Source organism: Magnolia sinica, chromosome 10 (genome assembly GCF_029962835.1).
Source record: "Magnolia sinica isolate HGM2019 chromosome 10, MsV1, whole genome shotgun sequence".
Lineage (NCBI taxonomy): Eukaryota > Viridiplantae > Streptophyta > Magnoliopsida > Magnoliales > Magnoliaceae > Magnolia > Magnolia sinica.
In genome coordinates this window covers 11,351,024-11,495,202 of record NC_080582.1, presented here as the reverse complement: position 1 = coordinate 11,495,202, position 144,179 = coordinate 11,351,024, and the positions used below count along the sequence as shown (strand labels likewise).

Below are 144,179 nucleotides of genomic sequence, written 5' to 3'. Positions count from 1 at the left end.
CCGTGATGTTTATTTGTCATCTAGCCTATTCATTCATAAGATCGTAAAGACATGGATGAAGGGAAAACACAAATATTAGCTTGATATAAAACTTCTGCTGTCCCCAATAATTTTTCAATGGTAGATATTCAATTCACACTGTATCAGGCGGTGTGGTCCATTTGAGGCTTGTATATATTCCATTTTTGGAATAAAGCTCTCAAATTATGTGTTAAAAGATATGAACAGAGTGGATACAATGCATGAATAACACTGGAGCCCACGGAGTTTACTCAGTACGCTTACCGTACTGAGTTACAAAGTACGCAATACACTTTCGTCAGATCCAACCCTCAAGTGGACCACACCAGAGATGACTCTGGCCGTTAATGCAAATTGCATTAATGCTTTGTGCATTTAATGCACCTATAGCTTTTTATTGGGTGTGTTCTAATTAAGGGTTGGATTGACTCATTTTTATGCATATACTTTCAAAGAAGGGATAGATGACGGGGATAAACAGATAAATCATGGTGGGCCTACGTACAAAACTATCCATTCCTGGTTAAAGACGGGCATGGGTTTCCATAATTCGAACTTAGTGGACCCAAGGTTATTCTTACGTGCCATCCAAATCATCGATATGCTAGCCCCCATGTCATATCCTCATGTTGTGCTTGGATGTAAAATTAGACTGATCGAGAATAGAGGTGGGCCATAATAGAAGAAAATTGGAGTGATGGGAGAGGAGCTTCCACGAATAAACTTATTTATTTTACCATTAAACTAATGCAAGTGCTCTTATGACCTTACACCCATATCCATAGCTCAAGTGGTAGACTCAGTGAAAAATATCTCGTTTCAACATTGAGGTCTTGGTATCGATTCCCTAGAAGGGGTGGCTAGCAGTGAAGTGTGAACTGCTAGTGGGTGTACTAACAAGCTAACAAAAAAAAAAAAAAAAAAGGCACCGCGCCGCTACACCAAAAAATCAACAGGAGAGAATGTGATCAGAAAGGAGCAGAATGAGATGAGGCTACACTAAAGTCATGGAAAAAAAGATTAAGATGCATAAAATCTATGGGATTCACATTAATGTATGTGTGTGATCGAGTCATCCATACATTTTACCAGCTCATTTTAAGTTATAAAACAAAAAATGAAACATATTCAAAACTCGTGTGGACCACACCTCATGAAACAAAGGGAATTAAACTCCTATGTTGAAAACTTCTTAGGGTGACAAAAAGTTTTGGATCTAGTTAATATTTGTGTTTTTGGTTTATCCACGTCTTTTTTGAAATTATGAACAAGTTGGATGGCAAATACACATCATTATAGGCCCTACACAAATTTTAGATCTTAACAATAGATGTTATTATTGTTAATGTTTACTATGGTGTGGTCTACTTGAGCTTATAATATATCACATTTTTTAACTCATGGCTTAAAATTAAAATGGACAAACGATGTTGATTAGACATATATGATACAATGGGATCCATAAATTTTATATAGGCAATCCCGTCCAATGCAATCTTGGTTTTTGAAGTTGCATTTTTCTCCAGCTATAAGAAATAATAATTATTCATTTACCACCATTCACTGTGATGAATGTTTAAAACTAATAGATAATAAGTGAAATATCAATTAATCATCAATCATGACACTTTTATAAGCTAGGTAATCAAATAACTACCCCTTTTAACTCTTTAATACATTTACGTGCAATGTAGATGCTACAATCTCTAGTTCTCCTCCTCTTAAACTTTTATACGTTTCTTGTGCAAGTGTAACTTACTAAAATTTAGAAACGTGGCATGTTGAGGGCCCTTAGATGACCACATTTGTCATGTGATAGGAGGGGAATTGCCTATGCCTCACTCATGGAAAGTTTTGGTGGTTAGAAGCTATGCGGAGTATATAAAAATGCTTATGAGAAATACACATCATCTATTAATTTCTCAAGCTCACGAGAGAACAAGAGTCAAAATAGGTAAATCTAAAACTCAAGTGGGCCACGTGACAATAATTAATGAGAAGGAAATTGTTTACCCTTGTTTTTAGCTCACCCCCGTGGGCTAATAAGATGCCGCCATATGTTGGCACTATGTGCCTAATAACGAAAAATTCATACTTGCACTGACGGATATCTTTTGTCCCTAGGAGACATGTCACCTGTCAAAAATAAAGTGGCACAGATCTTTATACATGCTTGCAAGAAAGACAAAGTGACAAATGATATGTAGCTCTAAATTATGTAGCACATTTGACTGAGGATGTTGTAACGGATAAATTTTGTAATAAAAGAATGTTGTAATGCATAAATTTTATAATTGATGAATTTTTATAATAAAAGAATGTTGAGATAGAAATATGTTGTAATGAATGAATGTTATATGATGGATTATCAATATTTAATGTGAATCGTCCAAATTCATCGTGGATCGCTGATATTTTCACTGTGGATTGTCAATATTCAATGTAGATCGTCAATATTCAATGTAGTTCATCAAATATTCACTATGGACCACTGATAGAAATATCTCGTGCTACCATCGATAGTGTAAGGTATTTTCCTTCACTAACTTTCATTTTTCACCACTACAAAACATCGAAGTCCGAATCCTACTGCAATATGACTAACTCTTTGAGATACAAGTCTAACTCTAATTCTTTCGTTTCAGATTTTGTATTTTTTTTGCTAAGAAAGACATGTATTCATCATCGAGTATAGTGTTAGAGCTTGTAGCAGCATGCGATCTAACTTCGTTAACACTTGGTGTGGACCCTGTGATTGTGTACGTATTTTACAATGCTTCGATTGCGTCATGAACCTTCGAAGTTTCAGTTGCTGCCTTTTCATTAGAATAAATCTTCATAAAAATGTACGTAGTAAACTCATCTTGCACCGAGGATCAAGAACAACAACTAAGGATATTAACAAATGACATTCATCTTAGTACTTATTGAACTTTGTTTGCATACCACCTGTCATGAGTTGTAAAAAAAAATGACCTTCATTGGCACTTTTCTTTAGGGTTTCCTTAATCTTCCACACAGCTGGAAGAAACATATTTGCTGTAGGAAACTTATTGCCAGAAAATATCTTCGTACAGTTATAAAAAACTTTTAAAATTTTGTGAACTTTTTTCGATTTGCTCCAGTCTTCTTCAGTAGGCAACCAAACATACATTCTATCACGCGCTACATATTCTGAAAATGTGAGTTCCAATTACAGGGCTGAATCCAACATCTCAAAAGTCAAATTCTAATGTGTGCATATATCTAGCTTCAACATTTTTGGAGACTTCAAATTCAAACGTTGGACTATGTCATTACATATACTCAATCTTGAAGGTGAGCCCCTTATGTACTTTACACTCTCTTTCACATTCTCTATAGTTTGGCCAATTGATTTCAACAATTCTTGTACAATTATGTTAAGAATGTGTGCGCAACATCGAACATGAAATATTTTTCCTTCAAAAAATAAATTGTCAGATGCCTTGAACTGGTTACGTAGGAATGATATTATATTGTCATTTGTTGAAGCATTATCTAAAGTTAATGAACTCACTTTTTTTAATGCCCCAATCTCGTAGACAGTTGTAAATGCTATTTGAAATAACCAAACCGGAATGGAGAGGTGGAAGGTGGCGAAAGTTCAATATTCTCTTACAAAGTTTTCAATTTTCATCAATATAGTGTGCAGTCAATGAAATGTATCCCTTCTTTGATTTTGTGCCATCCACATATCAGAAGTCAAACTTATCCTTAAAATCGAATCTAAAACTGCTTTCAACTTCACTCTCTCACTTACGTACATCTTTATGCACTCCCTCTTCACAGTAATATGAGAGACCTCAAACTGAGGATTAAAGAATTTACTATATCGTATGAATACTTTACTCTCTATCATTTTAAATGGTTACTCATCACCAATAATAAGCCTTGCAAACCACTCATTCAGCTTCTTCTTTTCAAACTTATGAGTGACAAGTGTACCTTCAGAAATAGTTCTTTCGAACTTTGTAAACGATAACAATTGTTGGCCTGAAGGTGGAATTCTAGGTCTCCTTGCACAACTTTGCCTATGTCTGTTTAAATGAGTAGTCGACCCCTCGGTATTTTTGCTGCATAGACTTTTGTAGTACAGACATCTGATCTCAGTAACATTGTTAATTACTACTTCTTCAAAATCATCATAAATAGTTGACCGTTTTTTTCCTTTATTTGCAGTTAAAGACCCCTCTCCCTCAACAACAAGAGGTGATGTGCTAACCCATCGGCACCAGGGGTAGTTAGAACTTCATCCTCACTAGCCATCTCTAGATATATGAAACAATTCCATTTAACCTTAGTAAAGAATTTCCTAAGTGGTATATCGTGTGTGTATAAATATCCTTTAAACTTTCAATAATTTCCTAAGCGTTTAAATTAGTCACTCATTCAATGTTGAATAGATAGTAATGCTTTCATTATTTAATTTAAATGTCATGCTAAAATTTCAGCAGCATCTCCCCTTATATCTCCAAAATATATTAATCTTGCATTTGATTCACACGTCAACTATCCACATAAAGTGTAGATATTTGATAAGGAAATAAATGCAAGAAATATATCCAGAGAGAATTAGGAGAGACGAACCGAAACAAGCATGTGCATTTAAATTAGAATAAATAAAAATATTATTATCTATCCAACATTGAACTGTCCAAAAAAGACCAATTTGAGAATTTCTATGCATCCAAGAACACACTGAATCTATGTCTATGTAACATCCCGTCCAACCAGCACAGTGTCCTGGGGCGATTACGTATGATCTTCCGCAGGATCATTCGTTTAAACCATTCGCGGTGGGATACCACAAGCTAATTAACCTAGGATTAGCCCATTTGAATAAACCAGACGGGCCATGACAAGACCAAGTGCGGGCCGCCAAGCCGAATGACCATTTACTCTTAGCAACAGCCCGTCTGGGCTATACCGTGACGAGGGAAGGTCAGAAAAATCTAAAAATTTAGGAAACTATAGAACTCACTGAGCTTGTAAACCATCGTGGACTACGGATCCAGCGGACACCCAGAGTGGGATCTGGCATTGACTAAATGCACCCCACCAATGCCAGGACCGGAATCTGGAGCTTGCAAATGAAACCAAGATTACAGGCTATCCAACCGTCGGATCTCTTCTACATTTATGGTGGAGGTCTAATGAATTTTCCTACATCCGTCCATAAACTCTGGGACCCAGTCGTGGAACGGTGACCGTTGATCGCAATTCGAGCCCGTGCGACCAAACTCAGATCCGATCGTCCCTAAATTTTGCATGGCCCTTCATCGGGCCATGGAGCAACTATCCTATGAATTTCATAGCTAGAAGGCCACCAGAACCACTCCAATCACCAGAATGGACCCCACATGGTCATTTAAATATCGGAACCGTTGACTCAAACCCCATAACCGTTCATCCGTTTGTTCCCAAATTTTATATGGCCCCTCATTGGGCCATAAGGCACCTACCCACCAAATTTGGTGGCCGGAGGGGTGTTAGGGCCGCCCCTAGACCAATAGGGAGCCCTAGAGGGCCATTGTAGGCATTTAACGAAACTTAAGGCCAAAGGGCCCAAGTCTAGAAAATAAAATCCTAGCTCTCTCATAACTTCCTCCTTTACTACCACCACCAAGGAGTAAAGAGAGAGAGCAAAGGAGCATAGGAGAGAGAAGAGAGTGTGAAGGAGAGCTAGGAGGACCCTAAATCAAGGTGGGGCCCAACGAAATCAACCCCGCAACTCCCTATATCTTCTCTAACAAGTACCCATCATCCTCGGCAGCCCTTTTCACTCCGTTGATCATCTTGGTAAGACCCATCCCCCATTTTCATTGAAACCCATATGAATGAGAAGGGATTTGCTTGGACTCTAACATACAAATAGGTTGTAGGGACTCCGGCCGATCAAACCCCCGAAATCCACCCTCTTAGGTCAATTCTACGTCTTTGACAAATCCGAAGGTGCGGACTATTATTCTTAGGTGGCCTAGACCAATTTTAGTATAAGCTTAATGATTTTGATCGTTTGGATGCAATATTTGAAATTCTAGAGAAACCCTAGGAAGTATATGTTTGTGAAATTATATGGAATCGCAAGTTTGACTCTCTTGATATTGCCTCTCACATGATTTTTGTGTATGTATTATTACATGATTATGCCTTGTTTGATTTCTTCATGTATTGTGCCTCATAGTATATATGATGTCATTTCGCTTGTGCATATGATTTCATAATATGGGGAAAGTGCTTAACTTCCTCATAGGCCCAGACAACTCACATGCACTTGTTCATGATAGCGATAGCTTACTCGTTGAGAATATGTGATTTGTATGATTGAGATGCATGAAAATATGATGTGATATGTTAGTTGATAACTTGGATTGTCAGTATATCATGGATCACCAACACACTATTGGGTTGGTTAGGAACAGGATGAGAGATGGTAGTCCCATCGGTAGGACTATACTATGGCAAGATTCGTGGGTTTGGGCAGGTGTGTTCGGGTGGCTGTAGTTCGACTACATGGGTCCCTTGTGCTCAATGTCACTCGTCCCACGTTCGCCTGACTCGCGTGGTCTAGCCTACTGTCTGACCAACCTTGTTTGTTAACCATGTTTGCTCACACATGTATGGAACCTGGAACACCCTACAACCGTCGTAGCTCATAAATAACCTACTTGAAATTGGTCCACAGCCTCGTGAGCCGGGCATGGTGGAATGAGACACTATGTCCGAGCTGTCGGCCTACGCTGGGGTACCGCGTCTCCCCGTAGTGACCGCGAGCGATCCCTTTCTCTCAGCACTCCTCATGTGCCTAAAGTCGGGGATGAGGAACCCGACGGGATCACGGACTACGGGGTCTCGGCCTCACGCATTGGGGGGTCTTGGCCTTGTACCCAGTTTAGGGCATTAATACGTGGGGTGTACCAGATTTTCTAATATGCTGGATGAAAAGACTTAACTAACAACTCAGTTAATACGATCGCATTGCATCGCACTAGTTAGGGTGGCGACTCGGCAGTCGAGGTCGCACTGAGGGAGTGTTGTCATACGCGATCATTAGATGGAGTCGCTCGAGGGAGTGTTGTAACGAGGGCATGCATCATATCATCCTGTATGCATGCGCATTAATAAGACTAGTTAGGTATTTATGATTGACTGATTTTCATTAAGATCATATTATAATTGATGTCTGTGATAACTTGAGACTAATAGCACCCACTGAGTTGATCACTCACTCCCACTCTGGACGGTGTTTTAAAACACCAACCAGACCCGTTCATAGATGTAAGTCACTTAGAACTGGAGGAGCCTGGCGAGACGATCTTCGACGAGGAGGATGAGCTATCTTACTTCCAGTTGATGGATGACTCTTCATCGGCTTGAGGGGCAGGATTGGGATTGCTGGCTGTGGGCTCAGCTATGTTATTTTTTTGGGACATAGCATTCTTTTGTTGTTTTGGTTGGGCAACGCCTTGCGCGACTCATTTATATTTTTGGACTGGTATATATGATAGACCTCTTTCATTTCAGTAGACTTGTGTGGTTATGTTCATGTTCTAGGAAGTTCCAGGCTGCGCAATTAGACCGGACTAAATGTACTTTAATGAAAATCGGTTATAAGTGACTCTCGGGAACTTGAGAGTTGAGCGTATGCGCGACCCCCGAATTTCAGGGCGTTACAGTCTGGTAATATAAAAATCTTCAAATGGGCAACTGATTATCTTATACTACAACTAGAACAATAAAATAAAAATATATCCAATAGGCAATAGGTATAAGTATAGATTAAGACTAGCTAACAAAAACTAAAAACATTGCATCTCTGTTTTAGACTCAATGGGTAGATCTGATAGTTCCAAGTTAGGACACTTGGGCCGACGTGAAAGCGGGCTCCAAAGGAGCTACTGCTCAAAGAGCACAGCGAGAGGTGTTACCTCTTTTATCAAACAAGCTGTTGGTCCACATATATTGTTCTGATCTCTTTCAAATGAAAAAAAAGGAAAATATTATAAGTAAAGAAACTAGGAACCTATAAATAAAGGATAAAAACATATTAGATCTCTCCACATATCATGTATATGAGATCTGTCATACAAACTATATATCTTTTTTTATAGGTAAGATGGGCTAGAACTCGAGCATACAAGCCATAATTTGAAGTTTGGCTAACGTTCAAATTCATAATTCGCAGTAATCTAAAATATCATATTATACACTAACTTGATCTTTAACAAGATCAGATTGATTAGGCCCTAGATATCATTCCAAATCCACATTTACAAAAAATACATTAGCATATACAAATCCACATTTACAAAAACTTTATTAGTATAAACAAATAAGTGCAATCATACAATCATCATATCTTTATCTCGAAACAAAGTGTAATCATTCCAAATTATTATGTGTGGTTAGGCCCTAGATATTATTCCAAATTCACATTTACAAAAAATACAATAGCAATTTAGCATATACAAATTCACATTTACAAAAAATACATTAGCATATACAAATAACTGTAATCATACAAATCATCATATCTTTATCTCGAGACAATGTGGTTAGGCCCATTTACAGGATTTGATTCAAATGGGTTCCACTACATCAATCCAAACATTTATACATATGATCTTAGGGTCCAAATTAATTCTAGATCTATTTTCTTTACAGTTTAATATACATAACTACAATCAGATTTGGCCACAATCATAAATTTCATTCATTTTTAAAAAAAACAAAAGATGGGGTCCATGTGCTTACCAGCAGGCAGAGGGCGAGCAAGCAAGTCGGCGGTGGGCCTCTGCTGGTCGGGCAGGGAGACGAGTAGAGAGAGGTGAGAGACCTCTACTGGTCGTGCGATGAGACGAGTAGAGAGAGGCAGAGGGCCTCTGCTGGTCGGGCGAGACGAGAGAGAGAGAGAGAGAGAGAGAGAGAGAGAGAGAGAGAGAGAGAGAGAGGGGGGGAGGGGGTGCCGGACGAGCATAGAGAGAGATGAGAGAGCTAAGAGGGGTGGCCGGAGATGAGAGAGAGAGAGATTAAATAGCTAAGAGGGGCGGCGGAGCAGGAGTCTGGGACGAGCAGGGGCTAGGGAGAGAGGAGGCAGGGAGAGAGGGGCGGCTGGGACTCTGGGACAAGCAGGGAGAGGGGTGGCTGGGCGGGAGTCTGGGACAAGCAGCGGCCAGGGAGAGGGGTGGCACTTGGTCTCGGTTGTTGTATTTTGAAAAGGGGGAAAAGGGATTACATTTTAGTTATATATATATATATATATATATATATATATATATATATATATATATAATATATATATATATATATAGATGGAAAAGGTACTATGCGCTCGAGCTCATGATAACGTCCCATGTGGTGGAGCTGTGTGGGCCCCACCGTGATGCGTGTTGAACATCTACGCCATTAGTCAGATGCACCATTCCATTGTGGGCCTAGGTCTCAAAAATCAAGTCAATCCGTGACTTGTGTGGGCCACACCACATAAAGAAGTTGAGAGGGGCCGTGCACCATTAAAACATTCATAATCATTTTTTGGGCCCACCGAGATGTGGTTTGCAAATCCAGCCCATCCATTATGTGTGTCCCACTTGGATGAGGGTTCAGACCAAGTTTCAGCAGCATTCAAAGTTCAGGTGGGCCCCACCAAGTGCTTTATATGTTTTTGGCATGTCTTCACATGATTTTAGATGGTATGGTCCACCTGAGTTCCGTATACGGCTGATTTTTGGGATATCTCATAATTTAAAGGGGACCCATCAAATGCACGGTGTTGATGATCGACACGCATCACGGTGGGACCCACACAACTTGACCTCATGGGACGTTATCATGAGCTCGAGCGCATAATACGTTTTCCCATATATATATATATATATATATATATATATATATATATATATATATATATATATATATATAGTTAGTTAGTTAGTTAGATAGTTGATGATTGGTGTTATATATATATATATATATATATATATATATATATATATATATATATATATATATATATATATATATATATATATATACATATACCGAGTCGATCCGAGTCGAGTCGAGCTGGGGTCAGCTTGAACTCATTTTTGAGATGTAAAAAACGGCTCGACTCAGATCAAATTCAGTTTCGAGTCAAGCTTTTTCGGGTTGAGTCGAGCGAGTTGACTGAGCTGGCTCGGTTCGTGTACACCCCTACTTGTGTTATACGCACCTACATGGCAAACTCATTACCATATACAGAAGAAGTCTTAAAATTCTATAAATAAGGTCCTTACCTATAATAGGAGGTATGCACTATTACCTTAATTTAACTAGACCCAAAGTGATTATTTTAACTTAGACATTAGAAGGCTCACAACTACCACCACGGCCCCATTGTCACTTAGTTTTGCAGTTAAGGGGAGGTCCAATATGGACTATCAGTTCTCATCATCAACTTATAAAAAAATAAAAATCCAAATATACCAATTACTACCTATTCACACCAACTATCACCTAAAAAGCTTCAAAAATTCTCGGGCCCAGTGTAATTTAGTGTCTTTTTGAAAAGCAATCTTGACCGTCTAATTGGCGTCCATCAAATGCTTGGCGATAACCCAATTGTAAAAAGTCCAAATTTAACTGGCGGTATCGTTAAGATTGAAATCGGATTGCGTACTGAGTTACTCGGTATGCTCTTATCGTAAACTCAGTTAGGCCCACCTTGAATATACGTAGTTTATCCACTCCGTCTATTCGGTTTTCCATATAATTTAAGGGGTTGATCCCAAAATTGAAGCATATCAAGATCAAGTGGATCACAGTGCAGGAAAATAGTGGGGATAATGATTTCCACCGTTGAAACCATACTAGGCCCAACAGTGATGTTTATTTGTCATCTAACCTGTTAATAAGATCATACAGACAAAGATGAATGGAAAACACAAATATAAGTTTGATCCAAGACTTCTGTGGCCCCTAAGAAATTTTCAACGCTAGAAGTTCAATTCAACTGTTTCCTGTTGTGTGATCCATTGGAACATTGGATATGCTTCATTTTTTTTTGGCTCTAAGACATAAAAATATCTGGTAAAATTGATGGACGAAACGGATAAAATACATAGATGATAGTGCACCTCACAGGGTTTACTCAGTACGCTAGCGTAGTGAGTTACTCACTACGCAATCCACTTCCGTTAAGGGCCTGTTTGGTTTTCCCTAATACAGGTAAATTGCCATAAATCACTGTAAAAAAGTAATTATTACATTCTTTCACTTGTTTGGAAACGAGCGAGTAATTTCACCTAGGAAACTGGTCCAAAAATGTTGACTTAAATTCATGGGCCCCACCATAATGTATATAATATATCCGTGTCGTCCATATGTTTTATTAGAATATTTTGAGGCTTAATCCGAAAAAAATAAGAAGATCTAATGTTCAATTGGCCCACATGAAAGGAAACAATGGACTTAATTTGTCCATCGTTGAAAGTTGATTCTTTTATTGGGCCCACGTTGAGGTTTATTCACCATCTAACCCGTTCATAGGGTCACATGGATATGGATAAGTGAAAAATATAAATATAAGCTTGATCTAAAATTTCTAAGGGCCCCAACAAGTTTTTAATGGTAGACATTTAATTCTCATAATTTCGTGTGGTGTGGTCCACTTGACCTTTGGATTTGCCTAATTTTTAGGCTCATGCCTTAAATTCATTTGGCATAATGAATGGGCGGTGTGGATAAGCAACACACATTATGGTGGGCCCTATATTTATTTTACAAATTCCTCAATTTGAGTGCTTAAAAAGTAACCGGTCAAGTCGGCATTGAGAAAGATGAAGGTAGATGAAGGTATTTACCTTGGTAAATAATGATTACTCATTTACAACGTAATTACACTTGAGCCAGAAAACCAAACGGGCCCTACGATTGATTAATCAGCGTAGCTTTCGGTGGAATTCTGTTAGGGCCCATTTGGCCAAGTGGATTGGAAGGGATTGAATGGTGTTGATTTCTAGGTAATGATGGTGTTGTCAGTGGATTGTCTTGAGATCCATGGGATTGCAATATCCTTGGATTGCTATATCCAGTCTGTTTGGCACGCCCGGCCAATACTGAGATTAAACCTTTCCATCCCTTCCGATCCTTCTAGCCAAACATGTCTCAGGTAAATTTGAATGGATTAGGGTGGATTGGATGGGATTTAAAGGTAAGGATGGTGTTGTCAGTGGATTGTCTTAAGATCCATGGGATTGGGATCAGATCACCGACTCTGTTTGGCACGCCCGGCCAATCTCGGGATTTAACTTCCAATCCCTTCCAATACCACCCAGTCCCTTCTAATCCGACCGGCAAAACGGGCCAATAGGGTCTGTTTGGGCGGTGAGATTAGAAGGGATTAGGTGGGATGGGATTCATCCGGTCCCGTGCCAATTCCACTCCATGTTCGGGAAGAGTGGAAAAGCTTAGAATTAAATTAAATAAAATTGCATTGGGTCCTGTGCCAATTTTACTCAATGTTAGCAAGTTGTTGTAGGTCCCACCATGATGTGTGGGCTATATCCACACCGTCTACCCATTTATTGAGATTATTTTAGAGCATGGGCCAAAAAATCAGGTAAATCTAATGCTCAAGTGGACCGCATCATAGAAAGCAATGGGGATTGAATACTTACCGTTGAAAACTTCTTTAGAGCCACATAAGTTTTGGATCTACCTCATTTTTAGGCTCATGCCATAAAATGAGGTTACAAAACAAATGAACAATTTAGATATAACACATGTATGTTATTCTCAGTAATTTCAAATGATGATGGGTATATCCATTCAATGTACCACCGTATTATCAACAAAGCAGGGCATTAATCTTATCCCTCGGCAGCAACAGTGGACAATCCCTGCCATGGGTGATAATTATATTTTTTGAATCCCATCCCACCTAATCCCTTCTAATCCCACCGCCCAAACAGAGATTTGCGTGTACGATGGATAAGGCACCACTTTTGACAAGAATCTTATCCCTTTCATAAACTAACGGCAAAGCATATTCTTTTTACGAAACCAGCTAGCCAATGGGATGCGGATCGCAACCTGCCAGGCAGGGGTTCTGTGGGGCCCATACTGATGTATGGGTTTTATCCACACCGTTCATCCATATTTTCAGATAATATTGGAGCATAAATTTAAAATTGAAGTAGATCCAACGCTCAAGTCGACCACACCACAGGAAGAAACTGTGATAATAATGCACACCATTGAAACCTTCCTAGGGCCCACCATAATGTTTATTTGTCATCCAACCTGTTCATAAGATCACATGGATCTGAATCACGGGAAAACACAAATTTCAATTTCATCCAAAGTTGTGTTCCTTGAGAAGTTTTTAACGGTGACTGTTCAATCCCCACTGTGTGGTCCACCTGAGCATTGGATCTGCCTCATTTTTAGAATTATACCCAAAAATGATATGGAAAAACGGTTAAACAGCGTGGATAAAACTCACGCATCACGGTGGGACCCACAGAGCCTCTGGGGGACCGATACCAGCCACGCGGGACAGGACGCAATCTGCTTCATAACCCGTCCAAATGGATTACCTCACCAATAAACTTGGATACCTTAGAAATGAAGATGATCCAACCATCAAGTGGGCCACCAGATGAATTAAAAATTTTTTAGGCGGACGTCCATTGTTTTGATTTCGTGGTCCACTCAATGATTTTATCGATCTAGTTTTTGAGGTATCCCATCATCATGTTGGGACTCACTTGATGCAAGGGTTGGATTGTATTTACACGAACAGATAGTTGAAGAATATGTACACGTAGGTTAATGGTTTAACACACACGTATTAACAACCTTTGCACGCATATAAGTAGCCTTTACACGCAGAGGTTTTCCCAGAGACGTCTTTTGACCGTTGAGATGTGGGCCATGTGGCCTCGTTTGATAAATCTGAGCCATTTGATACTCTGCAAGAGTATGGAAGTTCACAACTCACGCACACTTTTCTCCTGAAAATGCATAAATCTAAACAATCTGAACCGTCCAAATTAGGAGACCTACTGCAGATGAAACGGAGACCCAAAATCAGATTAAGTGGATCGGATAAAATAATAAAATCTTATTAATGGTATTTGTTAGTGGAACTTGGGCATTTTGACCATGTCTCAGTTATAGCCATCCGTTTGACGGTTAGATATTGGAGAAGGTTATTAGGGTGGCTCCTTTACAGTAGGTCCCACTATTTGATCCGTTCGGATTGGCATAAAGGCATATATCATGTGTGCATTGGCTTCATGTTTGGGAATGGATGGCCATCATCAATCTGAGAAAGATGGGTGCTTTTCTAATGGAAGTCCGACGCGGATTGCGTGCACCGTCCGGCTACAGTGGATTCCTACAGCCCTGAGCTCTGTGGGGCCATGTGTTGTATGTGTTATATCAATGCCTTCTATTGGCTTCACCGTCTCATTTTAAGGCATAGGCTCAAACATTAGCAGGATCCGAAGTGGACAACACCATGGGAAATAGTATGGGTAATGATACTCAACGTTGAAACTTTGTAGGATCCACCATGATGTTTATTTCCATCCAACCCATTAATAAAGTGACTCCAACATAGATGAAGCGAAAAGATAAATATCAACTTAGATAAAATATTCCTTAGCCTCAAGCATATTTTAAAAGATACCTCGTTTGAACATCGAAGTCTTGGTATCGATTCCCTAATGGGGTGGCTAACAGTGCAGTGGGAACTGACAGTGAGCGTACTAACAAGCTAACAAAAAATAAAAAAAAAGGCATATTTTAATGGTGGGTGTTCAATTCCTATTATTTTAGGCCGTGTGGTCCACTTGAATTTTAAGCGGAAGTGGATTGGCTACTCCCCACCTGCAAGTGGCTGGTGGTAGGTGATCTGTGGGCCCCACCATGATGTATGTGTTTCATCCATTCTGTTCATCTATTTTTCTAGATCACTTTAGGCAAGGACACGAAAACGAGGCATTACCAATATCAAGTGAACCACATTACATGAAAGAGTGTTGAATGAACGTCGACCATTAAAATTTTTTTTGAGGGCCATAAAAGATTTGGATCAATCTGATCTTTGTTTTTTCCCTTCACATAGGTCTGTATGACCTAATCAATAGACTGGATGTCAAATAAACAGTACAATGGGCCTTAGGAGGATTTTAATGGTGGATATCTAATCACTGTTGTTTTCTTATGGTGTGGTCTACCCAAGATTTATATCCCTCTTATTTTTGGGATCAAGCCCTAAAATGATCTTTAAAAATGGATGAAACACATACATCATGGTGGGGTCCACATAGCACGGATCCCCCCCCCCCCCCCCCCACGGGGACAGTTGCGGGAGAGTAGCCAATTCGTTTCCATATAAAACATATATATCGTTTTGGTCCCGCGGAGCTTATGGCTGCAGACAGGAAATGGTGGGCTACTCCACCTGCCACAAGCCCAAGGCTGGTAGTTGGTTCTGTGTGGGCCTCCACCATGATGTATGTGTTTCATCCATTTTTACAGATCATTTTAAGGCTTTATCCCAACCTTCTAAGGCCCACTGTATTGTTTATTTGACATCCAATATGTTGATTAGGTCATACAGACCCAAATGAAGGGAAAAACAAAGATGGGCTTGATCCAAAACTTTTTTGGCCCCCGAAAAGTTTTTAATGGTCGGCATTCATTCAACATTGTTTCCTATCATTTTTAGTCTCATATCATAAAATTATCTATATGGACGATGTGGATGAAACATATACTTCATGGTGGGGCCACAGAGCACGGAGTAGCCGATCCGTTTCCTTGCAGACAATCCACCGCCAGGTTACAGAACTTTTGGCCACAGGCAAACCGCGACCAGAAGTCACCTGGCAGCTTGGCCCGCAGGCAAACCGCGGCCAGAAGTCACCTGCAAAATGCTAAAGTGCACCTGCATATATTAGAAACATAAAAAGGCGCACCTGATCATGTCGGACGAATCTGATCATTCATTAATTTAATCGATGCAATCGGGTACGGAATACTTCAGCTAGCCGAAACATCATGTATCTGTTTATCCGGGCCGTCCATCCTTCTCTCGTATCATTTTAGGTATGTGCACGAAAATGAGCCAGATCCGAAATCGGATTGCGTACTGAGTTACTAAGTATGCTCTTATCGTACTGAGTAAACTCAGTTGGGCCCACTTCAAATGCATGTGGTTTATCTATGCCGTCCATTCATTTTGCCAGATCATTTTATGGGTTCAAACCAAAATTGATACATATACAAAGCTCAATTGGACCATACCACTGGAAAAAGTGGAAGTATTGATTTCAATCATTGAAAACTTTCTAAGGCCCCCAGTGATGTTTATTTGTCATCCAACCTGTTCATAAGATCATAAAGACATGGATGAAGGGAAAACACAAATATCAGCTTGATATAAAACTTCTGTTGTCCTCAATAAATTTTCAATGGTAGATATTCAATTCACACTGTTTCAGGCAGTGTGGTCCGTTTGAGGCTTATGTACATTCCATTTCTGGCATAAAGCCCTAAAATTATGTGTTAAAAGATATGGACGGAGGGGATACAATGCATGAATAACACTGGGGCCCACGGAATTTACTCAGTACACTTACCATACTGAGTTACAAAGTACGCAATACGCTTCCGTCGTATCCAACCCTCAAGTGGACCACACCAAAGATGACTCTGGCCGTTAATGCAAATTGCATTAATGCTTTGTGCATTTAACGCAACTATAGCTTTTTATTGGGTGTGTTCTAATTAAGGGTTGGATTGACTCAGTTTTATGCATACACTTTAAGAGAAGGGATAGATGACGGGAATAAACAGATAAATCACGGTGGGCCTGCGTACAAAACTATCCATTCCTGGTTAAAGACGGGCATGGGTTTCCATAATTCGAACTTAGTGGACCCAAGGTTATTCTTACGTGCCATCCAAATCATCAATCTACTAGGCCCCATGTCATACCCTCATGTTGTGCTTGGATGTAAAGTTAGACTGATCGAGAATAGAGGTGGGCCACAATAGAAGAAAATTGGAGTGATGGGGAGAGGAGCTTCCACGAATAAACTTATTTATTTTACCATTAAACTAATGCAAGCACTCTTATGACCTTACACCCATATCCATAGCTCAAGTGGTAGACTCGGTGAAAAATATCTCGTTTCAACATTGGGGTCTTGGTATCGATTCCGTAGAGGGGGTGTGAAGTGTGAGCTGCTAGTGAGTGTACTAACAAGCTAACAAAAAAAAAAAAGGCGCCGCGCCGCTGCACTAAAAAATCAACAGGAGAAAATGTGATCAGAAAAGAGTAGAATGAGATGAGGCTACACTAAAGTCATGGAAAAAAAGATTAAGATACATAAAATCTATGGGATTCACATTAATGTATGTGTGTGATCGAGTCATCCATACATTTTACCAGCTCATTTTAAGTTATAAAACAAAAAATGAAACATATTCAAAACTCGTGTGGACCACACCTCATGAAACAAAGGGAATTAAACTCCTATGTTGAAAACTTCTTAGGGTCACAAAAAGTTCTGGATCTAGTTAATATTTGTGTTTTTGGTTTATCCACGTCCTTTTTGAAATTACGAACAAGTTGGATGGCAAATACACATCATTATAGGCCCTACACAAATTTTAGATCTTAACAGTAGATGTTATTATTGTTAATGTTTCCTATGGTGTGGTCTACTTGAGCTTATAATATATCACATTTTTTAACTCATGGCTTAAAATTAAAATGGACAAACGATGTTGATTAGACATATATGATACAATGGGATCCATAAATTTTATATAGGCAATCCCGTCCAATGCAATCTTGGTTTTTGAAGTATAATTAATTTGCATTTTTCTCCAGCTATAAGAAATAATAATTATTCATTTACCACCATTCACCGTCAGGAATGTCTAAAACTAATAGATGATAAGTGAAATATCAATTAACCATCAATCATAGCACTTTTATAAGCTAGGTAATCAAATAACTACCCCTTTTAACTCTTTAATACATTTATGTGCAATGCAGGTGCTACAATCTCTAGTTCTCCTCCTCTTAAATTTTTATATGTTTCTTGTGCAAGTGTAACTTACTAAAATTTAGAAACGTGGCATGTTGAGGGCCCCTAGATGACCACATTTGTCAGATAGGAAAGGAATTGCCTATGCCTCTCTCATGGAAAGTTTTGACGGTTAGAAGCTATGCGGAGCACATAAAGATGCCCGTGAGAAATACACTTCGGCTATTAATTTCTGAAGCTCACAAGAGAATAGGAGTCAAAATAGGTAGATCTAAAACTCAAGTAGGCCACATGACAATAATTAATGAGAAGGAAATTGTTTACCCTCGTTTTTAGCACACCCTCGTGGGCTAATAAGATGTCGCCATGTGTTGGCTCTATGCGCCTAATAATGAGAAAATCGTACTTGCACTCAAGGATATCTTTTGTCCCTAGGAGACACGTCAACTGTCAAAAATAAAGTGGCATAGATCCTTATGCACGCTTGCAAGAAAGACAAAACGACAAATGACATGTAGCTCTAAATTATGTAGTAAATTTGACTGAGGATGTTGTAATGTATAAATTTTGTAATAAAAGAATGTTGTAATGCATAAATTTTATAATTGATGAATTTTTATAATGGAAGAATGTTGAGATAGAAATATGTTATAATGAATGAATGTTATATGATGGATTATCAATATTTAATGTGAATCGTCCAAATTCATCGTGGATCGCTGATATTTTCACTGTGGATTGTCAATATTCAATGCAGTGGATTGTCAATATTCAATGCAGATCGTCAATATTCGATGTAGATCATCAAATATTCACTATGGACCACTGATATTAAGAGTGAACCACTGATATTTACTATGGACCGCTGGTATTTTCACTGTGATCGTAGATATTCATTATAAGGTACATGTCCGCTAAAAACGATCATAACTCCCTAATTACATATCTAACTTGGATGATCTTATAAGCATTGGAAATATAATTTGATGAACTTTCAAATGAATTTAGAATCAAATCATTTGGACACCATTTGATTGTACAAAAGTGTGCCCAAAGCTTATTAAAATTATTGTGAATCGTTGATATTCACTATAAGATATTGGTCTTACAAAAACAACATAACTCTCTTGTTATATGTCCAATTTAAATAATGTTGTACTTGTTAGAAAGTTAATTTAATGAACTTTTAAATAGTTTTAAAATTATTTCATTTGACCACCCTTCAATTGCTAGAATTTTTTTTTTTTTTTTTAAACTAACAATATTCATATAAAAAATTACATTAAAGTAAGCCCCGGAATACCTGTGAGTACATTACTCAGTGGCTGCCCGAAACAACCGATTCCACTCCCATCACCATTAGGGGTGCACATTTAACCGGTAGAACCGTGGAACCGGACCAGAACCGTTGGATCGGTCCGGTTTGGTCCGGTTCTAGACAGCACCGGTTTCGGTTCCGGTTCCAAAATTTCCAGAACCGTTGGATACGGTTCGGTTTCGGTTCTGCGTGCCCTTGAACCGAACCAAACCGTTAACCGAACCGTGGACCCGATCCGTTGAACCGTGGCCCAGATCCACACCGTCCATTGTCTTCCTCTTAGAATTTAGACCGTGAATGGTGAGCTTTAATCATATGATGATATGACCCACCTGAATAATCAAGCCTTAAAAGCAGTCAGACGGCCTTCTTTCGATCGTTGTAGAGATCACGAGGATGTACACGGCTAAGAAAGCTCAACATGGTTTTAATGGATTCTACCCCCTCTACCTGATGAACGGTTCAGATCCATCTCTCCCTGCATGATGGTGGCCCACAACAAAAGGACGGAAGCTCTGTTTTCAACAGAGTTGACGTACGTCGACTCTGTGACGTTTGGTGGCCCACTTACTGAAGTATTTTGGAAAATCTACTCCGTTTATGAGATTGAGGACGAAAAACCATCAGGAATAGAGTGCTTTTGGAGCAAAATCAGCATGGCCCATGAGCTTATCTACTCCGCCGTCCATTTCTTGTTCAACGGTCATAATTCTACAACAGCCTGCATGGTTTCAGAATGCCACATTGCCAAGGGTTAAATCTCCCTTCTGTACACAATGGACAGTACAGATCGACGATTTGAATGTGGAGTGGGCCACACTGAGAAAATTGCAAAGGGTCTTTTGTTAAATTTTTTAAAAAGCTAGAACCGTGGAACCGATCAGGAACCGAACTGGTTTTCACGGTCCCGGTCTAGTTCGGTTCTAGTGCGCTAACGGTTCGGTTCCGGTTCCAAAAATCTCAGAACCGTTAGAAATGGTTCGGTTCCGGTTTTACCCCGGAACCGGACCAAACCGACCCGTGTGCACCCCTAATCACCATCACATCGGGTGAAGGAACCACCGATTCCGTTCCCACCAACACCACGTCAGGATTCATGACTACGCACGCAAGCCTGGCCCACGCAGACCCAAGAACGCGGCATGGAATCTTTAGCAACCCTCAGCATTGGGCGAAGTTGTAAAAGTTTGATACTCCGACGGAGTGCAATAGATGATACACAGGCTACTGTAAATTACTTAGGAATCATACAATTGCTACCGTTCAAATTACATGTACGTATTTAGGTCTTTCATTAACAAAAGAAAGTCACGACTCTTTGATTATATGACTATCAGATTGGCGACATTTATAAAACCTTTACAAATGAATAATATCCAACGGTCTTATTTCAACAAACAAGTGTCTATAAATCAGAGGCTAAAATTACTAAATCAATCTAAGTTTTAGATTATATCTTATGGACAGTTTCTTACGTAATTCATCCGGTTTAATTTTAGCCAAAATATGCCACGTATAGCATTTCGAAGTGACTGCGTATCAAGTGTCATACACAGCCGGAGTAAATAATGGGAGTGGTATGATGCAGCGACAGAGTGCGATGGATGATTCGCACGCATGCAGAAATTGTAGACTTTGCTAAAGTAAATTCGAACTTGTGGGACCCAACGTAGGAAGATTATTACCCACAATTAGAGTGGATGGACGGTCTTAACCTTTGATTAATGAATGCTGGATTGCTGATTTCAGGCAGTTGGATTTTTTTCACATCAACCGTCTAATAAATGTCCGCCGATTGTATAAATTTAGTTCGAAAAATAATGTGAACTTTTATTTTTGATGAATCTAGAGTAAGCAACAGAATTTGGACGGTTTAGTTTGAGTCGATCTAGTGCCACGTCTGAAATTTGTTGGTACCTGCGCATCAAATATCATACTCCGTCAGAGTAATCTAATTTTTCTCTTCTTTAAAACCCCTGTCTATCTATGCAATCTCTCCATCTCCCTCTCTCCCCTCTCCTCTCCCTGTTTGTTTCTTAAAGAAATATCAGCCGTCGATCGCTCCAGGGTCCGATCATGATCGACGGAGATGAGATCCTCCAAATCGTCTCCATTCAAAAGATTCGTACCATTCACGCTTCCATCGCCATCCTGTATTTTCTCTCTACGTGGTTTCTCTAGATGTTTCGGCGCGCTCGTGCCAACGTGGCACAATCATGATCGTGCATGTATGCGACGGGCACGATCATAATCGTGCATGTATGGACATCTTAACGGTTGGATTGGCCTGATCATATTGGCACATGCAGGTCCACTGCGGGCCCCACCTGATGAATGGCCCAGATCGTTCGATCTCTCCTCCCACCTGATGAACCTTGTACAGTCCGTTGGTCATCTTTTCTCGATCTTGATCATGCATATGTGGACCACTTAACAAGTGGATCCGCTTGATTTATGTTGGCCCATCCACATTCACCACAGGCCCACCTGATGAATGATCCAGATCGTTCGACCTATCCTCCCGGCCGGATCCATGTTAGCCCATGCACGTTCACCACCCAACCCCACCTGATGAACGGTCCAGATTGTTCGATCTCTCCTCCCACTATCCTCTTCCCAGTTATCTACTACCCCTCCTATCTCTAATCAGATCCATTCCTCCCCATCCAAGCAATCTTAATCACCACCGTCAGATTAACCTCCACGTCTTTAAATCCTGTCCATTAAATCCATAAGATGATTTCAGATACTCGACCGCACACACCCTTTCCGTGACTCATCTAGTCTTATTACTTTACTACAATTAGCTTGGACCTGGCAAGGTGGGATTCCATCTGACACCGTTCATTCGAACTTAGGTGGGCCATCAAAAACCAAACGAATGTGAGAAACTCACTGCTTTTATTAAGTATAGAGTATGAAAATTATCTCTATAGTCACCTGCAGCGTAAGATAGCATCTCGACCCACACCTCATCCATGACCTTATCCTTAAATCCTAGACGTTGATATCCAACATGTTACACGTGTGTAAGATCCCAAACGTTAAAAGAATTATTTTGAGCCGTACTTTTGTTATTCTCATACATTGTACACCATATGAATGCAACCCACATGATGGATGGCTTGGATCTCTTGCAAGTGGGCCATATTGGCTTGTATGCTTGTCTAGATGGGGCTTTTCTAATGCAGAAGGAGCTGGTACGCACGAGAAGATCATGAATGAAGTGTGGCTGGAGATGTTATCTTACATTGCAAGTTGCTTTAGAGAGAATTTTCTCGCTTTACTAAGAAAATCAGAGAGTTCCTCAACTTCGTTTGGTTTCCGATGGCCTAACTAAGTTCGAAATAACAGTATTGTATGGAGGCTAACCTTGTTATAGAGCTAAGCTAATAGTAGAAAATTAGTGAGGCTAAGGAAAATGTGTGTAATGTTTTGTAATATGGATCGTTGGTATGGTTTTAATGAATGTATTTTGAAACATATGTAATTATGTGTGGTTGTTGGGAGTTCCCTTTGTTTAAGCCCACCAAATCTTTGTTTTAGTGGGCCCCATGTCCTCCATGTAGGATTTTTCTCACTTTTTTTTTATATAAAAAAATATATATATAATTGCAATTACCAGTGTGTTTAGTTTTTATTATTTGTGTCAATTTAAAATGATTAATCATGAAATTTTATCAATTTTTGTGACATTTGGTGCAACCAAACGCACCCTAAAATTTTCATAATTGTAATTATGTGGAGGAAACTACCACATTAGCATGGTGAATTTACATGGAGGGGATAGGCCCACCAAAATAAAGATTTGGGTTAATTTTGTTTTTGGTTGGATTCCCTATGTAAATGGACCCTCAATTGCATCCGAGGAAGAAGATTGTATAAAATGTGGGTTTTAGGGTATATCATTTTACAGTTATGGTTTGGTAATAAACCAGTATAAATGAAGAGACAATCTAGGGCATGTGGGTGATCTAAGCCAGTTATCATGGTGGCCCAAAAATCAAGATCCACTCTTTAATTGTGCCACATGTTTGTTGAACACAACATCGGGAGCTTGTAGTTCCACCGAACAATGGCTAGTGCAAAACTCTAGGAGTACATTGTTTAAATTATAACTTGTTTATTTCTCTAATGATAACATAAATATATAAAAGAGATGTAAGACCTATATGAAACCTAAAAAAATCTTAACATATACATATATTAACAAAAATAAAAGATAATCTTAATTTAGAAAAATTATCTTATTCTACCCTAACAGTCACTCTCAAACTTAAGGTACTGAAATCTGAAGTTAAAAAACTTGTTTGGTAATTATGGCTGAAGTCTGAAAATCAAGTACTGAATTTGAAACAACCTGTTTGTTAACAAACGTATGAATTGTCGGAAATATATTGATTTGACACATTTGCCCCTTTCTCTTATTTGGAAATATTTTACATTATAAAGAAAGTATTTTCTATTAAATGAAAATAAAATTATTCTATTTAATTCAAATAAACTATAAAATACTTAATAGAAAATTAAAATGATATGTAAAAAATGAATGAACTGAATGGATGAAACACATACATCATGGGGCCTCACAGCACTGACCATCACCCACCAGGCTGGTGGCGGGGGAGTAACCAATCTGTTGATACGTGAATATGTGTCGTGCGAAGACGCTCCTCGCTTGTATGAAGGTTTCAAAGGGGATTAAAGTTACATGGGCCCTACCATAATGTATTTATTATATCCGCATGGTTCATAAAATTTTCAAAATTATTTTAGAGGATTGTCCAAAAAATTAATCATATCCAAAACTCAAATGGACCACAACAAAAATAGCAGTGGGATAATGATTTTCATCGTTAAAAAACTCGTAGGGTCCACTATAACATCTATTTCCATCTAATGTATTCATAAGGTCAAAAATATCTAGATGAAGAGGAAAAACAAATTTCATATTGATCCGAAACTTCTATGACCCCAAAAGGGTTTCAACGGTACACGTTCAATCTCCTACTGCTTTTTGCAGTGTGGTCCAGTTTATCTTTATATATGTCTTATTTTTCAGCTCAAGTCCTACGACTAGTTCGTAAAATAGATGGACGGTTTAGATATAACAAATACATCATGATGGGACCCAAAGAACTTGTTTACGTCAATACACCAGCCAATCCACTTCCCAATCCCGTCCCTGGCTCGGACCGGGATTCCTCGCGGAAGGCTTTCGCATGATGTTCCTGCGCTTGGAACTTAGGTGAGGCCTAACGTGATGTTTGTGAGAAATCCACTCCATTTATCCGTTTGTGAGTTAATTTTAGAACATAAAGACAAAAATGAACCGTATCTGATACTCATGTGAGACAAAAATGTGAGTATTAAACGTCAACAGTTGAAATATTTGTGTGGCCACAAAAGCTTTGAATCAGGATAATATTTTTGTTTTCATTTCATTCCAGTATGAATGACATTATAAACGGTATAGATGGCATATAAACATCACTGTCTACGCCAGGAACGTTTCAACGGCAAGAATTTCCCTGTACACGTTTTCCTTTATCGCGGCCCACTTGAGTCTTGGATCCTTCTCAATTTTTCTCTCAAGTCCTAAAATGATCTCAAAAAATGGATGGACGGGGTGAATTTCTCACATACATCACGGTATGCCCCACCTAAGTTTCCAGCGCAGGAACTTCCCGCGAAAGCCTTTAGCAGGAAATCCGCATCCCCCTGACTCGAGACGGATTGGCTACTCCCTGGGAGGTGCTCTGTTAACCCCTCCATGATGTATGTGTTTCATCCATTCCGTTCATCCATTTTTACAGATCATTCTAGTGCTTCTTCCCAAAAATTATAGGAATATAAATCTCAGGTGGACCACACCATAGGAAAACAAAAATGATTGGATATGCATCATTAAAATCCTCCTAAGGCCCACTGTATGATTTATTTGACATCCAATATTTTTATTAGGTCATACAGGCCCAGATGAAGGGGAAAAACAAAGATCAGCTTGATCCAAAACTTTTATGGTCCCCAAAAGGTTTTTAATGGTCGACGCTATTCAACACTGTTTCCTGTAATGTGGCCCACTTAAGATTTTGATATATCTAGTTTTTTTTCCTATACCATGAAATGATCTAAAAAAATATATGGATGGCATGGATGAAACACATACATCATGGTAGGGCCCACAGAGCACCGACCATCAGCCACTGGCCGGTGGCAGTGGGAGTAGCCAGTCCGTTCCCGTAACGGAATAGGATTTCCGGCGAAAGTCTTTGGCAGGAAGTTCCCGCGCTGGGAATGCATGTGGGGGCCACCGTGATGTTTATGAGAAATCTAACCCGTCCATCCGTTTTTCTAGCTCATTTTAGTATGTGTGACTGAAAATTAGGAGGATATAAGACTCAAGTGGGCCATACGAGATGAAACAGTGGGAAAGGAATGTCCACCGCTGAAACCTTCCTAGGCTCCACCTTGATGTTTATATTCCATCCAAGCCGTTTATAAGGTCATTTTCACTGGGATGAAGTGAAAATATCAAAAATTAGACTGAGACAAAACCTTCGTGGCCATATAAATGTTTCAACGGTGGTCACTAAATCTCCACTGTTTCCTCTCGTGTGGTCGATTTGAGTTTTGAATATACCTTATTTTTGGCTGCATATCCTAAAATGATCTTTAAAATTGGATGGACGGTGTGGCTTTCTCAAAAACATCTCAGTGGGCCCCATCCAGATTCCCTAAGCAGGAGCTTCCTGCAAAGGCTTTCGCAGGAAATCCGCGTCCGTGTTTAACGAGGACGCGGATTGCGTACTAGTGTACTACCCCCGCCCGTACCTGGCTCCGAACGGGCAGTTCTGTGGGCGGGCCCACCGTGATGTATATGTACATCCAAACTGTCAATCCCTTTTCTCACATTATTTTAAGGCATGAACATAAAAATGAGGTAGATCCAACCCTCAAGTGGACCACACCAAATAATAATCTTGGTTGCATTAAAATGCACCAGTTGCATTAAATGCAAGAGTCACCTGTGGTGTGGTCCATTTGATTGTTGGATCTGGCTCATTTTTGTTTTTGTGCCTTAAAATAATATGAGAAAAGGGATAGACGGTTTGGATGTACAAATACATCACGGTGGGCCCACCCATAGAACTGCCCGTTCGAAGCTAGGGACGGGCCGAGGGGTAGTACGCAATCTGCGTCCCAACGGTTCAAAGAGATCAAAGTTACATGGGCCACTGTGATGTTTTTTTACCATCCAACCTATTCATTAAGTCATGTAGACATGGATGAAGTGAAAACACAAATATCAGCTTGATCTGAAACTTCTCCAACTCTCAATAAGTTTTTAACGGTGGATGTTCAATTCCCACCTTATGGTCCAATTAATCATTGAACCTACTTCTTTTATTGGATCACATGTTAAATTATCTGAAAAAGTTGATGGACAGTGTGGATCAAACACATAAATCATGGTGGGGCATAAAGAAGTTTCAGTTGATTTTGTATTGCACAAACAATTGAAAAGAAAAACTTTACGTAGTAACTTGAAAAGGGGTACTTTTGGAAGGAAAAAAATTTTGTTTAATGAAAAATCACGGAGCGCATTCCGCGTTCACCATTAAGCCAGACTCCTATCACTGAAAGAATTCAGTGAAAAACCACTTAGCGCTTTCCGTCTTCCGCGTTAACAACGCATTAACAAACACCACTAAACACGAAAAATTTCCCCATTCCGCGTTAAGTGCAAAAATTCAGCGTTAACAAACACGGCCTTAGTTAAAAAAATTATCTTATTCTACCCTAACAGTCACTCTCAAACTCAATGTACTTCCGTAAGTATTACGTGGCATCTTATAAGCACTTTTAAAAAGAAAAGGAAAAGAAAAAAAAGAAAAGAAGAAGAAGAAAAATTCTCCTCACTTTCGATGACTGTACTAACATCTTTTCTTGAAAAATGCTTGTACTAATTAATTCGAACGGTTGTTTCATGAAATGGTCCACGAGATAAATTTTTAAGCATTTGAATGTTTCCAATGAATTCAGCGCTCGGATCTACCATTTTAGACCATTTGAAGTCAGGTCTAGTTAGTTTTGGACCTAGTAAAACTAGGGTTGGATTAGGTCTAATTATATTACTATTATTACCATATATTAATTAATCTAGTAATAAAACAAGGTTTGCTAAGTCACATGCATGTAAGAGAACCTGTTTACACACCACAGATGTGTGATGTGCAATCTAATCCATCTATCGAGTGGTCTTGATCATGTAAATGTCTTTATTTGACTATGCCCCTAACAGGAAACTAAGGTCTAAAGACCCAATGTGTAACATCCCATCCAACCAACACAGTGTCCTGTGGCGTCCACGTAGGATTTTCCGCAGGACCATTCGGTTAAACCACTTGTGGTGGGGTACCATGAGTTAAATTAACTTAGGATTAAACCATTAGAGTAGACCTGACAGGTCATGATAGGGCCTAGTGCGGGCCACCAAGCCAGATGGCCGGATACACTTAGCATCAGCCTGTACGGGCTATACCGTGACGCAGGAAGGTCAGAAAGTTACAAAAATTCAAGGAAGCATAGATCTCATTGGACTTGGGGACCATCGCGGACCACGGACCTGGTGGACACCCATAAGTGGGATCTGGCACTGGCTAAATGTACCCCACCAATGACAGGACCGGAACTGGCACTTGCAAATGAAACTGAGATACCAGGCTATCCAGCCATCGGATCTCTTTTACATTTACGGTGAAGGTCTAATGAATTTTCCTACACCCATCCACAAACTTTGGGACCCGATCGAGGAACGGTGACCGTTGATCACAAATCGGACCCGTGCAACCAAACCCCATATCCGATCATTCCTAAATTTTGCATGGGCCTTCATCGGGCCATGGAATACCTATCCTATAAGTTTCATGGCCAGGAGGCCACCAGAACCACTCCAATCACCAGAACGGACCCCACAGGGCTATTTAAAGATCGAAACCATTGACTCAAACCCCATAATCGTTCATCCGTTTGTTCTCAAATTCCATATGGCCCCTCATTAGGCTATAGGGCACCTACCCACCAAATTTGGTGGTCGGATGAGTGTTAGGGCCGCCCCTAGGCTATTATGGAGTCCTAGGGGGCCATTGTGGGCATTTAAAGGAAACTTAAAGCTAAATGGGCCAAGTCTAGGAAATAAACCCTAGCTCTCTCCTCTATAACTTCCTCCATTTTTCCAACAACCAAGCTCTCCCTCATATCTCCCACCATTCTCCAACAACAACAAATCCCCCTCATAAACTCCCCCCATCCACCAACAACCAACCTCCCTTATCTCATGACTCTCCACCACAACCTCAATAATCGTCCGTGGGACATCTAGGTAAGATCCTTCACCCTCTTTTCCTTAAAACCCATATATTGAGAAAGGATTTGCATGTATTTCTCACATGTAAGAACTTGTTTTAGGGATTCAGGTTGTCCGACCCGAAGCCCTCATTCCTAGGTCGCTTTCCAAGTCTCCAACGACCCATAGGTGCAGTCTATTGCTCTTAGGTGGCATAGCACTAATTTTAGTACGAGCTTAATGACTTTGATTGCTTGGATGTAGTATTTGAAATTTTAGAGAAAATCCTAGAAATTATATATTCGTTGGAATTGTATGGATGTGCATGCTTAGCTCTCAAATTTGGTGTTGATCTTGCTTCTTACATGATATTATATATGGATGATAGTATGCTCATATTTACTTAATTCTTTTTTCCTCATATGTGGTGATTCATTGTGTGTATAATTTACTACCATTGTGCTCATGATTTCTTAAGATGGAAGAAGTGTTTAATTTTCTCACAAACCCACACACTCACATGCACCTTTTTTATCTGTAATGTTTGCTTGCTTGGTAGGAGTATTCGTTTGTATGATTAAGATGCATGAGAATATGTTGTTGATATGTTAGTTGTTAACCTAGATAGTTGGCAGGTTATGGACCACCGTCACACTCTTGGGTTGGTCAGGAACATGAGGAGAGACGGTAGTCCCATCGGTAGGACTATGCTAGGGCTAGATCCGTGGGTTTGGGCGGGTGTGTTCAGGTTGCTGTAGTTCGACTACATGGGTCCCTTGTGCCCGATGTCAATCGTCTTATGCTCGCCTGACTCGTGCGGTCTAGCCTACTGTTTGACCAACCTTGTTTGTTAACCTTGTTTGCTCACATATGTATAGAACCTGATCCACCCCACAACCATTGTAGCCTATCAATAACCCACTTGAAACTGGTCTACAGCCTCGTGAGCCGAGCATGGTGGAATGAGACACTATGTCCGAGCTGTTGGCCTATGCTGGGGTACGGCGCCTCCCCGTAGTAACCGCGAGCGATTCCTTTCTCTCGACACTCCTCATGTGCTTGAAGTCGGGGATGAGGAACCTGACGGGATCACGGACCGTGGGTCTCGGCCTCACGCATTGGGGGGTCTTGGCCTCGCAACCAGTTTAGGGCATTGATACTTGGGGTGTACCAGGTTTCCTAACCTGTTGGATGAACGGACCTAATTAATAACTCAGTTAATACGATCGCATCGCATCGCATTACTTAGGGTGGCGACTCGACAGTCGAGGTCGCTCTGAGGGAGTGTTGTCATATGCGATCGTTAGATGGAGTCACTCGAGGGAGCGTCGTGGAGAGGGCACGCATCATATCATTTATCATGCATGCGCATTAATAAGATTAGCTATGTATTTATGATTGACTGTTTTTCATTAAGTTCATATTATAATTGATGCCTGTTATAACTTGAGACTAATAGCACCCATTGAGTTGATCACTCACTCCCACTCTGGGACGGTATTTTAAAACATCAACCAGACCCGTTCATAGATGCAGGTGACTCAGGGCTGGAGGAGCCTGGCGATGTGAAATTCGAGGAGGAGAACGAGTTCTCTTACTCCTAGCTGATGGGCGGAACCTCATCGGATTTATAGCTGGGGTGCTGGATCGCTGAGCAGTGGGCTCAGCTCTATTCTTTTGGACTTACTATTCCTTTTTGTGATTTTGTTGGGTGGCGCCACGTGCGACCCTTTTATTCTTTTGGACATGCATATAGATATATGTTTGATCTTTCTCATTTCAGTAGATTGTGTGATTATGTTCATATTTCAAGAAATTCCAGGCTGCGCAACTAAACCGGATTAAATGTACATTAATGAAAATCGGTTATAAGTGACACTCAGGAACTCGGGAGTTGAGCGTATGCGTGACCCCCGATTTCCAGGGCGTTGCACAATGAATACCTAGACCCGATCGGATCTACCCAAACCTCATCGGATCCGGGTCGGGATCTCGATTCAAAAGGGCCCAAACCCAGCAAGATATGAACCTGATTAGGTTGGACCCGGGTTCTCCAGGATCCGACCTGTTGCCAGCCCTAATTGGTCTATGGCATGCAACCTAGCCATCAGGATGTAAATGGGTCAGGCCTAGGCTGGGGCAGGTCAATTTTGCGAGAAATCATTTTACGGCATGAGGTTTTTTTTTTCTTTTTTAGTTTTTTTTTTTTAAAATTATTTTGGTAGTTAGCTTTTTATTACACACCCATGCCAGTACACACACCATGTTAGCCACCCCCACTAGGGATCGATACAAGACCTCAAGTGTTGAAACGAGGTATCTCCCCTCGGTTTGCCAGTTGAGCCGTGGATCCGAGTGTTTTCACCGCATGAGCTTCAAAACGAAGCAGGTTCAATTCTCAAGTGGACCTATGAAACAATTGTGGCTTTTAACCATACCCTCGATTCCTTTTGTCAGCTCATTTTAGTGGATGAGCCGGAAAAAGAAACACATCCAAATTTCAGTAGACCACACGGGAGGAAACAATAGTAATTGAACACCCACCGTTAAAAACTTCATATGCCCACCATAACGTTTATTTTCCATCTAACGCGTTGACAAGTTCACACAAGCCTGTATAATGGGAAAACACAAATATCAGCTTCATCCAAAACTTTTGTAGCCCACAAGCATTCAAACACCACTGTTTCCTTTGATGTGGTCCACCAAAATTTTTGATCTGCTTCATTTTTGGAATCATACCCTAAAATGAGCTGGAAAAACGGATAGACGGTGTGGATATACAAAAAATTAAATAAATACTAAAGTAGGCCCCATAGTGACGGCCAGACCGAGCTAGCGATTTCCCGCCTGACCAAATCCTGCTCTCCTCTATGGGCCCCACTATGATGTATGTGTCGTATCCAAACCGTCCATCCATTTGAAGATATCATGTTAGGACAATAACTAAAGAATGAGACAGATCCAAAGCTTTAGTAGATCCCACCACAGAAAACAGTGGTGAGAGTGATTCCCACCGTTGAAACCTTCCTAAGCCCCACAATGATGTTTATTTGAAATCCAAACTGTTCACAAGTTAACACAGACATGCAAGAAGGGAAAACACAGGTATCAGCTTGATCGAAAATTTTTATGGGCATTAGAAGTTTTTAATGGTAAGCGTCACTCTCCTCACTGTTTTCTGTGGTGTGGTCCACTGGAGAGTTGGATTAAAATAATTATTTGTTTATTTACTTAAAATGATCTCTAAAAATGTATGGACGGCGTGGATACAAAACATACATCATCATGGGGTCCACAGAACTTAGTGACGTCACTCCAGTAGCGAGTCTCGCTACTCAACCTGTCAGTAGCTAATCCGCGTCCATGTATTCCAAGTTCGGCAGACGGTGAGTTATTCTGGAGGCTATCTGGGCGTGGATAGGAGCTGACAACCGTTTGCTAGCGCATCATCGGAATACAGCTGCGGGCTTTGGAGATCCAGATTCATCCAGATGTGAGTAGTGTCCTGATGCATCCTTTTCTGTATTACCAGAGCTCATGGTCCGGTGATTTAGAGCGTGGATCTGGTGGGCCCACCGTCGATGGACGGTTTCCCAAAAATCTCCTAGATTTGAAGATCATATAAAGAAACAGCTGGGAAAAAAGAGAGTCATGAAATAAGGTCGTTTGGGAGCGTGAATCGGTGGTAATTGGTGCGTTTGGGGTAGTGCATTAGATGTAAATTGGTATTCAATTCATATCAAATACAGCAAAATTATGAGATTTCATTGCACATAGATTCTGATTATCACCGATTTGCAAGTCACAGCCATCTCTCTCACTCTCTCTCTTCTCTAAATACAGGCGATTATGATTACAAGCTGCCAAACACAACTAGTGATTCCAATTCAAATGGATTTCATGATAATTGCCAATGCATATCAAATACAAGCTACCAAACGTCTCTGTCTTCTAATGTAGAAGTTTTAGGGTATCTCCCTCCACAGTGGGGCCAATCCACTCGACAGTTTGGATGGGGCATATTGGGGCTCTATAATTCCTCTGTTTTAGTATATCATGTTTTCTTTGCGGTCCTCATAATTCCTTTCTTTCAGTAGCATGTTTTCTTTGGAAAACCCTTCTGTAGAAGTCCTATGTAAATGTGTAGGGAATTGCATGTGTCTCCTGAAATTGGTTTATTTTATTTTGTTTTGTTTTGTTTTTTTTTTTTTTTTGTTTTTTTTGTTTTTTTTTTGAGTTAGCTTGTTAGTACACACCCATGTCAGTACACACTCCATGTTAGCCACCCCCACTAGGGATCCATACCAAGACCTCAAGTGTTGAAACGAGGTATCTCCACTCAGTCTGCCAGTTGAGCTACGGATCTGGGTGTTTATTTTGTTTTGTTAGAAGACTGGTTGCATATGCATTTCTTGATGCATTGATGGCAAATTTTGATATTGGTTAGTTTATACTGTTATTTCAGAGAAATATGGGACATCATTGTCTATATTTTTGATGGAGTGGATCTAGAAGGCAAGACGTTCGAATGAGGTACTATGTTTAGGATAGAAAGTTTCTTGGATTGTTCATCATGCTTATATTTTCATGCTCTTAATTAATTAGTTTATTAGTCAATATTCAATGCCTTTATGTTTTTGCTGTATCGAGTGGGAATTTCTTTATCTCATTTTTCTATTGAGCTAAGGTTAAAATTTAATGTCATGACGCTTACATCTTAACTCCTACGACACAAGACTCAACCAAATACTTCGAGCATTTTCTTTTGTTTTTTGGTTTTTGCTAATTATGGTTCACTGCTTATTTTCGAAGAAGAAGATTGTTGAGTGTGTCTATCAGAGACTAAGAACTGCATCAATTAGGAGTGAGTTGGTTCAAGTTGAAGGCTATAAAAGGGCAAGGGGAAGGCCTAAAAGGACTGAGGTGGAGATGGTCCTTAAGTACCCATGGTTTAACAGAGGATGTGGTCCTTGATGGAGTGGAATTGCTGAATAGGATTCCTGTAGCTAACTCAATTAGTTGGGATAAGACTTAGATGATGATGAAAATCGTTGACTTTATCCTTCTATCCTTTTCGTTCTAATTTTTGTTTTTTACTGTAGCATAACATCATTGATTGAATGATCCCAACCATTGGCTCTTTTTTTTAAAAAATAAAAATAAAAATTGTATCTAACCATTTGACAATCGCAAATGAATTTGGAACTTTGACTAGTTTTCTTTTTAACCATCCATATGATTGCATTGATTGAACAAGTAGAATTGGATCAATCAGTAGTATTGTTGCGTTATAATAAGATGAATAATTAGAATCAGATCAATCAGTATTATTGCTTCTTCTAATAAGATGAAATGAAGAGAGTAAATAGGTAAGGGTTCAAAAAGGTTCATATTACCATTCACACATACTAAATCAACACACTTTCTCAGGTATAGATTTTTTTTTCCTTGTACAAGAATCCCAAAATTTTGAAACTAAGAGCACTATAAATCTTTAGGAAATGATATCTACATCTACACTGGTTGATAAATATACCCTCTCTTTCCACTTTCAGTAATAAAAACTCGTACAATGATGTGCTATCGTACAAAATTAGAAGGAGAATGTGTCTATGTTGAGAAGAATCTATGTCGAGAGGTGGGGCCTTGTGAGGCTCGTGAGGTTTGTCGCAACTAGGGGGGTGAGATGGAGAGAAGTAGGTCCATCGAGGGTCGAAGAGTTGTACGAAGAGGCAAAACAACAGCAAGGGGAGATTTCATAGGATAGCTATAAGACCAGCCATGCTTATGGGACAATATTGGGCAGTCAAGGAACAACATGTTCTTAGGATGAGTGTAGCTGAAATGAGGATGTTGAGATGGATCAGTGGTAAGATGAGGAAGGATAGAACTAGAAATGGACATGTTTGATGGAATTTAGGAGTAGCACCAATAGGCAATAAGATGTAGACTTGGATGGTTTGGCCATGTGCAACAAAGGCCAAGAGCTGTGTTGTTTAGGAGTGGGTTGGTTCAAGTGGAAGGATCTATGAGGGCAAGCAGAATGCCCAAAAAGGTCGTGGAAAGATTTGATCACCTATGGTTTAATCGAGGATATTGTCCTTGATAGACTGGAATGGCATAATAGAGTTCATGTAGCCGGCCCAAATTAGTTGGGCTAAGGCTTAGTTGATGATGATGAAGCTTCTTTCACTTCTGAATCCTAATAATTCGATTAAGAGCATCCTTTAAAAAAAAAAAAAAGATTAATTAAGAGGTGGTACACAAAGACTTGAGAGTTACTTCAATTGGCAGTTTACAAGTTAAATATTACAACTTTGTTATGATTATATGACTCATTTATTGTAGTCAGCTCGTTGATTGTAATCAACCTATGTAATAGACTGTTTGATAGCGCCAGTGTTCGAAATATCGGTATCGCGCAATGTATTGCACCCTTGGGATACAGATACGTATCGGTTATTACATGCGATATATTGTTTGTATCGCATAATTTATCGCACTTTTTGGGAAACATGGGGAAAATGGTTGAATTTTTCAATGAAACTTCAGGGATTATTAAAAAAGATCTTAATACACACTTATAAATCATAAAATCTCAAAAAAGAAGTGCACATAATAGGTTTCCTTTGTATAGGGTCTAAGCTATGTGCTGTCTCATTGAACTAAGACAACTATATTCAGTATCCATTGTGTCCATTTGTTGTTCATTGTTTATTGTATATACACACCGTCCATCTGTTTTTCCAGATTATTTTAGGACATGGGCCCAAAAATGAAGCCAACAAATATTTCAGGTGGACTACACCACAGGACACAATGTTCGTTGAACTTCCACCATTAAAAGCTTCCTGGCATCCACTGTAATGTTTATTGACCACCCAACCTATTGATAAGGTCATACAGATCTGGATGATAGATAAAAATAAATGTCACTTTGATGTAAAACTTTTGTGGCCCCCAAAAGGTTTTCAATGATCATTAATCATTGTTTCCTGTACTGTGGTCCACCTCAAACTTTTATTTTATATATTTCTGGGACCATGGCATAAAATAAGTCGAAAAAACATATGAATGGCGTGGATATACAATTCATACATCAAGGTGGGCCCTACGTTCAGCGGTCCCACCCACATTGCTAGTCTGGGGACTCACCCAAGTTCGCTGGGGCGTGGATTAGGTGTTAACCGGGTAACAACTTAGTGGGTGTTCCCACCATAGGGCCCACCTTGATGTCATTTTGTATATCTACTCTGTCCATTTGTTTTTCCAACACATTTTAGGACAAGTTGCTAAAAATTAAGCATATCCAAATCTTATGCGGACCACACACAAGAAACAGTGATGATTGAATAGTCACCATTAAAAACTTCTTAAGGCCCACTTCAAGCAGATCCGTAATGAGCAGATCCGTAATGTTTATTTTCCATCCAACCCGTTGATAAGGTCAAGAAAAAAAATTAATGAATGGAAAATACAAAGATTAGATTCATCCAAAACTTGTGTGGCCTACAAAAAGCTTTTAATAGTTATTCACCACTTTCTTCAGTGGTTTGGTCCGCTAGAGATTTGGATCTGCATAAATTTTGGGATAACGTCCTCAAATGAGCTAAGAAAAAGGATGGATGGCGTGGATATGGATAAAAATCATCAAGGTGGCCCTACACAATAAGGTTAACACCCACTAACCTCTTACCAAGGAAATAGCTAATCCGTTGCCTTCGCCATTACCTACTAAGAGATGAATGGACCTATCAGGGGCTATATAGGGCCCATCATATTAAATATGTTTTATCCACGCCCTCAATCCATTTTGACAGATCATTTTCGGGCATGATCTTAAAAAAAGAGGCAGATTGAATGCTCCAGTGGACCACACCACATTAAACAGTGGTGATTGAGTTATTTGCCATCCAACATGTTCAAAACATTGTAGGGCCCATCATGATGGTTATTTGGCCATCCAACCTGTTCATAAGGTCACATCAACCTGAGTGAAGGTAAAAAATGAATATTAGCTTGATCCAAAACTTCTGTCCCTACCGAAAAGTTACCAATGGTAAGCGTTCAATCTCCACTGCTTCCTGTGGTGTGGTCCACTTTAGGCTTAAAAATGTCTCTTTTTTATACTCATGCCCTAAAATGATCTTCCATAATGAATGGACGGATTGGATAAAACATATACATCAAGGCGGACTCCACAGAGCCCGTGATACTTCGTCCATTTGAGCTACCGTGACGCACTCGCATCTGTAAAATGCATTAAAAACCAATTTTCGAAAATATGCAAACAGAAAGGGTTTCATACCTTCTGAAACGCTAAAATCTCTCCAAAAAATCCCTAAAATCCGTCGGCTAAACCCAAATCTCTTGGGGTTTTGCAGATTTCTTGCTGAAATCTCCTTTCAATGTAAATCGAGCATCTATTTGAAGAGAAAAAAAAGGGAAATCGAGATTTTATGGAGCTTACAACGCACCGCTATGGATCAATCGAGTGGCCCGCCAAATTCTACTTCCGATCATGCAATGTTCTTCTATAGGTATCGAAATCCTCTGGATTGAATAATTTTCCCAATTTCTCTCTCTCTCTCTCTCTCTCTATCTCTCTCTCTTTGGGTGATATCTCCCACGATACATAGAAATCTATATATTTTTTCATTTCCGAGGGGTTTTCGATGGGTTTCGTGTCATTGACCAGCGATAACGATAATATTGGCCGATAGTATCGATATTACGAACACTGGATAGCGCTTGATTCTAATAAACCTATGCAATAGTCTATTACATTATGCCTATGGGAGTTTTGTTCTCTCATGCCGGTCCCCAGCCTTGATAAAGGAGGAGGGTTGCGTCAGGTTGGCACCCAACGTCAAACTTTTGCCATAACAAGAGTGGAATGGCGGAACAAGATTCATGTACCCAACCACAAGTAATTGGGATAAGGCTTAGATGATGATGATGAATTTTGTAATGATTCATATGGCTCATAATCCTCTACTTTTATCCTAGCTTGTCTAGGAGCCATATCCACGTTAATTTCTTGTCTCTTCAGCTATTTTAAGAGTCTGCAGAGCTTCTTGTGGATCAATATCAATACCCTTTTCCTCTCAGTTACTAAAATGGTTATCAATATCACTACCCTTCTCCCCTCAATTATAAAATGGTTATCTCATTAATACCTATTCTAGCAAAAACACCCATTAGAGCCACCATTAACTATCAGTCTTTGAGGCACATTCTGAAAATACCTTTATTTTTCAGCTGTGGCAATAAGGTTTTGATTTGGTAATATGCTTGTTTGTCCATTGTTAGTAAACAAAGAAGCTTCTTTCACTTCTGAATCCTAAATAATTTGATTACCAGGTGTTAAACAAAGATTTAATGTCATTTATTCAACTGGTAGTTCTACAACTTAAATACGACCGATTTAACTTTGTAACAATCTTTGATTTAATTACTTTTAGCTATTCAATTTGCATCGTAGAAGCTAATACATGTGATCATTCAAAAGAAAAAAAAAAGTGCTGATGTATTGTATGTGTGCAGAAGAAATTAACTTCAGATATTCTTCAGTAATATGGATAAATTATTGGAGTTTGGAAGGAAAGCTTGGTTCGTAGTCAGAGTGCTTTCTGGATATGAAGAGAGAAGAATCCGATCTTACAGATTGCAACTTCAAAGACGACTTGAACAGGTAGGATGTGTTCATCTCATTATTAAGCTCCATTTTTAGTACGCACTGTCTTACAATCGTATATTGAAAATTACATGATTGCCAACTGTATCTGTTTATCCTTGACTTACTTGATGACCTCCGGGTCTTAGTAGGTCTTGCTGAAATGCTAGCTAGGGAAGTTTAACATAGAAGATGACCTCCAAGTTTCAGTTGCTAAAAAGTGCTCACGTCACGTTGGTATTGAAATTTGGATGAAGGTTTAACTCTCTTCCATGTAGGCCCCATTCAAGGAGATAGGTCTCCTAACGAAACCCACAACTGACAGTAACACTCTTCCCATGTGTATTTCCTCAAGGAAACGCACAGCTAGGTAATCATCTTCCTCCGTCATCTATGTTTCCTCAAGCAAAACTCCATGTAGAGAGTATTGTTTTCCACCTCCTTTGGGGTGCGTTAGAAATAGCGATTGGATGGATTAAGTTCTACAAAAACCTGTTTAAAACATGTACCTGCTAATGGGAAACATATGGTTTCTAAAGAGCAGAAGCATTATTTTGAGCCGGTTCAATGAAAAACATATGGCCTGATTTATGTTCATCTGTTTTTTGTGCTTTCCTGAACATACTTCAAAATGTTTAGCTAGAAATGTTGATTTGTTAGAAAGAAGTCATATGTTCTTCTTGATGCCTTTCCCCAGCGTCTTTAAAACTTTTGCTAGAAATGTGGTTTGAAGTTACTTTGAAACATGGTACATCTCTTTGCCACATTCAGGAGGTGCTTCCCTTAATGAATCCTTCCAAGGAAAGGATAACTAAGAACTACCAAGTTTTTTTATTTTTTATTTTATTTTTAAAGGGCATCATATGCCTCCCCTACCTTCATGGCTCCCACCACTGTTCACCTCTGTTACGGTCTGTCCATGGTTTTGCCCAGCCTGGGACAATTGAACTTCCTGTTCTAGTTGTGTGAATGTCAGAACATGATTCAGAACATGATTCTTGTAGCTGACCCATCTAGTTGGGATAAGGCTCTATATTATGATGTGGTGGTGATTCTTATTGTTGATTAAGTTGTCATTTGGATTTACGTTTAGAATGCTAAGATTTATTGATTGTCTAATATCAGGTGCGTGTATATGCATATATGTATATGCATACATACATGATACATATATATTGTCTAAATAACATTTTCTTTTCTTTTAAATTCCACCACCTAATTTTTGGACACCTATTAATTTTACTCAATTTCTTTTATCTCTTAATGTAAACATCCGTAACCATTAGCTTATATTGCGCAATCAGACTCTCCTATCATAACCTTGCAGTCCTTACTTATTGATAGGTCTATTTGCCTAAGTAGAAAGAAATCTATTTAGCCTGTATGTGATCCACTTTTGAAAGTTATTGGATGTTCATCTCTCCTTTTTAAAGTATGTGTCTGCTAGAGCTATATTGTATGCCACAACAAAATCAAGAATGGGATCCCTCATCTTATTTCTTCTCCCAAAACCATATCCTCCATGTATGCTCTCATAGCCTCTACTTTCCTTTCTTACGTGGCGATTTAAGTCTCCTCCTACAAATATCCTTTGTTTGCTTGGAATTCCTTGCGTTAGTGCATCCATATACTCTCAGAATTGTCTTTTGATTCTATCCTCTAACTCTACCTGCGGTGCATATGCACTAAGAATATTGATCATCTCCTCTCCTAACACAAGTTTTATTAATAAAATGCTGTCACTTATTCTCCTAACATCTAGAACTTCAGCCTTTAAATCTTTATCTATCACCATCCCTAGCCCATTTCCATCATCATCCTTTCCCATATGCCAAAGTTTATATCCATCAATTTCTTTAGTTTATATCCATTAATTTCCAATCTGTCTCTTGAATGCAAGCAGTGATTTAAGTATCAGTATCGACGCATGTATCGTACTCTTGGGATATGGAAACATATCAGTATTTCATATGGGAAAATCATATGTATGGCATAGTGTATCGCTGTTTTTGGGAAACATTAGGAAATTGGTCGAATTTTTCAACGAAACTATAGGGTTAAAAAAGTCATTATTGCACATTTAGAATTCAAAAGATCATAAAAAGCCAAGTACACATAACATAATAATTTTCCTTTATATAGGGTTCTAAACTATTTGCTGTCTAATAGGAGTGTTGAAAATATATTCAAAATCAGTTCATATAATTTATAAATCATGGAAGACATGCATGAAAACACAACCAATACATTTAAAAGCCAAAAAGAAGTAAATATTTTTACAAATTTTAATTATTTTAAAATTAAAATAAAAAATCACTAATATTTCTATGATTCATATCATTTATTAGCATTGTCAATTAGTAAAAGTTTCAGAATATTGGGTTTTCGGTCCTCACCTACCTTGCTTTTGAATACCATTTGATTAATATTTTAACTAATTGACCATGCTTCCTTCAATTGACTTACGACTTCTCAATTGGTCAGTCCCATCCTTCCTTCTACTTCACTCTTGTGCATTTTCTTACCTACTTCACTCTTTTTCTTTAATCTTCAAAAAAGAAAGAAAAGAAGAAAAGTAATTCGAATCAAGTAGTACATAAACCCATTCCATAACTTTATAGACAAAGCAAAGAGGTGGCAATAATTCAACAAGTCATCAATAGTGTTTGTCAGCTGTAAGATTTGCCTAAACCAATGAGTTGGTTTTGGATGGGCAAGTGATTAAAATTATAACTGTTACGTGCCATTTATGTTATGTCACTCTTAACTTCCAATTTTTCATGTAATGTTATAACTGTGTTGTTAATATTTTCTTGGACCTTCTTTTACTCTTGGTAAGTAAGATTTCTTCATTAAATCAGGTATGGTAACTAAGGTTTTTTATTCATTAATTCAGGTATCTTTTGGTGAAGTATTATAAGTATTATATCTTCATTTAATACATGCTTGTCTTTAACTAGGCACAACAAAGGAAGGTTGCTTTAAGAAAGATCCCAGAACAGGCTATTTTAGCAGAGGTTCGCCGCATGGTTGAGGAGATGCAAACGCTGAACCAAAAGCTGGAAGAAACGGTACACCCTATTGCAATATGTGATGAATATTGCTTACTAAAATAAGCAAATAACTTGACTTCGAATTGTCCAGTACTTTCTAACTTTGTGGCCTTTAGATAACATGATTATTCCTTCCAAAAAGTGTGGTATGGGGCTTGTTTACAAAATTGTGAGTATTTGTGTGCTTGGAATTTGGAGTGAATCATTTACATAAGTCGGACAAATTAGCACACAAATTACCCCTCGTAGGGTTTTATTAAATTGTGAGGACATTGTAGATTCCGGGCTGTAATATATTAGAAGCCTTTAATTACATCTCGTGGGGTCTGTTTGATACACCAATAACTAAGTTAACAATTATCCGTTTAACTCTTTTTTAACCATGTTTGATTGAGCAATAAAGATTTTTCCTCGATTAATTTTTTAACTGAAAAAGCCTAAAAAAATTGCTTATTTTCTTATACCCTAATAGTGGTATTTCTTTTTAATCACTTTCACATCTCTCTCCCTCTTCCTTGAGGGTTTGTTTGGATATAACAATTTTTTATTTTTATTTTTTAAAAGACCGGAACTAAAGATTGGTTAAATTTATTTTTGTGCAAATTTTTCGCCCAGTTCGGTAAACGCATATGTTAATATGGATCAATTTTGAACTCTATTAAAAAAAATAATGTGCTATTTTGGAATCAAAATTAAATATGCAAAGTACCCTCCATCAGACAACAACGAGTTTGACAATTAAAACATTTTTCAATATTTTATGTCTGTTTATGGTCCATCTAAAGTGGGGCCTGCCATTTGGGCAGTTTAATTTAAGTTACATATTTCTCATGTGTTTGGTTTATGATCCATTTAAAGCGGGGGGTCCACTATTTGGACAATTTAAATTTGAGGTACATATTTCTCATGTGTGGTTATGGGTAATGCTGGCAATGGCTCAAGCTACTTAATGAGCTTGACTCAACTTTGGACCAGGCTTAGACCTATTAGCTTGGTTCGTGCGCCAGGCTGTAGCTTGATATGCACGGCCCAATCAATTTTTGATGATTTGCTTGTACAGGATCCTGACTCATGCACGGACAAAATCTGTCTTAATATAGTTGGGGTTCTCATTTCGGGAAGGTGATAGAGCTAGATAAGTTGTTAATCGAAAAATCCTTATTAATGTTTACAAGAAGAAAGGTGGTAATTAGGGCGAAAGTGGATCTAAGGAGGCGTTTGGATTTGGAGGTTGGGGGTCTATTGTTTCTGTTTTATCCCTTCCTAGAGGCGACATATCTGATCCAGTGTGTTAAGTGGGTTTGTTAGAGCTCCAATCCTAGTAGGGTAGGGCCTTCTTGTAGCTTGTCTTTAGATTCTCAAGTTTGAGATGTCCCCGGGGGGGGGGGGGGGGGGGGGTGTGAGCGGGATTGGGAATGACCTGGAGCCTGTTTGGACCAATGATCAGTGCTAGAGGAGTGTGATTTCACATGCCCCTGGAGCCTATTTGGACCAATGATCAGTGCTAGAGGAGTGTGATTTCACATGGCAGGGGGATGTGGCATTGGGGGAGTCGAGGTGTGGAGTTCCTGGCCAGGTGGTATGCTATGCTAGCACTCTGGGTAGTGGGTTGGAAGTGAGTTGGGAGTCCAGTTGGACCAGAATGGGAGGTAGGTGTTGTGGGTAGTCATGTGACAGGAAGACGTAACCTGGCATATGGACTTCACCGGTGCTTAATTCTGGTTTTGAATTCAAATCCGCATAGAGGCTGAATGTTGGTGTCCTATCATAAGAGGTATTTGGATAGATGACGACTTACAGAGGAGGCATGTTTGGTCTTTTGGCAGGTGTCAGTTGGGTCTAGGACACAAGTTTCATAGAGATGAATGGTCAGGAGCCTTGGCGCTGCGAGGGAAATAGATATCAGGTAGGGTCAATTGCTTGGGCAAATGAGTGGCAAATTTCATCCTTTGGCCATGGTGAGATAGAGTAGATTTGTTCTGAAGGTGTCATTCTTTCTACTGTGGATGGGGCTCATACTGCTCCGCCTGAGGTGGTTGGTGCAAATGTGGAGATTTGTGGAAATGTCCGTGCCAGCGAAAAGGGTGGTCGAGATTGGAGATTTTTTTGAGCCAGGTTTGGTGCTTGCTATGAGTCTATGACAGGAGGGGTCCTGTGCTTAGGAGTGGTTGTGGGTAGGGGGTGGCGTGGGGGATTGAGGTATCGTTGTGGCAGTCAGTAAAGGAAATGAGTGAGCCAATTGACGATCTAAAGCGCTAAGTATAGATGAAGGTACCTTATGGGTAGATGAGGGGGAAGCTGAAGTTATTCTGATAGCAATGGGGGTGTTTTCCCTTGTGTACTCAGGAGGACAGGAAGGCATGCAACTCCGCGGGTTTATCTCATAGCCCAGGCCCCACATCCCATGGGTTAGGTCCTCGGTCGACCTTCTTCATTTCTTTGCATGCAACAACATCCCTTAGATTCAATTATGGACCTAAAAGTAACATTGGTACAGAAACCCCCATTACCATTGTCATCTCAAAGAATTCTTATCAAGTAGTGGGATAAATTTGGTTATGATCATGTCTCAGCTACCTATATGAGGGGAGTGTCATCATAAATTTTGTTATGATCATGTCTCAGCTACTATAAATTTGGGTCTCACTTTCCTTAGGATCTAGATCTGAAAATATTGTAGAATAAACATAAACAGAGATACTATGAGTATGACTATGGGAAGGATTCCCAATGGTTAGGGTTGTCAATGGACGGGGCTGGCCCAACGTGCTTCAGGGCTTGGCCCGCCTCAGACTGGGCTTGGGCTGGAGTTTTAGGCCTGTGGGCTGGGTTTGGGCTTAACACTTGAGCCCAATTTTCAAACGGGATGGGCTTGGACTTGTCTGTCCAAAAGCCTGTCAGACGGGCCTCAAAAGTTGTTAAAATACTTAAAATTTAAAACAAAATTTTTTTCCCTCCTATTCCTTCCTCTCTCTCTGTTGCTTTTTGACTTCAACCCACCACATCATTTTAAGAGATGAATGTATCATATTCCGGTGCTTTCGGATGTAATGTATCATCTTTGAAGAGTTGTTCCTTTTGTTGCATTGGCTACAAAACTCCATAGATACCCAATCACAACCTACCACCTTTCATCTCTCTTTGTAAATATCCAGAGGGAGAGAAGGAAAGGGTATTTGGATTCATCTCTTAAACATCTCTCTCTCTCTCTCTCTCAGCTTTTTCAAGTTAGTTGGTCCACCCCCCCAAGTACTCTCTTTCTCTGAAACATTCAAGGATGCATTTTTCTGCATCCTCAAATTGTAACTCCATCATTGTGAGATTTCTGCAAGCAAATCTCACAAACAAAGTACTCTCCTGCAGGAAGAAACCAGGCTTATAGTGAAAGCATAACCAGGTGGTGACAGCCATTGCTCTCTCTCTCTCTCTCTCTCTCTCTCTCTCTCCCCTCAAAGAAGGAAAGAAAGGCAAATGTTCCTTTCTCTATAAGCCTTCTTCTTATTTTCTTTGCTGTTGAAATCTTCATGGTTAATGCTGGAGAAGGTTGGAAAATGCGAAAATTTTCGGGCTGGGCTCGGGCCCCATCACAACTTTATATGTTTATTATTAGTTGGCCATAACTCAAATGGTGTCGTACAATTTTGGTCCGATTGAAACTTTACTCAATAGGCTCTGACCACTTTCTTCTCATTCTGACATCTGTTGGTACCCGAAAAGTGGCTTGCTAAAAAAGTGAAGAAAACACAAAAAGAAACTTATGACAGAAGTCATGACTTAATTGAACTTGGTGGACATTCATTGATCCCATGGGCCCCATAATGTTATTGACTGTTGATCTTATTAGATTTAGCCAGTGGGTTGGATATTTATATAGATGCATATATTGCACCATTGGGACACAAAAACATATTGGTATCGCATGGTAAATATCGCATTTATTGGGGAATGAGGGAGACATCGGGAAAATGATGGGATCTTTTAATGAAACTTCAGGAGATGTTAAAGGAGACCTGATTATACACTTAGAGCTCAAAACATTACAAAAAACAAGAACGTGTATCCTTGCCTCAGTGGTAGACTCCAAGGAGTTTCAATATCAGGGGACTTTTTAAAGAATCCTAATGATTTTTTTTTTTTTTTTGAAAGATAAGAAACAAAGGAATCCTAATGATACCTTGCGATATTTTGAATATCGTGTCATATTGTTGTATACTTATATCTTGTGCGATGTGAGGGATCTTTATAAATCCCTTGGTGTTTTGTATTGGTTCCGTGCGATACCCATAATATCTTCTGATATATTGGGCAGTATTGATATTAAATCTCTGGATTTAGCATCAGACCATGGATCTGGTCCAAATCATCAATCAAGACAAAATAGTTGGATGGTTTAGATCTTTAATCGGCCAGCTTGTGTGGCCTTCTGGTTGCATTAATTGTACCTGACTTTTAAAAGAAATCGTCCTTGAGTTGAAGTTGGTAGCATTAATCTTCTGTAAAGATTCTCCTTTATATCTTGTCTTCTTCGGCATAATGAAAAATCTTGTTCTCAACAATTGCTCAGCCTGGGAATTTCTTGGGATATTTTAACAAATTTATGTTTTTTTTTTTCGCAATATTATCAAGCAATCTCACTGAAGATAAAAGATTAAAAATACTTATTTAAATTAATAAATGATATTAAAATTTAGGAAATGTAGGTATAAAATGATTTATTCTAACTTTCAAGTAAATTTCGAAATAAAATCTGATAATTTCGCAGAAAAATCTAAAAACTAGCAAGAGTTTGAAATCTCGCAATATTGTCGTGATAATATCGTTTGATAAAAAAATCGTGATAATATCGTGAGATTTACAAAATCTTGGCAATATTTATCACTCTTCTTTGGCTTATGTGGCAGTTGATGAACAATGGTAAATGTCAAGGTTGTTCAGTTAAGGCCTAGTCGGATGGTGGGAAAAGAAGAGAAGAAAAATAAAAGTGTAATGATTATGTAATGATGATTTCTCAATATTTCCCATGAGCTTGAATTCCCATGGATTCCATTTTGGGAGTCTTCTTTGGATAACAAGTGGAAATCCAAACAAAGTTCTCACAAATATCTCCATGTATTTTGTGAACGGGAATTTGACTATGGTGTTTGTGTAATGATTGCATTTTCCCATCCAATGTTTCCTTTGCCATTCAAACATGGTGAAATGTCCTATCATGGGAAAATCCATCTGTTTTCCTTTCGTTTCTTTTCCTACCATCCCAACAGTATTGTTTTGGAAATTAATTGATTTCTCCCCAGATGTGATTTTTGTGCTTCCACCTAGAATTTCGGATTCTTTCATCCCATTAAATGACTAGATCATTTCTTCTTAAATGCTTAGCACTATGAATATACGTTTGCAGGAAGCTGCCATTGAAGAGTACTTCAAGCCAATCGACAAGGAGGCTCAGATAATAATGAACATTCAGCTGGAAGGAGAGGAAAAGACCATGAGGGAGATGATGAAAGCCATGCAAGAGCAAGCTTTGCTTGAGAAAGCTGCTGCAGAGAACATTGCTAAAGCTGGTATTTCAGATGGAAACCACCACAACCAAGATACAGCATCCATCCCTGCCACAGTATCCACTCCTGCCAGCCAGGCCAAGTAGAAGAAACGGTTTGAGAAAACCAAAATCAGCTACAGATTGAAGGCGAATGCCAATGCATATCACATCCAAGGATATGATTCTCCAAAGTTCTAGCATTCAAACGGAATTTAGTTTCAAGGGTCCAGAGAAGAGTAAGACTCCGGCTATGACATTCATTTCATAAGACAAGGTATTTTCTTGTCATTTATAGAAAAAAGGAGTTCCTTTTCACTGTTGTTGTTTAAGTATCATGAGTACATGTTATTCTCACATTCTCGGATGGGTACGATGATTAACTGGCATAGCCACCAGGGGCAACCCGGGTTTTCTTTTTCCTAATCACTGGGGCTATTCAAACTGTAGCTAGCAAACCATGGTTTTTTTTCTTCTCTAATATTTCAATATATTTAAGGATGAAAAAATCAGGTACAAACCTGCATTTATAGTCTGTGGTCCAAGACACAAGGCAACAAAAGAAAAACAAAATGGTAGTTTTTTTTCTTTCTTTCTTTCTGCTCTCTTATGTACTCAGGCAGGCAATGAATGATTTCACAAACGAAAAGGGTGAGCAAGCAGAGCAGGGTGATGGAGGGGGCAGTTGCTAGACAAACAGCTACGCACAATGCAGCAGTGACATGCATGAATGGTGAGTAGGTGAATGGGCCACCATGTCCCACTGGGATGGGATGATCTCCTGATTTTAAGTGGAGCTTTCTTTGATGGTAAAGATGGGTTCTGCCTCACACGTGCCACCCGCCTCACATGCCCCCAAATCCATGAGTTCCGCGGGCTGCCCACCTCGAGTGTGCCCCGGCATCCCACAGGCCACCCCACTCGAGGGGGTGATTAATGCGGGGACCTCCCGCTCTAATACCAATTTGATGCAGGACAATTAAGCACTTGCTCTAAAAGCTGGAACCGATAGAGCATGACAAATTAATCCCTTTATCTCATAGCCGAGGCCCCAAATCTATGGGTTAAGTCTTCGGCCGAACCTCCTCGTGGGCCCCAAATCCATGGGTTCTGCCCTCAGGTGGGCTCCAAATTTATAGGTTCTGCCTCACACGGGTCCTAAATCCATGGGTTCTGTAGGCCGCCCACCCTGAGTGTGCCCCTGCATCTCATAGGCCATCCCACTCGAGCCCGGTGTGAAAATGCCCACGCATTATTGGTGCACTGAATGTCGGTGTGTTTCGTCTAGTCTCATTCTTGGATTTGATGGTAGAGTTGGTTTGTACACTGAATGTTGGGTGTATGTTTCATCACTACTCTCATTCTTCTAAGTTGTCCATTTCTCTTGTTTATCCTCACAGTCATGAATCAGGACTGTCCATCTAGTGGACCAGATTGTATATAGATAAAATTTTGATTTATTACACATGAATTTTCACTTCCATGTGTGTGCTAAAGGGGCAGACCAGAATTTTCACTTCCACTTTTGCTCAGCTTCATCAGCACACGGAAACCTGTAAAAACAAGTTCTAAACGTGGGAAGTTTAGATGTGGTCCCACTTTACCAAGGCCAAAAAATCCAATGATTCAGGTGGGCCACACCAAAGGAAAGATGCTCACCTTTGATTTTTGCAGGGCTCACTCATCCTCGATTTTTGGCCAGACTCACCATGATGATTATATGAAATCCACTTCAATACTTGAATGCCACACAAAAAAATTGCCAAAACATCAGGTCCACCTGTGATTCAGGTGGGCAATTTCCCAGGGGGTGGGGTGGGGTGGGGGTTTCCCTTTAAGTGTTTCAATTGTTTGGTCCACTTGAATCACAAATTATGCTGATTTTTTTTTGTCTTGAGCCTAAAATATGGTGGTGCTGCCCACTCAAGTCCAAACACCACCAAACAACTTTCAAACATGCTTCCTGGGGTGTGACTTCAGTGGTGGTGGATCCCTGACTGTGGGGCTCACAGTGATGTATTTGTGACACTGTTCATCTGTTCGTCAATTCTTTTTAGGGCATGAGCCAAAAAATTCAGGTGGATCACACCACTTGATACATTGGTGATTGACACCATTAAAAACTACCCGTGGGCCACCGGAATGCTTATTTTCCATAAAACCAGTTGATAGGGTGACAAAGAACTGGATGAAGGGACCATATAAATATCAGCTTGATCCAAACCTTGTCGCCCCAATAACTTTTTAATAGCAATCACCACTGCTTCGTATGGTGTGGTACACCTTAGATTTGGATCTGCTGCATTTTTTAGCTCATATGCAAAAATAAGCTGGCAAAACGGATGAACGGTTTGGATGTAAGAAACATACATCAACATGGCACCACAGTCAGGGCTCCACCCACCTCAGTGGACATGGGGATACACCAAAGCCGACTCCTACTTTGTGTCGCCCCATCTTTGATAACAGTAAATGGCCCAATCAAATTCCCCATTGTCGAGGTGAATTCCTCGTAGATATCGTAGTTGGACCTGCCCAAGCTGCCAACTCATCTGCTGGCAGGGCTAACCTCAACTCCCCGAAATCTAACGAAACTATTCCATTGATAATTAACGGGTGGCTTATTAAAAACCTTTTTGAAAAAGGTAATAAAATTTTAGTTATATATTAAGTAGGCAGTTTCTTGTAAAATATCCTAATAAAAATACAACTACAAACTACTAAACTAGGGCCACAAGTAAAGCTGTACATGAACCGAGTTAGCTTGGTGAACTCGGTCGACTCGACTCAAAAAAGCTTGACTTGACACGACTTGAAATTGAGTTCAAGCCGAGTTGAGATGATTTTTTATTTTTATTTTTATTTTTTTATCTTGAAAAAATTTTGAGCCGAGCCCAAGTTAGACCAGCCTCGACTCGGCTTGAAACTTGACTCGGTTGAATTGATTCAACTTGGATAGGTTCACTTAATATAAATAATTTATATATTTAAATAAATTATATATATGATATATTGTATATTATAAATTTTATATATTAAAAACTCTAAAACTTAAACGCAAAATCAACTCATAGGCTCAAACTTGACTTGACAGGTCGCGCTTGAACTCGGCTTGAGTTGGCCCAAGCTACTGACTAAGCCAAGCTGAGGACCGAGCTGAGCCAAGTTCGAGTTGAGGTAGCTTTCTGGCCAGCCGAGCCGAGCTGGCCAAGCTCGACTCAGCTCAACTCGTGTACACCCGTCACTCGTAAGACCTGATGGGTACTCGAACCGGATTTTGGATTTTTTTCGGGTGGGATCGGACCCGACAATAACCACGGCTCGATATCTCTAGGCATGGGTACACTTGGACCCGACCCGAGCCCCATCCATTTACAGCAACAGGTGGGAGGTGAAGCAGCTGTGAGAAGGTGGCCCACCTTATTCATATTTTATGTTAGGATTGTAGATCTGTAGCTGTTTGATCTGAGGTTATGTTGCACTAATCCAAACCGTTCATGTGTGTTTCAACCCTTTTAATCTTTGTTTTGTGGGCCACTGATAGTGTCTTCCAACCATGCAATCCGTCATGTAAACAGTTTAGATCATTGCATCATGGCCATAGATCCGAAGAGCTTCACTCACAATGTATTGCTAGTGTTATGTGTCGCAGAGATCAAGATAATTTTAACGGTGGATACGTATACACTTAACTCAAAAAGAACGGACCACAACCAATCCCCGGATCCACCGGGGTCTATGGATCACTGACTGTGGGGCCTACCACTGATGTATGTCTTCTATCCAAGACGTCCTTCTATTTCGCCAGATCATGTTACAGTATGAGAATAAAAAATTCATCAGGTTCAAATTTCAGGTGGACCACACCACCAATAAAAACATCTTGTGGGCCACAAAAGTTCTGGATCAAGCTGATATTTATGTGGTCCTCTCATCCATGTCTGTGTGGCTTTATCAACAGTTTGGATGGCTGATAATTTTATTAGAGCTGCTTAATTAACTCAAATGAGAAGGAATTGCAAGGACCTTATGGAGCTGATGCATGGGTGTGCTTATGCGCCAGTTTGTAGTGCGGGGCCTATATTCTGAGTATCCTGATCGTTCATCTGAAGTGTCCCATAATGGATAATTGATTCATAAAAAAAAAAAAAAAAAAATCACAATTAGAATATTCTAAACGTTGGATCAATGTTCTATAAATGAACGGTCTGAGAAAAAAGCAATGACCATCAGAGCTAAACGATTTAGATCAAAAGGATAGAATAATCCAATGTGAAAGTTCCCCAGCGGTGTAACCATGGGTCCCACTTGTGAAAATGGTCCGTTGTGAATTGCCTGTGGGCCCACAAACACCTTGTTACTGTAGGTGAAAGTTATGTGGGGCCCACTGCAATGTCTGTGAGAAATCCACTCAATCTATCAGTTTAACAAGAGGGTGGGAAGCAACTATTGGAAAGATCAAAGACTGAGGTGGGCCATACCACAGGAAACAGTGAGAAGGGATATGTCCATCATTGAAACCTTCCTAGAACCGACCATGATGTTTATACGCCATCCAAACCGTTCTCTTCCCATGGGTATTAATTGAAAGTACAAACATTAGTGGGACCCGGGAACTTTTGTGGCCTCACAAAGGTTTCAACGGTGGGCATTTAATCCCTACCGTTTCCTGTGGTGTAATCCACTTGAGTTTTAGATCTGCCTTATTTTTGAGTTCCAGTCTTGCGGTACGCTTGTGAAACTAATGAACAGAGTGGATTTCTCACCAACATTGTGGTGGGGCCCACATAGCTTCTGCACACAGAAAGTTTCCTGCGGTGTGGCCCACCATGATGTTTGTTAGAAATCTACCCTCTCCCTCCGTTTTTTCAGCCCAAACTGAAGTGGCCCACACCATAGAAAAGAGTAGGGATTGAATTTTATCCACCATCTGCCATGGGCCCATCTCATGAACGGTTTAGATCACCAAAGATGATCCAATGGGATGGTATGGACTGTGTACAACAACCCATCAACCCGTTTCTCAACGCCTACATCAAGGTGGCCTCTGCCGTCACCTTGTGACGAACGCCGCGAATCCGTGCCTACGTAAGACGCAACCTGTCAGCATCCATGTTCTAATGTCAATAGTCTAAGCTTTCTTTTGCAATGGTACTGCCCCTTCTCGGAAGAAGATTATGTAAGGTCTTCTCTCTGCACCATGCAGTTGGCAATATCCAGGTTGGATTATATTTTAAAAATCACGCCCATTAAATGAACGCATCTGTCACTTCTCATCACTTCCTTTACTAGATGTTAAGGCTCTATTTTCTACCATAGATTAAAAGGACACTAATCAACGGCTTGGATCATCCCATCTATATGTTTTTAAACACTTTCTATTCACAGTAGGAAAACTAGATGGACGGTCCTAAATTGTATGTGACCCAGCCGATAGTAGAGTAGGGAGGTGGCTCTACAATATTATGGTACTCCATACACTACCATATGGTACATATCCTCTTGCTGATAAGTTAAGAGTTGCTTAATTCAAATGAAGAAGGTAGGATCCTTACTCTTGCTCCGGTGGTAGACTATAAGGAGTTTCGACACGTGGTCAAAGGTTCGAGCATTCAGGGGTGATGAAATCCCACTAAGGGCCTGAGTGTGTGGGGGTGTGTGCGTGTGTAAAAAATAAAAAATATAAGAGTGTAAAAGGTTTTGTTGGCTTATGCATGCGTGTAGGCCTGTGACCACACCACGGGAAATGGTGAGGATAGTGACTTCCATAGTTGAAACCTTGCTAGGGCTCACAATAATATTTATTTGTCATCCAACCTCTTTTGGAAAGACATGGATGAAGGGAAAGCACAAATAACACCTGGATCCAAAACTTCCGTGGCCTGATAAATTTTCAAAGTTAGAATTTCAATTCACACTTGTTTCACGTGGTGAGGTCCACTTGGGATTTGGATATACTTCATTGTGGGCTCAAGTCTTCAAATTATCTGTTAAAATGGATGGACGGAGTGGATAAAATATGTAAATCATGGTGGACCCCACATAGTTTACTCAGTACCCAATCCGCTTCCTATATCTTGGGGATCCTTACCGTGTTGATCTGAAGTGGATTACAATGGATGAGTGACCATAAAAAACTTTCACGGATTAGAAGATTATAACCCTTGAATCAGAGTCCTAAAAATGACGTGGAGATTGTAGCCGTTTGATCTAGGGTCATATTCAGTGATCCAAAATGTTTATCTAATAATAAATTAAAAAAAAATCCTGAATTTCAAATCAATGGCCCATGAAGAAATTGTAAAGGTGACAGTACATATCAATGGAAAAGGTTAAACAAAATACTTAAGTATTCTAATTGGAGAGTTATATTTTTAGGTCTTTTGCCACAAAATTTCAAGGAACCTACACATTTTTATCAAATAATGCCCCGACGATTGGAAGTTACAGGAAGGTGCTTTTGGGATGTAATTAAAAGTAATTAGAGTCGAGACTTGTGGGGCTCATGTGGTATGTGTATATCATCCAACCCCTCAAACATATGCACCCTACCATAGTGATAACACTAACAAAACATCGGGACAATCAGATCATTAAATGAGCTATAATTGAATTGAAATATTTTAAATGGTGTATATTATTTTTTTTTATGGATTTTCCCACTTTATGATTGGATCTGCCATATCTTTTCTTGGCCCAATAATAATGTTGGTGTGCATCTGTTAGACAGCCTGGATGTGAGACACATACCACATAAGCCTCACAATTCTCACTTTATTATAAAGAAAAAATAAAAAATGACAGTAATGTAATTTTTCCTTGTAAAAGGCACTGACTGAAAATATCATTTCATCGAGTCACCATTTGATAAGATCCGAAACTGGAAGGAATTTTTGTAAAAATCCCTTATTTTATCCTCCATCTGCGGTGGGGCCATTTTATAAACGGTTTGGATCCCCAAACATGGCTCAGATCCAACAGCTGTAATCCTAATGTATCCAATTGCAATTCCTCAAGTCGTATTATAAAACATGTGAAACTGGGGTCAATGGGATTAGCTGTCCAAACGTATTTCATTGAAATATTCAACATCTACTTACTTCGATGCCTATATATATATTTCATAGCTAACAAGGAATAAACAAGAAGTGAAAGATAATACAACCGAAGAGTCCTCAATAGAACGTACAAAAAATGTATGTGACACGACCTCTTTCACTCTACTTAAAATCTACTGAAGCTGCCGATACGCCGCAACCAGAAGGTCCGAATTCGGGTTATTTGGTGGTCGCTGACGAAGAATATGAGGCGGAGGCGACGTGTTTCTGGGGGTTGTGTAAAGATAATTAATAAGATCCAAAACCTACCTTTCCCTCAGAATAAGATCCTGAGGGTCCGCTGCACAAAGAACTATGGCGATGGCAGGACAGTGTACAGTGATAAGGCCTACTTCATCCCAGTTCTTGATCAGCCATTGTCTTCCAATCGATACTATGTTATACCGGCAGGTTGGAAGTACAAGGGGTAATTCAGTTGTTTTTAGTTTCATTTTGTGTAGATTTTTGCAACAGATTAAGATCTCCTAATGACTGGAATCAGAAATAAATTAGAAAGGATTACAAAAGATAAAGAAAAATATTTCGAACTTGGTTTGTGTATTTGTGTCGGTGACCACCAATACGCGATAGATACATATTTTAATGTTGATATGCCTGGTGTGAATTTTTGAAAGGTAAAAGATATTAAGAAATGTTATTGTATTGTGTGTGTGTGTGTGTGTGTGTGTGTGTGTGTGTGTGTGTGTGTGTGTGTGTGTATTTTCAACTAAAAAAATCCTTAAAAAGTATTGATAAATAAGGTTAATATTTTTTTAGGACTAAGTAAATAACCAAATTTGTATTTTTTTGGTGAGATTTTTGTTTGATACATGATAAGTATTGATTTATCATATGGTGACAACCAATACATGATATACGATGTGTATTTGCCGATATTTAAAACCATGGTCCTAATTGAAGTAGGAGTAATCCCTCCTTCAGCCAGCATCTCTCTCTTCTTTTGCTTAGGGAAGATAATTCCTGGGATCAAAATTGTTTGTGTTTTGCATTTTCTTTTCTTTTTGGAATATTTACTTTTATTAGAGTTCTGAAAAATCATCAAAAGATACTCATGTGGACGTGAAGGATGTATTTGGATTGTAAAACGTTTTGCTTTAGCTACTTATACCTCAAATAGTTGATATAGTATAGTTGATCTTCCTCGCCCCATCCAGGGATTAATATTCTTCTTAGATTGGGTGGGATTGGGTATAGTTACAAATAGATCCACACCCCGGCCCCTTAGGTTTCTTGTTAGGGCTGTACACGAGCCAAGCTAGCTCGAAAAGCTCACTCGGCTTGGCTCGATTTAGCTCGACTTGACTTGACTCGAATGATGAATCAAGGTGAGCCAAGCTTTATATGACCCCGCTCGTTTTGAAAATAAGCCAAGTTCAAACATAGTAGGGTTTGACTCGAACTCGACTTGACTCGAAGCTCGAGCTCGAGCTCAGCTCGACTCGAATATATTATTATTATTATAATAATAATATATTAATGTATATTATATTACATTTAAAAATTAAAAAAAATTAAAACATAAATCCTATCATATCCGTCCATCTCTCTTATACCATTTCCTTTCCTTACCTAACCCGCCACACTCGAGCTCCTCTCTCTCTCTCTCTCTCTCTCTCTCTCTCTCTCTCTCCCCCCACTTGGTCACTCGCCTGAGTTTGACTCAATGTCTACCCGGCTTGTCTTAGCCGTATGGCTTACACTAACCCATGCTCCCCTCTCTCTCTCTCTCTCTCTCTCTCTCTCTCTCTCTCCCTCTCAGTATCAACAATAAAGTACCATTTATGGTTTTATCTAATATTATATATATGTGTGTGTGTGTGTGTGTGTGTGTGTGTGTGTGTGTGTGTGTGTGTGTGTTAAATATTTGACTTGGGGGTTAGGTCGGTTGGGTCAGGTTGCTGGGTTAAGTCAGGTGCGGGTTACGAGTTGGGTCAGGTTGAGAACAAGCTCGATTCGACTCGAGGTAAGCTCGCATCGACTTGATCCATTAGCTTGCCTCGAGCTTGACTCGAAAGTTTTGGCAAACAAGCCAAGCTTCAATAGTAAGCTCGAGGCCAAGCTCGAGCTCGAACTCGAGAAGAGCAAGGACAAGCCAAGCCAAGCCTGGCCCACCTCAACTCGACTCGGCTCGATGCACAGCCCTATTTCTTGTAGGGTGTAGTGTTCTTTCTTAGGTGGCCTGAGGCAACTTTTTCGATGATCGGGTTGCCTGTTATTCCTTTTGTTTTTTGTGAATGAATAGGATTAGACTTTTTTAATTTTTTTTTTTAAATTTTTTTAAAATTTTTTATTTAAGTAGTTGATCCAGGTTTCTACTTATTCACCGCATAAGTATGTTTTTGGTAAATAGTATATTTATTCAGCATATAAGTATGTTTCTCAAAACTACATGCTTTTCTGAGTTTTTCCACGATATTTGGGAAGTATACATGATATATAATAAAGTCAAGTTGTACCCAATTGAGAATCTTGTCATCCTCTTTGTTTTTGCGTACTAATGACTAGATCGAGCTTTTCCCAGTCTTGGTGAAAACTGGTTGAGTTGAGTTAAGAGTTTCTCAATTTTTAAACAAAAGGTACTAAATATAAGACAAGAATCCCATTTTGAGGCCTAGCTTTTCAAAAGAGTGGAAATTCTAAATCACAGATTATTTTTCTCATCTTTTAAAACAGCCATGAGCCAAAATGCAGCCTGGTACTGTGATGCAGTGATTGGTCTAGTGGCTCCATGAGGTCCATTGGTACCTGACCAATCCTCACATGACAAGTAGGGTTTTCTAAGTTCCCGGCACAGCTTACCCCTTGATTTTGTATTTCTTCCTATGATCTTTATAAGATAATAAAATTGTTGAACGATATTAGTATATATGGCCCATCAAATGAGTGGGCTAGATTGATTCAAGTACTATTGTGTGCTTGTGATAGACCTATGTATAGCGTTGAGTAAAAATGCCTGCATTCAATGGACGGAGGCATATTGTTGAACCATGTAAATTTATATGCCTCTTTGTGTACTATTTTTCTTTTTTGCTTCGACTTTTGGACTTTGGTTTGGCTATTTTCTTTTGTAGTCTTGTGGTGGTCGAATTGATTGTGTGTAGGTGTGTTTCCTCAATTCATTTACTAGATCCCTATGTTGCCACTTGCACTGCCAATAAACTATTTAACTGCGTTTGGGCACAAATAATTTTAGGGCGTGTTTGGATTCTCTCATAATTTTCCACTTCCCCTATTGGATCTCCAATTCATGAATAAGATGACTTGTTGGCTCATATGCAAACTAGGTTTAGTAGAACATAAGATTTTTTGGGTGTGATTTATGTGTTAGGTTGTGTGTACCTTTCATCATTGGAGAGGCTTTTATTTATAGCTAATAGGTATAGTGGCATAGATAGCAATCTTCCTACTTAGTAGGTGCATATTATAGAAGGAATCGTATCCCGAGCGTGTCGTGATTATCTTCTGAGATCTTCAACTGAGATCTTGGGAAGATCTGTGTTGCGGTTATTGTCCGAGATCTTTGGCTGAGATCTCGGATAGATCTCTTCAATAAAATTTATGCAGTTGGAATCAGAGGAAACATGTAGTAGGAGTAAGGTCAAACATTTTCATGGTTCCACAAATGCATCAACTGCCACACTTTGTGAATGAGATGATTTTAGAATCACCCGATACACGAATTTGTATGTGTTCAAACTAGACCTCACAATTTCTAACGGTATGTTTTGATGGGCTTTTCGGGAATGCATGCACATGTTCAAAGGAGGAGGACATGGACACGTTGTTTTTGAAAGTGCGTCAAGGATGTGAAGCCAAGAGCTCTAGACCACAGGGATATGTATCAGCAGGTAGAGATCATTTGCCGACGTAGTGGTCGTTTCGTTGCCAAATCCTCGCGCCAGATGGGTTCCCTCCATTGTTCTTGAGAAGAAAAGGTTGGGAAGTATACACAAAAACTCCACACGACTTCCAACTAGGCGAGGCTCACGGCGTTGATCTCTCTCTTCGCGTCCGTCTACCAATATTTGGCTTCCCAATCTCTAGCAAGCATTCAACAAGCGTTGTAGTAGGAAAGTGGTACATCCCTTTCATGTTCATTAAGGAAGAAGGTACTAGCTCAAAAGATCAAATGAAAAATTCCATGTTTTATGAGATCTATCTGGAACAGATGTGGGATGAGATCCACATGTGTGAGAAACCACGGCACTGAACAGAATGCTGTGGTAGTGAAAACAACTGTGCGAAGGGAGACCACGACAGTCTCTGGTAAGGAAGCCGCCACACGTGTGGCTGATGGGTTGAAGTGGGTAAGTGGTCCACCTAATAGCACGGGTGTGGGATTGAGTATGGCAGTCGTAGATAAAATGAAATGGGAAGCTTGCAGAGGGGGTTGGATTGAGGGGAAAGAGAAAGATGTGAGGGTGGGGAGGATGGAGGAGTTTGAAGGAGTGAATGGATGGAGGAAGTTTGGTTGTTATATGTTGGTGGAGAGGTTTGTTTTGAGAAGGATGGATGGGAGTTTGGTTCTAACTTATGATTTTAATCAAACTCATCTGATTCAATCTAAGTGGGAGTAGTTTGGTTTCTGTATGTTTTATATTTACTTTAGATCTCTTAATTCCATGAGCGTGTGCTAGTGTATTAATGACATTTATATTGATGGTTGTAAGTGATGGATAGGATTGTCTAATTGGTTTGGTTTTTCAATGGATGGCCCACTCTATGGCCTAATCTGATCCGTTGTCCAATATCATCGTGGAATCTGATTCGATGACCATTGCTAATTCGGCTGAAAATCCTTTCTGCCACAGCTCTTGGAACATCTGGTACAAGCTGGGAGAAATTCAGATCTTTCGGCGTTCCCTTAATCTTCATTTCAGCCACATTTACCGAGAAGGCAACTTGGTTGCAGATGCCTTGGCCAGGATGGCTAGTGAAGGTTGCCCGAATAGCTTGTATGATTCGGGCGTCGCCCTTCCAAGACTAGTGCGTGGGTCCCTAGTCTTGGATAAAGCTGGTATAGGAAACATAAGGCTCATGTAGATGGGGTTCATTTTGTTTCTTCGTTTTGCCTTTTCCTTTTCGGGCTGTTCTTGTACAAATTGAGTTATATGATAGGAGGGTCCTCTCCTTTTTGTATGGACCCTCCTAAATGGCTGTATATTTTCCTGTGAAATGAAATCTTCGAGGATTCTTTTTTTTTTTTTTTTTTAATAAAAAAAATCATTTGAGAACCTGATTTGGTAAAAGGATTTCAATGTAGCCTTCTATTTTCAATGGTTGCATTCAATTTCCAATGCATCCCTTCTTGGATGATGATAAGGTAGAGCTGGAAGGAAATATGGTAGAGCCATCTCCCTCCAACAGCACACGTGGCATTATGATGTATTATCATGGCCCTCCATAAAGTTGTTCTTATCATGGTTGGCTTATTTTAAAAAAAATCACTCACATTAGACGAACACATCTGTCGCTTTTCTTCCATTCCTTCGCTACCTGTCATGTTTTTATTCTCCACCATGAATTCAAAAGAGGCTGGTCTATGACTAGGATCATTTATCTATGCGTTTTTAAACACTATACATTGTTAATTAGAAAACTCGATGGACAGTCCCAAATGGTATGTGACCCTGCAGCCACTTGTGTAGTGGAATGGTAGCTCTACAATACTATAGTAGTACTCTACCATATTATCTTGCCGATGAGTTAGAGCAGCTTAAATCAAAGGGGTTAGCCTAAGGTTTGCCGGACACAAAATATCACCCTTTACAAAACATTACTTTTTAATGATTTTTGACAACTTTTTATTTTTGTAAGATGTAAATGCCCCTACAACTCGATCGGCATTGAGCCTAATTATGTAGTGAAGATGATTTGCTGGCATCTACATCGTATATCACGTGGGCCATTGAAATTTTCATGTGGTCCTCATATGGAGCCATCCAAATTGTTCATATAGTCTTATAGAGCTTGATGGTGAAAATATTCAAATTTTAATTGAATTCAGGCCCTTCCTATCCATATTATTTCTTGTGGTGTGATTCACTTATAAGTCAAATTTGACCCATTTTAATTATGGTAGATATTGTTATTAGATGTCTTCAATTTGTCTGAAATATGGGTCTGTTGATGTCATCGACAGACCACTCGATCCCGTCAAGCGTTTCTCGATCCCATTGAGAAAATTCAGATTTTTTCTCTATGCTCGTTGGATAGTTTTTGGGGTATTTTTTGATCCAATTAAAGGTGGCTTTGATCCCATTGACGGACCTCGATGGTTGCCAATCCTATCAAAAACCCTATTGACCGAATTGTACCATTTTACAGAAGTGCATATATATATATATATATATATATATATAATTCGATTGTAACATTATATTGGTGGGTGTAATTAGGATTAGGGTAGGATAAGTCGTTCCTAAGGTGTTCAAAATCAAGGCTAGGGTTTTCCAAATAAATTTTGAGGGGTTTTCGAATTGGTAACTCCATTCATCTCTTGTAATTCACATTTCATAGTAGATTTATTGTTGTTTTGTGCTATGATTTTTTTTCCGCAAGAGTTTTTTTTTTTTTTTTTTGTTTTGTTAAATATAAATTCATGTGTTTTCTATGGTGCTCGTTTGTGTTTGATTTTCTCTTATTTGATTCGAATTCGGAGTTTGCTTTCGTGATTCCTCAGCAAGCACACCAAAGAAGAGGAGGTAGCTCGATTTTGGTTGAAAAAGCTTTGGGACACACTGGAAACTTTGAAGACAATATTTTTTGACTTTCACTTTTAAAAGTAAAAAATAGTTCTTCTTAGGTTAGTCATTGCCTGTGAGGCGTACTAGACTTCTTTCTTTATTCAATTGTGGGGTCTACCAATAGATATGTCTCCAATTCATGCCGTTCATTTATTTTGGCTTTTAAACTTAGGACATAAGTTAATGAATGCCAAATTTAACTTACAGGTGAACCACATTACAAAAATAATATGCATTTAACATCTGCCATGAAGGGTATATTGAGAGTCAGGGAGGGTCTGAATCAGACTGAAATTTAAGTATTCCTACTATCATCATCTGTGAGACCTTCTAAACAATTTGATGGCTGAATATGTAGACAACATGAAGGTTTCAACGGCCCATGTGATATATGACATGGCCCCCAATAAATTATCTCCCCCACAATAACAGTACATGGCGCAGGCTCAATGCCAATTTACATGCATACATTTGTGAGGAAAAAAAAAAAGAAAAAAAAGAAAAGGAAAAGGAAAAGCAAAAGACATCAAAAGTATTATTATTATTATTTTTTAAAGTTAATTTTTTTGAAAAGGGGTGCTGTTGACAGAGCTGAGATAAACTTAGGAAAGAAGAAGCCCTAATTGAATGAAGAGGAATCGGAAGGACCCTATGGCTTATGCATGCATATGCTTATGCGTCAGTTTATACGGTAGGGCCCATATTTTAGGGAACCTGACCGTTGATGTGAAGTAGACTACAATGGATGAGTGACTTATTAAAAAAAAATCCACCGATTAGAAGATTCCAAACCTTGGATCAGCATCCTAAAAATGAACAGCTTTAAAAAAAAGTAACGATCAAAATGATAAAATAATCCAATATTAAAGTTCCCCGTGACGGAGTGATTGATCACAGAACCATAGGTCCTATTTGTGAAAATGACCTTATAATTCCTCTCAAATGAATCCTGACCAGCAACAAATAGGTTTAGGCTTCAATGATACGTGTCAGAGATCTGGACCGTTCATCAAGTGGGTCCCACCGTTGTATTTTCCCTAGCCTAAAATCAGGTCCATCTTCTTATCAGCTGGGCTGCACTTATACCAAATAATCAGACGGTTAAAAAGATTGGCCTGCGGTCCACATTCGATGCACATTCGATAACCAACCAGCTATATCATTGGACCATGAGTCACGTATGATGGGCTCAGCTTCGGACGCGGATTTCCTTCGAAAGCCTTTCGCAGGAAGTTCCTGCAAAAGGCTGATAGGTGGGACCCACTGCCAGGTTTGTGAGAAATTTACCCCGTTCATCTGTTTTGCGAGCTCATTTTAGAGATTTGGCCAAAAATGAGGTGGATCCAAAATTCAAGTGGGCCACACGAGAGGAAAACGTGGGGATTCAGTGAGAACCGTTGAAACATTTTGTGGTCATAAAAGCATTATGTCAGGCTAAATTTTTTGTATTTTCACTTCATCCCAGTGCTTATGACCTTATAAACGGTTTGGATGGCATATAAACATCAAGGTGGAGCCCAGGAAGGTTTCAATGGTAAGTATTTCTTTTCCCAATTTTCCCTCTCGTGTGGCCTACTTGAGTTTTGGATCCACCTCGTTTTTTTTTTCTTAACCTAAAATGAGCTCGCCAAATTGATGAACGGGGTAGATTTCCCACAAACATGGCGGTGGGCCCCACCCAGCATCCTTCGCATTTCATATACTAGTGCATCATGCTGCGATTGTAGCCGTCCAACTTAGGCTCATATTCAGTAATCCAAACTGCTTATGTGGCTAAATACAACGATATCAACTGGCTGAAAAGATCTTGAAGATTACAAGATAAGAAAAAGAAAAGAAAAGCTCAAATTAGTGGCCTGTAAAGAACTTATCAAGGTGACGGTCCACATCAATGGAAAAGGTTAAACAATAAAAGTGCTAAAGCATTCCAATTAGAGAGTTCTATAATATTTATCCTCCAACTATGGTGGGGCCCATCTTCTGAATGGTTTGGATCACAAAACACGATCCCAGATCCAACGGCTATAATACAAATGTATCCTACTGGAATTCCGGGGATGTACTATTCTCGCAAAACTCTATTATAAAGCAAGACAGAATTCTATCAATGGGATTGGTTGTCCAATGAAATATTGAACATCTTCTTACTTTCATGCCTTTATATCTCTTAGCAAACAAGGAAGAAAGAAGTGAAAGATAACAAAGCTGAAGAGTCCTCAGTAGAAATTCGTACAAAAAAATGTATGTGACATGGCCTCTCTCCCTCTACTTAAAATTTACTGAAGCTGCCCTTATCCCGCCACCGGAAGGTCCGAATTCCGGTCATTTGGTAGTCGCCGATGAAGAATCTGAGGCGGAGGCGATGTGTTGCTGGGGGCTGTGTAAAGATAATAAGATCCAAAACCTACCTTTCCCTCAGAACAAGATCCTAAGGGTCCGCTACACCCAGCAACATGGTGAGAGCCTGACGGTGCACAGCGATAAGGCCTACAACCGGCAACATGGTGAGAGCCTGACGGTGCACAGCGATAAGGCCTACACCCAGCAACATGGTGAGAGCCCGACGGTGCACAGCGATAAGGTCTACTTCATCCCAGTTCTCAATCAGCCGTTGTCTTCCAATCGATACTATGTTATACGGGCATCTGGGAAATACAAAGGGTAATTCAATTATTTTTAGTTTCATCTTGTGTTCATTTGTATAGATTTTGCATTAGACTAAGAGCTCCTAATGACCACAACCACTAAAAAAAAAGGGATTAGAAAAGACTGAGAAAGTTATTTCTACCATGCATGGTTCAAATACTGTGTAGTATATTTGTATTGGTGACTATAGGATATGTATTTTATTGTCGATATTATGAAATGTATATTCTATCTATATATTTGTTTTTTTTTTTTTTCAATTAAAAAATGTTTAAATGTATTGATAAATAAGATTAATATTTGTTTAAGGACAAAGTAAATAACCGAATATGTATTTTTTTTTCTTGAGAATTTTGTTTGATACACAATAAGTATCGATTTGTCGTATGGTGACAACAGATAGACGATGTGGATTGGCTGATATTTAAAACCACAATCCTAATCGCAGTAGGAGTGTTCGCTCTTTCAGCTAGCAATTTTTTCTCTATTCCCTTGGGGAAGATAATTCCTAAGAGCAAAATTGTTTGTGCTTTTCATTTTTCTTAATTTTTGGAATTTCTTTTGTTAGAGTTCCGAAAAATCTTCAAAAGATACACATGTCGATATTAGGGTGTGTTTAATTGGATCGTAAATTATTTTGCTTTAGCAACTATGTCTCATGTAGTTGATTTAGGTTTCTACTTATTCAATGCATAAGTTTTTTGGTAATTAAATAATATACTTACCAGACAAGAACTTGGATAAGTTTCTCAAAACTCAGTTCAAACATTATGAGTTTTTCCTAAATATTTAAGAAGTACACATTATATATAATAATGTCCAGTTGTGCCCAATTGAGAATCTTGTCAAGTTCTTTCTTTTAGCTAAGTAATAACTAGATTAAGCTTTTCTCATAGTCTTGGTGAAATCTGGTTGAGTTGAGTTTTTCCCAATTTTTTGAAACAACAGTTTTAATAAAATAGAAAAGAGTTCCATTTCAGGGCTTTGCTTTTCAAAAGAGTGGAGATCCCAAATCCCAAATCCCAAATTAATTTTCCATCTTTTTAAAACAGTCATGAGCCAAAATGCAGCCAAGTCACAATTTAGACCTTGATTTTGTATTTGTTTCTGTGATCTTTATAACATGAAACAAAGTGTTGGACCATATTAGTAGGGCCCACCAACCAAATGAGTGGGCTAGATTGATTCATGTACTAGTTCATGCTTGTGGTAGACCCCACCTATATATATATATATATATATAAGTTGTAGAAAAACACCAAGAATACAATGGATGCACACAATGAATATAGGTATATTGTCGCTCTTGCTTTTTTTACTTTGGCTTTTGGATTTTGGTTTGGCTCTTTTTCTTTTGTGGTTTTGCATTGCTTGAATTGATTATGTGCAATTGCTTTTCTGCAATAGCATGAACGGATTGCATCTTGCACATATGTGCCATGTTACAACTTCCACTACCAATAAACTATTTAACTACGTCTATGAAAATCTTTTCAGGGTGTGTTTAGATTCTCACATAATTCTCCATTTCCCCTATTGGATCCCCAATTCACTAAGAATATGACTCGTTGGCTCATGTTTTCATGGTTGGACAGACACATCGACTGCCCACTTTGTGAATGAGATGATTTTAGAAACACCCAGTTCACAAATTTGTTTGTGCTAAAGCAAGACCTCACCATTTCTAACCGTGTGTATGTTTTGATGGGCTTTTCAGGAAGGCATGCATATGTTCAAAGGACGACATCGTCACATATTGTTTTTGCATGTGCATCAATGATGTGAAGCCAAAAGCTCTAGATCACAGAGATATGTATCATCAGGTAGAGATCATTCGCCGACATAGTGGTCGCTTCATCGCCAAATCTGTCGCATCAGACGGGCTCCCTCCATTGTTCTTGAGAAGAAAAGGCTGGGAGATATACACAAAAACTCCCCGCGACTTCCAACTAGGTGAAGCTCGTGGTGTCGATCTCTCTCTTCGCGCTCGTCTGCCAACATTCGACTTCCCAATCTCTAACAAACATTCGACGAGCATTGTAGTAGGAAAGTGGTACATCCCTTTCATGTTCATTAAGGAAGTTGGTACTAGATCAAAATATCAAATGAAAAAGTCCATGTTTTATGAAATGTATCTGGAACAGATGTGGGATGAGATCCATATGTGTGAGAACCATGGCACCGAACAGAATGCTGTGGTAGTTAACGCAACTGTGCGAAGGGAGACAGCAACAGTCACCGGTCAGGAAGCCATCACACGTGTGGTTGATGGGATGATGTGGTTAAGTGGTCCACCTAGTGTGGGATTGAGTATTGCAGTTGTAAATAGAATGAAATGGGAAGCTTGTAGAGGAGGTTGGGTTGATGGGAAAGAGAGAGATTTGAAGGTGGAGAGGGTGGAAGAGTTTGGAGGAGTGAATGGATGGAGGAAGTTTGGTTGTTATATGTTAGTGGAGAGGTTTGTTTTGAGAAGGATGGATGGGAGTTTGGTTCTAACTTATGATTTTAATCACACTCATCTGATTCAATCCAAATGGGAGTAGTTTGGTTAATATATGTTTCATATTTACTTTAGGACTCTCAATTCCATAAGTTTATATATACTAGTGTGTTAATGATGTAAAATTTATATGGAGGGTGGTAAGTGATGTATATATAGGATTGTCTAATTGGTTTGGTTTTTCAATTTTGGATCATCTATGTGTGGCCCAGTTTTTATCTAATCTGATCCATTGTTTCAATGATGGTTAGTTTGCATGGGAGTTGTAGTAAATCGTTTGAGAACCTGAATTGGTAAAAATATTTCATTGTAGCCTTTTATTTTCTCATTCTTTTCTTAAGTGTATACCTGGGATGGTGGGCCTTAATGCTAGGTCCAACTCCAACTTGATTGTAAATCAAACAAAAAACTGAAAGCCAAAAGCTCAACTAGGACTGTCAATGGGATAGGTTGGCCTGTCAGGGTTTGAGGCTTGGCCCACCTAAGGCCAGGCATGACATGGAGTATCAGGCCTGAGAGCTAGGCTTGGGCTTAAAATTTGGACCCATTTCTTAACAGTCTGGGTTGGGGCTGTGTACAACAGCCCGTAGGCCCGTTGTCAAGGTCCAGTTTGTGAATGTCCTTTGGAAGTGCGTAGGATGCATGTAGGATGCATTCCCTGTCAGTATCCTTGTTTCAATTTCAATAGTCAAATCCTCCTCGTGTTCTCGGAAGATTGTAAAGTAGAGATGGAAGAAGGAAATATGGTAGGGCTATCCGTCTATATAGCACAGGTGGCATTATTGCGTATTGATCACGGCCCTTCATATAATTGTCCCTACCATGGTTGGATTATATTTTAAAAATCAGACCCATCGGACGGACACACCTATCACTTTTTATTTCTTTCACTAGGTTGGTGATTGAGGCCGTTCGATCTAGGGTCATATTCAGTTATCCAATATGGCTGACTAAATACAATGATTGAGGTGGCTGAAAGGATGTTCAGATATATATATATATATATATATATATATATATATATATATATATATATATATATATATATATATATATATATATATATATATAGGAAAGGTTGAACAATAAAAATGTTAAAGCATTCTCATTAAAAAATTCTATAATTTTATGTAATTTTAATAGTAGGATTGATGGATGGTCCATACATAAATAATTGAGATTCAAAATATAAATCTTCAATGCATACTGTGTGAAAAGATAGTCCCCATGTTGCAATGTCACCCAGAGGAGATATTAATCTTTCGTACCTAATACTTTTAGAAAAACCTCTCAATGGGAATAAAGTTTTTTATCTGTGTCGATAAGGGACCGGGATATGTATTTATAGGAAAGATGGTTGGATAAGCTTATCCATTATACTCCATCTTAATAACCATGTATACGGATTACAGTTCAAACATCCCTTCTAAACTTATATGTAACGATCACAACTACAATAAGGCCCGCTGAACCACTAAATCTAAATAATTTAACGGTCATATCAAAATTAATGATCACTATGACCCACCTAATACAAGTTTTATATTCTCTCACTTGAGTTACATTGATCTATGAAAGAAAACAAAATATTTTATTTTATTTTATGAAAAAATATTTTATAAAAAGTATTTTAGGATGTTACGAGGTAGGCCCCCACACAATGTACGGTTCACAATGAACACAAGGTCAAAGTGGGTCCAACATTAACACAATGGATGCATAAGTAACTTATATAAAGTAATACTGTATGTAATAATGCTAATAAGCAGATACCAAGATTAAACTATTGGATGCATAAGTAGCTTAGGTAAAGTAATATAACTATCCAAACACCCCCACCCTCCTGGTGAATGTGACGTTGGAATCAATTTCCATTGTAGGACGCATCCTGTCAGCATCCATGTTTCAATTTCAATGGTAAATTCCAACGTTCAGTATCTGTTTTTCAATTTGAATAGTCAATTTGGAAGCATATTGTGTGCCGAGACGGAGTAAACTTTGTAGCTCGACTGGTGATGTATGTATCTTATCCACGCCGTCCATGTGTTTTTAGAGCTCATAATCAAATCTGAGGTAGACCACACCACAAGAAACAGTGGGAATAATGACGATCCATTGAAACATTTCTAACGCCTAAAGTGATGTTAATTTGTCATCCAACCTGTTTATAATGTCACACAGATTTGGATGGATGTCAAACACAAATATCAGCATCATACAAAACTTCAAAGTGTAGGAGTTTAATCCATGTTGTTTCGTGTGTCATAGACCACTTGAGCTTTGGATATGCTTCATTTTTGGGTTCATGCCTTAAAAGTAGCTTTTAAAACGGATGGATGGTGGTATAAGACACATACATCAAGGTGGGCCCCATAGAGTTTTTGATGTAGAGCGGGCCACGGACAGTTTCATTGCCCAAATGGACCAAGAAAAGCCAGATCAGAGACGAAGCTGATCCAGACTGTCAGAACTTCAAACAGACATATCTCTTAAACCGGAATGAGCCATCGGGTATACCATATATGATTTTGGGGTAGGATGAGCTAGTTTAGCCACCCAACCCCCGTATGCCAGGTTGCTTATGCCAAATTTGCAAAATACCATTAGATCAACCGTCGAATTCCTATTTTAATTTCATTTTTACTATTTATAGTAAGTTTTAGTTTGAGTATAATTCTTCATCCGTTGGGCTTTAGGAGTTACGCCCAACATGAAAAGTGCTTAGAATAGTTTGGGGAACATCATGGTGCGGCCAAATAGGACACTTATTATTTTTGGCCAAAAACCATGCACACTAGTAGACATCACGACCATCTATAAGTAGTTAGTTTAATATTTATAGTAAGTTGCGATTTCTAGGAGTTTTAGTTGTAGTTTGATTTCGAAATTTCTTACATAGCTTAGGCCCCATTTGTTAAATATGAAGTCTAAAGATTGAATCTGAAATCTGAAGCTTGAATTTGAAATATGAAGCCTAAATCTAAAATCTGAAGTAAAAAAACTTGTTTGATGATTATGGCCGAAGTCTGAAAATTAAGTATTGAATTCGAAACAATATGTTTGTTAACAAACATCTGAAATGTCTGAAATATGTTAATTTGACACATTTGCCCCTATCTCCCGTTTGAAAATGTTTTACATTATAAAGAAATTATTTTTTATTAAAGGAAAATAAAGTCATTATATTTAATTTAAATAAACTAAAATACTTAATAGAAAATAAAAATATCATTATTCATAAAAAAACTGTTGAGGGTCAAATATTACATATCAGACCCCAGTTATTGTCTGATTTTACGTACATGATAATGCTTAATGTCATATTTTAATTGTGTTTTTATTGCAGGATGTAATCAGGAGTGTGAACTGAAAAATAGCACTAAAAGCGTGAATTTGACACTCCGAAGTTACCAGAGCAAGGGATGCACTTCAGAGAACCAAGACTGAAGAATTTACATGCCAGGGATCCGAGGAAATCAAGCCATTCACATTAAAGAGGCCCGAAATTGGTGAAGAATGCAAGATCACATAGTTCCCGCCATCTGTTGGCTCAAAACTTCATACATGGCCTGAGGTCCATAAATTAACCGTACATATCAAATTTCAGCCCTCGGATCACTATGGAAGTGCCCTAACTGACAGATCAACCCATAAACTGTTGATTCTGGGCCCACCTGATATCTGGAACTACCTCAAATCGGGTCTCAACGCCTTAAATAGGGAGATTCATTGAATGAATGGATTGGATTTTGCAAAAACATTACAGTGGGCCCCGTATGTACAGCGTGTGTACATAATGTACACACGTGCCGCCGTGCACCGAACCGAGTATGGCGGGTCAGCAGGCGTTGACCTGCGTCTTCTTCCCAAAACGGCAATTGCCGTTTTGGCGCTGTGTAATGGACGGACGGCGTCCGTTTTGCGGACGCTAGTGGGCCCTACAGAGTAAGCTTATGTATGATCCAAGCCGTCCATCGTGTAGAGGGCCATGAATACTTCAAACCTATATTGATTGTTTGTACCCATGCAAGCACACGTGGGCGATACAGAGGCCATAAGTGGACTGCCCTGCAACGTTCAAATTGATTTTTGAATGATTTCTTCTCTGTTCTGAGTCAATTGACATTAAAAAACCAACCGTTTCTGACCGAAATTTCAAGGTTAATCTAATGGACGGGGTGGATTTTCTCTAAAACACCTCTGTGGAGCCCACCGATCACGTCAGCGAAGGACGTGCGAAAGGCTATGCACGTCCGCGAAATCTGATTTTTTAGGCGGTTGTGGCCCATCATCTTTGATCATATGGCAAATCTGAACCGTCCATCATGTAGATTACTTAAAAACGTCCTAAGAGACGATGTTTCTTTAGAGATTAAGCGAGAAAAGTGGCAAGTTTGAAGGGTCCGAAGTTTGCTGCGAAAAAGTTTTCGCTGCGCGTGTGTAGCTACTGCGACAGCCTCTTCACCGCCCCTAGCAGCTATAAAAAACGTTCCAGGAGAGCTGGAGAAGGGGAGAAAAGGACGGCAGAGCTCAAGGAAAGGAGAGCTTGGGAATTGGAGGGAGGATTCCACGTAGAGAAGCTGGCTTGCACGTAGAAGAGAAAGACAACGATGTTTGTTTTTATTTATCTATTTTTCCTTGGTTTTAGCATGACCATGCTAGGCTAAACCTCTTAGCTAGGGCTAAGAGGTAAAGCTTATAGCGTGATGGGGGACTCTTTTGCTTGTGTTTTGTATTCATACTGAACTGATAACGATTATAGTTTATTTAAGGGAGTGTTTTTAGTTTTTAATGGTCTGTTGTGACTAAAATTACAATGAGTCTGTAATGGCTTTGAGCATGTTCCTTCCTTTTATGTTATGACGTCAGGAAGCCCTGTTGTTCACCATCGTCAAATTTTTTAGAATATTATTTCTATCTTTCCTGCTTTTTTCCCGTGGATAGAGTTGGGCATCGGTCCGGATCGGATCGAATTGGGTTCAACTCGATCCGATCCGAAATATCAATGATTTGACCCGAACTCGATCCGATCCAGAACCAAATCCGGGTCACCTGACCCAAACCGATTTGCTACATGATTAGCCTGGCTCGAACCGAGTCCGACTCGGTCAGAGAAACCGAGTCGGATCGAGTTGGGTACGATTCGGATAGTATGAATTTCATTCAACTGTTTCATGTGATGTAATCCACTTCAACCTTTAATATATGTCATTTTTTTGCTCAAGGCCTAAAATGATATGTCAAAATGGATGAACAGCTTAGATAAAATATATACATCAAGGTGGGCCCCACATAGCTCTGAAAGAACTTTTCATATACGTATTCATGTTTTTACTGGACATTAACTTGACTTGCATGACAAGAAATTGTGACTTGCTTTTCAAGCAAGCACAGCTTGCACAGTTGTGATTTTATATCGACATTAGCGAGTTATGTGGGTCTAATCATGGGGTATGTGTTATATCCAAACCGTCCATCCATTTGGTGAGCTCATATTAAGGCTTGAGATGAAAAATAAGACAGATCTAACTATCAAGTGGACCACACGAATTGTTTAACAGTGAAAATCATTCTCTGCTGCTATTTGTGGTGTGGTCGAGATGATCTTTGGATATTATTCATTTTTTGGATAATGTCCTATAATGATCTCTTAAAATATATGAACGGTTTAGATATAATAAATACATCACTGTGGGGCCCATATAACTTTGATCTCCTTTGAACTGTTCATACAACTCGGAGCTCGAGGAATGCCTAGAGCTCAAGGAGCGCAGACGCCATATGGGCTACTCGCCTACTCCCCCTGCCACCAGCAAATGGCTCGTGGTCGGTGCTCTGTGGACCCCACCATGATGTATGTGTTTCATCTATGCCCTCCATCTATTTTTATAGATCATTTTATGTTATGAGAAAAAAATTGAGGTGTATAGAATTCTCAAGTGGACCACATTGTAGGAAACAGTGTTGAATGAACGTTGACCATTAAAAACGTTTTGGAGGCCATACAAGTTTTTGATCAAGCTAATATTTATCGTTTCCTTTCATCTGGGTCCTTATGACCTAATCAATAGATTAGATGTCAAATAAACAGTACAGTGGACCTTAGGAGGATTATAATGGTGGCTATCCAATCATTATTGTTTTCTTGTGGTGTGGTCCACCTGAGATTTATATCATTATCATTTTTTTACATGAAGCCCTAAAATGATATGTAAAATGGTTGAATAGAATGGATGAAACACATACCTGATGATGGGGCCGGATCAGGTTCGGTCGGATCGAATCGAATCGGATCGGTCCGAGTAGGTATAGATCCAAACCCGACCCGAAAATCTTTCGGATTTGGACTGCCCTACTCAATCCGCATCGATCCAGGCCGTTGGATCGGTTCAGATCGGGTCGGATCCACCAGATTGGGTCAGGATTGCCAACTCTACCCGTGGATGCAAGAAGTCTATGTGAGGAGTCCAGATAAGCTCCATGGATTACAAGTAGTTATCCTTAGAGGAAGACGTTGATCAACCTCATCACATATATCCTTGCGTCAATTTTGTTGGTGCATCGTGGGAGGGATGCTGATTTCCTAGGAAAGCCTTTAGTAGGAAGTTCCAGCATTGGGAACCTAGGTGGGGCCACCATAATGTTTGCGAGAAATTTATATTATTCATCTGTTTTGTAAGCTCATTTTATACAAAAGTCTAAAAATGAGGTAGATCCAATGCTGTGGCCGAAAATGTGAGGATTTAGCGTCCATAGTTAGAAATATTTGTAGGCCACTTAAGTTTTAAATCAGGCTAATATTTGTGTTTTCAGTTAATCCTAGTAGGAATGACACTATTAACAGGACGGATGGCATGTAAAAATCACTGTTGAGCCTAGGGAGGCTCAACGGTAGGAATTTTCCTACCCCCCTTTTACTTTAGTTTGGCTTACTTGAGTCTATGATCCTGCTCTATTTTGCTCTCAAGTCTTATGATGAGCTCACAAAACTAAACGGGTAAACCGCGTGAATTTCTAAAAAACAACACAGTGGGCTCCACCTATGTTTCCAGGCAGGAAACCTGTGTCCGCGCCGGTAGCTATTCCTGTCAAATCCTACTTTTGCCGTTGATCGCGGACGCAGTTTGGGCAGTGACGCTGCTACTAGCCAGGTGGCTAGTAGTCGGTGCCCTGTGGCCCCAACATGATTAATGTGTTTTATCCATACCGTCCATACATTTTTGCACATCATTGTAATAATTTAACTAGTAAATGAGGTAGATCAAAATCTCAGGCGGACCACACCATGGGAAAACAGTAGTGATTGAATGTCTACCATTAAAAAGCTTCTAAGTTCCACTGTAATGTAATTTACATCCAACCTGTAGATTAGGTCACACAGACCCCTATGGAGACAAGCAAAAAAAAAAAAAAAAAAAAAAAAAAAAACAAATATCAGCTTGATCCAAAACTTTTGGAGCCCCAAAAAGTTTTTAATGGCGAGAGTTCAATCAACACTGTGTGGCCCACTTGAGATTTTGATCTACCTCAGTTTTGGCCTCATATAATAAAATTATCTGGAAAAATGGATGGACCGCATAGATGAGACACATACATCATGTTGGGGCCCACAGACCAATAGCCATGGGCTAGTAGTAAGGTGAGTAGCCAATCCGTTTCCCCCGGTTGACTAGCGAGACTTGCTATGAAGTGACGTAACCAGTTATGTAAGATGTCTGTCTTGTGTCTACACCGTTCGTACATTTTAAAATATCATTTTAAGGCATGAGTCGGAGAATGAGGCTGATAAAAGCTGTAGTGGACCCATCACAGAAAATTATAGAGAAAGTGATTCCTACCGTTGAAACTATCCTAAGGCCCACCATGATGTTTATTTGAAATCCCACCAACTTGATCGAAAACATTTGTGGCCTTCGTAAGCTTTTAATGGTAAGTGTTACTGTCCCACATTAGCACTGGAGCTTTGGATTTGACTTTTTTATTTTTTATTTTGGATCTAACCGTAAAATGACTCTTCGGATTATATGGAACTTGGTAACGTCACTTCGGTAGCCAGCCACTCAGCCTGTCATAGCTAATGGACGTCCCATCCACGTTCGGTGGCGGATTAGATGCTGAAATCTTGAGCAGCCAAACCACTACTGAAGTGACGCCACCATGGACATGATGCATATACTGTTACCCTACCGTCCAAACCATCCGTGGATTTCATTTCATGGCGTGAGAAAAATAATGAGATGATTTGACTTTTTTATTTTTTATTTTGGATCTAACCGTAAAATGACTCTTCGGATTATATGGAACTTGGTAACGTCACTTCGGTAGCCAGCCACTCAGCCTGTCATAGCTAATGGACGTCCCATCCACATTCGGTGGCGGATTAGATGCTGAAATCTTGAGCAGCCAAACCACTACTGAAGTGACGCCACCATAGACTTGATGCATATACGGTTACCCTACCGTCCAAACCATCAGTGGATTTCATTTCATGGCGTGAGAAAAATAATGAGATGATTTGACTTTTTTATTTTTTATTTTGGATCTAACCGTAAAATGACTCTTTGGATTATATGGAACTTGGTAACGTCACTTCGGTAGCCAGCCACTCAGCCTGTCATAGCTAATGGACGTCCCATCCATGTTCGGTGGCGGTTTAGATGCTGAAATCTTGAGCAGCTAAATCACTACTGAAGTGACGCCACCATGGACTTGATGCATATACTATTACCCTACCGTCCAAACCATCAGTGGATTTCATTTCATGGCGTGAGAAAAATAATGAGATGATTTGACTTTTTTATTTTTTATTTTGGATCTAACCGTAAAATGACTCTTCGGATTATATGGAACTTGGTAACGTCACTTCGGTAGCCAGCCACTCAGCCTGTCATAGCTAATGGACGTCCCATCCACGTTCGGTGGCGGATTAGATGCTGAAATCTTGAGCAGCCAAACCACTACTGAAGTGACGCCACCATGGACTTGATGCATATACTGTTACCCTACCGTCCAAACCATCAGTGGATTTCATTTCATGGCGTGAGAAAAATAATGAGATATATCTAAAGTTAAATGGTCCGACTACAAAAAACTGCGGGATCAATTACACTTTTTGCTGAAACATTTATGAGGCCCACCATGATGTATTTTCTTTTTAGATCCAACCTATTCATAAATTAACATAGAGATAGATGAATTAAAAGCAAAAAATATCAACTTGATCGAAAACTTCTGTGGCCCTTAAGAAGTTGTGAAAGGTGGATGTCATTGTCTCCAATTTTTTCTATGGTTTGGCCTACTTAAACTTTAGATCTATCTCATTATTTTTCTCATGCCATAAAACATCTCTCCAAATGAATGGACCGTATGGATACAACACACGCATCATGGTGGGTCCACAGATATTAGTGACGTCACTTCAGTAGGGATTTGGTGACTGAACTTATCAGTATCTAATCCGCGTCCTCCACGTCCTCGCTTCGTCGGAAGATGATAAGGTAGAGCTGGAAGCACGAAACATGGGCAGCCATCTCTCTTCCAGTCGGTTCCGTAGGCACCTTTCCAGTGCCGACCTTGGTGCTGCTAAAAGTCTATAGTAACACATCATGATGCATCTATTCTATCCATACCGTCTATTCATTTTTCCATCTCATTTTAGCTTAAGTACTAAAAAAATTTCAAATAAAAATCTCAGGCGGACCACACCACAGAAAACAGTAGTGATTGAACACACAATTAAAAACTTCTTGGGACCCACAAAAGTTTTAGATCAATATGATATTTGTTTTTTCCCTTCATCCACATCTGTGTGACCTAATCAACAGCTTGGATGGAAAGTAAAAAAATTACAGTGGGCCCTAGTAAGTCTCTAATGGTGAGCTTTCAATCACCACTATTTTCCTTCAGTGGTCCCACGTGAGATTTGGATCTGCCTCATTTTTTACTCACATACCCTAAAAATAATTATCCAAAATGGATGGACGGCATGGATTAAATACATACACCATGGTAGGCCCAGAGAGTACAGTCCAATAGTAATAGGGTGGGTATGCAATCCGAATCCAGATCTAATAATTCCTTGAGTCGTCTTCGGGCAAAAATCTATTATAAAGCATGAGAAACTCAGGGCAATGGTATTGGCTGTCCAAACATAGTTTAATCGAAATATTCAAGATCTTCTTACTTCCATGCCTTTATATTTCTTAGCTAACAAGAAATAAACAAGAAGTGAAAGATAATACAGCTGAAGAGCCTTCGATAGAAATTACAAGAATGTATGTGACAAGGCCTCTTTCAATCTACTCAAAATCTACTGAAGGTGTCCTTACGCCGCCACCAGAAGGTCCCAATTCCGGTTATTTGGTGGTCGCCGATGAAGAATATGAGGCGGAGGCGACGTGTTGTTGGGGGTTGTGTAAAGATACTAAGATCCGAAACCTACCTTTCCCTCAGAACAAGATCCTGACCGTCCGCTACATCCAGCAACATGGTCAGAATACGATGGTGTACAGCGATAAATCATACTTCATCCCAGTTCTTGATCAGCCCTTGTCTTCCAATCGATACTACGTCATACATGCATCTGGGAAATACAAAGGGTAATTCAGTTATTTTTAATTTTATTTGGTGTTTATTTCAATTAAAAATAAAATAGAATGGATCAGAAAAGATGAAAAAATAAAAAATAAAAAATTCTACTACCTATTTGTACCGTGGATATGCCTTGTGTGAATTTTTAGTAAGTAAAAGATATTAAAAATGTATATTGTATTGTATATATTTGGTTTTTACAACTAAAAAATACTTAAATTTATTGATAAATAAGGTTAATATTTCTTTAAGTAAATAACCAAATATGTATTTTTTATTTCCTTCTTGATATTTTTGTTTGATACACGATAAGTAATTGTTTATCATATGGTGACAATTGATATTTAAAACCACGGTCCTAATCAAAGTAGGAGTAATCCCTCTTTCAACCAGCATCCTTTTTTTTCTTTCTTTCTTAGGGAAGATAATTTCTGAGAGGAAAGTTGTTTGTGTTTTTCATTTTCATTTCTTTTTGGAATTTCTGCTTTTGTTAGAGTTCCAAAAACTCATCTAAAGATACTCATGCCTTTTGTCTCTCTCTCTCTTTTTTTTTTTTTTTCCTCATTTAAGTGCTTGTTGGGATTGTAAAAGGTTTTGCTTCCGGTACTTATGCCTCGAATAGTTTATCTAGGTTTCTACTTAATTAGTGCATAAGTATATTTGGCAAATAGCATAGTTAGTAGCCAATAAATTAGGTAAGTTTTTCAAAATTAACCGTGGATTTCTAAATTTTTTCAAAATATTTAAGAAGTTTAAATGATATATAATATGTCAAGTTGTGCCTAATCGAGAATCTTGTCAAGTTCTTTTTTGTCCTAACTGAGTAATGACTAGATCGAGCTTTTATTAAGGTCTTAGGGGTCGCTTGGATGGTGGTAAATGGTTTATGTTGTAAATGACTTACTAGTAAATCACTTAAAGGTTGTAAATGATTTACAGCCAGTTTGTTTGACTTTAAGTTGTAAATAATTTATCAATAAATTATTTACCGTGTTTCGATAACCTGTAAATAGTAAATGAAATCTAATTTATAAGCTATCATTTGAAAAAATAGAGCTGTTGCAATTTTCTCATTTACTGGTAAATGAAATTACTCCCTTTTTATTGGTAAATAAGAAGGAGGCTTTGCTAATAAATCATTTACAAGTAGTAAATAATTTACTCACAAATTAGAACATCCAAACACAAGTAGTAAATGATTTGCTAGTAAATCATTTATTACTTACCCCATTTACTACCATCCAAACAACTCCTTAGTGAAATCTGATTGAGTTGAGTTTTTTCCAAATTTTAAATAACGATTCCAGTAGAAGAAAAAGGAGTCCCATTCCATGGCTTATCTTTCCGAATGAGTAGAGATTCCAAAATTACAGATTTCTTTTCTTTTAAAACAGTCATGAGCCAGGATGCAGCCTGGTACTGTGGTGATTGGTCAAGTGTAGCCGCTAGACCCATTTAGTACTTGACCAGTCCTAGCATGGCTAGGTAAGGTTTTGTATGTTCCTGGCACAGCTTAGCCCTTGATTTTGTATTTGTTTATCTGATCTGTATAACATAGCAAATGTGCAGAACCGTATTAGTATGTTCCACCAAATGAATGGGCTAGCTGGATTGATTCATGTACCAGTGCATCGTTGTGGTGGACCCTACATAACACAATTGATGCACACAATGGACATAGTTAAATTGTCGAACCAAATCTCTGTGCCTCTTGTGACTTCTCTCTTCTTCTTCTTCTTCTTCTTCTTCTTTTTTTTTTTTTCCTTTTGGATTTTTGATTTTGGTTTCGCTCTTTTCTTTTATGATTTTGAGTTGCTTCAATTGATTGTGCGCAAGTGTTTTTATGCAAAGCTATGAATGATTTGTATCTTGCACATATGTTGGAAATCCTTTTAAGGTGTGTTTGGATTCACCCATATCAACTGCTGCATTTTTTGACTGCGATGATTTTAAAATTGCCCAATTCATGAATTTGTATGTGTTAAGCAGGACCTCAGCATTTCTAACAGCATGTTTTGATGGGATTTTCAGGAATGCATGCACATGTTCAAAGGAGGAGGATATGCGCAAATGCTGTTTTTGCATGTGTGTCAATGATGTGAAGCCCAGACCCCTAGACTACAGGGATATGTATCAGCAGGTAGAGATCATTCGCCGACGTAGTGGTCGCTTCGTCGCCAAATCCGTTGCACCAGACGGGTTCCCTCCATCGTTCTTGAGAAGAAAAGGGTGGGAAGTATACACAAAAACTCCCCATGACTTCCAACTAGGCGAGGCTCACGGCATTGATCTCTCTCTTCGCGCCCGTCTTCCAACATTCGACTTCCCAATCTCTAACAAGCATTCTGCGAGCACTGTAGTAGGAAAGTGGTATATCCCTTTCATGTTCATTGTGGAAGATGGTACTAGCTCAAAAGATCAAATAGGAAAGTCCATGTTTTATGAAATGTATCTTGAACAGATGTGGGATGAGATCCACATATGTGAGAACCACAGCACTGAACAAAATGCCGTGGTAGTGAACACGACTGTGCGAAGGGAGACCGCAATGGTCTCTAGTCAGGAAGCCATCCCACGTGTGGTTGATGGGGTGATGTGGTTAAGTGGTCCACCTAATAGCATGGGTGTGGGATTGAGTATGGCAGTTGTTGATAGAATGAAATGGGAAGCTTGTAGAGGAGGTTGGATTGATGGGAATGAGAGAGATTTGAAGGTGGAGAGGGTGGAAGAGTTTGGAGGAGTGAATGGATGGAGGAAGTTTGGTTGTTATATGTTAGTGGAGAGGTTTGTTTTGAGAAGGATGGATGGGAGTTTGGTTCTAACTTATGATTTTAATCACACTCATCTGATTCAATCCAAATGGGAGTAGTTTGTTTTATATATGTTTCATATTTACTTCAGGACTCTAAATTCCATTAGTGTGTACTGGTGTGTTAATGATGTAAAATTTATATGGAGAGTTGTAAGTGGTGTATTGGATTGTCTAATTGGTATGGCCCACTTTTTTATCTAATCTGATCCGTTGTTTTAGTTATCGTTAGTTTGCATGGGAGTTCTAGTAAATCATTTGAGAAACTGATTTGGTAAAAGTATTTCAATGTAGCCTTCTGTTGTTTTTTTTTTTCCTTTTTCTTTTAAGTGTCTCCCTGGCCCAGTGGGCCCTAATGCTAGGTCCAACTCCAGCTTGATTGTTAATCAAACAAAAAACTCAAAGTTAGGCTCAACTAAGGCTGTCGATGGGCTGGGCTGGCCCATCAGGCTTTGAAGTCTCTGCCCAAGGCCGTACTTGGTTTGTAATGTAAGGCCTGATGGCCAAGCTTCTCAATCAGGGTTTGGAACGTATACAGCAGTCTGTAAGTGGTTTGTTAAGGCCCACTTCGTGTAAGACTCTTCCTCTTAGCTTGCAATCAATTTCCAATGCACTTTCTTTGAAACTTCGGACGTCAGAATCCATGTTTCAATTTCAATTTCCAAGCCGTTCTTGTTGATCGATTGCTTCCCTTCTCGGAAGATGATAAGGTAGAGGTTGAAGAAGGAACTATGGCAGAGCCATCTCTCTGCACACACACGTGGCCTCATGATATGTGTGTGTGTGTGTGTGTGTGTATATATAAATCGAGGCCCACCATATAGTTGTCCCTACCATGTTTGGATTGTATTTTAAAAAATCAAATCAAATCAAACCCATTGGATGAACACATCTGTCAGTTTTCATCATTTCCTTCAGTACATGTCAAGCTTTTATTTTCTACGGCAGCTAGATTCAAAGGATCCACTAATCAACGACTAGGATCATCTGAACTGTGTTTTTAAACACTTCCAATCCACAGTAGGAAAACTAGATGAACGGTCCCATGCGGCATGTAACCCTGCTGCTTGTACAATGGAGATGTGGGCGCTACAATATTATGGTACTCCTGACTCTATCGTATAATATAGCTGCTTAAATCAAATGAAAAACTGCAAGGAGACGTCGGAATGGTGAAATCCCACCAATATCAGTGATACCACACCGTAAAATTACAGGCAGCGACTTCAATCGGAATTAAGTATTTTTTCTATTTTACCTAGCTTCTTTAACATGGAAGTTAGCATTATATTAACTACACCGTTGTCAACTAGGACTTGCAATTAAGTATTTTCTATTTTTCCTAGCTTCTTTAGCATAGAAATTAGTAGAATACCTGCACCGTGTCAACTAGGACTTTGTAATAAGGATTTTGTCAAAGTGTCTTAATGTACAATGGCATCAAGTGTTGAGTCATTCTATGAATAGGTTTTGTTAAAATCACTTTTTTCCTATATTTATTTGGCTCCACTGTAACAAGGGTAATATGTTTATTCTTGACATTTAAAAAAAAAAAAAAAAAATCTTGTGTTTAATCAATCAGAATGGCCATCCGTTGATTAAATTTCTCCTGAGCATCCATGAATTTTGATGCAGGGATGAACGTGATGAGGTCGATCACCGTCTTCCTCAAGGATAACTTCTTCGAATCCACGAAGCATCCCCGGACTCCTTACAAAGACTTATCGAATCCACGAGAAAAAAGTAAGAAAATAGAAATAATATTCATGAAAAATCATAAATTGATCGATGATTAAAATAAACGTGTGTACAACCCTTTAAATATGGATACCAAGTCTTGCAAGAAGTTTCAGAATTAAACTATAACTAAAACTCCATAAAATCCATAGCTTACTATAAATAGTAAATTTAATATTTATATTGAGTGTCCTATGTGGGTTAACCACGTTATTCTCTTAATTTTTCTAAACACTTTTCATGTTGGACACAACTCCTAAAGCCCAACGGATGAAGAGTTACAATCAAACCAAAAATTACTAAAAATAGTAAAAACGGAAATAAACATGGAATTCGATCGTTGATCTAATGGAATCTCACAAATTTGGCTTGGGCAACTCGGCTAGGCAGGGTTGGTTGGCTAAAGTAGCTCATCTTATCCCAAAATCATATATAGTACGTCGAGTAACTCATTCCGGTTTGAGAGATATACATGTTTTAAGGTTCTGATGGTCTTGATGATTTCTGCATCCGATTGGGCCTTCTTTGGTCCTTCTTGGACATGAAAGTATCTGTGACCTGTGCTACATCAGTCCCCTCTACTTCAAAAGAAGTCATCCTCAAGTTCTCATCCTGCTTTGGTTCATGATACTCAGTCAGGTGTGCCTTGTAACGATACCCGGATCAAAAGTTATAATCAATTTACGGTCCACCTTCTCTTGGTCCAACCATAATAGGAATGTATATCTGTCACATCCTACATCAAATTTATAAAGTGAATTCTCTTGGGTTGTTTCTAATTTGATCTAATAAGTAGGGGATCTAAAGAGAGAGTCATTAAAATCCATGGTTGGTTCACCTTTCCAATTTAAACTCTAATGTTTCCAACAATTGAAGTCATATGTGGGAGTATTTGATGGTTGTTAGTAAGCGTTATCACCTATAATATAATCACACGTTATCTTCTTAGCTGGTGAATGATAATTGTTCTCCCTCATATAATCACGTGGTGACTTCTTAACTAGTGGAGCTTCATATCTCGGTCGATTTTCGATTGTGGTTTAAGTAAATTTTTGAGGTATTTCTTGCTTCCTAACATAATCATCTGACAACCCTTCAACTAATCCCTCATCTCTTTGAAGTTTATTAAAGTATTCACGTGTCCATTCTGTCATAAACATAATGAAACCCTAATAAATTTTTGAGATTTTTGTTGCTTCCTAATATATTCATCTTACAACCCTTCAACTAATCTCTTATCTCTTTGAAGTTGATTATAGTATTCACGTGTCCATTTTGTCATAAACATGATGAAATCCTAATAAAAATTTTTTAAAGAAAAATTCTACAGCAATAAGGAAAGTAAGTAAATGGAGCAAAGAAGGATGTTATCAAAAGAGAGGAATTAAAATTGAAAATCCTACAAAATCAAAATAATCAAATTATATTATTAATGTTAGAAAGTAAAATAAGAAACCCAAGAAAAAAAAATAAAATTGAAATTAGAAAATTCTAAAAAAATCCCAGGTTATAAAAAATCAAAAAACTAAAACAATCTAACTTGAAAAAAAAATGAACTTATAAAACCTAAACTTAATTATATTCAATACCATTCCCCAACAGCGACACCAAAAACTTATTCATGAACCTCAAGTGCAGTGTTGTGAAGTAGTAATAACTTAGTGACACTGGGGTCAAATCCATAGGGAATGAGAGAACACGGCCTAGAACTAATCTAAGTCTAATTGTTTATCTGGGTTTTAATTTAGTGATTTAGAAGTTGTTTAAAAAAAATAAAGAAACAACTAAGGATCCAAGAATCCACTCATAACAATCACAATATTCAATTAACTAATTGAATAGATAACTCAATTGGAATCGAAGTCCTATCACATCCAATCGGAAGATAATTTTGTTTAACTATCATTCAGGTATCAAAACAGATTTGAACTTCAATTGAATTGGTTCCCTCATAAATCACCAATGTATTGATCACAGGGAATTCAAGGCATTTATCGTGCTCAGAGTCAACAATAGATCAATGGATTTTACAAATTAATCCATTACAAAGCAAGTAAAAACATATCAGAAGTCTTCCTTAGCATCCAAAGTGCCAGGAGTCGACAATGGATTAAATCAAATTGAAAATATTTCTTCATTCAAACCAAATATTAATGAATTATTCAACATATAAATCAATTAACTTGAATCAAAGTAAACTAAACATTAAGAAGAACTACAAGCTTCACCCCTTAGCCTTAGATAAGAGATTAGCTGGTCATAGCTAACTCAAAAATAAAAGAAAAACTAAAATATCTAATAGAACCCGTGAAGAAATTGAAGAAGAAGAATGTTGTCAGTGCTCCACCTAAGCCTTCTCTCAATTTCCAAATCCTATAATATGATTTAGAACGTCTTAGGGACTTTAATTTATAGTTTTGAAACACCAAATTTCATACCACCTCGAAAAAATTGCAAACCAACTTTGAATTTATGCAGTCGTACGTACCTTCCATGACACATTTGATGATATTGAAGCTCTTCGATGACATCGAAGAATATGTCCAATAACTAACTTGTAAAATTCATGACTTTTTTGATAGAATCGAAGAGGGTTCGATGAGATTGAAATTACCTTCGATGGCATTGAAACTATCCTCGATGGCATCGAATGACTGTTTTTACAATTTTTGAGGATTTTGTCTTCTGGTCCCTAGAATTTCAGCATATGATTTTTTTAACCCTGAATTTTCATGATTCTTTTTCTTTAGTTTTTATACTTCAAATATTCGATTTCCTTTCTTCCTCACTTTGTTTCCTTGAATCTTTAGTAATTGAATTCTTCAATATTGTTCATTGTAGATCTAATACTTCACTTGGTTATATCTTTGAGCATTAAATCATCATTTTAAGCACATTCATCTTAGGCTTTTGAATCACTTCGCATGATGAAAACGTATATAATTAAATTAAATTAACACTTAAATACAAGAAAATCTAATGTAATTGAAGGGTTAAATATGCAATATATTTGAGTCTCAACACCATCCTAGTCCTGTATTCCTCCACATCTCTTTCTATGATGTTAAGTTGGTTAGATTTTGCTTGGAAGAATAAGGTAAGCGTAAATACTATGTTACAATTGACCATAATTGGTGTCAAAGTTCTAAAAGTTATATTGGTCTTCTCTAAATTAGTTATGGCCAATTCTTCAATGATTTGTTTCTCATTTATGGTAAAACCAACCGAGGACTCCACACATTAGGGGTCACTACCATACCCCAAGAGCATATGTCATTGGCCATTACTTCCTCAATCAAGTGTACTTGGTCTTTCAAGAGCTCTTCATTGCTTAGGAAATCACTGAATCGCTACATCATTATTAATCTTCTCCATGAGGTCAGCTTGTTTGTGACCTCTGTCGAGTGATTAGTTCAACCTTAGGTTAGACTAAACCCACCTTCAATTAACACTTCATTAATTGAAGTATTAATAAGGTTTCTCTATGGATGATTTGTTTTATTTTTTATATGTGATTGTTGTGGATAACCTGTGAGGGATTTTCCTCACTCTGGTAGCAATTAATGCTATCTAAATATACTTAAATGATGGAGGTGGCAATCCCATAGATAAACTCCAGGGAGCGGAGTACGTTAGTTTGTGGCAGCAGATGGTAGACGATGAAACTAAGATGGCCTTGATTTACCTATTTTAGCTTTCCTTAATCTTAGGCATTGATTTAAATTTCAAAAATGTGATAAGTCCCCTTTTGGGAGGACAAACTAGAACATATATAGTTAATTGGATTTTGATTGCTTTAAGCTTAGTTAGTTGATTGGAATAAGGTTACCCTTCCATATTTTATGCCATGAATGCTATACTATTGTGAATGTTATGAATATTAAGAAATATATAAAGATATCATACTTAACATTTCCATATTAACATTTGAAAACTCGACTTCTCATGTTGCCGGCTAGAGTCAAAATTTCAAGACGTTATAAGGTAGGCCCCACACAATAAACGGTCCACAATGAACACAAGTCCAAGGTGGGTCCAACATAATGCACCATCAATATCAAATGTTGAGCCCATGTGCTAGAAGGTAGATATTAAGGGTAGACCAAACAAACCGTTTGAGGAATAATTAAGTAGATATCAAGATTAATATATTAAATGTATAAGTAGCTTATGTAAAGTAAATGTACGATCTAGACACCCCGCCCCCTTTGTGAAGGGCACGGATTGGATACTGACAAGGTCAGTAGCCAAATCACTACTAAAGTGACATTACCAAGCTCTGTAGATCTTACCATGATGCATGTGTTATATCCATACCGTCCAACCATTTTTAGAGATGTTGCATGGCATTACAAAGAGAATGAGATAGATTTAAAGTTCGACCCCACCATAGGAAGTAGTGAGAAAGTGACATCCACCGTTTAAAACTTCTTAGGGGCCATAGTAGTTTCCAATCAGGCTATATATATAGTCCACTTGAGCTTGGGATATGCTTCAATTTTGGGCTCATGCCGTAAGATTATCTTGTAAAACGGATGGATGGTGGGGATAAGACACATACATCAAGGTGGGCCCCACGGTGTTTTCTAAGTACGCTATGGGAGTTGCTGACTACGCAATCCGCTTCCGGTCAAATCCTACTTTTGTTGGACCTGGATTGCGTCCTACCCCGCCCGTGTCCACTGGGAACGGGCAGGAGCTTTGAGTGGCAATCGTGATGCATGGGTATTATCTACACCGTTCATCCATTTTTTTGTATCATTTTAGGGTACAAGTAAAAAAATAGGCAGATAAAAGGCTGAAGTGGACTACACAATGGGGATTAAACTCATACCATTGAAAACTTCACGGGCCACAGAAGTTTTGGATAGAGCTGATATTTGTGTTTTATCTTCATACCGGTCTAGCTAACTTTATGAATAGGTTGGATGGAAAATAAACATCACGGTAGGCCCTATAAAAGTTTCAACGTATCACCGGTGCTTCCTATGGTGTGGTCTACTTGATCGTTGGATCTACCTCATTTTTTGGATTATACCTTAAAATGATACAAAAAAAAAAAAGAAAAAGGATGGACAGTGTTGATAAGATCCATACATCACGGTGGCGTGAAAATGGATGAACGGTGTGGATAAGATCCATACAGCACGGTGGCCAGTTAAAGAACCTGCCCGTTCCAAGCTGGAGACGGGCGGGGGTAGGACGCAATCCGCGTCCAGTCAAATCCTACTTTCGTTGCTGGGTCACCGCTCCCTTGCCGACCTCGGTGCTGGTAAAAATCTGTTGGCACATCACGGTGTACCTATTCTATGCACGCGGTTTACCCATTTTTCCATCTCATTTTTAGGCATGAACCTAAAATGATTCAAATACAAATCTCAGGTGGACCACACCACAGGAAACAATGGTGACTGAACACACCATTAACCACAAAAGTTTTGGATCAGGCTGATATTTGGGAAGCGGATTGGCTGGTGTACCACACACCACATGTAGTGACGTAAGCAAGTTCTGTGGGTCCCATCATCAGGTATGTGTTATATCCAAACCGTCCATCCATTTTTCAAGCTCATATTAAGGCTTTAGCAGAAAAATAAGACAGATCTAAAGATCAATTGGACCACGCTGAAAAAAGCAGTTGGGGATTGAACGTCTACCATTGAAACCATTTTTGGGGTTACAGAAGTTTCAGATCAATATGAAATTTGTTTTTACTCTTCATCCATGTATTTGTGACCTTATTAACAGATTGGATGGAAAATAAACGTTATGGTGGGTCTTATGAATTTTTTAACGGTGAAAATCATTATCCTCGCTGCTATTTTTGGTGGTGTGGTCCACTTGAGCTTTGTATATGATTCGTTTTTTATTTAATGCTCTAAAATGATCTAGAAAATGGATGAATGGTGTGGATGTAATAAATACATCATTGTGGGGCCCATGCAACTTTGATCTACTTTGAACGTTTACATCATTGTCGGGCCCATGTAACTTTTATCTACTTTGAACGTTCGTACAACAGGGAGGTCGAGGAGCGTGGCGCTCGTCTTCGCACGCTACACCAGCTATATATGGGCGCGGATTGGATACTGACAAGGTCCGTAGCTAAATCCCTACTGAAGTGACGTCACCAAGCTCTGTGGACCCCACCATGATGCGTGTGTTGTATCCATACCGTCCAACCATTTTAAGAGATCGCTTTATGGTATTACAAAGAGAATGAGATGGATCTCAATTTCAAGTGGACCCACCACAGAAAACCGTGGGAGCCGTCACACACCCACCGTTGAAACATTTATAGGGCCCAAAGTGATGTATTTTTGAGATCCATCCTATTCATAAGTTAACATAGAGATAGATGAAGTGAAAAAAAAAATATCAGCTTCATCGGAAACTACTGTGGCCCCTAAGAAGTTTTGAACGGTGGATGTCACTGTCCCCACTATTTTCTATGGTGGGGTCCACTTGAACTTTAGATATATCTCATTCTCTTTTTAATGCCATAAAACGATCTCTAAAAATGTTTGGACGGTATGGATACAACACACGCATCATGGTGGGGTCGACAGAGCTTGGTGACGTCACTTGTGTAGCCTTTTGGCTACTGACCTTGTCAGTATCCAATCCGCACCCGCCTTCATCCAGGTCTGTGTCACCTAATCAATAGATTGGATGGTAAGTAAACATTACAGTGGGCCCTAGGAAGTCTCTAATGGTGGGCTTTCAATGACCGCCCTGTATACCTGCGGTGGTCCCACCTGAGATTTAGATCTGCCTCATTTTTGTGATTATACCCTAAAATAATTATCCGAAATGGATGGAAATCCTAGATAAAATACATACATCATGGTGGGCCTCACAGAGCATAGTCCAGTAGTGATAGCGAAGGTTGGTATGCAATCCCCATCCAAATCTAATGGCTATGATCCTATTGCAATTCCTCGAGTCGTCTTCTGGCAAAACTCTATTATAAAGCATGAGAAACTCATAAGAAACTCGGGTCAATGGGATTAGCGGTCCAAACGTAGTTTCATTGAAACATTCAACATCTTCTTACTTTCATGCCTTTATATTTCATATATAGCCAGCAAGGAACAAACAAGAAGTGAAAGATAACACAACTGAAGAGCCTCAATAGAAATTACAAAAATGTATGTGACAAGGCCTCTTTCAATCTACTCAAAATCTACTGAAGCTGCCCTTACGCCACCACCAGAAGGTCCCAATTCCGGTTGTTTCGTGGTCGCCGACGAAGAATATGAGGCGGAGGCGACGTGTTGTTGGGGGCTGTGTAAACATATTAATTATAATTATATCCGAAACCTACCTTTCCCTCGGAACAAGATCCTGACCGTCCGCTACACCCAGCACCATGCCTCAAGCCAGAACCAAGGCAATAGTAGCACGACGTATAGCGATGAGGCCTACTTCATCCCAGTTCTTGATCAGCCATTGTCTTCTAATCGATGCTACGTTATACAGGCATCTGGGAAGCACAAAGGGTAATTCAGTTATTTTTAGTTCCATTTTGTGTTCATTTGTATAGATTTTTGTATATGATTAAGATCTTGTAATTACTGTGTGCTGACATCGACTGCCATCACTTTGTGAATGAGATGATTTTAGAATCACTCAATTCACGAATTTGTATGTGTTCAAGCAAGACCTCACCATTTCTAACAGTATGTTTTGATGGGCTTTTCAGGAATGCATGCACATGTTCAAGGGAGGAGGATATGAACACGTTGTTTTTGCATATAATGATGTGAAGCCAAGAGCTCTAGACCACAGGGATACGTATCAGCAGGTAGAGATCATTCACCAACGTGGTGGTTGCCAAGTCGCCAAATCCATCGCACCAGATGGGTTCCCTCCATTGTTCTTGAGAAGAGAAGGGTGGGAAGTATACACAGAAACTCCCCACGATTTCCAACTAGGCGAGGCTCACGGCATTGATCTCTCTTTACGTGCCCGTCTGCCAGAATGTTATTTTTTGAAGAGTTGAACACGACAAGTAAATGTAATTATATTTATTACAAATACTTGTACACAACAAGGGTGTACTTTACAACACTCACAAACTATCACTCTTGAATGACAACTCTCACACACAAGGAAAAACTCTTTTGAACTCTTAATACTTGGACACTTTGCTTTCACTCTTGAACTCACTCTTTATTGTTTATGTGTGTACATAATGAGTCACTTCCTATATTTATAGAAGACTATAGAAGATTCTAGAATCAACATAACTCTATAGAGTTCTAGAAGCTTCCAAATATTCTATAAGGTTCTATTATATTCCAGAATATTTTAAGAGAATCCGGAAGGTTATAGTATAGTCCGGAATATTCTGGAAGAGTCAAGAAAACTCTATCAAACTCTAGAAGTTTTTGAAAGATTCTAGAAAATTCTAGAATTTTTCAGAAATGTCTGGAAGTTTCCGGAAGACTCCGGAATATTCAAGAGAGGTGGTGATGACATTTAACACTCCCCCTCAGCACCAACTCTCACAATTCTGCCTTGGTCATCATGCCAAGTTGCTTTCTGAATTCGGTGAACTTAGCATTGCTAAGTCCTTTCGGGAATATATCTGCAACTTGGTTGTCGGTCTTCACATGACTCATCTCGATTTCTCCTTGAAGTACCTTCTCTCTCACAAAGTGATAGTGTACCTCCACATGCTTGGTCCTGGCATGAAACACTGGATTCTCAGCCAAGCAGATTGCTGATTGATTGTCGCAGCGCAATATCATTGGATAATCATCTGGTTGATGAAGATCCCTCATTAACTGCATAAGCCATGTGCTTTCTTGTGCTGCCATTGCCATTGCTCTGTATTCAGCCTCCGTGGTTGATAAAGATACTGTAGGTTGTCTCTTGCTACACCAAGAGATTGCTCCTGAGCCAAGGTTGAATACGTATCCAGTAGTTGATCATCGTATGCCATGATCACCACCATAGTCAGCATCGCAGTACCCAACTTTCTTGCATGCTTCACCTTTCTTGTACAATAAACCAAGGTTTATCGTACCCTTCACATACCTCAGTATTCGACGTACTGCTTCAAGATGCGGCTTCTTTGGTGTTTGCATGAACCAGCTAACCACACCAACTACATAAGCTATATCTGGTCGCGATAATGTAAGGTAGATTAGACTACCAACTATTTGTCGGTACATAGTTGCATCTTCCAAGTCTTTTCCTTCTTCCGAACATAGCCTGGCATTAGCCTCCATAGGTGTGGCAATTGGCTTGCATTCGAGCATCCCATATTTCTTTAATAGGTCTTTGGCATACTTCTGCTGACAGAGGAATATGCCTTTGTTGCTTCGGTCAATCTCCAGCCCAAGAAAATGCTTCAGTTCTCCAAGTTCCTTCATTTGGAATCGCACGGACAAGTTCTCTCTTGTCCTTTCAATCTCACCGTCATCATCTCCAGTGATGATCAAGTCATCCACGTACACTAGCACTATTGCTAGTTTACCTTCCTGGAATTTTACAAAGAGACTGGAGTCCGCAGGTGCCACCGAGAACCCGCTTTGCACTAGGAATTCCCCTATCTTGCCGTACCATGCCCTCGGTGCTTGTTTAAGCCCATACAAGGCCTTCTTTAGTTTGCAGACATAATCCTGATGCCTTTTACTCTGGAAACCACTTGGCTGCTCCATGTAGATATCTCGATCAATTTCTCCATGTAGAAAGGCATTCTTCACATCCATCTGCCACAGCTTCCAAGATTTGCTCGCTGCAAGTGCTAGTAGTACTCGCACCGTTGTAATTTTTGCTACTAGGCTAAAAGTCTCATCATAGTCCAACCCATATTCTTGTGAGAATCCTCTAGCCACTAGTTGAGCTTTGTACCTTTCTATTGATCCATCGGGGCGAGTCTTGACTTTGTACACCCATTTGCATGATATCGGCTTCACATCCTTGAGTTTTGGAACTAGTTCCCAAGTCTGATTTTGGTTCAATGCCTTAATCTCTTCTTCCATCGCCTTCTGCCATTTTATGTCTCGGGATACTTCTTCAAATGTCATTAACTCTTTCACAATCTTTTCTTCTGCTAAGGCAGCATCCATGTATCTTGGGTTAGGCTTTCTCTGTCTAGTCGACCTCCTAAGTGGTGGGTTGTCTACCGCAACCTCCTATTGACTCAGGCGAAGCTCTTCTAGACTACTTTGATGTACTCTAGTTTGCCAAGGACTCATCAATTTATCTAGTGTTCCAGATAGATTAGGCACTTGTTCACCATCTCGTGTTGTAGGCGTCAACTCCTTGGTTGAACTAGGAGATTCTTCTCCTTCCCTTGTCTCCCCCATCTTCTCATGCAGTTCATCTTCTAAGTCTTGAGAGTTTGGCAGCTCCTCCTTCAGTGGCGACCACCATGATGAGGCTTCATCAAAGACAACATTTTTGGATATGTAGCACCTACCAGTTGCAGGGTTGTAATATTTTCACCCTTTCTTTTCACTGCTATAGCCCAAAAAGATGCAATGAATCACCTTCTTATCGAACTTGCTACGCAAGTGATCAGGCACAAACACATAGCATACACATCCGAAGACTCGGAAGTGACTCACCTTGGGCTTTATGTTCCATAGCTTCTCGAAGGGTGAGACAAAGCCTAGTTTTGCCTGTGGTAGCCTATTGATCACATAAGCTGTTGTTTGCATGCACTCTGTCCAAAATCGGCTGGGCACATTCTTAGCATGTAGCATGCTTCGACATATCTCTGCAAGGTGACGATTTTTTCTTTTAGCAATACCGTTTCTTTCAGTCAATTGTCGTCGAATTCTACACTCTTTTAAATAATTTGAGAACTCATTTGACATATACTCTCCACCATTATCCGTTCGCAAGCATCGGATCCTTCTATCGAACTCACTTTCAACCTTCTTCCGAAATTCTTTAAATTTTGATCTAGTTTCTGACTTCTCTTTCATGAAGTAAACTCAAACGTGCCTTGAGAAATCATCAATGAAGGTCACCATGTAACGGATGCCACTAATCGATGCCTATTTTACCCGTCTGAACACGTCTGAGTGGACAAGTTCCAAGGGTTCTTTAGCTCTAAACTTTAACTCTTCATATGACAATTGGTGTGCTTTGCCATATTGACACCCTGCACAAATTATATCTTCTCGAATATTCAGCTAGGGAAGATCTTTGAGCATAGCCTTCTTCATCATTATCTTCAGCTTATGATAACTCACATGCCCTAAACGTGCATGCCAGAGATCTGCAGTCTCATTTTTTCGAGTCTTATCTACATAAGCTGATTCAACTAACATTATATAGATTACTCCAAGCATCGTCCTTCCATGATAGGTGTACCTAACGGTTTAAGGTTTCGGTACACCTTAACATCCTTCGGTCCAAATACCACATAATTACCAAAAGATGTCAGTTGCGATATTGACAACAGGTTTTTCTTCATCTTTGGCACGTGATAAACATTTTGCAACTTTACTTGATTAGGGCTAAATCAAGGTGTGATAGTAGTCGTGCCTACGTGAGTTATCGGCAACCTTGAATTATTAGTTGTTACCACCACCCGATCTCCTTTATAGGCTGATAAACTTGACAGTTTCTTCTTATCACCTGTCATGTGATTTGAACATCCTGAATCAACGATCCAATCATCATTGTAGTTGATAGCTCCTTGATTGGAAACTGCGGCAAGGGCTATTTCACCCGTCTCTGTCACTATTGAGGAAGCAGTTTCTACGTCAGTGACTGTGTTAGACTGCTTGAGTGGTTTATCAAAATCTATCTCCTTCTCTGAACAATCTCCTTGGGTGGTGGACATTAACTCATTCTCCAAATATTGAAGTCGAGCATCATTTGTTTTTTAAAACAATGATACAAAGGTATCCCATGCCATCTTGGGTGTGTCGTCATCCTTAATTCGCCCGAGCAACTCATTCTCAATGGTTGACTTGAGCACGTACATTTCCTTCCCGACCTTAATCTTCCACTTTTAGAGTACTTCAACATTTTCCTTAGGAGGTGGGGTAATTTTATTCTCATTAACAACCTCCCACAAGTCCCGCCCTTCAAGGTATGACTTAATGCGACTCCTCCAACTTTGATAGTTGTGGTTGTTAAGCCTCGTAACTCCACTCGTTGTGTTCACAAGATCCACCATCGTGACTTAATGTGATTATCACTCCCTTTACCAAGCAAGCCAACAAACTTCACAGTCTCTAAACCGTGCACAATCACCTTAAAAACGGATCCCGACCAAATCTTACTCTGATACCAAATTGAAGAGTTGAATACGACAAGTAAATGTAATTATATTTATTACAAATACTTATACACAACAAGAGTACACTTTACAACACTCACAAACTATCACTCTTGAACGACAACTCTTACACACAAGGAAAAACTCTTTTGAACTCTTAATACTTGGACACCTTGCTTTCACTCTTGAACTCACTCTTTGTTGTTTATGTGTGTACATAATGAGACTCTTCCCATATTTATAGAGGGCTATGGAAGATTCTAGAATCAACACAACTCTATAAAGAGTTCTAAAAGCTTCCAAATATCTTATAAGGTTTCATCATATTCCGAAACTTTTTAAGAGAATCCGGAAGGTTCTATCATAGTCCGGAACATTCCGGAAGAGTCAAGAAGACTATCAAACTCTAGAAGTTTCTGGAAGATTCTGGAAAATTCTAGAATTTTTCGACATTGATCTCTCTTTACGTGCCCGTCTGCCAGCATTCGACTTCCCAATCTCTAACAAGCATTCGACGAGCATTGTAGTAGGAAAGTGGTACATCCCTTTCGTGTTCATTAAGGAAGATGGTACAAGCTCAAAAGATGAAATGAAAAAGTCCATGTTTTACGAGATGTATCTTGAACAGATGTGGGATGAGATCCACATGTGTGAGAACCACAGCACCGAGCAGAATGTCCTGGTAGTGAATACGACTGTGAGAAGGGAGATGGCTATGGTCTCTCGGCAGGAAGCCATCCCACGTGTGGTTGATGGGGTGATGTGGTTAACTGGTCCACCTAATAGCATGGGTGTGGGATTGAGTATGGCAGTTGTAGATAGAATGAAATGGGAAGCTTGTAGAGGAGGTTGGATTGATGGGAATGAGAGAGATTTGAAGGTGGAGAGAGTGGAAGAGTTTGGAGGAGTGAATGGATTGAGGAAGTTTGGTTGTTATATGTAAGTGGAGAGGTTTGTTTTGAGAAGGATGGATGGGAGTTTAGTTCTAACTTATGATTTTAATCACACTCATCTGATTCAATCCAAGTGGGAGTAGTTTGGTTTATGTATGTTTCATATTTGCTTTAGGACTCTCGATTCCATCAGTGTGAACTAGTATATGTTAATGATGTGTGTAAAATTTATATAAATGATTGTAAGTGATGGATAAGATTGTCTAATTATTTTGCCTTTTTTTTTTTTTTGTGGGGATCTATGGATGGCCCACTTTTTTGCCTAATCTGATCCGTTGTTTCAGCGTCGCATATACGATGATGGTTAGTCTGCGTGGTAGTTCTAGTAAATCATTTGAGAACCTGATTTGATAAAAGTATTTCAATGTAGCTAGCCTTTGGTTTTCTTTTTTCATTTGAAGTGTCTAGTTGGGCCAGTGGGCCTTAAAGCTAGGCTGGCCCGTCAGGATTTTCTATCGTCTAAGCTTTGAAGTCATAACATGGCTTGTTGCCATTGCCAATGATGTTTTTAAAGTAAGTCATACTAGAAGGCTGGAGTTAACCTCGCAGTTACATCAGTCACATAAAACCTGGTGCAATCTCTTAGCTGGAGATCGGGAGGCTTCTTTAATTTGCCCTCGTGCGTCATTCGTGGTCTCGATTCTTTAGCAATAATCAGGTTTTGGCTTTCACCTCGTTGGTTGGTAGCCATGATTTAGCTTGCGGCCGGGCTGTTGGCTCTAGCCTATCGCAGGATCAACCTTCAACCTTACGGCATCGAGCTTCCAAAGGTTATGCTTGGTGACGTTTACTTCGGCCATGTATGGAAATGGGTCGGATCAACCACCATGGTTTCCATACGTCTCCTTTCTAAGGAACTTCAGCAGTCCTCTATTAATATTGGATTAGATAGTGTTCATGAATTAAAACCACACAATTAATTATGGACTGAGAATGTATATCATGCCATTTGCAGTATTCAGTCTTTTTAAGCTATTCGGCTGAGATTTTGGTTCTTAGGAATGTTAATCAACTTTTCTTCTAGCGCAAATGATCGAAGATCTCGTTGGCACGAGTAATATCAAAAGAATATTGTTTGTTGCCTTTAAATATATTTTTCTCATATTTTGGATAAGAGAGGCAGCCATATCCTTCTTAGTTAGAGATTGACGAATGAATAGCTTCGTTACTACAACTTCTGCCATATTTAACTCAAAGTTTGAGTCCTGATAATATGTCCCCATTGAGGAGTTATTATATTGGCTTTCCCCTTGGAGGAGCCATTTCTAATGGATGACTCGGGTGGATAGATCGAATAGATCTTCAAATTCTATGCTCTCAAATTTCTTCCATAATTCAATATCTAAGTCATCTTGAGACAAATTAACAAATTCAACCTTTGACATGGTGAGTAGGCACCTATTTTTCGCCTTTTTTAAGCAAGCAATATATGTATCAATCGTTTCTCTCGACATATATCTTAAACAAGATAAATCAATCATAAATTCCTCTAGCTCGGTTCGAAAGAACTACTCATGGAATTTCTCTTCCATTTTGGCCATGTATTAATAAAATTAGGTGGCAAATTAATGTGTTAAGTAAATGTCATTTTGATGAGATAAAATTTAAATAGCTGGAGCTTCAAGAAATCCTGATTCAAAACTTCACCGTATTGTATGGAGAAGTGCTCGATATGCTCTATGGTTGGCCGACCACATTCTCTTAGAAAGAGAGTAAAGTCAAGAAAATGTTAGCCTTTTGGCTTATCATAGTAACGATCTATCCATTCTGGATAGAGCTTCTTATAGGTTGGTACGTTTATACGGCAATTTTATTGATGGCCAATAACTTCTTGGATCAAATTAATTAAATCTTCTCGATCCATCTGTGGGACATAAGGAAGTGCTTGATGTTCTTGAGTGGCCGAGTTAACCATTGGGAGAACTGGGTTAACCGTTGGAAGAATTGCAGGCGTAGAAGGTTGCCTCCCAAGATATTCGGCACCCAGGGCGTATTGCCCCCAAAGGGCTCCATGATTTGGTGCCTTTTGGTTAAATTGGCCGTATGGTCGGCCATTACAATCATTCCTTCTAATGTGGATTGAAGGTGGTGGCAAATTTCGATCAAATTGGTATTGGTCAAAATTGTTAATCCTTGGTTGAGGAGGCATCGGTTGAAGCGTTACTAACTCAGTTTGGATTCGTCATTGTTTAGATGGTTTTTGTAGGCTAGCTTGTAACATTGTACAAAGCAATTCTAATACTTTCAAACGTGTTATTGAATGATGATGAACTAACTTCTAAAGGAGCCAATTTTGACATACTAGGGAGTTGAGGTGCAACTTCTATAGAAATCTCTTCAAGTAGATTTGACATCTTTTGGTGTCAAGATTAATAAAAAAAAAAAAAAATCATGTGAACCTGCTACTTATTGCGTTACCCAGGTAACACCTAATCCACTCTCTTCTATAAGACCTTGTGAATGAGTTGCATAGTAAATAAACATCAAGGTGGCCCTAAGAAGGTTTCAATAGCATGCGTTATTGTCTATGTGATGTGATCTACTTTAGCTTTGGATTTGTCTCATATTTTGGGCCTTATGTCTAACAATAGTCTCACGAAATGGATAGATAGTATAAATATAACACATACATCATAATGGTGCTAGGGTTGAGGTAGAAAGATAGAAAAACTAATCACTTAAAGATAGATTTAAGGCGCGTTATGATGTTGCTATCTTTAAGGTGATATTCGCACCTTGCTGGTGATTAAACCAATTTGCAAGAAGGTTATAGCAAATCCATATTCAGGATATAGTTAACTTTTTTTCTAAGACTACAGAAATGTGGGTTTCAGCTTACAAAATTGAAAAAGCACTGCACCCCAACACACTTTTATAGCGTACACCCATAACTTCTGTGTTGTTATAATTTAACTCCTGAAAATTATTTGTAATTTACTGCCTAAAAAATTATTTGCAGTTTAGCACCTAAAACTACAACTTTTCAAAAAACATTCAAAATCCAAAACGAAGAAGAAGAATTGTTAGAATTGTTATTCTCAAATATTGACCCAAAGATGGGTTTATATAGTGTCACAAGAAATGATTTAAGATTATTTTTATGGAAAAAAATCTTCTTCCATGGTGTCTTTTCAACAATGGCATCCCTCCACCATTAATGACATCTTTTCATCATCATTTCGAATTCAAATAATGCTCTATTTATCAAGAGACACCACCATTCATAAATAAATTATTACCAACAATTACCAAAAGTCACAATCATTTTTCTAAATTTTTTTTATAAATTTAGAAAAAAATTTATTTTGAAAAAACCGTACACCAGGCCACTGATTTTTTTCATGTTAACACAGCATCCAGGTCCACGCAATCAGCATCCATTAACTTAGCTTTCCATCAACTGTAAGAACTCTATTTAGTGGGCCTCACTGATCAACGGTCTGGATTGTCATACAGTTGGACTGGATGATTGAGTAGACCAGTGGGCCCCACTTCAGGTGATGCGCTGCGCAGTCTATCTGCGCAGCTCTGTGTACTAGGGCTGGAATGCTATAGCTGTCTTACGCAGACAACAGTTTGAGTTGAACTAGCATGCTACAATGTGGAGCATGGGAGAGAGAGTTGTGATGGGTTTCAAACTCCCTCTCCACAAACTCTATAAAAGAGAGCTGGGTCCCCAATCCTACACCATTGTAGAAATTCGAGTCCCATCTACTGATTTGCAGAAAGGGTGTGAAGGAGAGGAAGATCCTAAGTTCTACAGGTATTCTGGTATTCTTATCCGGCTTCCATGGCGGCGTCTCATCTAGGTAAGCTATCCGACCCCTGATCGCCATGTCCCATGCACAGACAGATCCGTAGGCCTATTCCGCATACAGATAAGATTCCACATTTGGTATCAGAGCGATCTGTGCATAGGTATGGATGATCGCATCCAGCTATATCAGATCAAATTAGGGATTTTGAATTCCTGAAACAGATCTGCATCAGGGATTTTCGAATTCCTGAAACAGTTGTAGTTAAGGATTATTTTAATCCTAAATATTGATTAGGGATTTGAATTCGATAAACCCTAAATACAGTCATACCGATTAGGGATTTCGGATTCAGAATCCCCAAATCACCTACTAAGGATTTCAGATCTGAAACCCTAAATTCAGAAAATTAGGGATTTTTCGAATTCCCAAATTCGTTAATTTGGGGAATTCCAGATTAGCCCCGAATCCAGACAACGAATAGGGATTTCGATCCCTAATTCGAAGTATGGGGCATGCATATTTCGAAACCCTAAAATCAGGAAAATAGGGATTGTGATTCCCAAATTGGAATTGGGTATTCTGTACCCTACCTTCATAATCGGTGATAATGGACATGGATTCACTGTCCATCTTCGACAGCATCCTCAGCCAGTCGCCTGTCGTGCTTCTCCTCCGCTGCAGCCATGGATTCCGACCATACTTCCATGGATATTCAGGGTTTTTGAATCATGTAGGAGGTCGCGGCGGCGATCTTCCTTCTTGGCAGCGGCGGCTCCTGTCGAAGAAGGGGCGGCTTCATACCAGCGTCTTTCAGACGCCGCTTGCACCAGGTCGAAAACGACTTGCTTTCAGACGCCACAAGCACTAGTTCGAGGTCGACCTTATATGTAATCGGGTCTTCGGACCCGATTACGCGTATTTGGGTCCGACTCCTGTACCCGCGAACGGGATGTATTCCCATTCTCTCGTGGGCTTATCACTGGTAATGGCCCAATATACTATTTTGATGGTGGGCCCTGAGTTCAATCTGGTCCATTAAGATTTCTAAATATTGACCATCAGATATCATTTCATATTCATAATCTGGGCTGACTTATGGACATATTATATATCTAATTCGCTTGGTAGATGATTACGTGAACTTCCATCTAATAAATATTAAGCGTTTAAACTAAATCTATCCATCTTGTGGACACCAATGCATGGACCTAACCATCCAATTGTAAAGTTCTGTACTATTTGTCTATCATGTGGATATTAAGAACTGGATTAGTCATGATCATTGAACACTTTCAGATCGTATAGAGTACAGGTGCGACCCTATTATTGGCCCATCACCCATCTTTAAGTGTTGATATGGACTGTTGGAATATAAGGTGTGAAACCTATTATATATTTCACTTTAAGGAATTCCAAAAGGTCAGTATCAACTAACTTATGGACCACATCGCACTAATTAAGAAATAATCCATAGAGACGCAGGATTATAATAGCAATCTTGCAGTCTATATTTGTAGTTTTGGATTCAGTTGTGTTAGCCACCATAGTGACCTCAATCGATGAAAATTCTACAAGTACAGACTTGCAACATTGGGATCAGAAAGATTGCATACAGTTGCGTTCATGTTTTCATGCCTACGGTAACGAAAACATGGATGATTATCGTATGGCAGTCAAGTGAACGGGTGGAGTAAATGGTGTAAGTAATGTAAAGCTGAAAGACTCATCTCACCCACAGGTGTTGAGTGTCTCAGATTTACATCACTAACATCACTTAGCTTCATATTAAGGAGGATTACTAACATGTTGTCATTACCGCCCACAGGAGGAATGATGATGATGTAACAGATTCTTACTAGGATGAGATGGTTGGGCCCATTGTCATCCTAGATAATTCAGTTGATGCCTCCCCTAGCAACTGAATTAGTTATCTTTGCCTGATATTTTGTTTACTAAACTGTTTTGTGAAATAATGAACTAATGTGAGTATATGTGTATCTCTTATATTTCAGTCTCAATTCCAACTAATATGCATCAAGTCCCTGCCTTAAATGGGTCTAATTATACTCAATGGAAGAACGCCATTGAAGTTGTACTGGGCTGTCTTCAATTAGATCTTGCCCTGATAACACCAGAACCGCCAAAGCCATCTGATAATGCCACTGAAGCTGAATATAATAGATGGGTTGCATGGTTTAGATCAAATGATACATGCCTGAAAGTCATTAAATATTCAATTTCTGAATCGATGAAGGGTGCCATGCCTGAAACAGATAACGCTAAAGTTTTCCTAATTGAAATGGAAAAACGATTCAAGAAATCTGATAAATCTGAAGTAGGCATTCTTCTGAATAAATTGACTCGCTCGTCCTATGATGGAAAAGGCAACATCTGTGAATACATTGTAGAGCAAATCGAAGTTGTTTCTAAGATCCGTGCTCTAGGGCTTGTACTCACTGATGATCAACTGGTTCATTTGATCATGAACAACCTACCTCCCCAATTCGGCACGTTCCTGGTAAACTATAACACTCTGAAGGACATGTGGACATTGGATGAACTCATCACTCAGTGCGTCCAAGAAGAAGACAGGATCAGACAGATGATAAAGGTTCAAAATGTTAATATGGTGACTTCAGGACAAGGGCACGGGCAAGGGAATAAAGGTAGAAGGAAGAGGAAACAAGGTTCTAATAATGGATTCTCTGGTCCTACATCTGGAAACCATGAGAATCAATCTGGAAATGGATCTAAACGCAAACGGGTTAAAGGCAAACCGTGCTACTTTTGTAAAAAGATGGGTCATCTAAAGAAAGACTGCGAAGGTTTTAAGGATTGGCTCATAAAGAAAGGTAATCATTCTGTTCTTGTCTGTTTTGAATCTAATCTGACCGATGTATCAGTGGATTCCTGGTGGATAGATTCAGGAACTACTATTCAGATATGCACTTCTATGCAGAAATTACTACAGGCGAGGCCACCAACTGATGCGGAGCGCTCAGTATGCGTAGGCAATGGTGTCAAAGTTGACGTGGAGGCAATAGGAGTCTATAGGCTTAAGTTGAAGTCTGGTCATTTTTTGAATTTAGTTAATACATTCTGTGTGCTGTCTATAAGGCGCAATTTAGTTTCAATTTCCTGTTTGGATAAGTTGGGATATTCGTTCCACTTTGAAAATAAAAGTTTCAGTATTTACTTTAATTCGATTAAAGTTAGAACCGGCTCTTTAGTAAACAACTTATACCAGTTAGACTTGATTGCCTCTCACGTCTATAATATTAATACCTTGTATGGAAATGTAGTGGGATCCAAGCGAAGACTAGACTATGAGAATTCCTCCATGTTGTGGCACAGGCGGCTATGCCATATATCTCGTGAGAGATTAGACAGGCTTGTGCGAGAAGAAATTTTACATTCTCTAGACTTCTCTGACTATAAAGTATGCATTGATTGTATAAAAGGGAAACAGACTAGAACGAGAAAGAAAGGTGCAACCAGGAGTATAGATCTATTAGAGGTTATACATACAGATATCTGTGGACCATTCCCTACAGCCTCATGGAGTGGCCACAAATATTTCATTACCTTTATAGATGACTATTCTCGCTTTGGGTACCTATACCTTATCAGTGAGAAATCGGATGCCCTGGATGCTTTTAAAATCTATAAGGCCGAAGTTGAAAATTAACTCGATAAAAGAATTAAAGTTGTCAGATCTGACCGTAGTGGTGAATACTATGGCAGATATGATGAATCAGGACGCAATCCAGGGCCATTCGCTAAATACCTGCAGGATTGTGGCATTGTTGCTCAGTACACTATGCCTGGTACTCCAGAGCAGAATGGAGTTGCTGAGAGACGTAATCGCACCCTTATGGATATGGTGCGAAGTATGGTCAGCAATTCAACATTGCTAGAATCTCTGTGGGGTGATGCGATCAAAACTGCAGTTCATATATTAAACAGGGTTCCCAGCAAAGCAGTAAGCAAAACTCCTTTTAAGTTGTGGAATGGGAGAAAACCAAGTTTCCGATATCTACATGTTTAGGGTTGTTCTGCTGAGGTCAAAATTTATAACCCGCATGAAAAGAAGCTTGATCCTAGAACCATAAGTTGTTTCTTCATTGGATACCCAAAAAGATCAAAAGGCTATCGATTCTACTGTCCTTCCCACTCCATCAGGATTGTTGAGACTGGGAATGCCAGATTCATTGAGGACACTGAAAACAGTGGGAGCACGAACATAAGAAATTTTGTATTTGAGGAACAAAGGACTGTGACTCCTGTCATAGTCAATCCAGATCACGTGGACATTAATGATGCAGTCGATTCTGCAGTCACTGCAGAGCACCACGTAGAACCTCATATACAAACCACTGATGAGAAAAATCAAGATCAGACCCAACAAGCTGAACCATTAAGAAGATCTGAAAGAGAGAGAAGGCCTGTAAATCGAGACGATTACATCGTATACTTACAGGAACACGACTTTGACATAGGGGTGGAAAATGATCTTGAATCCTTTACACAAGTCAAACAAAGTGCGGATCCTTCTCGTTAGTTTAATGCCATGAAAGATGAGTTGAAATCTATGCAGGACAATAAAATATGGGATCTTGTAGAGTTACCCACTGGAATAAGGCCGATTGGTTGTAAATGGATATTTAAAACCAAACGGGACTCCAAAGGTAATGTCGAACGATATAAAGCCAGACTTGTTGCCAAGGGTTTTAACCAACGTGAGGGCATTGACTTTAAGGAGACTTTCTCACTAGTATCCAAGAAAGACTCATTCAGGATCATAATGGCTCTTGTAGCTCATATGGATTTAGAGTTACATCAGATGGATATAAAGACTGCATTTCTCAATGGGGATCTGAATGAGAATATGTACATGTTGCAGCCCGAAGGTTTTGTAGCTACTGGCGCAGAACATTTGGTTTGCAAACTTAAGAAGTCCATCTATGGGTTGAAACAGGCATCGCGGCAGTGGTACCTTAAGTTTCATAAAGTAATTTCTTCATATGGCTTTGTAGAAAACACTGCAGATGAATGCATCTACATTAAAACCAGTGGGAGTAAGTTCGTTATGATGATTTTATATGTTGATGACATTCTGTTAGCTAGCAGTGATACCAGGATGTTGAGCGACACTAAGAAATTTTTATCTCAAAGGTTTGAAATGAAAAACCTTGGTGAAGCTTCTTACGTCATTAGCATTGAGATTCGCCGTGACAGAACACTTGGACTGCTCAGCTTATCACAGAGGGCCTATATTACTAGGGTTCTCGAAAGGTATGGCATGCAAAATTGTACTTCGGGAAAGTCGTCCATTGTGAAGGGCGACAAATTTGGTTTGTTTCAGTGTCCAAAGAATGATTTAGAAAAGAATCGAATGAAAGAATTTTCGTATGCATCAGTAGTAGGGAGCATCATGTATGCTCAAGTCTGTACGCAACCGGACATTGCTTTTGTCACTGGAATGTTGGGAAGATATCTATCTAATCCAGGAATGCAACATTGGATAGCTGCAAAGAAAGTATTACGGTATCTTCAGAGAACAAAAGACTTCGGACTCACATACAGAAGGTCTGATCAGTTGGAGTTGATCGGATATTCAGATGCAGACTTCGCAGGCTGCGTTGATACTAAGAAGTCTACTTCAGGATACATCTTCATGATGGTGGGAGGAGCTGTGTCGTGGAAAAGCGTGAAACAATCTACCACAGCCTCATCTACTATGGAAGCTGAATTTATTGCCTGCCATGAGGCATCTAATCAGGCACTATGGTTACAGAGTTTCTTTTCAGGTTTGCGGGTACTGGAGCATATCCCGAAACCATTGAGAATATTTTGCGATAATTCGGCTGCTATTTCCTTCTCTAGTAACAACAAGCATTCGTCAAGATCGAGGCATATCGACATCAAGTATCTTGTTGTAAAGGAAAGGGTTCAGAATCATTAAGTGTCCGTAGAATTCATCGGTACTAAGCAGATGATTGCAGATCCGCTCACTAAAGGGCTCCCTATCACGCCATTTCAGGAGCATGTAACATCCATGGGAGTCATTGATCCCACAGATGTTTTTAGTTAGTGGGAGTTGAGCGTACTTTGATTTTCACAGACACTTAGAGATCTCGTTTTATACAGTTTGTTTGGATGATTTTGATATAAAGATTTATTTCTGCTTATTTATATATATGCGCATATTTTGAATAAGTGGAACTACAGTTGTGTCTCGTTGGAGACATGAAAAAGCTTCAGGACCTCTTAAGGATAGACACATATTATCACACTAAAGTGTGTAATCCTTATACCACATTTCCTAGTTCGTGATCTATGTCGTTAAGATTGAAAGTATTTGTGATCGCGCTTAGACTCACTTCGCCTAAATTAAATGCTGTGATGTCTACCGCGTTTCGATACTGACTGTTTTGATGGACCAGATTGAATAGCATTACTCATATTGTCCAACTGTTTTCATTGGTTAACTATTTAGATATTTTCTTAAAATATCAAAACTTGTTTACAAAATTATTATATATATGACTATCATTGACGTTGCTCAATGAGGCCCAAGTGGGAGAATGTAAGAACTCTATTTAGTGGGCCTCACTGATCAACGGTCTGGATTGTTATACAGTTGGACTGGATGATTGAGTAGACCAGTGGGCCCCACTTCAGGTGATGCGCTGCGCAGTCTATCTGCGCAACTCTGCGTACTAGGGCTGGAATGCTATAGTTGTCTTACGCAGACAGCAGTTTGAGTTGAAATACGATGCTACAATGTGGAGCATGGGAGAGAGAGTTGTGATAGGTTTCAAACTCCCTCTCCACAGACTCTATAAAAGAGAGCTGGGTCCCCAATCCTACACCATTGCAGAAATTCGAGTCTCATCTACTGATTTGCAGAAAGGGTATGAAGGAGAGGAAGATCCTAAGTTCTACAGGTATTCTGGTATTCTTATCCGGCTTCCATGGCGGCGTCTCAGCTAGGTAAGCTATCCGACCCCTGATCGCCATGTCCCATGCACAGACAGATCCGTGGGCCTATTCCGCATACAGATAAGATTCCACATCAACTACCATGAACTTTCGTTGTAAATGCGTAGGATGCATCCTGTCAGCTACAATGTTTCAATTTCAATAGTCATATATGACATGGGCCCAATAAATTATCTCCCGCACGATAACAGTCATGGCGCAGGCTATTTGAGGGGTGTTATTGTGGGGTCCCAGCAGAGCTGAGGTACGCTTAGGAAGAAAGCCCAGATTGAATGAAGAGGAATCGGAAAGACCCTATGGCTTATGCATGCGTACGCTTATGCGTCAGTTTATACGGTAGGGCCCATATTTTAGGGAACCTGAACGTTTATGCGAGGTAGACTACAATGGATGAGTGGCTCATTAAAAAATAAAATAAAATCCAGGGATTAGAAGATTCCAAACCTTGGATCAGCATCCTAAAAATGAACAGCTTAGAAAAAAAGTAACAATCAACAGGATAAAATAATCCAATATTAAAGTTCCCTGAGACGGAGTGATTGATCACAGAACCATGGGTCCCACTTGTGAAAATGACCTTATAATTCCTCTAACATGAGTCCTGACCAGCAACAAATAGGATTAGGCTTCAATGATACGTGCCAGAGATCTGGACCGTTCATCAAGTGGGTCCCACCGTTGTAATTTCCCTAACCTACTAAAATCAGGCCCATATTCTTATTAGCTGGGCGGCGCTTATACCAAATAATCAGACGGTTAAAAAGATTTCCCTGCGGCCCACATTCGATGCACATGTGATCATGACCGATCAGCTCTATCATTGGACCATGACTTACGTATGATGGGCTCAGCTTCGCATTTCATATACTTGTGCATCATGCTGCGATTGTAGCCGTTCAACTTAGGCTCATATTCAGTGATCCAGACTGTTTATGTGGCTAAATACAACGATCAAGTGTCTGAAAATAGAGCTGGGCACAGGACGACTTGACTCGCCAAATTCGACTAGTCCGACTCGATTCGACCCAAGTGGGTGAGTTGATCCGAATCAAGTTGACTTCATCCAATCCGAACTCAAACTGAGTCGAATTCAAGTCACCCAGTAACTCGACTCGACCCGAAATCCAACTCAGTACTGACTCGATTCAATTTGAAACTCGACTTGTACATATATGTTAAAGAAAACTCAGATATGAGTTTTCATATATGAGATGCCGGGAAGCTGATGGAAAGGCTGCAATTTCATTAAGTGAATATAGGTTTTGAGTCGTGATTTCAGCCCGTGGATACCCACTGCACCCGACCTGACTCGAACCGACTCGGTACTTGTGACTGGGTTAGACTCAGTCTGGATTAGTCCAGGCCAGACCTGGACTCGGATCGGGTCAGGTATGCTGGACTCGGTACCGAGTCAGGTCGAATTGGGGTCAGACCTATTTCAAAACCGGACCAAGTCAGATCAGCCCAACTTGGTCCGACTCGACTCGAGGCCCACCTCTAGCTGAAAAGATCTTGAAGATTACAAACAAGAAAAAGAAAAGAAAAACTCAAATTAGTGGCCTGTAAAGAACTTGTCAAGGTGACGGTCCACATCAATGAAAAAGGTTAAACAATAAAAGTGCTAAAAGCATTCCAATTAGAGAGTTCTATAATATTTATCCTCCATTGATCTATGGTGGGGCCCATCTTCTGAATGGTTTGGATCACGAAACATGATCCCAGACCCAACGGCCATAATACATATGTATCCTATTGGAATTCTCGGGGTGTATTCTAGTAAAACTCTATTATAAAGCAAGAAAAAATCCTATCAATGGGATTGGTTGTCCAATGAAATATTGAACATCTTCTTAATTTCATGCCTTTATATATCTTAGCAAGCAAGGAAGAAGGAAGTGAAAGATAACGGAGGTGAAGAGTCCTCAGTAGAAGTACAAAAATATGTATGTGACATGGCCTCTTTCCCTCTACTTAAAATTTACTGAAGCTGCCCTTATCCAGCCACTGGAAGGTCCGAATTCCGGTCATTTGGTAGTCGCACACCGATGAAGAATCTGAGGTGGAGGCGATGTGTTGCTGGGGGCTGTGTAAAGATAATAAGATCCAAAACCTTCCTTTCCCTCAGAACAAGATCCTAAGGGTCCGCTACACCCAGCAAGATGGCGAGAGCCGGACGGTGCACAGCGATAAGGCCTACTTCATCCCAGTTCTCAATCACCCGTTGTCTTCCAATCGGTACTATGTTATACGGGCAACTGGGAAATACAAAGGGTAATTCAGTTACTTTTAGTTTAATATTGTGTTTGTTTTGTATAGATTTTGCATTAGACTAAGATCTCCTAATGATCACAATCAGAAATAAAATAGAAGGGATTAGAAAAGACAGAAAAATATTTCTAACATGGTTCAAATTATTGTGTAGCGTATTTGTATCGGTGACTACAGGATATGTATTTTATTGTCGATATTATGAAATGTATATTCTATTCTATATATTTGTTTTTTTCAATTAAAAAACGTTTAAATGTATTGATAAATAAGGTTAATATTTGTTTAAGGACTAAGTAAATAACCAAATATGTATATTTTTTTTTCTTGAGAATTTTGTTTGATAGACAATACGTATTGATTTGTCGTAGGGTGACAATTGATAGACGACGTGTATTGGCTGATATTTAAAACCATGGTCCTAATGGAAGTAGGAGTCTTCCCTCATTCAGCTCATCTTTTTTCTTTATTCCCTTAGGGAAGATAATTCCTAATTAAGAGCAAAATTGTTTGTGTTTTTCATTTTTCATTTTGGAATTTCTTTTGTTAGAGTTCTGAAAAATCTTCGAAAGATACCCATGTCGATATTAGGTTGTGTTTGGATCGTAAATTATTTTACTTTAGCTACTATGTCTCATGTAGTTGATTCAAGTTTCTACTCATTTAATGCATAAGAGGTTTGAGGAATATTGTGCAGCAAATGGAATCAAACATTAAAAAAAGATTCCAGGGACATCGCAGTAGAACGGTGTGGCTAAGGGCATTAACAGTACCATCCTTGAATGCTCCAGGAGCATGAGGTTATATGCAGGGTTGCCTAATACATTTTGGGTAGATGCTGTGAATATTGCCGCATATCTCATAAATAGAAGTGAACCTTGCACATCTTAAAGTGTTCGGTTGCACTTTATATGTTCATATTGATATAAAGCACATGAGAAACAAGCTGGATGCGAAGTCCAAGAAGTGCACGTTTATAGGCTACGGGCAGCATGATTTTGGCTACCGTTTTTGGGATACAGAGAACCGAAAAATCATCAGAAGTAAAGACGTAGTCTTCAATGAAAAAATGATGTATAAGGATAGTGTATAGCAAAATAAGGCCAATGAGAAAGAATTCGTAGAGTTGAAAGAGTTGCCGGACATGGGTGTTACATTGCCACAAGATGAATAGGCACAGGAGCATAATGAGGCAGATTCGCATACGCCGGTTGTGAGGAGGTCTACTCGGGAGAGGAGACTCAAAGTCCGATACTTACTTTTCTTATATGAGTGTTTTGAAGAGTCATAACAATTATAAGTGGGAACAGGCTATGGATGATGGGATAGACTCTCTGGAGTTAAATCATACGTGGGAGCTAGTCACTCTACATAAGGGTAAGAAAGCTCTTCATAACAAGTGAGTTTACAGACTGAAGGAGGAGCACGATGGTTCGAAATGGTACAAAGCCAGATTGGTTGTGAAAGGGTTCCAACAAAAGACAGTTATCGACTTCACTGAAATATTTTCACCATTGGTGAAAATGTCTACGATTCGCATGGTCTTGAGTATAGTAGCTATAGAGGACTTACATTTAGAGCAGCTAGATATTAAGACCGCCTTTCTTTATAGGGACCTTGAAGAAGAGATATACATGCATCAGCCGACAAAATACGTTGCACCAAGAAAGGAGAACAAGCAGGTGTGTAGACTGAAGAAGAGTCTATATGGACTGAAGTAGGCCCCGAGGCAGTGGTACAAGAAGTTTGACAGTTTCATTTCGGAAAACAGTTTTAGGAGATATCATGCAGACCACTATTGCTGTTTGAAGAAGTTTGATACGTTGTACATCATTCTTCTTCTATACGTAGATGATATGCTTGTAGCCAAATCAAACATGAAGGACATCTCAGACTTAAAAAATGAGAATTTGTCATGAAGGATTTAGGAACTGTAAAATAAATCTTAGGTATGAGGATAAAGCGTGACAGAGAAAATAAAAAAATGGTTTTGTCATAAGTAGAGTACATAACCAAGGTACATGATTGATTCAGTATGGGAGATGCTAAGTCGGTTAGCACTTCATTAGCCAAGCACTTTAAGCTTTCTAAGGAGTAAGGTACAAAGACGCAGGAGGAACAGGATTACATGGCTAAAGTCATATACGCGTCAGTTATTGGGAGTCTCATATATACTATGGTGAGCACGAGGCCAGACATTGTTCAAGTAGTGAGAGTTGTTAGCAAGTTCATGGACAACCCCAAGAATGAACATTGGGAAGTTGTGAAGAAGATCCTTAGATACGTGGTAGGTACTACGGATGTAGGGTTGTGTTATGAAGGATTGAAAATCAAGCTACAAGGCTACGTAGATTCAGATTTGACAGGAGATATCGACAGCGGAAGAAGCACTACATGGTATGTCTTTACTTTGAATAGTGCTACAGTCAGTTGGGTCTCTCAGTTGCAGAAAATAGTATCTATCAGTACAACGGAAACAGAATATGTTGCACCTACAGATGCGTACAAGGAGATGGTGTGGATGCAATGTTTCATGGAAGAGTTGGGAAATAAGCAAGTAGATTGTAAGTTGTACAGTGATAGTTAGAGTGCAATACACTTGGCTAAGAATTCAATATTTCATTCAAGGACCAAGCATACTGACATCATATATCACTTCATACGTTCGTTACTAGAAAATGAATTGATTGCTTTAGAGAAAATCTATACAAGTGAGAATCTTACGGATATGCTGACCAAGGCAGTCACACGGGAGAAGCTGAAGCTCTATTCAGATTTGATTGGTCTTCAGGCTTGAAGACGGGGAGGTGGTGCACTCCGTATGTAGAAGACAAAGGTTTATGGCGATGTGTTTCCAAGTGGGAGATTGTTGAGATGTGGAGCCACATCTGAACAGGACTACTCAACCAGTCGAGTGGGCTGCTCGACTGGTCGAGTGGCCCACTGGACCTGGCGAGGGTTCGCTCGACTCAAAGTCTAGCATGTAAAATTTATTTTTGGTCCATGGTGCTCAACCAGTCGAGGCCCATGCTCGACCAGTCGAGGACCTCTCTTAACTAGTTTTACGCAGATTCTTCACGGATTTGGTGTGGACTGCGTAAATTTAAGGCGGTTTTCACAGAGGTGCGAAAGAAAATTTCTTAAACTATAAATAGGGGTTCCTAGGGCTTTTCTAAGATATTCTAACGTGTACACAAAGGGTTTTCTTTTATACATCTAAGGGCAAAAGGTTAGTATATTGCCTGTAATATCGCTTTCTTCATAGTGGAAGTTTACACCCATGGTTTTTTTATTTATTTATAATCCTTGTTGGGGTTTTTCCACGTATATTTTGTCTTGTGGTTTGTTGGTATGCTTTGATTCTACTTCTAGATTATATTTCATTTTGTTTATCATTTGTGGATGAGACCGAAGATTGGATCTCGGTTCACTAGTGTTGTTGGCGTGCTGCGCAACAGAGATCCCAAATCCCAAATTAATTTTCCATCTTTTTACAATAGTCATGAGCCAAAATGCAGCCAAGTCACAATTTAGACCTTGATTTTGTATTTGTTTATGTGATCTTTGTAACATTAATTTTTTTTTTTTAAAAAAAGTGTTGGACCATATTAGTATGGCCCACCAACCAAATGAGTGGGCTAGATTGATTCATGTACTAGTTCATGCTTGTGTTAGACCCCACCTATATATATATATATATATATATATATATATATATATATATATATATATATATATATATATATATATATATATATTAGTTGTGGAAAAACACCAAGCATACAATGGATGCACACAATGAATATAGGTATATTGTCTCTCTTGCTTTTTTTTTTTTTTTCCTTTGACTTTTGGATTTTGGTTTGGCTCTTTTTCTTTTGTGGTTTTGCATTTCTGCAATAGCATGAACGGCTTGCATCTTGCACATATGTGCCATGTTACAACTTCCGCTACCGATGAACTATTTAACTACGTCTACGAAAATCTTTTCAGGGTGTGTTTAGATTCTCACATAATTCTCCATTTCCCCTATTGGATCCCCAATTCACTAATAATATGACTTGTTGGCTAGGTTTTCAGGGTCTGAATGAGATGATTTTAGAAGCACCCAGTTCACAAATTTGTATGTGCTCCAGCAAGACCTCACCATTTCTAACCGTGAGTATGTTTTGATGGGCTTTTCAGAAAGGCATGCATATGTTCACAGGACGACATCCTCACATATTGTTTTTGCATGTGTGTCAATGATGTGAAGCCAAGAGCTCTAGACTATAGGGATATATATCAGCAGGTAGAGATCATTCGCCGACATAGTGGTCGCTTCGTTGGAAAATCCGTCGCGCCAGACGGGCTCCCTCCATTGTTCTTGAGAAGAAAAGGGTGGGAGGTGTACGCAAAAACTCCCCGCAACTTCCAACTAGGCGAAGCTCATGGTGTCAATCACTCTCTTCGCGCGACTTCCCAATCTCACACAGACATTCAACTAGCATTGTAGTAGGAAAGTGGTACATCCCTTTCATGTTCATTAAGGAAGTTGGTACTAGATCAAAAGATCAAATGAAAAAGTCCATGTTTTATGAAATGTATCTTGAACAGATGTGGGATAAGATCCACATGTGTGAGAACCATGGCACCGAACAGAATGCGGTGGCAGTGAACACAACTGTGAGAAGGGAGACAGCAAAGGTCACCGGTCAGGAAGCCGCCACACGTGTGGTTGATGGGATGATGTGGTTAAGTGGTCCACCTAGTGTGGGATTGAGTATGGCAGTTGTAAATAGAATGAAATGGGATGGGAAAGAGAGAGATTTGAAGGTGGAGAGGGTGGAAGAGTTTGGAGGAGTGAATGGATGGAGGAAGTTTGGTTGTTATATGTTAGTGGAGAGGTTTGTTTTGAGAAGGATGGATGGGGGTTTGGTTCTAACATATGATTTTAATCACACTCATCTAATTCAATCCAAATGGGAGTAGTTTGGTTTATATTTGTTTCATATTTACTTCAGGACTCTCAATTCCATAAGTTTATATATACTAGTGTGTTAATGATGTAAATTTTATATGTAGGGTGGTAAGGGATGTATTGGATTGTCTAATCGGTTTGATTTTTCAATTTTGGGTCATCTATGTATGGCCCACTTTTTTATTTAATCTGATCCGTTGTTTCAGTGATGGTTAGTTTGCATGGTAGTTCTAGTAAATCACCTGAGAACCTGATTTGGTAAAAATATTTCAATGTAGCCTTTTATTTTCTCCTTCTTTTCTTAAGTGTATACCTGGGCCTGTGGGCCTTAATGCTAGGTCCAACTCCAGCTTGATTGTAAATCAAACAAAAAACTGAAAGCCAAAAGCTCAACTAGGACTGTCAATGGGACGAGCTGGCTTGTCAGGATTTGAGGATCGGCCCACCTAAGGCTAGGCTTGGTATGGAGTATCAGGCCCGTTTGTCAAGGCCCAGTTAGTGAATGTCCTTTGGAAGTGCGTAGTATGCATGTAGGATCCATTCCCTGTCAGTATCCATGTTTCAATTTCAATAGTCATATCATGTCGCGTTCTTGGAAGATCGTGTAGTAGAGATGGAAGAAGGAAATATGGTAGGGCCATCTCTCTATATAGTACAGGTGGCATTATGATATATTGATCACGGCCCTTCATATAATTGTCCCTACCATGGTTGGCTTATATTTTAAAAATCAGACCCATCAGACGGACACACCTATCACTTTTCATTTCTTTCACTAGGGAGGTGATTGAGGCCGTTCGATTTAGGGTCATATTCAGTAATCTTCAGTAATCCAAATTGGCTGACTAAATACAATGATTGAGGTGGCTGAAAGGATTTTCAAGATTTAAAAAAAAAGAAGAAAACCTACATTTCAAATCAACGGCCTGTGAAGATATTGTCAAGGTGAAGGCCCATATTAATGGGAAGGTTGAACAATAAAAGTGCCAAAGAATTCCCATTAAAAAATTCTATAATTTTTACGTAATTTTAATAGTAGAATTGACAGATCGTTCATGAATGCATGAATAATTGAGATTCCAAATTGAAATCTTACATATGTACCTATGTGCGAAGATAGTTCCGATGCTGCAATATCGCGGAGAGGAGATATTAATCTTTCGTACCTTACACCTTAAAAAAAATCTCTCGATGGAGATAGATAATTTTCCGTTTACGTGGAGTGGATGAGGGACTAAGATATGTATTTATAGGAAAGATGGACGTAGAAGCTTACCCATCGTACTCCGTTTTAATAACCACGTTTAGAGATTACAATTCAAACATCCCTCATAAACCTATACGTAGCGATCACAACTATAATAAGGCTATTGAATTACTAAATCTAAATAATCCAACGGTCATATCAAAATTATGATCACATATGACCCACCTAATAGGAGTTTTATATTCTCTTACTTGGGTTACACTGATTTTTGAATGAAAACAAAATATTTTATTTTATTTTATTAAAAAATATTTTATAAAACGTATCTGCTTCAAATTAAGGTTTCTAATGAGCAACCTATTGAATTTCAAAACATCATTATTGGATAATTATGAGCAATATTTGTCAGATCTGGTCCATCAAAATTATTGATATTGGATCGTGGTAGTCAATACAATATTTAATCTTTTTGAAGTATGATAAATCACAATCACGAATATCTATAATCTTAACGACGTGGATCAAGGATGTCATTGAGCACGCGCGCGGAATTACACAAGTGCGGGATTTGTTTTCAATTTCAATTGTGATTCCCATAAAAGCTATATATGTGTGTGTGATCAGAATTTGGGTGTATTAAGGAATATCGAGAGCTTTCTAGCTAATTCATTCAAGGGTTTCAAGGGCATAACTTGGGGAGATTCGATGCTTATTTGGATCGGATAATATTTCTCTTATAATTTTATGTTTTCATAGTGCATTATATCACTCTGTGCCCTAATTTATTTATTTTTTTCTGTAAGGAATTTTCCACGTTACATTCAGAATGTTTATGATTGGATTTAATTGAGCGATTGGAATACTTTGCTTGATTCATCTTTGTGTGCTTCCTTTATTCCTCAAACAGATTTGCCTCACTATGATAACGATTAACACCATCCAAATATACTTAGATGATGCAAGTGACGATCCCATAAACGAACTCATAGAAGAGGAGTACGTTAGTTTGTGGCAACAAATGAACGACGATGGAGCTAAGGCAGCTCAACCTTGATTTACCTTGTTTTAGTTTTCCTTAGTTTTAGTTGTTGATTTAAATTTTAAAATGTAATAAGTACCTTTTGGGAGAACAAACTAGAACACCACTTGATTGAGTTTGATTGCTTTTAAGCTTAGTTGATTGGAATAAGATTACCCTCCTGTATTGTACGACAGGAATGCCATATTATTGTGAATGTAATAAATGTCAAGAAATATAGAGGGATATGGTACTCAATGTATTCATCTTAACACTCGGAAACTCGACTTCTCATATTGCCTACGAGACTCAAAAATTTAAGGATGTAACAAGGTAGGCCCCACACTATGTACGGTTAACAATGAACACAAGGCCGAAGTGGGTTAACACTCGGAAACTCGACTTCTCATATTGCCTACGAGACTCAAAAATTTAAGGATGTAACAAGGTAGGCCCCACACTATGTACGGTTAACAATGAACACAAGGCCGAAGTGGGTCCAATATTAACCTATTGGATGCATAAGTAGCTTATATAATGTAATGCTATATGTAATAATGCTAATAATTATGCAGATACCAAGATTAACCTATTGGATGCATAAGTAGCTTACGTAAAGAAATGTACTATCCAAACACCCCACCCTCTTGGTGAATGTGGCGGTCCAATCAATTTCCATTGTAGGACGCATCGTGTTAGCATCCACGTTTCAATTTCAATGGTAAATTCCAATGGTCATCTTCCGTGTTTCAATTTGAATAGTCAATTTGGAAGCATATTGCGTGCCAAGACTGAGTAAACTTTGTAGGCTCCACCGGTGATGTATGTATCTTATCTACACCGGTCGTGTGTTTTTAGAGCCCATATTCAAATCTAAAGTAGGCCACACCATAAGAAACAGTGGAATAATGACATTCCGTTGAAACCTTTCTAATGCCCAAAGTGATGTTAATTTGTCATCCAACCTGTTCATAATGTCACACAGACATGGATGGATGTAAAACACAAATATCAGCATGATACAAAACTTCAGTGTGGGCATTTAATCTCTGTTGTTTCATGTGTCATAGACCACTTGAGCTTTGGATATGCTTCATTTTTAGACTCATGCCTTAAAATTAGCTTGTAACACGGATGGGTGGTGGGATAAGACACATACATCAATGTGGGCTCCACAGAGTTTTTGATGTAGAGTGGGTTGCTGACAGTTTCATGGCCCAGATGGACCAGAAAAAGCCAGATCGGAGACGGAGGTGATCTAGACCGTCAAAACTTCAAATGGATGTATCTTACAAACTGGAATGAGCTATATCGGTCAGACCATGTATGATTTTAGGGTAGGACGAGCTAGTTTAGCCACCCAACCCACTATGCTGCGCCAAATTTGCAAAATACCATCAGCTTGATGGTCGAATTCCTATTTTAATTTCATTTTTACAATTTATAGTAAGTTTTAGTTTGAGTATAACTCATCATCCATTGGGCTTTAGTAGTTGCATTGAACATGAAAAGTGCTTTGAATAGTTAGGGAACGTCGTGGTGCAGCCAAATAAGACACTTACTATTTTTGGTCGAAAACCATGTGCATTGGTAGACATCATGACTGGCTACAAATAGTAAGTTTGTTGTTTATAATAAGTTGCGATATATAAGAGTTTTAGTTTTAGTTTTGATTCCGAAACTTCTTCATGGCTTAGTATCCTTAGTTAAAGGGGTGTAAACTCCTTTATTCATTCATCAATCAATTTGTGAATTTTTTAGAATATTATTTCTATTATTTTTGCTTTTTTCCTCGTAGATTTAAGAAGTCTCTTTGAGGAGTCCCGAGAAGCTTCATAGATAGGAAGTAGTTATTCTTGAGGAAGACGGTGATCGACCTCATCACGTTCATCTAATGGGTTGGGCCTACATGTCAGTGCCTTCTGGGTCACAGGTCGGGCTCGGGTCTAGACTTCTTGTCAATGGACCGTGTAGGCAGGGTTCGTGCCCAACGTAATGTTTGTGAGAAAATTATCTTGTTCATCTGTTTTGTGAGCTCATTTTAGGACAAAAATGTAAAAATGAGCTGGATCCTATGCTCAAATGGCTGAAAATGTGAGGATTGAACGTCCACGGTTAGACAAATTTTAATTTTTATTTTGGGTTAGCTTGTTAGTACACACTCCACTGTTAGTTGTGAGCTCATTTTAGGATAAAAATGTAAAAATGAGCTGGATCTTATGCTCAAATGGCTGAAAATGTGAGGATTGAACGTCCACGGTTAGACAAATTTTTATTTTTATTTTGGGTTAGCTTGTTAGTACACACTCCACTGTTAGCCACCCCCACTAGGGAACCTCAAGTGTTGAAATGAGGTATCTCCGCTCAGTCTACCAGTTGAGCTATGGATCAGGGTGTCACGGTTAGACATATTCGTGGGCCACATGAGTTTTGAATCAGGCTAATATTTGTGTTTTCAGTTAATCCCAGTAGTAATGACGCTATGAACAGTATGGATGGCATGTAAAAATCACACTAGGGAAGTTTCAATGGTAGGAATTTTCCTACCTGCTTTTCACTTTATTACGGCCCACTCGAGTCTTGGATACTGCTCAATTTTGGTGTCAAGTCCTAAAATGAGCTCATAAAACAGATAAATAGGGTGAATTTCTCAAAAACATTACAGTGGGCCCTGCCTAGGTTTCCAGTGCAGGAATTTCAGGCAGGAAATCTGTGTCCGCTCCGGGAGCTATTCCAGTCAAATCATACTTTTGTCGTGGACGCGGTTTGGCCAGTGATGCTGCCACCAGCTAGGTGGCTAGTAGACTAGTAGTCGGTGTTATGTAGGCCCACCATGATTTATATGTTTTATCCACAGTCCATACATTTTTGCATATCATTTTAATATTTTATATAGTAAATGAGGTAGATCAAAATCTCAGGTGGACCACACCAGGGAAAAACAGTAGTGATTGAATGTCTACCGTTAAAATCCTCTTAGGGTCCACTGTAATATTTATTTGACATCCAACCAAGATTAGGTCATACAGATCTAGAAGAAGGCAAAAAACAGATGTTAGCTTCATCCAAAACTTTTGGAGCCCCAAAAAGTTTTTAATGGTGAGAGTTCAATCAACAGTATGGCCCACTTGAGATTTTGATCTACCTCAGTGTTGGTTTCATACATAAAATCTGAAAAAATGAATGGTCTGCATGGATTAGACACATAAATCATGCTTGGGCGCACAGACTACCGAACACTATCCATTGGCTAGTGCCAGGGTGGGTAGCCAATCCGTTTCCCTGGATGGCGTCGCTTTCCGACGCGGATTAGATACTCACGGGTTGAGTAACGAGACTCTTTAATGAAGTGACGTCACCAAGTTCTGCAGGACCCACCATGATGTATATATTGTATCCATACCATCCATCCGGAGATCATTTTAGTGAATGAGACAAAGAATGAGTTTGATCCAATTCTGGAATGGACCCCACCACAAGAGACAGTGGGAAGAGTGACGGCCACTGTTGAAACCTTCCTAAGGTCTTATATGATGTTTATCTAAGATCCAATGTGTTTGTAAGTTAAGACACGTGAAAGAAGGGAAAACACAAATTTCAGCTTGATCGAGAACTTTTGTGGCCCATAGAAAATTTTAATGGTGGGCGTTACTCTCTCCACTGTTTTCTGTGGTGGGGTCCACTATAGCTTTGGATATGACTTATTCTTTGGCTCATGCCCTAAATTGATATCTCCAAAAGGATGGACAGTGTGGATACAACACATACATAATGCGAGGTTCTACCGAACTTGGTGACGTCACTTCAGTACTAAGTCTCGCTACTCATTCTGTCGGTAGCTAATCCGCGTCCGTGGCTTTCTTTGTCGGAAGATGATAAGGTAGAGCTGGAAGCACGAAACAAGGACAGCAGATGCAGATTTCCTAGGCGCGAAGCCTAGAGGCTTTGGCAGGAACTTCCTCCGATGGGAAGTTAGGTGGGGTCCACCGTGATGTTTATGGGAAATCCACCACGTCCATCAGTTTTGCAAGATCATGATAGTATAAGAAACGACGGAAATCCAAATCTCATATGGGCCACACAACATAGGATTGAATATCCACCATTGAAAAATGCGTGGGGCCATAGAAGATTTGAATCAGGATAATTTTTATATTTTCAGTTAATCCTAGTAGAATTTACTTTATGAATGGTATGGATGGTATATAAAAAACACTATGGACCTAGGAAGGTTTCAACGGTAAGAATTTACCTACACACATTTACCTGATGTACGGCTCACTTGATTTTTGGATTTAGATCATTTTTGAGCTCATCGCCTAAAATGATCTTGCAAAACTAATGGGCGTGGTGGATATCCCATAAACATTATGGTGGGTCCCCCCTAACTTACCTTCGCAAGAAGATCCTGCTAAAGGCTTTCGCAGGCAAAGCTGGGCATCGAACCGAGTCGGATCAGATTGGGTCCAACTCGATCCGATCCGAAATCTCAACGGCCTGACCCGAAGTCAATTCGATCTGGGACCGAGTTCGTGTCACCTGACTCAAACCGATTTAAATTGTACATAATTAGATAGAAAATAAACGTTATGCTGGGCCCTACGGATTTTTTAACGGTGAAAATCATTATCCCAGCTGCTATTTTCAGTTTGGTCCATTTGAGCTTTAGATATGAATCATTTTTTTTCAAATGCTCTAAAATGATCACGAAAAATGGATAAATGGTATGGATATAATAAATACATCATTGTGGGGCCCATGTAATTTTGATCTCATTTGAGCCGTTTGTACAATTCAGAGCTCGAGGCGTAGACTTGAGGTGCACAGCACGAAAGTGCAGACTTGAGGTGCACTTTGATATATTGATGTTAGTAAGTTCTATGGGTCTGATCATGGGGTATGTGTTATATCCAAACTGTCCATTCATTTGGCAAGTTCGCTTTAAGGCTTGAGACAAAAAATAAGAAAGATCTAACTATCAAGTGGACCACATAAATTGTTTAACGATGAAAATCATTATCTCTGCTGCTATTTGTGGTGTAGTCCAGATGATCTTTGAATATTATTCATTTTTTTGGAAAATGCTCTATAATGATCTTTAAAAATATATGAACGGTGTAGATATAATATATACATCACTTTGGGGCCCATATAACTTTGATCTCCTTTGAACCGTTCGTACAACTCAGAGCTTGAGCCGTAGGCTTGACGTGCACAACACGAAAGTGCATATTGAGGTGCACTTTGTTGTATTGACGTTAGCAAGTTCTATGGGTTTGATCATAGGTATGTGTTATGTCCAAACCGCCCATTCATTTGGCAAGCTCGTCTTAAGGCTTGAGATAAAAAATAAGAAAGATTTAACTATCAAGTTGACCACACGAATTGTTTAACGGTGAAAATCATTATCTCTACTGCTATTTATGGTGTGGTCCAGATGATCTTTGGATATTATTCATTTTTTGGATAATGCTCTATAATGATCTCTAAAAATATATGAACGGTGTAGATATAATAAATACATCATTGTGGGGCCCATATAACTTTGATCTCCTTTGTCGCAATTCGCTGACTCGGAATCCTGACAGCTACAGCTATAGCTACACGTGCCTATAGCTACAACTACAATAACTCAGTGCTCTGTGGGCCCCACCATGATGTATGTGTTTCATCCATTCTGTCCATCTATTTTTCCATATCATTTTATCATAAGAAACCAAAAATTAGGTATATCTCAATATCAAGTGGACCACGTTAAAGGAAATAGTGTTCAATAAGCATCGACCATTAAAAACCTTTTGGGGGCCATAGGAGGATTTTAATGATGGATATCCAATCACTATTGTTTTTCCAGTGGTGCGATCGACTTGAGATTTATATCCCTCTCATTTTTGGGATCAAGACCTAAAATGATCTTTAAAAATGGATGAACGGAATCGATGAAACACATATATCATGGTGGGGCCCACAGAGCACTCACCACCAGCCACGAGGGCTGGTGACAGGGGGAGTAGTCAATCTGTTCCCTCTAAATATAGTTCTCTCTCTCTCTCTCTCTCTCTCTCTCTCTCTCTCTCTCTCACGAAAGCTCTGTCTCTTATGAAAGCTCTCTCTCTCTCTCTCTTGTTGAAAATGAAAACTCTCTCTCTCTCTCTCTCTCTCTTACCGAATATGATAGTATGACTGTATGATATCATCGTCCCTGTGAATGCATGTGGTTTATCCGCTCCGGATCTGGTCGGATCGGTTCAGATCGGATCCATTCGGATAGGGTTTCAGATTGGATCGGTCCGGATTGACCATGATTCGAACCCGATCCGAAAAACATTTGGATTTGAATGGCCCAGCTTGATCTGCACCAATCCAGGCCGTCGGTTCGGTTCGGTTCGGTTCGGATCTGGTCAGGTCGGGTCGGATCCACTGGATTGGGTCAAACATGCCCAGCTCTATTTGTAGGGAATCTACGTCCATGTACGACCATCTCTCTACTAGTCGGTTCCATAGGCACCTCTCCCGTGCAGACCTTGGTGCTGCTAAAACTCTGTGGTAACACATCATGATGCATCTATTCTATCCATACCGTCTATTCATTTTTCCATCTCATATTAGGGTAAAGAACCTAAAAATATTTCAAATACAAATCTTAGGTGGACCACACCACAGAAAACAGTAGTGATTGAACACACCATTAAAAACTTTCTGAGGCCCACAAAAATTCTAGATCAATCTGATATTTGTGTTTTCCCTTCATCCATCTCTATGTGACCTAATCAACAGGTTGGATGGAAAGTAAAAAATTACAATGGGCCCTAGTAAGTCTCTAATGGTGAGCTTTCAATCACCACTATTTTCCTGCAATGGTCCCACTTGAGATTTAGATTTGTCTCATTTTTGTACTTACATACCTTAAAATAATTATCCAAAATGGATGGACAGCATGGATAAAATACATACATCATGGTGGGGCTCAGAGAATATAGTCCAATAGTAATAGGGTTGGTATGCAGTCTGAATCCTGATCTAATAATTCCTCCAGTCGTCTTCTGGCCAAACTCTATTATAAAGTATGAGAAACTCAGGTAAATGGGATTAGCTGTCCAAACGTAGTTTCATTGAAATATTCAACATCTTCTTACTTTCATGCCTTTATATTTCTTATCCAACAAGAAATAAACAAGAAGTGAAAGAAAACACAATTGAAGAGCCTTCAATGGAAATTACAAAAATGTATGTAATAAGGCTTCTTTCAATCTACTCAAAATCTACTGAAGCCGCCCTTATGCCCTTATGCCGCATCACATCCCTTGTGCTGACCATAAAATGAAAGAATTTTGTATTTTGATCACCATCTTTCAACCAAAGGGTCCGCAATCGTTGGTGCCATTTAATTTCCTCATCTCAAATTGTAGTATTGTATTTCGCTTGATACACTTCTCTTCATGATATATAATAATGTTGAGTGCGCTTAATCATTGTTTTAGCTAAGTAATGATTAGATCCAAATTTTAAACAACGTGCATGACTAAATAACCATATTAGTATGGCCCATCGCATTAATTACCTTTGGTGAGGAGTATCGAGACCTCCCGCTCTAATACCTCTTTGATGGAGGACAATTAACTACTTTCTCCAAAAGCTTGAACTGATAGAGAGTGGCCAATCAATCCTATATCTCATAGCCTAGGTTCCAAATTCGTGGATTAGGCCCTCGATTGAACCCTCCTTGTAGTCCCTAAATTCATGGGTTCTGCCTCGCATGAGCCACTAGCGTCAAACGGGTCCCAAATTCATGGATTCTGTGGCTTGCCTACCTCGAGTATACCCCTGCATCCCAAAGGTCATCCAGTCAAATCCAGTGTGAAGATGTGCCCGCAGGCTTGATACGAAGTGTGAGGCTTAGAATTTAGGCTCATTGGTTGGGTTAAGACCGTATATTACAGCCCATGTTCCCGTTTCTCAAGGCCCAACAATCAATTTCCAATGCATTTTCTTTGAAAATGCCTAGGAATCTAGGATGAATACTATCAGCTAGAGCTGGGTATTTCATACCTGAACCGGTGGATCCGGCCCGATCAGACTCGATCCGACCCGATTCGAAAATAACCGATGGTCATGATCGATCAGGATTGGGTAGCGTAATCCAAATTCGAATTATTTTCGCGTCAAATCCAGATAGGCCCTACTCCGAACCAACTCGATTCGGAACCCGATCCGATTGGATCTAATTCGGACCGACCCGATCTGGACCGTATATATTAGTGTGTGTGTGTGTGTGTGTGTGTGGGTGTTTTACCGCCTAGGCTTTACGTTCGGCGCCAAAAAATCCTGCCCAATCTTGTCAACTCTATTTCTCTATCTCTCTCTATCTCTCTATATCTGTGATTCTCTCTATATATATGGCTCCCTATTTCTGTTGAAGAAGAAGGCAAGAAGAAGGTTTTGGCTAAACTGAGGTTGGATGGATTGTGTCAGGCAAATGCAACAAATGCCATTAATGGCATCGGCCCAACTCCCATCTCGGGCAGCTCATGGGCACTGCTCCTCAAAGAGAGAGTAGATAGAGTAGATGAGAGAGATTGCATGGAGATATAGCAAGTGGAGTTCGTTTTTTCTCCATCGCGAGTTATGATACAACTTCTGTCTGTTGCCAACTACTGGGGCCCACTGCGGACGTGCTGAGATGGAACAGTCCTATTCTCTTTAATATGTTAAAAAAATATGTTTTCTCACATTCATGCTTTATTGATAGATTCTAACCTTTGATTTTTAGTGTTTAATGTGAACCATTGAAAATTTTAATTTCACAATATAGTCACCTAAAGAACCTTTCAGATAATAGATTCAATAAAATGGACTGTTCAGATCATCATAAAATTCCTCCATGTGGCCCCTAGTGGGATGCAACATATGCTGGAATTATAAATCGTGACATACGAAAAACGAACTCTAGCAGGTGAAGCGAGATGGTCGTGTTTTGTCGATATGGGATGAGAGCTCAAAAGAGAGCGATTGGATTTCTCTGCTGGAGAGAGATTACACGAGGTATGTTTTATATTGAACCGTCCATCCATTTGGCGACCTCATTTTAAGGCTTTGGATATGCATCAATTTTAGGTTCAACCACTAAAATCATATGAAAAAACGAATGGATGGCGTGGATAAATCACATGCATTCAGGGTGGGCCCCAACGAAGTTTACTCAGTACAATATGAGGAATCGCTGGTGTACCACACAACACTATATAGCTAGCTATAGCTAGCTGTAGGTATGTGTCGTGCCAAGATGGATGCAGATTTCCTGCAAAAGGAAGTTCCTGCACTGGGAACCCATGTGGGACCCACTGCGATGTTTGTGCGAAATCCTCCCCGTCCATACATTTTGTGAGTTCATTTCAGTACATGAGGCTAAAAATAAACCGTATCCAATGCGCAAGTGGGTTGAAAAGGTGATAATTGAACGTCCACGGTTGAAATATTCGTGGGGCCACAGACATTTTGAATCATGCTAATATTTGTTTTTTCAGTTCATCCCAGCAGGAATGACGTTATTAACTGTATGGATGTCATGTAAACATCACTGTCGAACCCAGGGAGGTTTCAATGGTAGGAATTCACCTAACCACCTTTTCCTTTAATACGGCCCACTTAAGTCTTGGATCCTGCTCACTTTTGTTTTCATGTTCTAAAATGATCTCAAAAAACATATGAACGGAGTGGATTCCTGAAAAACATCACGGTGGGCCCCACCTATGATCCAGCACAGGAACTTTCTACGAAAGGCTTTCGCAGGAAATTCGTGTCCGTGCACGTCAATACAGGCCAGCAGTACTCTCGAGCTTCGAGTTGTACGGACGGCTCAAATGAGATCCATATTACATGGGCCCCACAATGATGTATTTATTATATCCATGCCGTTTATCTATTTTTTGTGATCATTTTAAAGCATTTGGAGAAAAAATGAATCATATCTAAAGCTCAAATGGACCACACCGGAAATAGCAGTGAGGATAATGATTTTCACCGTTGAAAAATTCGATTCATACTTAATCCGATTCGACTGAATTTTTTTGACCGAGTCAAACTCGATTCGGGTTAAGCCAAGCATGTAACGGATCGGCTCAAGTAAGGTGTTCGGAACTTGGTCACGGATGGGATCCGATCGATTTTGGACCAGTTTAGGCAGCTTTTTCAAACCAAACCGAATTATACCAACTCCCATGTGACTTGGTCTGATGCCTAGCTATACGTGTCATCATCCATGTGTCAATTTCAGTAGTCCAATCCTCCCGCTCTTTGGTGCGTACACGGAAGATGATGACTTAGAGCGAGAACGATGAAATATGGTAGAGCAATCACTCTACAGAACTTCTTCGTGGAATTACGATGTAATGATCCCCACCCTTCGTATAACTGTCCTTACCATGGTTTAGTTATATTTTAAAAATCACACCCACTAGACGAACACACCTCTCATTCTTCATCACTTCTTTCACTGTATGTCAAGCTTTTATTTTCTACCGTAGATTCAAAGGACACCGATCAACGACTTGGATTATCTGATATATGTATTTTTAAACACTTTCCAAACACAACAAACAAACTAGATTGATGGTCCTAAATGGCATGTGACCGTGCCGCTTGTACAGTAGAGAGATTACTCTACAATATTATGGTACTCCGCACTCTACCATATCATCTTTCTGAAAAGAGCTTTTTCCTACCGCACGCGTCACCTTTAAGCCAGCAACCTTATCCCATTCCTTCCGGGAAACGGATTGGCTACTCTCCCTGCCACCAGCCATTGGCTGGTGGTCGGTACTCTCTGGGCCCCACCATGATGTATGTGTTTCATCCATGCCGTCCATCTATTTTTATAAATCATTTTATGGTACAAAAAAAAAATGAGGCATATCTAAATCTCAAGTGGACCACATTACAGGAAACAGTGTTAAATGAACGTTGACCATTAAAAAAGTTTTGGGGGCCATAAAAGTTTTGGATCAAGCTGATATTTATTTTTTCCCTTCATCTGGGTCTTTATGACCTAATCAACAGATTGGATGCCAAATAAACAGTACAGTGGGCATTAGGAGGATTTTAATGGTGGATAACTAATCATTATTGTTTTCCTGTGGTGTGGTCCACCTAAGATTTATATCCCTACTGGCTGGAGTGCGAAGACGAGCGCTGACGCTCCTCGAACTCCGAGTTGTACGAACGGTTCAAAAGGGAAACCGACTGGCTACTCCCCTTCCACCAGCCCGTGGCTAGTGGTGGGTGCTACGTGGGCCCTACTATAATGTATGTGTTTCATCCATGCCGTTCATCTATTTCTACAGATCATTTTATAACTTTATTCCAAAAATTATAGGGATATAAATCTTAGGTGGACCACACCATAGGAAAACAATAGTGATTAAATATCTACTTTCAAAATCCTCCTAAAGCACACTGTACTGTTTAATTAAGTCATACAGACATGGATGAAGGAAAAAACAAAGATCCGCAGGATCCAACATATTTATAGCCTCCAAAAGTTTTTGATGGTTCATGCTCATTCAACACTGTTTCGTGTAAACGTGGTCTACTTTAGATTGGGATATACCTCATTTTTTTGGTCTCATAGCCTAATATAATTAGAAAAATATTTTTGCCCCAAAAAGTTTTTAACGGGAGACGCTCATTCAACACTACCGTATCATGTTTCTGATAAGTCACCGACTCACGGCGGCTCCATTTATCCGAGGGAAACGGATTTCGTGGTGTGCCGCACACCACCGAGCTCCATGGTGTGTAGACGTCACGAAGTTCTGTTGGCCCCACGATGATGTAGGTGTTATATCCACACCGTCCATCCATTTTACGAGGTCATTTTATGCATGTACTTATGCATCGGTTTCATGGATTAGACGGTTCTAAACCTTGGATCAGCGTCCTAAAAAAGAACCGTTTGAGAAAAAAGTAATGACATCAATATGACATGTGACGATTGTAGCCGTTCAATCTAGGTTCATATTCACTGATCCAAACCTTTCATCTGACTAAACACAACGATCAAGGTGGCTGAAAATATCTTCAAGATTAATAAATAAATAAATAAAAACTGAAATCAATGGCCCGTAGAGAACATGTCAAGGTGATGGTCCATATCAATGAAAAAGGTTAAACAATAAAAGTACTAAAGCATTCCAATTTGAGAGTTATATGATTTTTATCCTCCAACTACGGTGGGGCCCATCTTCTGATCGGTTTGGATCACAAAACATCATCCCATATAATCCTGATGTATACTGTTGCAATTCCTGGGGTGTGTATTCTAGCCGAACTCTATCATTGAGCGAGAGAAAATCAGGTCAGTAGGATTGGGCGTCCATTGAAATATTCAACATCTTCTTCCTTTCATGCCTCTATATTTCTAATTAAAAAACAAGGAAGAAAGAAGTGGATAAGATAACGCAACTCAAGAATCCTCGCTAGAAAGAGCTTTAAAAAAATGTATGTGACTCGGCCTCTTTCGCTCTACTTAAAATCTATTGAAACTGCCCTTATACCGCCACCAGAAGGTCCGAATTCCGGTTATTTGGTGGTTGCTGACGAAGAATATGAGGCGGAAGCGACGTCTTGCTGGGGGCTGTGTAAAGATAATAAGATCCGAAACCTACCTTTTCCTCAGAACAAGATCCTCAAGGTCGTCTACACCCAGCACCATGGCAATACAAGCACAACGGATAGTGATGAGGCCTACTTCATACCAGTTCTTGATCAGCCATTGTCTTCCAATCGATACTACGTTATACGGGCATCTGGGAAGTATAAAGGGTAATTCAGTTATTTTTAGTTATATTTTGTGTTCATTTGTATAGATTTTTGTATCGAATTAGTTAATGACATAGAGATGAGGTGATGAGGTCGATCACCATCTTCCTCAATGGAATAATTACTCCAAATCCATGGAGATTCTTTGGACTCTAAGATTCCTCAAATCTTGGAAAATAAAAATAAATTCTAATAAATTTGAAAATAGATTAATTGATAATAAAAACAAAATTACAACCCTTTAAATAGTAATCTTGAACCTAAGAATAAGTTTCATAATCAAACTCCAACTCAAAATCCCTAAAAATGTCACTCAAACTGCAAGTCAAAATCCCTAAAAACATAACTCACTAGAAACTGTTGGGCACAACTACTAAAGCTCTAAAACTTAGTATAAATAGTAAAAATGAAATTAAAAATAATACTATAAATAGTAAAAATAAAATTAAATAGGATTTTCAACCATCGATGGTGGAATCTTGCAAATCCAGCATGGGCAAAATCATATATATATATATATATATATATATATATATATATATATATATATATATATATATATATATATATATATATATATAGTATGTCAAATAACTCATTCTGATTTGCGAGATATGCATGTTTTAGGGTTCTGACGGTCCTGATCACTTCCATCTCCTATCGGGCCTTCTTTGGCCCATCTTGGAATGAAAGTGTCCGGAACCCACTCGAGATCAATTAAGATCATGTAATGACCACAATAGAAATGAAATAGAAAGGATTGCAAAAGACTGAGAAAAATATTTCTAACATAGTTCAAATTACTGTGTATCGGCATCGACTGCCGTCACTTTGTGAATGAGAAGATTTTAGAATCACCCAATTCACGAATTTGTATTTTTTCGAGCAAGACCTCACCATTTCTAACAGTGAGTGTGTTTTGATGGGCTTTTCAGGAATGCATGCACATGTTCAAGGGAGGAGGATATGAGCACATGTTGCTTTTGCAAGTCTGTCAATGATGTGAAGCCAAGAGCTCTAGACTATAGGGATATCTATCAGCAGGTAGAGATCATTCGCCGACATAGTGGTTCCTATGTTGCCAAATCCATCGCACCAGACGGGTTCCCTCCATTGTTCTTGAGAAGAAAAGGGTGGGAGGTATACACAAAAACTCCCCACGACTTCCAACTAGGCGAGGCTCACGGCATTGATCTTTCTCCACGCGCTCGTCTGCCAGCATTCGACTTCCCAATCTCTAACAAGCATTCGAGGAGTGTTGTAGTAGGAAAGTGGTACATCCCTTTCATGTTCATTAAGGAAGATGGTACTAGCTCAAAAGATCAAATGAAAAAGTCCATGTTTTATGAGATGTATCTTGAACAGATGTGGGATGAGATACACATGTGTGAGAACCACAGCACAGAACAGAATGCCGTGGTAGTGAATACGACTGTGCGAAGGGAGATTGTGATGATCTCTGGTCTGGAAGCCATCCCACATGTGGTTGATGGGGTGATGTGGTTACGTGGTCCACCTAATAGCATTGGTATGGGATTGAGTATGGCAGTTGTAGATAGAATGAAATGGGAAGCTTGTAGAGGAGGTTGGATTGATGGGAATGAGAGAGATTTGAAGGTGGAGAGGGTGGAAGAGTTTGGAGGAGTGAATGGATGGAGGAAATTTGGTTGTTATATGTTGGTGGAGAGGTTTGTTTTGAGAAGGATGGATGGGACTTTGGTTCTAACTTATGATTTTAATCACACTCATCTGATTCAATCCAAGTGGGAGTAGTTTTGTTTATATATGTTTCATATTTACTTTAGGACTCTCAATTCCATCAGTGTGAACTAGTATATGTTAATGATGTGTAAGATTTATATAAATGATGGTAAGTGATGGATAAGATTGTCTAATTAGTTTGCCTTTTTTTTTTTTTTTTTGTGGTGATCTATCGATGGCCCACTTTTTTGCCTAATCTAATCCGTTGTTTCAATGTCGTGTATATGATGATGATTAATTTTCTTGGGAGTTCTAGTAAATCATCTGAGAATATGATTTGATAAAAGTATTTCAATGTAGCTAGCCTTTGGTTTTTCTTTTTTTTTTCCCCCATTTGAAGTGTCTAGTTGGGCCAGTGGGCCTTAAAGATAGGCCCAACTTCAGCTTGATTTTTATTTTTTAATCAAATAAAAAACTCAAAGATAGGCTCAACTAGGGCTAGCTTTAAATGGGCTGGCCCCTAGGCCACGTTTGGTTTGTATTATCAGTCCTAAGGGTCCGGTTCTGGCTTAAAATTCAAGCCAGTTTTTCTCGTATAAGACTCATTTCTCTCAGCACGCAACCAATTTCCAATACACTTTCTTTGAAACTTCGGACGTCAGAATCCATGTTTCAATTTCAATAGCCAATCCCTTCTTGTTGATCGGTTGCGTGGCTTCTCGGAAGATGATAAGGTAGAGGTTGAAGAAGGAACTATGGCAGAGCCATCTCTCTACAGCACACACACGGCATCATGATGTATATATTAATCGCGGCCCACCATAGAGTTGTCCCTACCATGTTTGGCTTATTTTTTAAAAATCAAACTCATTATATGAGTACATCGGTTAGTTTTCATCACTTCCTTCAGTAATGTCAAGTTTTCTACGGTAGATTCAAAGGACACTAATCAACGACTAGGATCATCTGAACTGTGTTTTTAAACACTTCCAATCCACAGTAGGAAAACTAGATGAACGGTCCCATGCGGCATGTAACCCTGCTGCTTGTACAATGGAGATGTGGGCACTACAATATTATGGTACTCCTGACTCTATCGTATAATATAGCTGCTTAAATCAAAGAGTTTTTTCCTACTGTACGCCTCACCTTTAAGCCAGCAACCTTATCACTCCCGTCCATACTTACCATACCAAACTACGGCCCTAGTGTAGGGGCGACTTTTCACCGGACCAAAATAACCCCCCCCCCCCCCCCCCCCCGGAAGCGGATTGGCTGGTGTGCGAAGACGAGCGCTGACGCTCTTCGAACTCCGAGTTGTACGAACGGTTCAAAAGAGATCAAGGTTACATGGGCCCCACAGTTATGTATTGATTATATCCACAACGTTCATCCATATTTCGAGATCATTTCAAAGCATTATATATAAAAGAAAAAAGAAAAAAGAATCGTATCCAAAGATCAACAGGACCACACCACAAATAGCAGCGGGAAAATTGATTTTCACCGGTAAAAAGTAGGGCCCACCATAACATTTATTTTCCACCCAATCTATTCATAAGGTCATCCCTACCATAACATTTATTTTCCATCCAATCTATTCATAAGGTCACAAAGACATTTTATTTATTTATTTATTTTAACGCACGCACACACACCACCACACACTCACACCATGGTGGGATTTCACAACCTATGGGTACTCGAACCCTCGACCAGGTGTTGAAACTCCCAAGAGACTACCACCAAAGTAAGAGTAAGGACCCAAGTTACGAAGACCTGGATGAAGAGGAAAAACAAATCTATTCATAAGATCACAAAGACCCGGATGAAGAGGAAAAACAAATTTCATATTGATCCAAAACTTATGTGACCCCTAAAAGGGTTTCAATGGTAGGCGTTCAATCCCCCACTGCCTTTTATAGTGTGGTCCACTTGATAGTTAGATCTGTCTTAATTTTTTGTCTCAAGCCTTAATATGAGCACGCCAAATAGATGGAGGGTTTAGATATAACACATACCTCATGATGAGACCCACAATACATACATATATATATATATATATATATATATATATATATATATATATATATATATATATATATATATATATATATATATATATATATATATATATATATATATATACACACGTTATATTATTATCGTTATATTATTATATATAAATATATATCATCCGGATGTTTTTTAATAAAGATAACCTTTTTTCCCTTTACATTTTTCTCTAATACATATTTATATAAATATGTATATATAAGCATATAAAAAAAATTTTCTCTCTTTTTATTCATTTAACAAGCATATCTCCTAAACCAGAATGAGTTACTTGATCGTACCATATATGATTTTGGGGTAGGATAAGTTACTTTAGTCAACCAACCTAGCTATTTTTCAAGATTCCATCAGGTTGTTGGTTGAAAATTCATTTCATTCACTTCGCGGTCAATTTCATTAACTTCACGGTCAATTTCAATCAGTTCACGATGAATTTCATTAACTTCACGGTCAATTTCATTCACTTCGTGGTCAACTTCAATCAGTTCGCGATGAATTTCATTCACTTCGTGGTCAATTTCACTCACTTTGTGGTCAATTTCATTCACTTCACAGTGAATTCTGTTCACTTCGCGGTCAATTTCATTCAGTTCGTGGTCAATTCCATTCAGTTCGTAGTGAATTTTATTTACTTCATTCACTTCGCGGTCAATTTCATTCACTTCGCAGTTAATTTCATTTACTTCGTGGTCAATTTCAAATAGTTTGCGGTGAATTTCATTTGCTTCGCGGTCAATTTCATTCACTTTGTGGTCAATTTCAATCAGTTCGGGGTGAATTTCATTCACTTCACGGTCAATTTTATTCACTTTACGGTAAACATTACTCTTTTTGCGGTCAATTTCATTCACTTTATGGTCAATTTCATTCACTTCGCGATCAATTTCATTCACTTCATGGTCAATTTCACTCACTTCGCGGTCAATTTTGTTCACTTCACGGTGAATTCCGTTCACTTCACGGTCAATTTCATTCACTTCACGGTGAATTTCACTCACTTTGTGGTGAATTTCATTCGATTCGTGGTGACAAGGGAAGCAAAGAGTAGATAAAGGAAGGCCATTAGGTGAATCGACCTATCTGCTAGTAAGCTTCTCAAGAAAGCAAACAAGTGTTTGAACATTGGCAAGCTAATCTTCGGAAGCGTGCCTGGGGTTGAAATTAGCAATGAGTTCTGCTACAGTATGGTGCTTTCCATCATTAGTCTTCATCGGCCTTATCAGGATGGGATAAATTATACAAAGGTAAGGGAAAGGATTCTGGCTATGAAATATCAACATTCCTCCTAGTCAATCATGTAACTCATTAAGGTCTATCAACATTCCTACGAAGTGACTGAAATTCACCGTGAAGTGACTGAAATTCACCGTGAAGTGAGTGTACTTCATCGCGAAGTGAACGAAATTCATCACGAAGTGAGTGAACTTCATCATGAAGTGAATGAAATTCACCACGAAGTGAATGAAATTCTAAATGGATCATAAACCACAGGAAACAATGATCAATGGCCATTAAAAACATTTTATGGGCCACAAAAGTTTTGGGCCAAGCTGATAGTTGTGTTTTGCCTTCATCCATGTCTGTGTGACCATATCCACATGTTAAATGGCTAAAAAACTTCACGGTCAATTTCACTCACTTCACGGTCAATTTCGTTCACTTCGCTGTGAATTCCGTTCACTTCATTTACTTCATGGTGAATTCCCTTCACTTCGCGGTGAATTGAATTTCCTTCACTTCACGTGAATTCCATTCAATTCATCTATTTCGCAGTGAATTTCATTCACTTCGCAGTCAATTCCATTCACTTCGCGGTGAATTTCCTTCACTTTGCCATCAATTACATTCACTTCGTTCAATTCATGGTAAATTTCCTTCAATTCGCGATCAATTCCATTCAATTTGCGGTGAATTTCCTTCACTTCACGGTGAATTCCATTCAATTCATCTACTTCGCTGTGAATTTCATTCACTTCGCGACCAATTCCATTCACTTCGCGGTGAATTTCACTCATTTCGCAGTGAATTTCATTCAACTCATTTACTTCGTGGTGAATTTCCTTCACTTCGCGGTCAATTACATTAACTTCATTCACTTCGTGGTCAAATCCATTTACTTCGCAATGAATTTACTTCACTTCGCAGTCAATTCCTTCAATTCGTGGTGAGTTTCCTTCACGGTGAATTTCATTCAATTCATGTACTTCGCAGTGAATTTCCTTTACTTCGCGGTCAATTCCATTCACTTCATTCACTTTATGGTGAATTTCCTTCACTTCGCGGTGAATTTCCTTCACTTCGCAGTCAATTCCATTCACTTCATTTACTTCGTGGTGATTTTCCTTCACTTCGCGGTCAATTCCATTCAGTTCATTCACTTCGCGGTCAATTTCCTTCACTTCATGGTGAATTTCCTTCACTTCGCGGCCAATTTCATTCACTTCGCGGTGAATTTTCTTCACTTCGCATTCAATTCCATTCACTTCGCGATGAATTTCTTTCATTTCGCGATGAATTTTATTCACTTTGTGGTGAATTTCCTTCACTTTGCGGTCAATTCCATTCACTTTGCGGTCAATTTCAATGGCTATGCTTATAATTTGTAGCCATAGAAAACCCCAGCTTTAAGAAATCACATTTCTGATAAAGCAGGAGCTTTTTGGTCCAGTAAATGTCTGTCCGTACAGCAGGGGAGTATTTTTGGAAGTATGGGATGGCTTAGTAAAGTGCGTGGCTCATAAGTGAGTCGTACAGTAGGAAAAACCTCTAAATCAAATGAGTATCGCACAAGGAGACATCGGATTACGTATTGAGTAAACTCTATTGGCCATCATAAATGTACATGTTTATCCCCACAGTCCATCCATTTATCCAGGTCATTTTAAGGTTGAGCCCAAAATTGAAGCATATCCAAAGCTCAAGTGGACCACACCATAGGAAACAGTAGGAATAATGATTTCCACCGTTGAAACCTTCCTGGGCCCACGATAATGTTTATTTGCCATCCAACCTATTCATGGCATCACACAGAAAAACACAAAGTAGAGCAGGATAACTTGCGGAATCTATATCATTAAAAAGGTTGACAAGCTCTAGATGCTGTCAACTAAAGAAATTCAATAAATTTCGATCAAGAGAACACAAGCCAAATGAAAATTAAAAGAAGAGGAAGAAGAAGAAATAGCTTGGGGACTCACTCACCAAAGGAACTAGGGAATCACTCACCGAACAAGAAATAACTTTGGGACTCACTCAAAGGGTTAGGGAATTACCCACCTAACAGGAGAAGAATCACTTAACTCACAAATGCAAAGCTCGTAGAAAATAATTTAAAGATTGGATCCGTTTTCATTATAAATTAGGTTCTTTTATATACCAATTACAACCACCTCTCATAAATGCATTAATAACATGTTTGTTTTATATATATATATATATATATATATATATATATATAGAGTCATGCTCCCCTGCGCACCTACGCACGTGCGCACCTTTGCACACGTGCCACGGGTGTCTAATCTGAACGGTCCATGTGATGCGGAATCCCATAAAACCCAATGGGACAAATTTTCACCCCGATTTAATATTCTAGTGGGCCATAGCAAAGAGAAATGTAAATCAAGGGAGGAAACTGTTTTCATCTTTCATGGACCATTAAAGTTTTAGATCAAAGTAAAACTTGGGCCATGGGGGTTTCAGGAGGTGCTGCTTCACATGAACGGTTCAGATTTCGGATCCACCTCACGTATGATGGGTTCTCAAAAAAGTTCGTACGTAGTAGGTACGAACTGGTTCGCAGGTGAGCGTTTCCCTATATATATATATATATATATATACAAATTTCTAAGCCATGCAAAAAAATATATATATATATTTTTCCAAGACACTTAATTTTAAATTATTCCATTTTTCTATGTATGCAACATGTTCCCAAAGCCATACATCATAAATGCATTTGACATAGAAATAATGGGTTGAATATCAAGGCTTAGGCCTTATTGATGGGTTGGACTTTCCCTTGAATTGAGAATTGGGCTTGCATCAATAATTCAACAGGTAAAACCCTTGTATCAATGTAAAATTACAAGCTGACTTTGATTGCAATTAAGTATTTTCTGTTTTTCCTAGCTTCTTTAGCATGGAAGTTAGGAGTATGTTGACGATTGCACCATTGTCAACTAGGACTTTGGTCATAAAGATTTTGTCGAAGTGTGTTGTAATATACAATGGCTTCAAGTGTTAAGTCATTCTATGAGTAGGTTTTGTTAAAACTACTTTTTCTGAATGTTTATTTGGCTCCACTGTAACAAGAGGAATATGATTGTTCTCAATAATTTTTTGCGGTACATTAACCGGAATGGCCACCCTGGGCCTGTATTCCTCTACATCTCTTTCTATGTTGTTAGGCCGGTTAGATTTAGCTTGTAAGAATAAGGGAAGTGTAAACACTATGTTACAATTAACCATAATCGGTGTCAAAGTTCAAAAAGTTTATATGGTCTTCTCTAAATTAGTTGTGGCCAATTCTTCAATGATTTGTTTCTCATTTATGGTAAAACCAATAGGTTGAGCCCCATTGACCTCCATACATTGGGGATCAGTGCCAAATGCCAAGAATGTGTCATTGGCCATTAGTTCCTCGATCAAGTGTACTTGGTCTACCAAGAGTTGTTCATCGCTTAAGGAAATCGTCAAACGTGGCATCATCCTTAATCTCCTCCATGAGGTCTTCTAAACTTGCCCCAATGTTTGAAGCTTGTTCATGACTTACTATTAAGTGATTAGTTCGGCCTTGGGTTCGACTAAACCCACCTCGGCAAGCCATGCTAATCCACTGTAGGTTTTGATGATATTGAGCTCATTGTAGGCTGCAATCTCTTTCGATATCTGCTATCGCCTGAGCTTTGAACTCATAACACAACTTGTTGTCATTGCCAATGATGTTTTTAAAGTAAGTCATACTAGAAGGCTGTATGGGAAACTTTGGTTATACTATTCAAGTCCATCTGTTTTTCCTACATCAATTGATAAGACCAATTTCTTGAGACTTCAGCTCTAATTGTGTAATTTTTGGGCACTAAATTTGGAGCACTACACATGGTAAAGATAGAATTGTTGGCTCAATGATTAATCTGGTTTGTGCCGCCTTTGGCGTTTGGCCATTAATTTTGATCTACAGTGTTGTCAACTAGAGTCAACCTCGCAGTTACATTAGTCACATAAAAACCTAGTGCAATCTCTTAGCTGGAGATTGGCAGGCTTCTTTAAATTTCCCTCATGTGTCATACGTGGTCTTGATTCTTTAGCAATAGTCAGGTTTTGGCTTTCACCTTGTTGGTTGGTAGCCATGATATAGCCTGTGGGCTATTGACTCTGGCCTATCATAGAATCAACCTTCGACCTTAGGGCATCGAGCTTCCAAAGGTCATGCTTGGTGACATTTACTTCAGCCATGTATGGAAATGGGTCGGATCAACCACCATGGTTTGTCTCCTTTCTAAGGAACTTTAGCAGTCCCCTATTAATCTTGGATTAGATAATATTTGTGAAAACCACGAGCTGAGATTTTGGTTTGTAGGAACCTTGATAAACTTTTCTTCTAGCGTAGATGATCAAAGATCTCGTTGGCACAAGTAATATCAAAATAATATTGTTTGTTGACTTTAGATATATTTTTCTCATATTTTGGATAAGAGGCACATTACCCCAAAATCGCTTTTTAGGAATGGTTGAAAACCATTGCAGTACTTTAAACCATTTAGGAACGGGTATCAACCGTGGCTAAATAGGGCGTCGCATAAAATTAGGAACGGTTTGAAACCGTTCCGAAAATTTCAATTTTGGAACGGTTCTAAACCGTTCCTAAAATATGGCGTTGCAAAATTTTCAAATTAGAAAAATAATTTTCTTATTTAGGATTTTATTTTATTTTTTTGCTTGGAACTTGTATTTTTTTAATATTTAGAACTCAAAAAATGTTGCAGTACAATTAAAAATTAGAAATGACTACAGAAATATAAAATAGAAATGTAATAAACAAAAATCAAATCTTTGTTAACCAAAAATATCCTAAATATCGCAAATCATATAAGATAAATCTATGAAAATATAAGCTAGTTTACACTTTTCTTAGTTAAGATAATAATACCTTCAAACTAAAGAGTAAAGAAAAGTTAAATTAAGAAATAAATTTTGGATAGTTTTGGATTAAACTACCAAAATGATTGATGTAGTTGAATTCTAAGTCTTGAATGACCTGAGTTTTGGGATATAAGAAGAAAATGTGGTGGCGAATGTGATGGACAAATTAGATATCAAATTGGATATCAAATGCACAACTTATGGTATCTAGTGTAGATGTGTCATGAACCAAAAATTAATATTCGTAGTCGAGGGTCCATAAAACCATCACCTAGCTTTCCAACCTTCTCTGCAGCAGTGGCAACGAGGGCGATAGAGAGGGAGAAGGAGAGGGAAAAGAAATCTGCAATGGAATTATGAAACTATTCAATATAACCAATGTAAGAGAAGATATGACCTTAGGATTTGTCATGATGACTCCAAATGCACTAAAAGTATCATACAAAAGGTTTCCCTTCGTAACTGCCTTAGCATATGCATGGCCTGCAGGTATGGGTTGAGAATGTAACTTTTCCTGTTTTGGCTGCCGTGTGTTAGAAACAGGAGAGTTTTCCTGAAGGTGTGTACTGCTCTCATGGTTGAAATCAGTTCCACATTTGTCACTGAAGGGAATTCTTTTGGTTCCTTCTAATCTTGTGTTCTTAATTCTCCAAACATTCATAGTGGTTTTTTATCATTCGTTCCACCACAATCTCCAATGAAAATAACTGAAGGAAAAATATACAAATAAAGGTTGCAGAGTCCAATTCATTGAGTTATAAAAGAATAAAAATGGATCAACAAATGTAAAGTGGCAAGACTTAAATTTGTTTATTTCCCATTTGTTCATTCAATAAACGCGTCTTCTCAAGAATGAATCTACTGGTAGATGCTTTCCACCTGTTTTAGGAAACCATAGTAAATTCCTTTTTTAGAATATTGTCCACAGGTTAAACGAAGCTGAAAGTTAATAGTGGGAAATTTGTATATTGACAATTTTGGAAAGCAATGACTCTTTGAGTATTTTCTTTATACATGGTATAAATAATCCAACCTTTAGTCGACCCCAGTTAGTTGGGATAAGACTTTGATGATGAGATAATCCATCCTTTGTCTTGTTTCTTTTGGGAAGGGAAGTAGGAGTTAAGGAAACTAGTTAGTAGTGCCAATCAAGGGACTCAAAACTCAAGATCATTACGCAAAAAAGAAAACAACTTTCTTTCCATGAGGCAAAGTCATCTTATAATCCATTAACCAACTGAAACGTGAAAATAAATCCTTCCAAAAAAAAAACATCACTGAAGAGTGCAAATAAGAAGCCTAAAATTTGGCAAAGAACAATTTTATCTAATCTTTAAAAAGAAAAAGATGGAATCACAAGGTTTTCAAGCTTTTCATTTACATATGAAGGGATTGGTCCAGAAAGATTGCAATTCCTCAATATCCTGCAAAATAGAATATTCAAACATTTATGTAATTTGTTAACACTGGAATGTTAGCCTCATAAAGAAGACAAAGATAGTGCAAAAATAGAGGCCTTTGTGCTCTCTATGGAAGACTTTCCAACAATGCAATCACAGATTCCGAGCATTGCACAATCAAAATACACGAGAATACTAAAGAAAGAAGCAAATCTAAAAAGATCCAGAAACTGAAAACACATAAAGAAGGGTCTAATGATCTCTTTGTAAAACCTTTAGTACAATGCGATCACCAAATAACCAAAATACATAAAAATTCAACAGCAAGGTTTGCCATCTGCCGGATATTTGACACGTGTTCCACCTCATCACATGAGAGAGGCCTATCCCTGAGGCAGTTGATTAGTTATTTGATTTTGATTAATCAATGTGTTAGCACACTCCATGCAATGCAAATGTGCATCAGATCATGGTGCTAAGGCCAAAAAATATAAATGGTTAAAATTAAAAATATCCAATGGTTCTATTCCCACAAACAAGTGTCCACGAATCAGAGGTTAGGATTAATTGTTCAACCAATCTGATCTTGGTCTTGTGACTTGAGAACGGTGGGCTGCACAATTAGTTGTTTTTTTTTTTCCCTTATCGGTACAATCCTGTGATATAGAAGAAAAAACTAACCTGTGTTCCCTTCTCAAGTAAGTGAATTGCAAAGGGCTCTTGAAAAGCCTAAAACAAACAAAGATGAAAGAAAAACATAGAGACAGGGAGTAACTAAATAATCAGACGAAGAGGAAAAAAATGTTGATCCGCAAGACTCCCCTTTCTTCACCGGATCATTCGAAGCCAAATTAGTGGCCCCAGCTGATATGATCATGAAATTCATTAAACTCATCTTTGAAAGCAACAGGAACTACCATTCAGGAACCTGCAACAAAATATGCCAAATGCAATACTTATAAAAAGCATTTAGAAACATGAAGCTTTCGTCATTTTCAGATCCTAGTCTATTATGATCGCCTTCAGAAGCTCCCCAGCCATTGCTTCATACCATTTCTCAATTAACTAGAGAAAGACAAGGCGATATTATTCAATAGTAAGGGATTTTTCCAACAAAGAAAAATTCCTAAAGGAATTGGATTTTGCCAAATAGTGCTTCCAGTAATCGATATTCTAGGGAAGTGTTTTTTAAGAGGAGCAGTTACATTACTGCTATCCTTTGCCTTTTTCTTTACAACAAAGTGGAAAATCAAAAGTTGCGGGGCCCGCGTGGCATGTGTCTCACATCTAACCTGTCCAATAGAGATGCATACCAACATTATTATTAGATGAACCAAAAATATGGTGGATCCGATCCATAAAAAATAATGTGCACCATTCAAAATATCTCAATTCAAGTGTAGCCCAATTTAAGGAGAGCATTGCCGGTGAACGTTTCACTAGAAATCATGGAGTTGTCTATTTAACAACCATCATTGCCAACCTAATCCAAACATAGGGTTCTTTCCTTTATGAAAGATTCAGATTGAGTGTAGCTACACCTGTGTGGTTTGGACTTTACCTTTCAGCTTTGCTGTTAGTGGATTTCTTAGACATCAATTCTGCGCGATATATTTATTACTGTTTTTCATCAGGATTGAACATTAAGTGGAAATTTGGACTTTCAGTGCGATTTGTAGTAGTCTTTGTTGGCCAGGCATCATCGTAGTTAAGGGACATGTTCATTGTTCATGATTAATCCATGCTAGTGTTCGTTGTTAAAACGTGAGTATTATCATAGCAGTGATCAACTACTGGCAATGGCACCGCTAATGTCATGGTGCCAGACCCTCTTTCCTGATAAATGTACATATTACAGACAACTAACAAAAAGTTAAACTGTCCAATTGGTATTTCGCACTTTCGATGGATCATAAACTAAGATGCTATACGCATTCAGTTATCTAACCAGCCGATTTTTGGACCTTTATTGGACGGTTGAGACGAAACAATCCACTGGTGGTCTGAATTCAGCAAACAAGTATATGTAGATCAGAGTAAAAGATTGTTTAACAATATGATTTCAATATGATGAATTTTGTACAGTATTTCCCGAAATTTTGATGGTTTGATCGGAGTTAATCTATGTGATTCATACGATTTCAGAGTGCCTGAGTATCAACCCTTACATTCTCCACAGTATCAAGTAAATCCTCTTATCCCCATGTCCTTCTGTGTAGTTCTAAGGTCCTGATGCACTAGGACATGAATAGTGTCAGGAAGAGCTCATTTGGTATACGTAGAACCATGATTCAATGATCCAAACCGTTAATCTAATGAACCCACCGTGGATGGAGATGCCTCATAAGTTTCCCAGGTTTGAATTTGTTGCTAGTTGTGGGGCCCATGGTTCGATGATCCAGGCAGTTGATCTATATGGGAATGCCCCTAAACATTTCCTAGGTGGGATATAAGGGTTTGGATCTTTTAAGGTGGTCCATTTTAGGGCTGATCGGTCCATTGCATCAACGGTCAGGATAATCGTATCATGGCCCCACGTAATGCATCAGGACCCTACAATTCCTCCTATGTGAAGGGTTTTTGGAGTTGGTTACTCTGTTGGGAAAGCTTGGTGGTATTGCATCAATCCATCCTACCACCATCGCTGCCACTTCCGATTAGGGAAGAACAATGGACAAATACATGATTAGAAATATTTTTAGCAGAAATTTTCAACATATCCAATTAGGGACCAAAGTATTCTAACTAGGCAGCAATTAGGTGTTATGAAATTTCGGATTAAACAATTTCATACTAAATCCACAACGCAATTAGGGATTAACAATTTTAAAAAATTCACAATTAGGGATTTCAAATTTCAATAATCCACAATTAGAACCAATTTCGAAAATCCTAATTGCGGATTGAAATTTCAAGAATCCTCAATTAGGGATTTGAAATTTCAAATCCCCAGATAGATTTTTACAATTTTCCAAAATTATTAAACAGTAATGGTTAATCCTTAAGAAGAAGATAAGAGGAATAGGAGAATTTCCTATGAAATTTCGAAGTTGGTGGAAGTGTGCCACTATCATCCCACTGCCAGAGGGCTGTAGATCATGAGAGAGACGAAAAGGGAGAGTGTGTGTGTGTGTGTGCGCGCGTGTGAGAGAGAGAGAGAGAGAGAGAGAGAGAGAGAGAGAGAGAGAGAGTACGAGGGTTAGGGCATTTTCAGCGCACCAAATGGGAGAAAATGGATTCTGTGGACTGGGGTAGGTAGATATTACTGAGCCGTTAGGGCAGTGTGGAGTCCATTGAGAAGCTCTTAATCAAATCCACACTGTTTATCTATTTTAAAATATAACAATAATATAAAATTCAAAAAACTACAAATATCCAAAACTCAACTGGGACACACCAACAAAAAAGTGGAAATAGCAATGTTGGCCATTTAAACAATTACAAATTTTAAAACGGTTTAGAAGCGTTCCAAATTAGGAACTGCTTAAAACCGTTTTAAAACCAAAATCCTAGCCGTTCCGGTTTCACGATTTTGGTGTAGTGGCAGCCATATCCTTCTTAGTTGGAGATTGACAGATGAATGCCTTCGTTACTATAACTTCTGTGATGTTTAACTCAAAGTAGAGTCTTGATAATATGTCCCCGTTGAAGAGTTATTATATTGGCTTCCCCTCAGGGGAGCCATTTCTAATGGATAACTCGGGTGGATAGGTCGAATAGATCTTCAAATTATATACTCTCAAATTTCTTCCATAACTCCATATCTAAGTCGTCTTGAGACAAATTAACAAATTCAACCTCCGACATGGTAAGCACCTATTTCTCGCCTTTTTTAAGCGAGCAATATATGTATTGATCGTTTCTCTCAACAGATATCTTGAACGAGATAAATCAATCATAATTCCTCTACCTCAGTTCAAAAGAACTACTCATGGAATTTATCTTCCATTTTGGCCATGTATTAATAAAATTAGGTGGCAAATTAATGTGTTACGTAAAGGTCATTCCAATGAGATAAAATTTAAATACCCAAAGCTTTAAGAAATCTTGATTCAAAACTTCACCGTATTGTATGGAGAAGTACTTCTGAAGCATCATAATAAATATTTAATGTTTGTAGAGGTTGTTGGTGAAGTTTTTCGTAATAGCCAAAGTGGCCAGGGTACATGGTGGGCACCATTAACACGTGTCGGCCGAGTAAGATTTGAAATCCCATTCTTGCTGCTAGCCTTCACGTTCACAAGGTGCAACTTGTAGGATATGGCACTCTTGATTGATCATTTCTATCTTGTCGCTATTTGATAATGTCCTCAAGAGTGTTGGTGTGCATAATCTTGATTTTTATCTAAATGCTCTTTTTGTTGACCTTCATTTCTTTTTATATGTTCTTGTAGGCATTGTTTGAAGGGATTCTCGTTGATATACCATTTGCAACATTCTTCTTGAGCAAATTAAAACAAAAGTAAGTTGTGCATCCCATAGTGAACCTTTTCTAGTTGCATTTATTTGAATAATCCTATTGTATTTTGTATGAGAACATGTGCAACCTTTTCTCTTTCCTATTCCATTGGCTGTCATTGCAACGTTTCTATTCATATGAATCTTTCAGAGAAATGTTCATCTTCAAAGCTTTGGATATTATTGTATTAATGTTTCACATTTTCAAAGCTTTGGAATTTGTTGTATAGGGATTGGGTATAATATGTACAATTAATTTTTTAAGGAAATACAAATTTTATATATTTGAGATTTGGATGGTAAATTTGACTATGATTTCTGTTGTATAGACTTACCTTTTCATATAGGTTAGTTGGTTTGGGGATTTGGAGAAATGGGTATTAAGCTAGTTTTGGATGTGCATTGAGATTTAAATGAAATTATGTGATTTGCGAATTAGAGGGTCCATCCTTCTAATGTATTCTTTTTTACTTTTAGTCGAATGGATTCTTTCTCGCCGTGATAGTAGAGATAACCCAATTTGTGCAATTTAGGAGTAGAAGGAACTCGATTGTATTAAATTGAAATAAAGATGAGAAAACTTAAAATAATATCCCTTAGTAATCCGACGTCTATAACGTAAATAATGAGGCCTTAAATCTAAGTCTTCCTTGGTCTAGTGACTTGAGCGTAAACGAAGGAGATTACACTACTGAAAAGAATAGAAAAAGGTCTTTATCGTGATCCAACACTTGCATAAATGAAAGGGAATCACACTGCTCCTCATCTAGGTTGGTCCAACACTTTGCATAGACAGACGAGATTACACTACTCCTATGCTAAAGTCGGTCCGGCTTCACAACATAGACGGGTTGTCCTTATCAAAGATAAATTGTGATAAATAAAATAAAGGATAAACAATGTTGCACTATAAATTTGATTTGATTTTGTTAGGTTGGCGAGTGCCTGGATCTCTTCAATCTTCCTTATAGTTATAGAGTTTTAAG

General features: G+C 39.0%; 6 protein-coding genes and 1 pseudogene across 8 annotated transcripts; all 7 read left to right on the top strand.

The window, feature by feature from the left end:
* Positions 1-32,128: 32,128 nt before the first annotated feature.
* On the top strand, positions 32,129-47,456 carry LOC131257978 (uncharacterized). 3 transcript variants are annotated; one of them, XM_058258977.1, is made up of 6 exons: positions 32,129-32,258; positions 33,231-33,298; positions 37,150-37,305; positions 38,312-38,459; positions 41,402-41,512; positions 46,893-47,456. In XM_058258977.1, the coding sequence occupies exons 4-6, from the start codon at positions 38,343-38,345 to the stop codon at positions 47,136-47,138; spliced, it is 474 nt and encodes a 157-aa protein (XP_058114960.1). In that variant the 5' UTR covers positions 32,129-32,258; positions 33,231-33,298; positions 37,150-37,305; positions 38,312-38,342; the 3' UTR covers positions 47,139-47,456. The 3 variants fall into 3 exon arrangements, with proteins under 3 accessions (XP_058114960.1, XP_058114958.1, XP_058114961.1); XM_058258975.1 differs by lacking the exon at positions 37,150-37,305; XM_058258978.1 differs by lacking the exons at positions 33,231-33,298; positions 37,150-37,305.
* A 6,877-nt stretch (positions 47,457-54,333) lies between these two features.
* LOC131217342 (uncharacterized) lies at positions 54,334-58,742 on the top strand. The gene is made up of 3 exons (XM_058212255.1): positions 54,334-54,554; positions 58,193-58,336; positions 58,395-58,742. The coding sequence occupies exons 1-3, from the start codon at positions 54,334-54,336 to the stop codon at positions 58,723-58,725; spliced, it is 696 nt and encodes a 231-aa protein (XP_058068238.1). The 3' UTR covers positions 58,726-58,742.
* Positions 58,743-63,006: 4,264 nt separating this feature from the next.
* On the top strand, positions 63,007-66,242 carry LOC131257977 (uncharacterized). Its single transcript, XM_058258974.1, has 2 exons — positions 63,007-63,555; positions 65,258-66,242. The coding sequence occupies exons 1-2, from the start codon at positions 63,134-63,136 to the stop codon at positions 66,081-66,083; spliced, it is 1,248 nt and encodes a 415-aa protein (XP_058114957.1). The 5' UTR covers positions 63,007-63,133; the 3' UTR covers positions 66,084-66,242.
* Positions 66,243-76,164: 9,922 nt separating this feature from the next.
* LOC131257974 (uncharacterized) lies at positions 76,165-79,617 on the top strand. The gene is made up of 2 exons (XM_058258971.1): positions 76,165-76,638; positions 78,662-79,617. The coding sequence occupies exons 1-2, from the start codon at positions 76,313-76,315 to the stop codon at positions 79,497-79,499; spliced, it is 1,164 nt and encodes a 387-aa protein (XP_058114954.1). The 5' UTR covers positions 76,165-76,312; the 3' UTR covers positions 79,500-79,617.
* An 8,612-nt stretch (positions 79,618-88,229) lies between these two features.
* Positions 88,230-94,643, top strand: LOC131217341 (uncharacterized; annotated as a pseudogene).
* Positions 94,644-107,213: 12,570 nt separating this feature from the next.
* Positions 107,214-112,622, top strand: LOC131217340 (uncharacterized). Its single transcript, XM_058212254.1, has 2 exons — positions 107,214-107,416; positions 111,835-112,622. Exons 1-2 carry the CDS (start codon positions 107,214-107,216, stop codon positions 112,382-112,384), a joined length of 753 nt encoding a protein of 250 aa, XP_058068237.1. The 3' UTR covers positions 112,385-112,622.
* A 14,364-nt stretch (positions 112,623-126,986) lies between these two features.
* Positions 126,987-129,394, top strand: LOC131257975 (uncharacterized). The gene is made up of 2 exons (XM_058258972.1): positions 126,987-127,417; positions 128,350-129,394. Exons 1-2 carry the CDS (start codon positions 127,092-127,094, stop codon positions 129,185-129,187), a joined length of 1,164 nt encoding a protein of 387 aa, XP_058114955.1. The 5' UTR covers positions 126,987-127,091; the 3' UTR covers positions 129,188-129,394.
* Positions 129,395-144,179: the final 14,785 nt, after the last annotated feature.

Bases quoted from the DNA above. Each gene is read 5' to 3' on its own strand.
- LOC131257978 (XM_058258978.1), top strand. From the start codon at position 38,343: ATGGATAAATTATTGGAGTTTGGAAGGAAAGCTTGGTTCGTAGTCAGA. The intron at 38,460-41,401 runs GTAGGATGTGTT...GTCTTTAACTAG, and splicing joins TTCAAAGACGACTTGAACAG to GCACAACAAAGGAAGGTTGC. The intron at 41,513-46,892 runs GTACACCCTATT...ATACGTTTGCAG, and splicing joins ACCAAAAGCTGGAAGAAACG to GAAGCTGCCATTGAAGAGTA.
- LOC131217342 (XM_058212255.1), top strand. From the start codon at position 54,334: ATGAGGCGGAGGCGACGTGTTTCTGGGGGTTGTGTAAAGATAATTAAT. The intron at 54,555-58,192 runs GTAATTCAGTTG...CCCAATCTCTAG, and splicing joins GCAGGTTGGAAGTACAAGGG to CAAGCATTCAACAAGCGTTG. The intron at 58,337-58,394 runs GTGTGAGAAACC...AACTGTGCGAAG, and splicing joins ATGTGGGATGAGATCCACAT to GGAGACCACGACAGTCTCTG.
- LOC131257977 (XM_058258974.1), top strand. From the start codon at position 63,134: ATGTATGTGACATGGCCTCTCTCCCTCTACTTAAAATTTACTGAAGCT. The intron at 63,556-65,257 runs GTAATTCAATTA...TGGGCTTTTCAG, and splicing joins GCATCTGGGAAATACAAAGG to GAAGGCATGCATATGTTCAA.
- LOC131257974 (XM_058258971.1), top strand. From the start codon at position 76,313: ATGTATGTGACAAGGCCTCTTTCAATCTACTCAAAATCTACTGAAGGT. The intron at 76,639-78,661 runs GTAATTCAGTTA...TGGGATTTTCAG, and splicing joins GCATCTGGGAAATACAAAGG to GAATGCATGCACATGTTCAA.
- LOC131217340 (XM_058212254.1), top strand. From the start codon at position 107,214: ATGTGTTGCTGGGGGCTGTGTAAAGATAATAAGATCCAAAACCTTCCT. The intron at 107,417-111,834 runs GTAATTCAGTTA...ACTTCCAACTAG, and splicing joins GCAACTGGGAAATACAAAGG to GCGAAGCTCATGGTGTCAAT.
- LOC131257975 (XM_058258972.1), top strand. From the start codon at position 127,092: ATGTATGTGACTCGGCCTCTTTCGCTCTACTTAAAATCTATTGAAACT. The intron at 127,418-128,349 runs GTAATTCAGTTA...TGGGCTTTTCAG, and splicing joins GCATCTGGGAAGTATAAAGG to GAATGCATGCACATGTTCAA.